The 144,179-nt window shown below is 35.6% G+C and overlaps 4 protein-coding genes and 1 pseudogene across 4 annotated transcripts; 3 read left to right on the top strand and 2 right to left on the bottom strand.

Annotated features, from left to right (window-relative positions):
- Nucleotides 1–10,943: 10,943 nt before the first annotated feature.
- On the top strand, nt 10,944–27,893 carry Ctbs (chitobiase). The gene is made up of 7 exons (XM_047542226.1): nt 10,944–11,181; nt 14,444–14,582; nt 15,280–15,488; nt 17,531–17,702; nt 19,335–19,432; nt 19,719–19,880; nt 23,411–27,893. The coding sequence occupies exons 1-7, from the start codon at nt 11,014–11,016 to the stop codon at nt 23,600–23,602; spliced, it is 1,140 nt and encodes a 379-aa protein (XP_047398182.1). The 5' UTR covers nt 10,944–11,013; the 3' UTR covers nt 23,603–27,893.
- Nucleotides 25,147–68,335, bottom strand: Spata1 (spermatogenesis associated 1). The gene is given in 14 exon segments (XM_047542253.1): nt 25,147–25,304; nt 25,306–25,367; nt 27,647–27,745; nt 29,281–29,459; nt 32,709–32,834; nt 33,529–33,640; nt 47,511–47,568; nt 48,464–48,575; nt 52,643–52,874; nt 52,958–53,011; nt 55,585–55,702; nt 57,296–57,402; nt 61,635–61,809; nt 66,983–68,335. Coding segments are annotated over 13 exon segments (1,386 nt in total). The 5' UTR covers nt 61,737–61,809; nt 66,983–68,335; the 3' UTR covers nt 25,147–25,279.
- On the top strand, nt 43,172–43,829 carry LOC124989463 (protein FAM3C-like; annotated as a pseudogene).
- Gng5 (G protein subunit gamma 5) lies at nt 67,910–76,024 on the top strand. The gene is made up of 3 exons (XM_047542239.1): nt 67,910–68,108; nt 71,710–71,854; nt 75,803–76,024. The coding sequence occupies exons 1-2, from the start codon at nt 68,028–68,030 to the stop codon at nt 71,833–71,835; spliced, it is 207 nt and encodes a 68-aa protein (XP_047398195.1). The 5' UTR covers nt 67,910–68,027; the 3' UTR covers nt 71,836–71,854; nt 75,803–76,024.
- A 784-nt stretch (nt 76,025–76,808) lies between these two features.
- Rpf1 (ribosome production factor 1 homolog) lies at nt 76,809–91,546 on the bottom strand. The gene is made up of 9 exons (XM_047529924.1): nt 91,303–91,546; nt 89,857–89,913; nt 87,893–87,973; nt 83,532–83,627; nt 82,757–82,910; nt 78,533–78,615; nt 77,940–78,121; nt 77,542–77,668; nt 76,809–77,116 (listed from the first exon to the last, which is right to left on the bottom strand). Exons 1-9 carry the CDS (start codon nt 91,528–91,530, stop codon nt 77,075–77,077), a joined length of 1,050 nt encoding a protein of 349 aa, XP_047385880.1. The 5' UTR covers nt 91,531–91,546; the 3' UTR covers nt 76,809–77,074.
- Between the last annotated feature and the right edge of the window lie 52,633 nt (nt 91,547–144,179).

The raw sequence follows: 144,179 nt of genomic DNA on the forward strand, positions 1-144,179 counted from the left end.
TGTACAGAGCTTGTGGGGGATACTAAGCAAGTAGTTATAAAGCACCTCCAGGGTCTTTTGAGGCTCCTAGTATGTGCAGATAACTGGTAAGTGAAAAGGCCTCCTCTTTTTCTCCCCACCCCTTGGCCTCTAACTTAGCAGCTAGGGTTCCTAACTCTCATTTTTTTTCAGTTCAGCTCTGTCCCACACAGTCCTTCTCTAGGTAGGGAGCCTCAGACGGTCTTGATGTAGTGGGCACTTAGGCACAGAGTTCAGTCTTGCTACTACATTAACATATCAGCACTGTGACTTTTTTCACTCTAACCTGCTTTGTTAGCATTTCTAGTGCTGTTTCCTACCCTCTAAGCCATCATTCCTGAAATTAATTTTCTGACTTTTTTATCAGGAGTTGGGTGTCCTGATTCCTGTAACTAACTCACTCAGGAGCCAGATCTCACCTGTTGTCTAAAGTCGCAGCCCTTTCCATCCTTAAAAGTTTCCTTGGTAAAATCCCACTAACTTTCTGCCTCACTCCTATTAAGACAGTCATCTGAGATGTTGATACTATTTAGACTACATTTAAAGGACTTGATGTTTATTTGTCTTATGGTGTTCATCCTAGACCACCCTGAGGTCTCTGTATTCTGGACTCATGTCTCTAGGTATGTTAGTCAGCTTTCCATTACTGTAACAAAATACCTGAGATAGTCACCTTATAAAGAAATAAATGTATGGTTTGGATCTAAAATGTCCCCCAAGGGGACATTGGTCCCCAACGCTGCACTGTTCAGAGCTGGGGCTTTTGAGAGGTGACTGGATCATGAGGGCTCTGACTTCATCAGTGAATCAATTCATGGATGGATTAGTAATTTGATGACATTAGTGTGGGTGGTGGAAACTTTAGGAGGTGGGGCCTAGTTGGAGGAAATAGGTCACTGGGGACATGCCCTAGAATGGCATCTCTTGTCCCTGGCCCTATTATCTGGCTCATTCTCTGCTTCCTAGAAGTGAGCAGCTTTTGATTTGTCACACTTTTCTGCCATGATATTCTGCCTTACCTCAGACTCCCTGCCATGGAGCTAGCTGATTAAGGACTGACACCTCTGAAACCATAAGCCAAAATAAATCTTTCCTCCTTTTAAGTTGCTCAGGTCAGGTGTTTTGCTAAGAGTGATTAAAAAGTTGACTAACACAACTTATTTTGGCTCACGCTTTTGAAGATTTCAGCCTATGGTGGGTACGGCCCATTACTTTTGGGCCTGGGATGAGGCAGCACATCATGGTGGGAAACGTGAGGATGCAGATGGTTCATCTCAGGCTGAGAAGTAAAAGAGAACGAGAAGGGGCTGGAGCCCACTGTCCTCTCAAGGACACAGTCCCAATGACAAAAAGACCTTCCAACAGGTCTTACCTCCTTAAGTTTCTATCACCTCCCCATAATGCCAAACCAAGCCTTTAACACATGGGTCTTTGGAGGACATTCCAGATCCAAACCACAACATCACAGTTCAATTCCATTCAGCATATGTGATCCTCTTAATGCTGGATGTTGTAATGGGTACTGAGGATCAAACAGTGCACTGGAGATCACCTCTGCCTTCAGGGAGCAAGAGGTCCATAGAGAAGACAGACAACCTAATGGTCAGCCTTACCGCTTCTTTTTCCTCCAGCCCCATTTCTTACATCAGTGAGTCTTCCCAAATCTACCCAGCTTGTATGCTCACATTCTCACCCTAATTTGAGCCACCTTGAATATCCATGGGATTCCTGGGAAATAATCAAAATATTTAACAACTGATAAAGGCACCAACCAATTAGAACTGCATCCAGTGAACAAATGCTGGCCATAAGAACCCAGACAACTTCTCAGTGCTTGCCCACTGAACATCAGCCTTGCGCCTGGACTCCAAAAGTTTATTCATTTTGCAAGTGCCTGTATAACCCATCTTCCAGACACCAGTCAGAATAATCTTTTAAATACAATCAGATCAAGCTACTTCTCTGCTTAAAACCTTCAAAGGTTTTTTTCTCATCGCCCGTAGAATAAAATCTCAACCCATGGCAATGAGACTGTGTGACTGGGCCCTTGTCTCTTCTTCAATTCTCTATCCCTTGCTCATTATGCTTCATATACTAATGAGTTTCTTTCTGCCTCTGGTTATTCTCAACAGATTAAACAGGTCCTTAAAAATTTTTGTTTAACTAATATAAACAGACACTTACAATATGGTATAATAAGTACACAAAAAAGTATAAAGGGGTGATGAGAAAAAGGAGAAGTCACCTAACTCAGTCTGGGAGAACTCTATGCACTTCAGAGAAAGGTATTTGAGTTAAGTGATGAACAATTATTGTCTTGATTACTAATTTTGAGTATTACTGATGCACCATAAGTGATATTAAGCTCTCTTTATTCATTTTTCTTATATAGTCATCACAACACTTCTACAAGGAATTACTATTTTAGATTGCAGAGGAGAAAACTGAGACTTAAAAGAATGAATGTTGTCAGAACCTCCAAAGCCCAAGCACCACAGCAAAGCAGAGGTGGGGAGGAGTACTTTTAGGGAGAGGAAATAGCAGGTACAGAAGTATGAGGCCTGAAAGAGCAAAGTGCATTTGAGGAATTGTAAACAATTCCAGAATAGCCTGTTCCCGATTGCACCACTACGATTAGAATTATCCTTTTGCTTGATTCTTTGAAACTTTTAAGATTCTTAATATTTTTGTTCACAAATGTGGACCATAGCTACCCAAACCAACTTATGACAGAATTTTTAGTCTTATATATTTATGTCATCAACATAACATGTTTAATAGCACCCCCACCCTTGGATTCCTATGGACACTGGATAATTGGGAAAATTCTAGCAGGAAAGGATCCAGAGGAAAGCTGTGATCATGGAAAAGGGCCTTTCCACCCCTTCAACCCTACTCATCTTTACAGATAATTACTATATTAGTTTGTTTTCTGTTTCTATAAAAAAATACCTAAGGCTGGGTAACTTATAAAGTAAAGAGGTTTAATGATTCACAGTTCTGGGTGTCTGGAGGGTCCAAACAGCATGGTGCTGGCATTCTGAAAAGGATCCCCCTGGATGCATCACCACTAGTGGAGAAATGGAAAGGGAATACACTGCATACAGAAAGGGCCAATCATATGGGGTGGCCTTGTTTTATAACAACCTGCTCTTCCAAGAACCAATTTACTCCAGGAGAACAGCATTAATTCCTTCCATGGGTGGCGCCTCATGACCTAATTACCTTGAAGAGTCCTCACCACTTAAAGATCCACCACCTTAACATTACCAAGCTGGGGCCAAGCTTCTAGCATATGAACCTCTGGGGGGCAAACCATATTTCAACCATGACAATTACTTCTGTTCAAGAAAATTTCAAGGAATGCTAGGAATTCCTCCTGCTTCTCTAGCTAAGGAAACAAAACTACATCTCTTTTTCACACTTAAAACTTATAAAATGTTTAATACATGTAAAACAATATAAATGTAAGTTATGAAGGATAGCAATAGAGAAATCACCATAAACTGAATGCTCGACTTAATTAAAAGAAGTACCAATAGCTTTAAGTGCTTTTACTGCATCTGCCTTCCATACACCCCCATCACCCTAACTCCCAACCCTCACTAAAAAATCACTGCCATGATTTTGTGTCTGTCATTCCCTTGCTTTTCTTTATGGTTTTCTCCATATGTAAGCATTGCTTTGGAACTTTAATTTTATATAAATGGTATTGTATTGTTTGTATTCTTCCACACCATGATTTTTCTAATCATACTTCTAAGATTCATCCATATTGATGCCTACAGCTTCAGTTTATTCCTTTTCATTGCTGTACAGCATTCCATTGTATGATTACCTCACAGCTTATCTATGCCCTATTGGTGGACATTTGTGTTTTTCAAATTTTTCGCTACAACAAACAGAAGTGCCATGACCCCCAATCTTGGAGTTTAGCAGTGCAAGTATGAACTAGAATTCATTAGGGGGAAATTTTTTCAATTAGAGATGTAGTAGACCATTCATATTTCTCTAAACTTTCATTGTACCATAGTTTAAATTGAGCACAGACATCTGTACTGACCATGATCAAAGTTCAAATAGAAAGGTGATTCCATGGTATGTGTGCTCAGGAAAACTATACCACGATGAAACAATGGAAGCTTTGTGATCCCATCCCAAAAGAGCTTTGTTAAAAAGAGGAAGCTTCCAGAATTCATCAACTGGAATCAGCTGACCTAATTCAGACCTGCTGAGCCAGTTTTCTTCCCAGTTAACAAAAGGAGAGGAAAAGCCTGTTGGGCCCATTCAGTTGTCTTCTCAGGACTATGAAGATACTTAACAGGACTGCTAAGGTAACTGTGCGAGAGGCTGAAATTGCTGGGTCTAGAGTATGTGAATCTTCAAGTTTACAAGATAGTGCCAACTGTTTTAACAAAGTATGTGAAGATCTTATTATATTATATATAATATATATCTGGGGATCTTGTTTTTAAATTCACATTCCTGGGCCCCAAACAGAACTAGTGAATGAGAATCTCTAGGTATAGGACCCACACTGAGTTTTAAGAAGCTTTGCAGGGTTTTCTTACCATTTAGCTGAAATATAGAAAAATATATTTTGTGTAATAAGCAAAAGAAAAAACATTAAACCTACATAATAATTAAATATAATTATCTTAATACTTGCTGATTTTTCAGTCATAAAAATTGTAGTTTTACATATATATACGTATATGTCATTATGAAGTACATTTTTTGAGATTGAGGATAATTTATTGGAATGACTATAACTTTAAAATATTTAGACTTTAGATATGTGAACTTCCATTTGTGCCCTTGCCTAAGGTCTACAAATGCTAGGGGACGCTCTGGAGATGCTTGGAAGCCTGTGCTGTTGACAACCATGTTGTCACTATAAGAGAGAAGCCTGACCAAGAATGAAAACTAATTCAGAGAATAACAGAGCCAAGAAATGAAAAAATGAGACCAAGAGCTAGTGATATTTATTAGAGTCTCTGGGTCCTGAAGAGCTACTCAGGAACTTTTAGTTTCTTAAATAAACAAATTTCCTGTTTTTTGCTCCAATCAGTCTGAGTTTTTGCATTTGTATCAGTGTCTTTTTACTTTCTGGAATCCTAGTTTTGGGGTCCAGAACATGTGATTCTTTTTCATGGAGAGTTAGCAATGGGAGGGGACAAGATGTCAATCAGAAGAATGGGAAGAAGCAGCAACTGGTAAGTTTGGCAAGTAAGGCATGAGTAAATTGTCAGTAAAGGAAATATTATGAATGCTAGTTTGAGGAGTGTGTGGGGTGGCATAATTAATTCTTGGTCTTATTCCTAAGATTAAGTGCCCTACTGGTCTGTAGATAAACTTCAGAATTATTCAAGAAATAGGCATAAACATGTATTGGCACTTTTGGAGAGAGAGCTTGAGCTCATACATTTTCATAGATCCTCAAAAGGGTCAGAAATCTCCCCAAATGGTTACAAAACACTTGTCATATTAAATGGGGAAATACTTTTGATAAGGTGGTGAAATGACAACAGAAATGTACTTTAGAAACATTATGAAACCTAATTAGGATAGTGCCTCTCAAATGATGTGCCACAACCCACTTGCATCACAATCACCCGTGGCTCTTGTTTTAAATTCACATTCCTGACCCCCCCAAAAAAAAACTAGTGAATGAAAATCTCTAGGTATAGGACCCACACTGCGTTTTAAGAAACTTTGCAGGGGTTTCTTATCAAAACTGCAGTTTAAAAATCTTAGATTTTGTTGGATCAGAGGACAGAAAGACTAAAGTCTAGAAAACAACAACAACAAAAAAATGATTACAAGAGGTTATTTGAAATAATCTGAGCAAATTAGTTGCACACTCATAATCTGAATGTGATTTCTATATAACTATTGATAATTAGGCTACTTACAGGATTGAGGTTATTTCATTGGAGGTATTCAAGTCCCCCCTGGCCCCCCATATATACAATTGAAGATGCTATAGAAAACACAATTTGGGTCCATGTCTGACTTTAACTGTAAGCTACAGGTAATACTTTTTGGGGTGGGGGGTAGTGGGGATTGAACCCAGAGGCACTTTACCACTGAGCCATGAGCCACATCCCCAGACCTTTTTAAAAAGGTTTTACATTTGATACAGGGTCTTCCTAAGTTGCTGAGGGTCTTCCTAAGGTGCTGAGGCTGGCCTGAAACTTGCAATGCTCCTGCCTCAGCCTCCCAAATCGCTGGGATTTTAGGGATGAACCACCAGGTCTGGCCAGATAATACTATTTGTAACTTTGGAGGAGTTTTCATTCTAGGAAAAAAGCTCAGGGAAAATGAAAATATTTTGTTCTACTCACGTATAGAGGAGAAGAAGAACAAAAGGTAAATTAAGTAAAGGCGTTTAGCATATCATTGTTTAAATCTTGCTCTGATGATATGAGATTCAAAAAGAGCGAAAGGGTAAATAATAAAAAGTCTCCTTCATCCCACTTTTCCCCAGGCACCTATTTTTTTTCCCCTCTCCAGAGGCAAACAATGTTCCAACTTTCTCATTCATCCTTCTAGAAAATCTCTACACATATGAGCATATATAGATATTTATGCATACACGGATTTACAGGAATTCCTCATTTGGGTAGCTTGCAGAGGAGTTATTAGATGCTCGAGACTGCCGTCCTTAGATAGGCCTGCTTCTAAGGCTGCTATCTGGGAACTTGGATTTGGGAGGGTTCCCAGAATTTTCTAAGTCTCTGATGAGCTTCATGTTAGATAATAGTTCACAGGTTTTGTCAATTTGATGCTGGAGTAGTTACAAGTGTTTGTGTGACTCCATAGGGGCTGACTTATCCAAAGCTTGTGTTTGTGTGACTTTATGGGGGCTGACCTATCCAAAGCTTGTGTTTGTGTGACTCCATGGGGACTCTTGCAGACTTCAGTTTTTAAAAAATTTTTAAAAATTTTATTTGTTCTAATTAGTTGTACATGACAGTAGAATGCATTTTTGCATTTTTGATAGATTATACATAAATGGAGTATAATCTCTCATTTTTCTGATTATACATATTGCAGGATCATATCAGTCATGCAGTCATATATGTACATGAGGTAATAATGTCTGTTTCACTCTACTATCATTCCTTCCCCCATACCCCTTCCCCTCTCTTCACTCCCCTCTACCTAATATAAACTAACTTTATTCTCCCCTAATCACCCCCATTGTAAATTAGCATCCGCATATCAGGGAAAACATTCAGCCTTTGGTTTTTAGGGTTTGGCTTATTTCACTTGGCATGATATTCTCTAACTCAATCCATTTACCAGCAAATGCCAAAATATCATTCTTTAAAGCTGAGTAATATTTCATCATATATATATATATATATATATATATATATATATATATATCCCACATTTTCTTTATCCATTCATCTATTGAAGGGCATCTAGGTTGGTTCCATAGTTTAGCTATTGTGAATTGAACTGCTGAAAACATTGATGTGACTGTGTCACTTTAATATGTTGATTTTAAATCCTTTGGGTATAAACCGAGGAGTGGATTAACTGGATCAAATGGTGGTTTCATTCCAGGTTTCTGAGGAATCTCCATAATGCTTTCCATCATGGTTGCACCCATTTGCATTCATGTATGAGTGTACCTTTCCCCCCACATTCTCCCCAACATTTATTGCTGCTTGTATTCTTGATAATTGCCATTCTGATTGGAGTGAGATGAAATGTGCCTTTTCCCTTTGGTGGTTTTTCTTTGTATCCTTCTGGTGTAATAAATCTTAGCTGTAAATATGACTGAGTCCTGTGAGTTTGTCTAGTGCATCACTAAACCTGAGGATGATCTTGGGGATGTTCAACACAGGTAGATCATGTTTTGTCTTCTGTATTACAGACTATAATCTAATGCCATGGGGATGGCATGTTGGTTAAATGTCCTTGTGGGTTAAAAGACAATCAGATTCAGAGAAATCATTCATATTATGAACATACTTTATTGGTTTTATCTTTCAGTCTTAGCCCTACACCAATGTTATTCTGTACCTCATCAGTAAAAAGATGTTTTTGTGCCAAGTGTGGTGGCACACATCTTTAATCCCAGCTACTCAGGAGGCTGAGGCAGAAGCAAGTTTGAGGCTAGCCTCAGCAACTTAGAGAGACCCTCTCAAAACAAAAAATTTTAAAAGAGATGGGGATATAATTGAGGTGTAGAGTGCCCCTGGGTTCAATCCCTGATATCAGAAAAGAAAGGAAAAAAAAAAGATTTTGTGTATTTTCATCATGACAGTTCTCTTTGAAAAGAAGGTGGCAACTGATACCTTGCCTTCTGGACTGGAGCCATGTGATGCTGAAAATGTCATGGGATGCATCATCTTTCCTATTTTAGATTCTGTTTTCCTATATCCCTTCTAATTCCCTTTCACTGTTTATTTTCTTATTTTAGTGAAACAAAATCTCTAGTAGCTTCTTAAGAAAAGGTGTATGATAAGTAAATATTTGGAAGTTGTATATATCTGAAAGTATCTTTATTCTACTTTCCTACTTGATAACTGCAGAATTTTAAGTAGAAATAGCATTCCTTTGGAATTTCAAATTCTTGATTTTTCATGCCTTTTCCCTCTATCAGCTTTTAGAATCTATTCTATGCTTTTTCATTCTGAAAACTCATATCCTTCAGTTCTGGAGTCTTGAGAATTACCTTTTTTCTTTCCATTTATACAATTGTGTTTCTCAAGCATCCTTAAGAATTACTCATTTCTTCCTGTTTGGTCTAGTTTTCCAATTTTCTTTTTTTCCCCTGTATAATTCTTAACGTTACCATCTGTTGATTTTTTTTTTTTCACTTCTGCTATTTTCTTTCTTATTTCCTAGTACTCTTATTTCTTCCATCCTCTCTTTTTCATTGTATCCTGTTGTGGCTTCATCTTCTCTTCCCCTTTTTTTGGATATTATGAATTTTTAAAGTGTTCTCTCTGTAGTTTCTGTTTCCTCCATAGTCCTTTTTCTGATACTGAGGACTTTTCTTTCCATATTATTGGATTTTCTTGGACTATGATTAAAAGTAAAACATGAGTAAAAAAGAGAGTAATTTCTGAGTGACTGACCCTTGCTTTTGACTTTGAATTTCACTAGAGGGTGATATGGTGGAGGATACCAATGGTGATGTTGGTCTATTTGGTCAGTCTGTTGGGTTAGTCAGGTTTTGGTCAGCATAGGGAGAGATACAGTTGGAGGTCTCTCTTTTCAGTTGGCACAATGTTGCTTATTACCCATGTTTTAGTTATAGAACTCAGTAGGGAAGTTACACTCTCCAGAGAATTAAACCTCCCAACTTTGGTGCAGGTGGGAGCAGGATAAATGCCCTGGGACCTGAAACTGGAGAAAGGATCTGATGATCTTACTGAACAACTTAAACCCTCTAGCTTCACTTGCTCTCAATTGACTTATTAATCGCTAGTTTTGGAGGTCACATAGCTGGACAATACATTAATAGTCTCCTGCTAGTCTTGCTGTAGGTAACACCTCTGACTGGTGAGTTATGATGATAAGAGTTGCCTTCGTTACTCTTCAGGTACCTTAAGGCTGCTTTCGCTGAAAACAATGACTCCTTGCTTGGGTCTATGGATGTAATGTGGGTGTCTGGAATGGGTTTGGATGTGAAGTGTTCCCCAAAAGCTCATGTGTGAGACAATGCAAAACGGTTTGGAGGGAAAATGGGTTATAGCCTTAACCTAATCAGTGCATTAATCCCCGAGGGGATTAACTGAGTGGTAATGGGAGGCAGGTGGGGTGTGGCTGGAGGAAGTGGCTCACTGGGGGCGTGGCTATGGGGCATCTATTTTGTATTTGGAGAGTGGAGTCTCTCTTGGCTTCCTGATCATCATGTGAGTCATGCTCTTCAGCCATGATGTTCTGCCTCACCTTGAGCCCTGAGGATTGAAGGCGACCTTCTATGGACTAAGATCTCTAAAATTGTGAGCCCTCAAATAAACTTTTCCTCCTCTACAATTGTTCTGGTTGGGTCATTTAGTCCCCGGCAGGGAAATAGCTGACTAAAACAGCATCTCTCTTTTCATATTCTGTCTGTCTTCTTTGTTGCCTTAACTTTTAGGTCAGATTCTACTCAGCTCTGCACATAGATTTGTACAACATTTGAGAAATGTTTTGTCCAAAACCATGAAATAGGGTTAACTTGACCTAGACTTGCCTTGTCTCCCTGTTTCCAAAGTTGAAGACACCTACCAGCCACCAAGACCAGAAGCACCAGGCCATGAAAGGAGTGAAAAGAGGTGGCACCGAGTTCCTGAAAGATCTCCATTTATTCCCAGAAAAGATAAAAATATTCCTGTACTTTATTAGCCTATCCTCATTATTCCCATCCTATATTCATAAACTCCTCAAGCCCTTGGAGCTGAGAAGCCCATCTGTAAGCAACTGTCCCTTTTCTCCATTTGTAGCCACTGAATCTGGGTTCAGTAACGTAACTGCTTCGAGAGCGCCCTCATCTATTCCTTTGCTTTCTCATACTAATGGTTTCCAGCTTCCCGCATTTGGTCGCTGTCGTCTCCACTTCCTGGTGGGTCTGGGTTTTTCCTGGAGTTTGAAGAAGAGAGGAAGTTTTGTATTTCAGCCTCCACCTTAACTCAGCACGGTTACCCAACGACGGAAATCTTTATGGTCACTGCATCTATATCGCCCCGTCGTCCCTTCAAAGACACACTACTTCTTCATTTTGGGGTCTTCCTCTGTCCTTAGGATCCACAAGGAGCACCAACCACCCGCGACGTAGATCGAAGAGTGTGAGGCGTGTTGGAATGAGCCGCACAGCCGGTATTTATTCGGGTCAGTCACCCTGGCGCTGGGCGTGCAGGGCCCGGACTCGGGCAGACTGCGGGGCTGTCCCGGGTGCAGCGCCATCGCCCCCGCACTGTGCTGCGCCGGGCGCCGCCCCAGCTCCGGCCCCGCCCCGCGCCCCGCAGACCGCGCTCCCCAGCGGGCATGTCCCGGCCGCAGCTCCCGCGCCTCCTCGCCGGAGCGCCCCGCGGCGACCCGGGGCTCGCTCTGGTGCTCTTGGTGGTGCTGGCGCCGCTGCTCGCAGCCGGGGCCCACTGCCCGTGCCAGGAGCCCGCGCTCTGCCGCCCGATCCGACACCGCCCGGACTTCGAGGTCAGAGTCGCTCCGCTGCGCTTCCGGGTCTGGCCCTCCAGGCCGCGAGGGAAGTTAGGGTAGAACCGAGCCCTACCGAGCGGTGGTGGTGGTGCTGACACCTCCTTTGACCACTCGCCTAAGGCTGTCCTGTTTACGGATTGCCTTCGATTTATGGAAGAGGAAACTCGGGTGCAGACAGGTTGAGGAACTGCTTCCAAGTCTCACAGGCTAGGAGGCTGCCTGGATGGACAAGGGTTGAGACCCATAGCCAGCCGACGCCTCTCATCACCCTGCTCTGCTTCCTCCGGGAACACCCCGGGTGTATAAAGCAAGGAGGGTAGGGTAATAGGGTGATCCATTTCTTGGTTTCCAAGAGAATGAGGATTTAGTATGAAGAATTTTAGCACTCCAGTAGTACACTAGAAGACAGAATGTTTTGCTTACTTTTACTCTTTATACCTACTAGCCCTTTATATCACCCTCATAACACACCTCCGAGTTTATTTTATACCTCCTCCATCCCAACCTAAGTTTATTTTTTTGGTGCTGGGGATTGAACCCAGGGGCCTTTAACCACTGTGTCACGTCCCCAACCCTTTTTAATATTTTATTTAAAGACAAAGTCTCACTGAGTTGTTTAGGGCCTCGCTGAGGTGCTGAAGCTGGCTTTGAACTGGAGATCCTCCTGCCTCAGCCTCCAGAGCTGTTAGGATTGCAGGCGTGCGCCCCGCTCAACCTAAGTTTATAAGGCTTCTGGCAAACACTCTTTGGGGAAGCAATATGAAAATCATCCGGAGTTTCATGACTGACAAGTATTGGACAATCTAGGAGGTCAGAAGGTTTAGTCCAAATAATCTTTCTTTTGTAGAAATAGGAACAAATCCTAGTTCTTAATTTAGTTGATTAATTTTGAGGCAGGGGCATTTAAATGCCAATTTTAAAAAGTACATATACATATTTTAGGAGAAGAAACAGAATTGGTAAAAATGTTTTGGAGAATCTGCCTAGTGTGGAAACTTAACATCTTTCTGAAATAAATAAATTTAGACGAATTAAATAGCAAAAACAATTCATGATTCTTGGCAGCACTCAAACCATAAGAAGCTCAAAGAGGTCCAAAAAAGGCTGGCTATTGTAGCAGAACATGGAAGCAAAGTAATTACTTGATTGGCTTTGGGTAGGTATTTGCCCTGTGTGGGTATGATCCAGGTAGAAAGTCCCTGCTGAGAGGTTAGTTGGTTACTGTTTAAGTTTTCCTTTTACTGTTTACATTTGGGTTGCACTTTACTTAAGTAGGAATCCGAGGCACTGGAACTGTTTCCGCTGAATGACTAACCAATTAAGTGGTTTTTGTTTAAGTCTGGCTTATTGTAGCTCACAATACTTTATAAAAATTAATTTTATAAAGAAGCAAAATTATGCATTATTTGTTCATAGTAAATGGATCTGTTATTGGACTTTTTTTGTATTCCTCAGATGGGAAGTCTAGATTATATGTCTTCCCCCCACATGCCCAGATATACAATTATGTATAATTGGGGGGTGTTATGTGCTGGGAATTGAATCTAAGGCCTGTGCATGCTAAGTGTTCACTCTTAGCCTAAATCAGTCAATTGGTTAATTCAGTTATTATTTTTTCAAGGATTTCTATCATATCACAGGTTCTCAATAGTTTTTTTTTAAAAAACAAATTCAGCCTTAATTATCAGAATTAAAATTGGGATAAGGTTTGATAGAATTATGAGTCCAAAGATAATGGGCCATTCAGTTTCACATTCTGTAATTTTTATTATTTCATTCTGTGGTTGCTTAGCAGAAAAATGAGATGTACAAAGATAATTCAGTTAAAAAAGAAGAGGTGGGGATTGAGAAAATTAAGAAATGTCTAACCTTATAGTTGATGCTCCCCTGGGCCTCTCCCACATCCATTCTCACAGTAGCTTCCATTTTTCTCTCTTTAAAGCAAATCTTATGCCCCATGCCCACTTAAAACTAATGGATCCCATTTATTCCAGGTTACAATTCAAAATCTTGTGGTCTAAAAACATGATCTTGCCAAGACCTATACCGCAATTTTATGTGATTCCACATAAATTGAAGATTTCTGTGTTCTAGATGATTATCTCATTCCAGAATCTCAAATCCTCCTGATGTTTTTGTTCCTCATCTGAGAATGCTTTTTTTGTCCATTGAAAACCTCCTCCTTTGTCATTCCACAGATTTCAGTTCTCCCCATCTGGGAATTTTCCTGCCTTACCCAGGCTAGTGGAACCCCTTTATAAGGTCTTATGACCACTTGCATTTCTTTACAGCGTGCAATACTATTGTAGTTAAATCTCAACGGACCTGATCTGTCTTGTTAACCACTATGCCCCTAGTGCCTAGCAAAATACCACCCTCTCATTGTATTGGAATTCAATAAATACTTGCTGAATCAATTAGTACCTTGGGATAAAAGAAACATGATCAGTGAGACTTCAGAGTTTCTAGAATTACCTGAGGGGAAAATACTGGAGAAACACAGCATCAGCTGTCTTAGAATTGAACTATAATAGTATTCTAAGAAGTCAGCCTCATCAAAAAATATAGTAACTAATGCAGTAACTATGGCTTCAGCAGCAGCAGCCAGAAACCTGAGTATTATCAAACTCCTTTCCCTTGCCTTGCTCATTCCCTTAGTTGCGAAGTCCTGTTAATTTGCCTCCTTTAAATCTCCCAGAATTACCTCATTTATCTCCAGTGCTCCACATCATCTCTTGCATAGATTCATGCGAGAGCTTTTCTATTATACCTCTGGTTTTGGCCTCTCTTTAATCCATTTCCCACTTTAGCTCAAGAGATTTTTCTAAAGTGAATAATTCCTCATTTTAAAGACTTTTATTCTTTTCCTTTCACTCAGGATAAAGTAGTAACTTTTCCACACGGCTTACAAGGCTCTTTGTGACTGAACCCCTACCTACCACACTCTGGTTCTTTTCTGTGCTCTCTTTCTAAAATCTAGGCACCACCACTCATACTAAATACTTACCCAACCATTGTGCTCTTTCTACCTCCAGACCTTGTCACATGCACTGTTTCTTCCTGGCCTGTCCTTCTCCACTTTCCAGACCTGGCTAATTACTCTGCCACCAGTTACATCAGGACCCTTATATCTCATTCACTCTTGGACTCTCAGTGCCCATCACAGTGCTTGATATATTGTGGTATTTAATATTATTTGGGGTGGTCATCATGATATTCTTGATTTAAATGATGGTACTCATCCCTGTTTTTCTGGCAGGTATTTGTATTTGATGTTGGAAAGAAAACTTGGAAATCTTATGATTGGTCACAGATTACAACTGTGGCAGTTTTTGGAAAATATGACTCAGAACTTATGTGCTATGCTCATTCAAAAGGAGCAAGAGTAGTTCTAAAAGGTATGTTTTTACCAGATATCTATGTTTAGCCAGTTGGTAAATTATCTATCATTTGCTATAGTCCTAGCAAAAAAAAAAAAAAAATCCTTTTTTCAGTCTGGTACATACCTGTAATCCCAGCTGCTTGGGAGGGTGAAACAGGAGGCTCACAAGTTCAAGGCCAGCTTCAGCAATTTAGTAAGACCCTACCGTAAAAATTAAAAAGGGGTAGGCATGTAGCTCCATGATAAAGTATCCCTGGGTTTAATCCCTAGTATTTAAAAAAATTCCTTTTTTCTGTTCATCTATTTATTCAAACCTTAAAATTAATCTTATATACTACTAAATCCATTTTACAAATACAGATGTTTTTAAAGAATTAAATATACCACTTTATGATTTTGAGCAAAGTGTGACTGCCAAATTAGTGTGTTGACTTTAAGTTAGTCATAGTCCACGATTTCTGCTTCTAATTTGGGAATGATTTTACTCATTTTATTCATAATAGTTATTTTGGAGATTAGCAATAAAACAATAGCTTTATGTTATTTTGGTATATGATTTCTCCATTTAGAAAACTTAGATTTGGGCCTTAGTATTCCAAAATAATGAGATGTTTTAAAGAAATTTTGATCTCTTTGGAAATGGGTTTGTGAAATAAATAGCACTTAACTGAGAAAGCTTATATATGTACAAAAGATGTCTATTTCTTCCATAGGAGATGTATCCCTAAAGGATATCATTGATCCTACTTTCAGAACATCCTGGATAGCTCAAAAACTGGATTTGGCCAAATCACAATATATGGATGGAATTAATATAGATATAGAGCAAGAAGTTACTTGTTTCTCACCTGAATATGATGCATTAACAGCATTAGTCAAAGAAACCACAGACTCTTTCCATCGTGAGATTGAGGGATCACAGGTAAACATTCATTTATTTTTTGGACGCTCCATATCTTCCTTATCAAAATGAAAGTATGACTAATGTACTATTTATAGTAATGGAATGGGGAAGAATTTTGGCACCTATTTCCTAAAAAAAATTCTGGAAGTTTTCATGTTATTATTTAAGTAATTTTACAGTACTAAGTGATCTCTTCAAACCAAACACTGGGATTACTTCACCTGCTTGGCTTGCATTGGGGTTATGGATATTGGATAGGCAATGGGGGCAGCAAGAATCAGGGAAGGTCTACCTGGCTTTAACCAGTGCAGAATAGAAACAGGTGGTGCTTAGTCCTGGGAAAATGTCTCCTTTGTTCCATAGTCTGAATTATTTGCAAAGTAGTCAAGGCACAAAAAGGCTCAAAGGAATTCCTCCATCAGAGCTGTGACAATAGGCAGTATACTCCCCCATTGCCATAATGAGCATGATTAGAGCGAAAGCATAAGCATCTTGCCAGGCAGTGTGTAGGTAACAAAAGATAATGTGGCTCCAGATCACCGCTTCTTAATCCTGGTCACATATCAACATAACCAGGGGTCTTAAAAAAGAATAAACACTTGGATGTGCATACACATATATACTGGAGGCTCACTCCCAGAACTTATTATTCAGAAGATTTGGGTGAGCCCAGAATCCAAATTTTAAATAAGTTTCATATGTGATTATAATTAAGAACTATTAGGTTAGACAATGAGTTTTTCCTTGGTATCCATGGAAGATTGTTTCTAGGACACCCTATTGATACCAAAATCTGCAGATGTTCAAGTCCCATACATAAAATGATATAGTATTTGCATATAACTTATGCACAAACTTCTGTGTACTTTAAATCATCTCTACATTATTTATAATACCTAATACAATGTAAATGCTAAATAGTTTCATTTTTATTTTTACAGACTGCATTTTGATTCATTGTACACAAATGGGGTACAACTTTTTGTTTCTATGGTTGTACACGATATAGATTCACACCATTTGTGTAATCATACATGTACATAGGGTAATGATGTCTGTCTTATTCCACCACCTTTCATACATAGTTTTTATACCATATTGTTTAGGGAATGAAGACAAGAAAATCTGTACATGTATGTGTTCAGTATGTAATTTAAAAAGTATTTTGGTCTTTGCATATATGATTGGTCTGCCTCCTTTAATGTGAATAGTTGAAGACTTATAGAGAGAGCTTTGAGAAAGTCCTGAAATGAGTTACTTAGATAAATTGGCCAAAATATTAAAAATTTACCTAAAGTATTTCAATTTTTTGAAGTTAATCAGTAAGTGTTTACTAAATGTCCAATTAGGAAAAAAAATAATTTTTAATGATAATTTTGAACATCTGTAAACATTAACATAAGACTAACTAATATTTGATTAAGGTAATAAACATATTTTAAAGAGACATCCTGTTGAATGCTGGCTTACCATTCAAAATGAAAGATATCATTGGTTTTATCTGAATATTTCCATACAATAAGACCATTTAAATTATTTGTTCAACATTTTGAGTTTATTAATCTATACCTGTGTGACAAATCATCCACTAAGCTCTAAATGTAAAAATGGGTCAGATCTGCCATATAAGGTAATTGACTTACGGGCTCAAACTCACAACCCAGTTAGGCTGTGCTAACAACTTTAACAGTACTTTAAAAACTCTCGTATAAAAATTATTTTTAGTGTTACTTTACTCTCTAGTTGTTCAGTAGTCCCCCCATACCGTACTGCCATTAAACCTGCTTCTGAAGATATTTGGATTTAAATCCCTTCATCTATATAGTGCCCAGTTCTGGTGATTGTATGTCCAAATACATGTCTAGACCAATCCAATGTAGTTAAAAAGAATATATTTTGTAGAACTCTTCTTTTATGAGTGTTGAATCCTATATTCATATATGATAAAAGCAGTTATTTTTTCTTGGTTAGCATGAGACAGGAAAATAATTTTAAAAAACCATCTGATGTAATATGAATGTTTGATCATGTTACATAAAATGACATGTGTTTTTCCACAGGTAACCTTTGATGTAGCTTGGTCTCCAAAAAACATAGACAGAAGGTGCTATAATTATACTGGAATTGCAGATGCTTGTGACTTTCTGTTCGTGATGTCTTATGATGAACAAAGTCAAATCTGGTCAGAATGTATTGCAGCAGCCAATGCTCCCTATAATCAGACAGTAACCGGTAAGAATCTACAAGATGATCATTTATTAGTAACATTAATTCCAGAACCTTGAGCATTAAGGTATCTTTTAGAATTTCCAAGTTATTTATGTACCCTTTCCCATCTTTAAAGCTTGCTTGAAACATATAAAGATCACTTAATTCAGAGATTTAGTGTTTACAAAAAGTTTCAAAGTTTTGGAGTTTTCACTTAAGTCTTCTAAGAATTTTCCTAACATTGTGGGATAGATATATTATCATTAACCCTCCATTTTAGATGAGATGAACGGATTTAAGTTCTCATGGTCTCACAACTATTAAGAATTCTACAGTTGTGATTCAGAAGTCCAACATGCTTATCATGAAATCACATGAAGTAAATTATCTAGAATCTGACAGGATATTTTTGTTAGAATAATTAATGTTAAGTAATTTAATATCAGAGATAGTTATAATATGGTACCTACCAATCATAATTAATAGGATAGATTTGTCTTATTTAAAATTAGTACTCATAATATATAAAAAAAATTCCTATAAGAATTAAGAGTACTTCTGACCTATTGTTCACATGATATTGTCTTTGCATTATCCTCTACAAAGTTTGGTTTATATTCCATCAATCAGTAGAATAAAAGATAGCTTGCTATTTTTTGTACTCAATTGAAATTTCTGGGATAGTTGGTATTGAGATTTAGTTGCTAATTTATAAACAATTTTTTTTCTTTTCATACAGAGGTCAAAGTCTTAGAACCTAGCCTGGTTTTAACATATCCTAATTGACTAGAATAGTCTGATCATAGCATATACTATTTAAATTTGAAAAATAACCATTTCTTTCTAATAAAATTACAAAGTAATTAATTTAGGATTCTCAAACTGTTTCATGGAAGAGATATTACTTTATATTACTATAATGCTTTTTTTTTCAAAAGTTTGGGAAATGAAGCATATCCCACCCTTCTTTGGGATATTAATAGGGCAGAATAAATATTAAAGACTCTGAAAAGCAACAAATTTATGTAACTCAACATTCTAGGGAGTCTGGAAGTATCTTTTTGTAGCACTTGGCAAGAAAATGATTGACAGTACTAGAATTTGTTCATTTTTCTTTTTGATTCTTAAAAGTACAGATTATCTACTGTAGAATAAGAGAAAAGATATTTTTTTACCCCAGCTATCACTAGGATACTTACAGGATATTTGTAAAACATGGAATGCTTGTGCTTTTTATAAGAAATTCTGAGTGCATCACTGCCAGAAAGCTTATGATTTATAGAACTTCTAAGAAACTTTGGAATCTAGAATATCAAATTTATCATATCTTTGCAGTGAACAGATAAAATTAGCATACTTTCCTGTAGTTATCATTCTTTCTGCAATTAGATTTTGTGAAGTTTGTTTCAGTAAGATTGTTTGTTTCAAAACAATCTTAATTGTTTTGGATGCTTTCTTTGATTCAAAAAGAAGTGGGTTTATAGCAAAATATGGATTTATAATTCTTAAGGGATTACCTTTGTAATATTAGGGAAACACTTAGTATTTTGCCTAAATGTTTTTTTGAAGTTAGATTCTGGGTGGTTACATAGTTTCTATGAACATATTAACAGATATATGAGAAAAAAAATGTTTTTTCTCTCCCTACTTGACAAGGGTATAGAGACTATATCGAGATGGGCATTAACCCTAAGAAACTTGTGATGGGTATTCCTTGGTATGGTTATGATTATACCTGCCTGAATCTTTCTGAGGTAAGAACAGGTCATTTGTTATGTAGTTTTTTCCAATTATATATTTAAAGCCTCTTTTGTTTCATTAAGAATTTATAAACTTTATTTAGATTTCTTACATATATTAAAACTAAAAATTTATTTTAAATTATTTAATCTCATGGAAGCTTCTGAATGTCATACATTTCCATCTCATAATGAAATTTAAATTTTATTCTGTATAGTCAGGTTACCTATTTGTTGCATATATTTTATTTCTAATAGCTTTGTTTGATAATCTATAACATTAATATTTTTTCATTTCTAGGATCATGTTTGTACAATTGCAAAAGTCCCTTTCCGGGGTGCTCCTTGTAGTGATGCTGCAGGACATCAGGTGCCCTACAGAACAATCATGAAGCAAATAAATAGTTCTATTTCTGGAAGCCAGTGGAATAAAGATCAGCTGGCTCCATATTATAACTACAAAGTAAGACTTTTCACAAGTTATAAACATTTATTCTTTTAATTTTCATAACTATACATTTTTATAATTAGATATTTGGTATAAGAATTTCCATCAGTTTTAGGGTACAACATACAGACTTCTGTTTATAAGAGTAAACTTGTTCTGTAATTAGAAACTTTAGTTTTCTGGCAAAGCAGTACTCTGGCCACTTCAATTTAGATGATGCTATAAAAACATGCATATCATAAATAGGACTTCCTTAACAGTTGACAATTATGTTACAAAATTTGCTTTCAAAAAGGGCTTTGGGCCAAAGTAGGTTACTAACTCTGAAAGCCTACATTTCAAAGTAACCTAAAGATTCTGATGAGAATCTTAGGGGAAAATGAGGCTGAGAAAAGGAGCTGCATCATCAGCTACTTGACAATGGAAAAAAATGTATCATTTCAAATTTATTTCATAACTAAAACAAATTGTAAGTAAAAATTAGAAAATATCACAAAAGAAAACCTGAAGAAATATTGTAATTGATTATTAGGTAGTATTTAATAAGCAGGAATTGATATACTAAAGAAGCAAAGTTGTAATTTTCATAATTTACCTTTAGCAAAACTTTCCACACCTTGAAAACCTAAGTACAAATAATCTTTGAATTTTATTTGGATTGTATTGCTTTAAAAGGAATCCTGAAATAATACAAGTTAATTCTAGGAAGCTTTATATTCTTAATTATCTGATGCTCATATACAAACACACTACTATATATAATAAATATACATGCATATGCCTGTAATACCAATTACAAAAAAAAGCTTTCTAAACTTTATAATCAAGAATGTAGATTATTAGTTAAACTGATGGCACTCTTAGAAACATTCTAGAAAAGTGTTTCATGGATAGTTTTTTTAAGGCTATGGTAAAAATTACATATAATTTAATATTATATAATATGAAATGATAGTGTACACTATGATGTACTGTTTTAATAATCCTTAATTTTTCCTTAATGAAAAGATCAGGAACAAATTATTTTTTTAAAAAATTAAATTTTTAATTAGCAAGAAAAATTTCATAAATACATATATTTGCTGTACATGTTTTGTTATATACATATACTACAGAACAGCTAAATCAAGTTACTTAACATAGGCATTACTTAACATACTTACCTTTATTTATGGTGAGATCATGTAAACTCTCACAATTTTTAGGTACACAATACATTGCTATTAACTTGTCACAATAGCGTATAGTAGATCTCTTAAATTTACTCCTCCTTTGACCAATATCTCACATTCTCCCCACCCACTGCCTCTAGTAACTACCATTTTAGTTTATATGAAGGAACATATTTTTGTTTATAGCTTACTATGTGTATTTTACTTAACTGTCTACAAATCAGTTCATTTTTAAGTATTTTTATTTATGTATTAATTGTACATATTAATGGGATTCAGGGTGATATTTTAACACTTGCATACTGCATGCACTGAATTTCCCCTTTCCTTATTATTTCTTTATGTTTGGATCCTTTGAACTCTTCCCTTTTAGATCTCCACACATTATATAATAGGTTACTGTGATCTATAGTCATCTCTTTGTGCTGCAGAACACCATAATTTATTCCTTTTCTCTGTGTTTTGGTATCCAGTATCCAACCAGAACATATTTTTGATGTTATAGAATTCAGAAAACTTTTTGATGACCCTCGAAGGTCATTTAATGGTATTTAAGAAAACAATATAGTTATAATTGTTTTGTTCTTTTTTTATTATAGAATTCTGTAGTAAGCAAAGTCAAGTTTCTGTTGTTTGAAAAGAATTCATTCTGCTTTCTTCTGCTGTTTCATCCCTAGCAGCTTCATTTTGGACTCAATATGCTATATTCCTAAAGCATACAGGAAGATCTATATGCTTTAATCAGTCCTAAATCAATTGATTCACCCTTCAGTCCTTCACTATTGTGAGACATTTGAAATTTCTCAGCAATATCAAAACTCAACGTACTAAGTAGGATGGAGGCAAATTTAAAAGTACATGTGTTTGGGTTTACCCCTGAATCTTCAAAGATTTTTCATATTTAGATGCAGGTTCTGCAAGCTGCCCTTTGATGGTGAATCACAACTGTTACTACCCCATGCATGGCTTTGTTTAGAACTTAAAATTGTTAAAGGATGGGATACAAGATATAGGATGCAATATACTTGTATGTAATGAATCTACTATACTTATTAATTTACCAAGTTACTAGTGACCTTCAAATTAATCATCTAAGGAGAATATTCTAACTCCAGAAGTACTACCATAAATAAAAATTGGCTGGCATTTATTCACAATTGCAGTTTCCCAGAGGTATATAAAAATTAGTAAGTTACTTTTAGTCACATGTTTATTTTTACCTTGTATCTTTTTTCTCCTTCCTTTACTCTTTTGCCTAGATATGCTCCTTTCCTTTTTCCTCTATCTCTTACCTAGTAGCTCAAGTACTTCCTGAAAGAACAGTACAGAGCAGAAAGTGAGAGTGTAAAATCAGGCTGGGTCTGGTGGCTCATGCCTGTAATCCCAGTGGCTTGGGAGGCTGCAGCAGGAGGATCACAGAGCCAGCCTCAACAACTTAGCGAGACCCTGTCTCTAAATAAAATATAAAAAGGGCTCAATGGTCAAGTGCCCCTGGGTTCAATCCCCAGTAAAAAAAAAAAAAAAAAAAAAAAAAAAAAAGAGAGAGAGAGAAAGTGTAAGATTGGAACCTAATTGATGATTCTTAATTGGGCCTGTGTTAAGTCAGCCAAGTCACCCCTAATAGCCTCTTAGAATTCATTCTGTAAGACCAGGAAAAGGAGGTACTTTCCTCCTCCATTGCCATTACCTTTTGATTTGGCTGATTCATCATAAACAAAACCATATGGTGAACTCCTAGCCAGGCACACTTCCAGAAACTGTGGGAAACACAAAAAAGTATGTAAGCTGATTTTAAAGGACCAAAGTAGAAGTTCTAACTTCAGCTGCATATCATAATTACCTAATGGAACATTAAAACACAAAACAAACAAATATACATCCTAGCACCATTGCTGGAGGATTTTGATTCAATAGATTTCATGTGGTATGGGGCCCAGGAATATGTTGGGGGGTGGTTGTTGGTTTTTGGCCTGCTGGGGATTGAACCCAGGGCCTTGCACATGCTAGGCAAGTGCTTCACCACTGGCCCATACCCACAGCCCAGGGTCTCTTTTTAAAACCCCTACAATGATTCAGATATATATCATGGTTGATAATCATTTAATCAGATCAAGGAAAGAATCTTAGAATATGAGAAGGACCTTAAATAGTTTACATGAGGAGGCTCATTTTTATAATCTTTGTTGTTGTTAAAAATGCCATAAGCACTGATCTCTAGGAAGTATCACATATAGAACCATGGAATAATAGAGCAGGAAAGTATTGTGCTGTGAAGTTTTCATTGTTTGCTTTTTGAATAATTTTACTTAAGAAAACTCTTTCCCTTTTACTGCATTGAATACCTTAAATTTCCACTTTAATTTATTTGTGTAGGATCCTGCTGGCTATTTTCATCAAGTGTGGTATGATAACCCTCAGAGCATTTCTCTCAAGGCGGCATATGTACAAAACTATGGCTTACTGGGCATTGGCATGTGGAATGCAAACTGTCTTGACTACTCAAAAGATGCTGTAGCCAAACAGCAAACTGAAGAAATGTGGAAAGTCTTAAAGCCAAAGACATAACAGAGGTGAACATCTTGTTAAACTCTGAAGACTTAGAAAAATTATCAGTATAAATAGATCTAGTTTCCTGAAGAGATAAAAAATACATACATTTTTGTCATGTTGCTATATATTTAGACACTAGAATACTGAAAAAGCAGATAAATGGTTTGATGGAATTTGAAAAAAAAGATAAAAATCTTAAATATTCAGGAACTAAAGGCATGAAAGAAGTCAACTTACATGTTAAATCTTCCTCTTTAGTATGTTTCAGCACTATAATTAGGAAAAATTGCTTTCAAAATTTTATTATGCCTAATTTTACCCCAATATTAAAAAACACAAATAATTGCTAGTTTAAAAATATGTATAACTTGAAGTGGAAATTGTTTGCTTAGAATAGAGTTTTTAAAACATAGTCTTTGAGAAGCAGTTTGTTTTATACTTTTTTCCAATAAATTTTAAATCTGGAATTTAGTGTCTTCTCTTTAGTTTTATCAAAATGATGAAAATAAATTTTCTGCTTCCTGACTTGATATAGTACATACTCATGTTCTCTGAGGTATTTGAAATAATGTCACTTAAACTTCCTGATAGTAAGGGGAAAAAAGGAATACAAAGAATTAAATGTACTCACAAAATACAAGAATAGAAGATAACAAGAATAGAAGAATTAGTAAATTAGAGCTACATAATATTTTCCAATCCAATTATTTTTATAAGACTTATGTGTGGAATGTTTTTACAATAAGAATAATGGTGTTAAATTTGATTCTGTTTACTGTCACTTATACTTCCAATTATTCATGGTTAAAATTTTCTTTTTCTGCATCTTATTTTACTTTTAATTAACTAATGATGTTGAGTATTTTCTCAACTAGTTCCTTTTTCTAGAAGATTAATTTTATGCAGAGGACTTTTCCAAATATAAAGTTTGTTCTCTTTCATAAGGTAATTAAGAACATTGTGCTGCATTTGTTCCTGTAAATAGAGAGATTAAAATTTTGTATCCTTGAACTCTAGCTTTATATTAATCCTGTCTTTCCTGCACCTCATCCCCTCCAAAGTAGAATAAATGATGATTCAACCATCTGTTACAATAATACATTTCTTATCTACACAGTTGTTTGACAGAATAAAACTAACCATTTCCCTATTTTACTGAATTACTTCATGTTTCTAAAAGAATCTCTACATTTCAAAATTATTTTTAATTTATATTTAAAATAAGTTAATAAAAATTCTTAGATATTAATTTCTATCACAGCTTTGATATACTTGCTATTAATCAAAATTTAATAAGCAAATTTAATCTTTTCATGCAAACACAATATTTATTAAAATATATTTTTCTTTGATATTAGATTTTAGTTATATTAGCTTTTAAATTTTATCACTAACAACAAAAAGTCATTTTAAATTTATAAAATATAGCACTGTAAAATAATAGGTATTAGACTGGAAATCTTCAAAAGTAAACATCAACTATTTAGTTTTATGCTACATCAAGTATTTCCTGAAACACTTTGTAATATCCACATGAAAAGTAAAGAGAGATAAAGCTTATGATTTTTTAAAAATTTATTTTTAAACTGCTACATGGATCTTATGATTTATATAATGCACTGCTAGGAGAACAAGGCTTAATCTGTTCAAATAAATATTGAAAGTTTTCACAAATAAGTTAAATTTACATACCTAATTGAGATTGAAAAGATGTATTGGTTTTCTTCTGTGCCATTTCAGCTTTCAGTGTGCGTAAGTCTGAAACTGCTTGTTTTCTCATCTATAAAAATAATTACCTTTCAAAATGAACTTCATTGTACTCTTCTAGGAATAGGTCAGAATTGTCATTTTTGTAACTGTTTTAACTGCCTTCTCTCATTTGCCTTCCATGCCTTCATTCCCTCTGGATTACTACAGTAAATTCATAGGTCATAAATCCTGTTTAATAACTATGCTTATATAACTAGATCTGCTATGAGATAATTTCCTTTCTTAGTATGTAGAGATGATACAACTGAATTGTCCTAAATAAGGTGAGAAGGAATTTTATTTTTTCTTAAGCCTTAAAAATCTGTTGCTATCAATGGGTAAAGAAAATAGTAGAAAAACAAACAACTCTGAAATGCAAAAAAAAAAAAAAACCCTTAATACCTAGTCCTTAGGAACTAAATAGATGTTGAAGAAATATAACAGTTTTTACTCTGTACTAAGCACTCTTCTAAGTGTATTAACCCTTTGATTTTTTTCAAACTTTTCTTGAGGCAGACTCTATTATTTATCCCATTTTATAACAAAAGAAACCTGAGACCCCAAGAGGCTAAGTACCTTGCTCAAAGTGTAAAACTAAGAAGTGTCACAGCCACCTGGAACCAGAGCCCTTGCTATTCCAGGTACTGTCTGTGGACAAACAGCATTAGCATCACTTACAAGCTTATTAGGGATGAAGAATCTCAGGATTCCCCCAGTCCTACAGAAGCTGCATTTAAAACAAGCTTTCCAGGTGATAGCACATTAAACTTCAAGAAACACTACTTATGCTGTACTATCTTGAAAAATATGGCTGCAACAGACTTAGGCTAGATTTCTCTCCCTCAGTTCTGAATGTTATAGGTAGGAGTGCTTTGGGTAGTTCATTCAGAAATCAATTTAACTACATACTGCAGTTATTTGTTATGTGCCAATCTGGCACTATGGTTAAATACAGGAAATGTTTTCCTAGTCTGTAAGCTGGAAACTTTGTTCTCTTTTTTCTTCTTGATCATCTTTATTAATTTTATTCTATTTAGGTTCAAACCATAAGTGATATTTATAAGGTTAAAATGTACAAAGAAGGTAGGATCTACTAAGCATGCTTTCCAAAAGAAAAGAGCATTGGGGAGTCACAACTGAAGGCTCTGGGGGCATTTTAATTACTCCTTTCTACTCACCCAACTAGCCTTCAGTGTACAAGTTTCCATCTTGGCTTTCTTTATTACATGTTGAGTACACACAGTTTTCCATCACTGAACTAACTGTTTTTGAGTCTATGTTGCATATGAATGTTTACCTCATAGTTTGTTAAAAATTATCCTTTGCTCTTTTCTTCTTAACTTTTAAACTTCTTAGTGCTGAACCAGGGTTTACCCTCGAGAATGTTGCTAAGTGAAAAGAACCTAGAACTACACTGTCCAATATAGTAGATAGGTGCCATATGTAGCTATACAAATCAACTAAAGTTTAATGAAGTTTAAAATTCAGTTCCTCATACAAGCTACATTTAAAGGCTCAATATCCATAGGTAGCTAGTGGGATGGTGAGATATGGAACATCTTTATCACCACAGCTAAATCTAGAAGGGGATCATTATTCTGTTTCATAAAGCTAAAAGGGTGAATGGAGGACATTCCTCTAATTATCATTCTTATTTTCCTGTTCTGTGTATTATAACTTGTGTGAAGATGTAAAATTATCTTCTGTTTTATGTTCAACTAAAAAACTTTTAAAGACATCTATATTCTGAGATTATTCCTATCTATCATGTGATAATTACACAGGTTTTATCAAGTAAGTAAAATATGCCCAGAACCCTCTATTAAGCATCTACTATACACAATGTCCTATGGAGGAAACAAAGTTTACTAATTGGCAGTCTCTGCCCTGAAATAACTTAGTTTTACTAAGATTCATAGTAAAAACAAAAACAAAAAATATATATGCAAATAACCAGAGAGAATGAGATAATTCCCCAAGTAGAGGGGAAGAAATTAAATGGGATTTCAGAGAAGTCAGAGGTTTGTCAGACATTTATGAATGACTCTAATATAGGAAAACTACCTTAATATATATTTTTGAGAATATACTGACTAGAGTGAAGTTCTACTAAATTTTCCTTTGGCCTCGCTATAACCTGCATCTTTTCACAGAATATACTTTTTCATTCATGCTGTTTATTGTTAAAGTAACAATTTTAAGAAAGTCAATCCTGACTATCCTTTTACTATTGAGAAGAAAGTTAAAACACCAAAATATTTTAATTTTATTTCAAGATGAATGTTATAATCTGATTAAGATATAAATTACCTTAACTTCTATAATGAGTTTCATTTTATCAGTATCCAGTTTTCTCTTAAGTTGGTCAATTGCATGCTGTACCTCAGTGATCTGGATTATAAGGTTATTCTGTGTGAGATATAGAAAGATGAATTTATTTAGCATAACATCTGTATATTTTAGTGCAATGCATGTTATACTGCCTTGAAAACAAACTGAACTGATAAATAACAAAAAAATCATAAAAGTATTCCATAAAATAAACTTAATGTTTTAATATAAATTATTGTTACTTTCTGTTTATTTCTTGCACTTTAGGGACTACTTTCTCTTCTATCATTGTTCATTTATTATTTAAAAAATAATTTATATGTTACCATTAAATTAGCACCATAGAAACCAATAACTATTACCAAGAAAAGAATCTGCTAGGTTTAAGATACCAGGGTGAATTTAGAAATTGACATGCTTTTATTAGCTGAATCAGATTGGAATTTTTTTTGTGTGTGTGGTGCTGGGGATTGAACCCAGGGCCTTATGCTTGGGAGGCAAGCACTCTACCAACAAAGCTATATCCCCAGCCCCTGGAATATTTTAAAATAATAATGGAATACTATATTTTATATAAGAAACATTTTAATACAAAAATATTAGTTATAATAAGACTTTTTGGTCACTTTGTTCAAAAAAGTTTATGAGGTATAGTGGTCTTCACTAATGAAGTTATTTAAGAATTTAAACATATTGAACTTGATAAAATTGTAAGATAAATTATCAGCTATGCTTAAAAAATAGTCTACTAATATGGACAAATAATTATTTGAGCCTATTTGGATTTTATATTATACTTATCAAAAATAGTAAACTTTTGATATTTCATCATCTCTGAAGTTAAATTCTTACTCTTAATCATAATTAACATTTTAAAATCATTTGGATAAATGTGATCAATCTAACAAAAATCAAATTATTAAATGACCTGGAATTTTTGTCATTTAATTATATGGTGGAATTATTCCATAATAAATTTCATGTGTCTGATCTAAGTAAGATTCAAGACTATCTCAAAAAATTGAATTGATCAAAATTTCATTAGAATATCAGTATCTTTAAACTCCCTTGGTATTGTAACTCACCACTTCCCACAAAAAGCACTGTAGTAAATGCTATTTGCTCCCTACCCTACCTACTTCATTAGGTATTTATCTCTTTGACATGAAATTAAGAAATAATAGTCTAAGTCAGTGCATAGTACTCATTGGCAATTATTATGGATCCACAGTTAGGCCTATTTGTTCCCCACCAGACTAAAGAGACAGATTTATACATTCTGTGATTCAGAGATAGGTTTCTCTCCTGTTTTAAAGATAGATAACTCTACTTGCCATTGACAACTCTTTTGCTACTATTAGAAAAAGCGGTCTAATGATGAAGCCAACATTAAAAGTAATAGGGAGGAAATATCTGAGGCGTGCAGATGCTTTGAAAACACTTTTAATCTGCTGACTATATCTCCTCAGCAGCCCTCCTCCCATTACATGAGGTCATGAATTTTGTTACTAAGAAAGTCAACTCAAAGTTGTGTTACCTGTAACCCAAAGCATCCTAAATACAATAATACAATTATAAATGTAATTATAGAAGTGGGACACATTTAGTAGTACCTTAGAGTCTGTGATATTTGCCAGATTCTTTGGTCTCATCTTGATCTCCCTGGCTTCAAGTTGCATGAGCAGTTTTTTATAATATAGTTCCAAATCATCTCGAAGTTTTGTTAAAACCTCCTCCAATGATGCTGTGACTTTCTTTGTTTCCAAATATTTTTTCTTCCAACCATCAAAAGCTGCAACAAAGAAATAAACACAAAGTTTGAGTATGGTTCAAGGATTAAACTTTTCATTGTGGAAAGGACCCTAGCCTTAATGTCAATTTAAATCATTTTCCTCCTTTTCTTCTCCATTTCTTATATGCTTAGTACGTTAGAGTTAAGAGAAAAATATTTGTTGGATAATAGAAGAAAGCACCTATTATTACAATAAAATAATGATACATTGGGAAACTACAACCAAGTTCTCCTTTGAACATATAATTGTTTCTTAAAAAGGGCGGGGGTTGTAGCTCAGTGGTAGTGCATTTGCCTAGCATGTGTGAAATACTGGGTTTCATCCTCAGCACCACATAAAAATAAATTTAAAAAATAAAGGCATTGTGTCCATATACTAGTAAAAAAATTTTTAAATACAATCTATACCAAAATATAAATTTATTTCAATTACTTGCTTCCATAATCTTATTTGAAATCATTATTTATATAATTAAAACTTTGAAGTGAAAGATATTTTAAAAGATTTCTTTCCTTATTTTTCTCAGTCCCCACAATGACTTATGTTTTGTGTAAGCAGCTGATTTGGATTTTTTATTTATTTAAATTATTACAAATATTTGTTCAAAATTCTATAGGGGCAGGGACAAAATCAGAAACTAAACACTACCAGCCTAGAAAATCACCTTGATAGCAATACAAACTTAAATACAAACTTAAGAAGATAACAACTAGTATATCAAAATATTCATGTCTTTCTTTTATATTAGCATAGAAATGAAAAAGCCAAATTAAAAGTTCTACATTATAAGGCAATTTAATGACAGTTACATAGCTGTATGAAACTTTGGCTCAATATTTTATCTATTTTTCCCATGCCCTGTTATCCAATCCATCAGCAAGTTCTACTGGTATTAATGCCAAAATGTTTCCAACATCTGGGATATTCCACATTCTTCAATGCTACATCTCTACTCAATACTCTGTCCTCTTTTGTCAAGAAAGTTGCATTGTCTTCCTAACTGGTGTCTCTCTGCTTCTATTTTTGCCCCTCTAAAGGCTATGTCGTTTGGCAGTCATTCTGATCTTTTTTTGTTTTCTTTTTTGCAGTGCTGGGTCTTGAACCCATGGCCTTGCTTTCTACCATTGAGATATATACTTCAAGCTCTCAAAAAAATTTTTTTAAATCATGTAAATCCCTAGCTTAAAATCCTCCAATAATTTCCCACCTTACTTGGTATTCCAATTTATTAATTCTAAACTCTGAATCGGCTTGTCTGCAGGTTGCTGAACTTTGTGATTTTTTTCTATAGTCTTCCTTATTTATCATGCTACAACCACACTGGCCTTATTTCAGGACCTTGAGATCATGAGATTATTCTTATCTCTGGACCTTGATATTTAGTGTTCATTCTATTCATCTTGCTTTCCTCCTATTTCTTTATATGCCTGACTTGTTAATTCTCAAATCCTAATGATATCTCCTCAGAGATGCCTTCCCTGAAAACCCTAGCTAAAACATCTTTCCCATGCCACATCACTCTTTATTATGCTCTTTAAAATTGACTTTTCAGTTCTGACCAGTAACTGATATTATATTAATTATTTGCTTATTGCCTTTTTCCTACCATTTGGAAGCATGTTCCTTAAGAGCAGGGTCATTTCTGTTTTGTTCACTCTTGTATTCTTCAGTGTTTAAACCAAAGTCTGGTACACAATAGGTTCACTAAATATTTGATGGTTGATACATACCTTTTATCTTGAAACGTTACTCTTGAAGAAGAAACCAACTGATTTTCCCATTTTATAGAAAGAATGAGAAGCACAAAGAGGAGAAATAATTTGCCTAAGTAAAAGGTTGATCTGGTATTAGAATTCAGGTCCTGTGATTTCTAGTCCATTGTTCAACTTTGTCTGATAAAATCACTCTTTTAACACTGCTATAAGGTTGAGTTACTACCACCACTTCCAGGATAACAATTTAACATTTTGAGGCAGTTCAGAAATATCTCCTCTGACATTGTCTACAATCTTTAGCTGGTTCTAGTATTGAAACAACAATTTTGCTGAAAATTGAGAATCCTAAAACTAGTTGTTCCATATATGCCTTTTATTCTCTTTTTTTATTTTTATTTTTTGCAGTGCTGGGGATCGAACCCAGGGCCTTATGCTTGCAAGGCAAGCACTCTACCGACTGAGCTGTAGCCCCAGCCCACCTTTTATTCTTAAAACCTTCAAAAACAATCCAGAATGTAGGCCTCTCAAATGATTTAACATCTCTCAAACCATTATTCTGTACTTTCTTCACTTAGGCTCATTTTTCCTTTTCTACAAATCCTAAGGACACTATTTCTAATTCTTCTGCAAGAAATCTACCTTCATTCCCTGAATTCTCTCATTCACTTACTTTAGCAAGGCAGAGTGATGCACATATCCTCAAATTAAGCAACTAGAGAAGTTCAAAGGACTCAAGTTGGCTCAGAGAGTAAGTGATATTCAAGTTGATCTTGAACAATTAATAGGAAATACCCAGATGAACTGGGAAAAAGAGAGTAGGAGGAAAAGGTAGAAAAAAAGAAGTGACTGGCAGAGGGAAAAGTATGCCTGGAGACCTGAAGCTAAGAAACACTTCAGATACTAGCAACTCTATAAGTTCCTGGAAGCCCCCCTTGATTTCTTCCATCTGATTTAGGTGTTCTTTCTTTGTACTCCTATCCATAGAATTTTGTAATTCATTTATCAGGAAAGTATCATTAATGCTTAACTTATTCCCCACTGGACCATGAGACCTAAAATGGTAGGGAAAAGATAGTATCTGTCTATTAGTGTCTCCTCAGTCCCTAGAACAGTGGCTAGATTCAGTAAGGCACTTAATAAGTACTTATTTAATAAATGAATAGAAGAATGAATAAATAAATGAACTTCAGTTATAAAAAATTTATAAAACCCAAATTCATTTATTGTATGAGCTGAATGATTTTTGTTTTCCATATTGAAATCATCTCAATTGTGTACCACTTTAAATATATTAGCAAAATGGTAAATATTTTTTTCTTTTTTTAATTTTTAAATTTTTATTAGTTCATTTTAGTTATATATAGTATTATAGTTCATTTTGACATAATTATACAAGTATGTAATATAAGTTGCTCTAATTCAGTCCCCAGGACTTCCCTTCCCTAAAACAGTAAATACTCTTTTATCCTAAAAGTATCAATTCTTTAAGACTTGCTTTCTTTATAGTTATAAAATTTAAATAATAAACTTTACCATGATATCGTTTCACTTTGCTTTGATCAAATAGCTTTTCAACTTTTTTTATTAGTTCATCTCTAATTCTTTCCAGATATCTTCTTTCTTCCTTTACTTGTTTCATCTGTTCAATAATCTTCTCTCCTAAAGAAATTGTAACCCATATTCATCAATGCCAAAAAGCTAAAAGATTGCTCATGTCATAAAATATGGAGTCTAAAAGAGCAAGAATAAATTTTACCCCAAACTCTTGCTTTTCATGTTGCCATTTACCATTCTGGAGAGTGTGGAAGAATCTTTTTGATTTCTAAGAGTAGATTTATAAAACAGTGTATCTCTTTTGCATTTATATGTAGGTATTTGTAGAAACTAGGCAAAACTCAAATAGTATGTTTATATTTTTTGGTTTAATTCTTTTGGTAAAATTTATCTTAGACCCAAAGTTATTTTATCTTATGTGGAAAAAATATATTTTAGAGTTCATCAGTGACTGAAATACAAAATTCATATAATTTCACTTTTTCTGTAGTAAATACATAATAAAATTTACTATTCGAACCATTTTTAAGTGTACAGATCAGTGACTTTAAGTACATGTATCCACACTGTTGTGCAACTATCACCATTGTCCATCTGCAGAACTCTCGTACCTTTACAGTCTGAAACTCTGTACCCATTAAACAACTCTCCCTTAACATATTTAACTTTACTTCACAGAATAATGCAGAACTCTCGTACCTTTACAGTCTGAAACTCTGTACCCATTAAACAACTCTCCCTTAACATATTTAACTTTACTTCACAGAATTATCTATTCTTGTGATGTCACAGTACTTACTCTCAATCTTTAATAGAGATATATCAGTTACTCCTGAAGAAAGAACAGGTGGACAAGGAAATGAAGGAAAATCAGTGAGGTCTGGCAGGGTGATTCGGTCCTTTTCACCTGTCTGTAAGCAAACATGAAAGTCAATAAAATCTTGTAGGATAACACTCTTTTTCCATTTGTTTCTAAGTACAAGGTAACGCTCACCAGCAATACCTTTTTTATACAGTGACGAACACCCACATTCTCACTCAGGCTCCAGTCTCTCCATTCCATTATTTTACAAACATTATATCCAGGCATTCAAACAAATTTTTTAAAAAAGAATCCATTATTTTTCTTTCCAAACATTTCCAAGATTTCTGACCTCAGTTACTTGACATAAGTTTTATAAGATAGCTATTGATTTTTTTATCTTGAGTCAATTTTGATATTTGCTTAGAAAATTAGTGATTCTGTCACGTTTTCAAACTTTAGCATAGAATTTTACATTTTATTATCATATACCACATCTCCTTTGTGTTTGTGCTTATATTGCTTTCATCTTTCCTAATTTTCATGTTTCTACCCTTTTTGATAAACTGCCCCAAGCTATTCCAAGTTGACATTTCTCCCACTACTACTTTATATAGATTTTGAATTGTTTTCAGTTCTGCTAGATTTTTAATTCTCATTAGTTTCTACTTTTAAAAAAAACATTTTTCAATTATAGATGGACACGATATCTTTATTTTATTTACTTATTTTTATGTGGTGCTGAGGATCATTGAACCCAGTGCCTCCCACGTGCTAGGCAGGTACTCTACCACTGAGCCACAACCCCAACCCTATTTTCTATTTTTAACTTCAAGCTCTAACTCCTTTTTGTTTTATTCTTTTTCTAGCTTATTTTATTTCATTGTTATAGAACTTAAGTTATCCCACAGGATAAAGGAAACTACCTAAATTAGAATTTCTCTGTACATATTTCCAACTATCCTAAGAAAAGCAAAAAAAAAAAAAAAAAAAAAAAAAAAAAAATCACCCATAACTTATGCCTATAGCATGGAACACAGCATTCTTCAATTTACATGTAAGTGGGTAAATAAGAATCCTAAAGTAGAGTGTGGGCAGGAGCTCACAGATGAGCAGAGTCAGATGTAGATTTTCTACAGGGAGAACTACACATAGATAACATGGGAAATGTCAACCATGGTTAGGTCAGGAAGGAAAGTCCCACTGGAATGGAGAAGTACTGAGAACAAGGAGATAACCTGGTAGATCACAGTACTTTCTATGAAGGTACAAAAAAAAGGGCCTAAAAAATGTAGGAGGCTCGAAGTGGTAATCATGGGAAGACAATTTCTGAAAGAGAGGAAAATGCTTTGGATGGGAGAGGTGTCTCTTGGGGGATTGGTTGGTAAGAGAAAAAAGACAATATCAAAGATAAACACTCCATTGAATTAAGTTAGTATAAAAGAATAAAAAATAAACAAGAAAAAATCAAAACCAGACCCCGTCCCCCAAAAGCCTCATTTACCAAAAAGGAAAGAACTGCATTTCACTATAACAGCAGAAGAGGGTGCTCCTGATCTAAGAAACAAAATAGGTCACCACTCACTTCCTAAGAATACCTGTTACTATTGTAACAGAAAAATCAAGCACAAATAAACATGAGCATCCACAAAGTAATTCAGGATCCAGAGAGTTGCTTATGAAGGAAACTTCATAAAAATTGAGGGCTAAAATCAAAACGAAAACAACCTGGAAGTAGAGAAAAAGTTGATGTTACCAACATATATTAAATAAAATTAATCAAGCATTTGCAGATATCAATAAACACTATAATTTTTTTTTTTTTAATGAGAGGCTGCAGTTGTAGCTCAGTGGTAGAGCATTTGCCTGGCATGTGTGAGGCACTGGGTTTGATCCTCAGCACCACATAAAAATAAATAAATAAAATTAAGGTATTGTGACTATCTACAAATAATTTTTTTTTTTTATCTTTTAAAATGAATGAAAGCTGAAAACAACAGGAAAGGTGAGGAGATTAGACTATAAGAATAGTACAACAATGTAACATTCTTAAAGTGGAAACAACACAACTAAAAATAAATGTGAAGGAAGGAAAAAAGGTAAAAGTAGAGCAAGTCTTTTGATTACCCCAAATATATTAAGTAGGAGTCAGAGCATAATTTTAGAGGTAATAAGTCAAAAGCAGAAGCATAAATTTTTAAAAAGAAAAAATGAAATACCAAGAATACCAGTATAAAGGTAAACACTAGAGTAAAAATTCAAAACTTCTTAAATGCCAGAAGGAAAAATAAAAAAGCAAACGTGACAAAATAACTATGACATAAAACAAAATGACATCTAAGACCGAACACATCAGTCCTATCAATAACTTGGATATAATTCATCTAAATAAAGATTTTTAGATGGCTCACAAAGTAAAATCTAACTTAGGAATATACATAAAAGAGACAAAACAAAGTGATTCAGAAAAGATGAAAAAAGGAGGGTGAGGAATGAGAATATAGCAAATAAATACAAAAAGAAAGCAGAGAATCTCAATATTCAATAAAGAAGAATTCACACCAAAAAACACATTAGTGATATATTATTTCATAATGAAAAGTAATAGTACATGCGAAAAACTTTTTAGAAACCACAAGAAATACAAGGATATTTAGCCACAGTATTTAAAGGCAATTCTAACATTGTTCTCAGTCTAAAACAGAATGTGGAAATAATAAGTAAGAACATCAAATATTAGCAAAGGAGACCACAGACAAGCCACAAAGTACGAAAGGAGATATTTACAACACAGGTAAGTAGCAAAGGGCTATCTTCTAGAGTATATTTAAAACTCCTACAGTATATTTAAAACTGCCCATCTCCTAAACGGCAGAGAACCCAATAGAAATACTTGAATAGCTCATCTGAAGTTATCAAAATGGGGTCAATAAAATATAAAAAGATGATCAAATTCATGGATAATCAGACAAATGTAAACCACAGTGAAACAGAATTAAGTGCCCACCAAATTGCCCATAATTTTAGTGAAGACAGCATGTGTTAGATTGAGGATGTAGAGAAACAGAAAATCTCTTGGATTCCTAGTGAGAGTATAAATTTGTACAATAATTTTGGAACAAAATTTGGCATGATTTAATTGCTAGATATAGGCATTTCCCAAAATTCTAGACATACATATATTCCTCCCATGTGTGTACTGTTGACAATAGGTACAAGCTAGAAACAATACAAATATTCATCAGAAATAAAATGATTTACTGATGACATGCCTTTGCTCCAAAACCCAGGGGATCTGAGCTGTGATTGTCACAGGTTTGTGCTGACTCCATTCCACACTCCAATCTACTATGTATCTAGTATCATTGGACTGGACATTAAAACACAAGTGACAATATTGCTTGCAAGGTATCTTGGATCACCTTGCAAGTCTTATCTTATTTGGGTCCTAGTCAGTCTGCCATCTTTGAAATTATAGTTAAAAAAAAGAAAAAGAAAAAAAGATTAAAGCAGCACATTCAAATACAGCAAATTTCTCTTCAAATTCCAAAAGTGATTACTAAGTGTTTTGTCTCATTGTCAATGGTACCTGGGCAAAGTACAAAAACCTGCTTTCACGTTAAAGGAGGTGGCTCAACAAGTCTCCACTCATGGACATTCAGAAACTTCAAAAAATTGGTAAAATCCTGAAATTTTTTCCCTAATTTTTATTGGTGCATTATAGTTGTACCTAATGGTGGAATTTGTTGTTACATCTTCACACATGTATGCAATATAACAATATAATTTGGCCAATGTCATTCCCCAGTACTTGTCCTTTCCCTGCTCTCCTCACTCTCCCTGATCCCTTTTCTCTCCTTTACTGATCTCCCTTCAATTTTTATGAGATTCTCCCCCACCAACTTTTTTTCCCTTTTTCTCTCTAATTTCCACATATGAAAGAAAACATAGGACCCTTGACCTTCTGACTTTGGTTTATTTAACTTAACATAATGGTCTTAAGTTCTATCCACTTTCCTGCAAATGATACAATTTTATTCTTCTTTGTGGCTGAAAAAAACTCCACTGTGTATATATACCACATTTTCTTTATCTATTCATCCACTGATGGACACCTAGGCTGGTTCCATAGTTTGGCTATTGTGAGTTGTGCTGCTATAAACATGAATATGCATGTATCCATAAAGTATGATGACTTTTAATTCTTTAGGATAAATACCATATGGTGATTCCATGCCTAGTTTTTTGAGGAAACTTCATACAATTAGTGGTTGTACTAATTTACAGTTCCACCAATAGTGTAAAGTGCTCCTCTTTCTCCATACCCTCTCCAGCATTTATATTGTTTGTATTTTTGATGGCTACCATTCCAACAGGAGGGAGATAAAAATCACAAGGTAGTATTGATTTGCATTTTCTTAATTGCTAATGATGTTGAACATTTTTTCATATATTTGTTAGCCATTTGTATTTTTTTTTTTTTAGAAATGTCTGTTTAATTCACTTGCCCATTTATTAATTGGGTTGTTTTGTTGGTGTTAAGTTTTCTGAGTTCTTTATATATTCTGAATATTAATCCTTGGACAGATGAGTAACTAGCAAAGATTTAGGGGTTCTTATTGAAAAAGTCATTGCCTATGCCTATATGTTAAGAATGTTGACCCTATATTTTCTTCTAGGAGTTGTAGTTTCTGTTCTGATTCCTAGGGTTTTGATCCATTTTGAGTTGATTTTTGTGCAGAGTGAGAGATAAGGATCTAGTCTTATTCTTCTATATATGGATAACCAGTTCTCCCAGTACCATTTGTTAAAAAGGCTGTCTTTAACAATGTGTTTTTGGCACCTTTGTTAAGGACTGTAGATGTGTGGTATGTTTGTGTCTTCTATGCTGTACCATTGGTCTCTGTACTGTTTTTATGCCAGCACCATATAGTTTTTGTTATTATAGCTCTGTAGTATAATTTGAGTCAAGTATTGCAATGCCTCCAGCATTACTTTTTTGGCTTACAATTGCTTTGACTATTTTGGGTCTTTTTTTTTTTTCCCCCTGGTTCTGTGAATAATATTACTGATATTTTGATGGGGATTGCACTGAATCTGTATACTGCTTTTGGTAGTAAGGTCATGAAAATATTCTGCCTATCCATGAACATGGGAGGTTTTTCCATCTTCTTGTGTCTTCTTCAGTTTCTTTTTCTGTGGGAAGTCATGACAACTGTGGACCTGTCTGAGTGAACTCTAAAGTGGAGGTAGGCCCTTTGGAGAACTCTTGGTGCAATTTCACCAATCTGAGATTGCTCTGTTGCTTTGGCAAACATCCTGTTCAGAGAGAATTCTGTGATATCTCCGAATTTATTGGCTTGAGCAGCCCTAGGTTCAAACACAACTTCCTAGAGATGGAGAGAGATACCAGTGCTCCAACTAGTCTTGTGGCACCAGCTGCCTGAAGGAGGAAGAATTACTGTGTGTGAAGTCCCCAATTAAGCCAATTTCCCCACAGCTTCTTGCTTTGTGTTTACCTTGAAGAGCCCCTCCTCACCATAAATTCCTTTGGTATGTTTCCTATAAATGAAATATTCGTGGGGCTTTTCTCTTTGTTAGAATCAGACGCATCCATCAGGTCTCTTACACCGGTTGGGCTTCTGCTTCAAAAAATATTTTTCTGTGTCTTTTATTTCTTAATACTGCTTTTCTAGCTTTTATTTCCAGTCAGCCAGTGCCTCTGAGGGTTACCTACTCCCTCCCCACGAAGGTGTGGCCAATATTTTTCAATGTTGTACAGTTTTCATTGTAGAGACTTTTTTTTACTGCTTTGGTTAGGTTTATTTCTTGTATGTGTGTGTATGTGTGTGTGTGTGTGTGTGTGTGTGTGTGTGTTTGAGGCTATTGTGAATGGGATTGTTTTCCTAATTTCCTTGTTAGCAGATTTACTATTGGTATATAGGAAAGCTGCTTTTGTATGTCAATTTTGTAACCTGCTACTTTGCTGAATTTATTAATTCTAGCAGTCTTTTGGTGGTACCTTTGGGATCTTCTAAATATAGGATCATATATCTCCAAACAGTAACAATTTGAGTGCTTCCTTTCCTATTGTTAACCCTTTTATTTCCTTCTTTTTCATAATTGTTCTGGTTAGAATTTCTAGGACTATATTAAATAGAAGTGGACATCCTATTAATAGAGAATACTTACAGTTTTTCCCCACTATGATGTTGGCTTTGGGTTTTTCATATATGGCCTTTATGATGTTGGAGATAGGTTCCTTCTATCCCTAGTTTCTTCAGTGTTTTTATCATGAATTGGTGCTGAATTTTGTCAAAAGCTCTCTCTGCATCTATTGAGATAACCAAGTGATTTTTGTCCTTAATTCTATTTATGTGATGAATTACTGATTTGTGTATGTTAAACCATCCTTGTATTCTTGGAATAAAATTAACTTAGTTATGATGTACAATCTTCTTAATAGGTTGCTTAATATAATTTGCTAATATTTATTAAGGATTTTTGCATTTAAGGTCATCAGGGATATTGGTCAATAGTTTTCTTTCCATGATATGTCCTTATCTGATTTTGGTATGAGTATGATACTTGTGTCATAGAATGAATTTGGAAGTGTTTTATTCCATTTCATGGAATAATTTGAGGAGCATTGGCATTAATTCTTTAAAATTCTGGTAGACTTCAGGTGAGAATCCATCTGGTCCTGGGTTTTTCTTTGTTGGAAGATACTGCTTCTATCTCATTGCTAGTTACTGGTCTGTTTAGATTTTCCATGTCCTCTTGATTCAATTTTGACAGGTCATATGTGTTTAGAAATGTATCATTTCTTCTAGGTTTTCCAATTTATTGGAGTCTAAGTTTTCAAAATAGCCCATAATGATCCTCTGAATTTCTGTGATGTCTGTGGTGATTTCTCAATCAATGCTGGCTATGCTCTTCCAGGCTCCACAGCAACAAGCTACAGCATGGCCTCCCCAAAATGGTTCCTGCCTCAGCTCTCCAATGGCCAGTTGAGAAATATAGAGCACTTTTCAAACACCAGTTTGCTGTACAGTCTCTGGCTCAGCTAAATTTAGCCTGTTTTTCTAATCTATAGGTTTTCTGTGCCAAATTCTTTGTGGTGTTTTTCTCTGTGTGTTATCTCTTCATTCTGTGGTAAATGAGCACCACTGCCACTGCTGATGCCATTGCCACTGCAGCAACTGGCTTGGCTCCAATGTAGTCTTTCTTGTTCTTTGTTCAATGCACCTGAATTTATGAGTCTCTAAGAAACTCTGTTCGGTATTAAATTTAGTAAAATTCCTCTTTCACCCACCTCTCTGAGAAGCAGTTCTCCTATTGCTTGAATCCTGAGCCACAAAGCAACTAGAAATGTAGTCTTCCTCTAATCTGCCATTTCTTGTTCTTTGAGCTCCTGAATTTTCTTGAGGCCTATATCCACGCTCTAATAAACATTGTCTCACCTAAGATATCTACAGTACTTGTTATTTCTTGCTCACCAGGTCCAGAGGGGATCAAATTCCTTATGAACTAGACAGACAGCCTTGCAAAATTATGAAGGTATCCTTCTGTTTCTACTTGTTGAAAGAAGACTACTTATGGTTTTCTCTATTAATTGGGATGGAGAACAAAGCATTTTCCAGATCCAAAGTGACATAACAGGAGAATGAGGCTGTGATAATTTGTTCTAGTAAAGAGGAGTAGCTACAACTGTCACTTCCTGGTGTCTAAGAGCCATCAATCTTTTACACATAGTAACCAGGTGAGTTGAATGTGGCTATGATAGGAATTACCCTCCCTACTATTTTCAAGCTTTGATTATGGTGCAAGACTCTGCAATTCCTCTGGGAGTCTGATAGTACTTTGATTTGTTATTTTGGTAAGGAATAGGCAGTTCCATAACACTTTACTTGGCCCTATCTTAAGTTCCTTATTGCCCATACTTCAAAGGTCAGAGAGGCATTATAGGGATTCTGTCAGTTGCTAAGTCCTTTTAAAGCATGCATTCAGGAATCTAGGAAACAACTGTAAGGGAGAATGTGCAAACCATTTTTGCATACCATAAGATGGATTTAGTCAAACTTTATTATCTGACTCCTTTATACCTCCATTCAATTGGTGGAAAAAAAGGTATTTAGGTCCCAGATAGTTTAATCAAATCAAAACCATTGTTCACTAATCCCCAAAAGTCTGGGTACTTGCTTTTCCCCAATTCAGTTACTCTCGTAATAGCCTCTGATCTCTTTAAGGCAGGTAAAGGAGAAAATTTACAGTCCATTTTTACTTGTGGCTGGGTTACAGAGTCTTTCCAGAAGGATACTTGGCCTCTCTTTCACTCAAGGTGTTCTAAGTATGTAAACTGGTTAAAATACGGTAAATCAAATAATTAAAAATGATAAAACCAAATAATTCATGGTTACACCCATAATTCTTGGTTACTGATGCACTTGCCCATTTGAGTCTGAGGGACACCATGGTCACTTAACCTTAGGGACACCTTGCAACTTTATTCTTAAGGATTTCTTAATCAAACATCCTTATAGTCACTCTGGTACAGCTTTCTATTATATAGTAAAATGCTATAAATTAACTTCTGCCACTTAAATCCTCTCATCTCTAAGGAAACCAAGGCATGCATTCCTATCTTCATTTCAGGCCACATAAAACAGCCACTGTAGGGTTTTGTCAAGAATGCTGGGCTTGCCAATCCAATATATTCCTTAACATTTAATTAAAAGGATGAGGCAGCTATACGAAAACCAGTTGCTATCTCGACATCTTTGGATTTCTTGCTTTCCTTTTTACCAATAAATTTCTAGCATTCTAAATTTATTTAGCATAGTCCTCATATAGTCCAGGTTCTTGTCAACCTGTTTGTCAATTTAGCAAAATATTTTTTACCACTCACAACTGCTGAAGCTAGCATATTAAATTTAGAATTTCTGATGAATGTATCCATACTATTAAAATTGAATCAATCTACAGTTCTAGTCCTTAATTCCTGGTCTTAATCTATTCCCAATAATATTCTAAATTTCCACTAGCATAAATTAGCGACATTTTATAATTATTTTGTTTGAGATTCTAACTTTTAAGAGTTTGTTCCTCATACTTCACTTTCTGTATCAAACACTAAATCAGTTCAGTACAAGTTTAAGTAGGAAGGAATTTTATAAAGGAAATTAAGTGCAACAGAAAGATTGAAGGAGCAGGTTCTAGGCTTGCTCCCCTGGAATGACTTTTTCATTACTGAAGTTACTATCTTTGAGGCCATGACCAGAACTAGGCTAAAAGCAAGAAGCCAATTCATATGGAAGTCTTATGCTATGTCACAACAAAAAACTACTATGAAGCCTCCATAATAAAAATGGTGTAGTACTAGTGTAAGATCGAAAAAAGATCACTGAGCAGAAAAGGAGACCAGAAATTGTCTAAGACCTAATGGTCAATTGATTTTTGAGTGAAAAAATAAAGTCTTAACAAATGATGGGAGAAGAACTGGATATCTGAGGAAAAACTGAACCTCAACTCCAACTTCACTCTGTACATTGAGATATCATGATTCTCTTCAAATTGCTCCTATTTTTGTTAAATAAAGGTGTATGTTTAATGAAAAATTTCATAGATAGAAAAAGTAAACATGAGGGTAGCAGGTGCTGCAAAGTTGAAAGTAGCCATGGCAATGTTTTAACTGACATTTTATGTTATTTCTCAAGTATGTGAAATAAAAATAGATACACACTTAGGAAATCTCTTTGTTTGATGAGTGGTGTGAAGAATAATGTTAGAAGAGGGATCAACATTGCCTTGGCAAATGGGAAAACAGGAGAAGCATTAGACAGTCTAAGTATTTTGACAAGTGGGGAGAAGATGAGGCACCATTTGAGTTTCTGAAGGTCATACAAGATGGAACAATAGTCTTAATGGGAACAAAGATGATGGAGCAACCAAACTCAATAATGAGGCATGGTGGCTCATTGCTGAATTGAGAAGCATATCTATTACTAATCTTGGTTTTAGAGACAACTGGGTCTTCTGTGGTAGGAAGGGCATTTAAGACAAAAAGTTCTTTTGAACAACACATAAAGAACCATAAGGATACAAATAAATATGAAGGATGGCCTGAAGTTTTTGAAATGGAAGTCATGTTTCCCCCCAGAAACAAGACTGAAGGAAATATGGAGAAAACTGAAGGAAGCACACTTTCAATATTAATGGAAAACTTTTTCCTTAACTTCAGATGTTTACTAAATTACTTAGTTTTGTTTTATTTTGCCTTAATTTTTCTAGAGCATTAAATACCTATTATGTATGAAGTATCTTAAACTGGAACATAAACAAGTGTCGGGGTTTCCGGGACCCCCAGCCTTGGGCACGGTCAAGATGGCGCCTGGCGCTGAGCCAAAAGCGGCCAGCTATACAGTAAACAACCAGCGAATTCCAATGATTGGCTAGTTAACGATGTGATTAGAGCATGCCCCCCTCGTGTACCTATTCTATGCCTGCAGCTGTCTGCGCGTTTACCTCGTGTGCTCTCCCCTGATTGGTTGAAGTGTATATAAGCTTGGTGGGTGGGGGAGTAAGGAAGAAGCTGAGAGAAGAAGGAAGCTGAGAGAAGAGAGAAGCTGAGAGTAGGGGAAGCTGAGAGTAGGAGTAGAAGCGAGGAAGAAGAGTGCGAGCGAAGAAGGCGTGAGCCGAGCGGGAGAAGCGGAGCGACCGGAGCAGGCGAGAGTTAAGCAGAGGGAAAGAGAGCGAGAGAAAGAAAAGAGAGAAGGGGATAGAAAAGAGGGAAAGAAAGAAAGACTGTGCACAATAAACTTCCAAAGCTTCAGACGTTTGTCGTGTCTCTCTCTGCGGGCAGAGGGAACGCGATAACTGGTGCCGAAACCCGGGAACATGAAGGGTTTATAAAGAAGACAAGGTAAGATATCTTAAAAAATTTTCAGTAAGTTAAACCGGTTATAAAAAAGTTAAAGGGTATCAGGATACGCCATCAGCGATCCTGGGGATACGCGGAATGCGGTCCAGTTAAAGGGTATCAGGATACGCCATCAGCGGTCCTGGGGACACGCGGGATGCGGTCCGATTAAAATAAAAATAAGGACACACGGAAGGTGGTCCGGTATCGGGATACGCCAGCAGCGGTCCTGACGCGTGGAACGCGGTCTAATTAAAAGTGAAAGTAGAAACACACTTGAAGCGGTCCAATTAGGGTATAGGTAGCACGTGAAAAGCCGCTATAAAAATTTTAATGCACACTTGATAGATAGTTTTCCTTTCAGTAATCTCATTGCTCCTGGCAGCTAGGCCACTGTTTGTTATTGTAACTGCCATAACTGAAGCTATTCAAATTAGTAACAATGGGGTTTGAAACGTCTAAATTCAGAATGCAGCAACCCCTCAGGGAGTTATTAAAAAACCATGGGACGCCATTAAAGGAAAAAATAGCTAAAGTATTTCTCGATACTGTGGAAAGGGTTTCCCCTTGGTTTTTGGATGAGGGCCTTTTGAATACCCTACAGTGGGAACAGCTGGGGGAGGACCTTCGTATAGCGGAAAGGCAAACCCGGAACCTATGGGCCATTGTTAGCCTGGCCATATTTTTTACTTCTAACTAACACATTTTTTATCCTTCCTTTTCTTGTTTTTCACCAATTCCTCTACAAGCCTGTCAATTCTACTGATGATTTTTCAGGTCGTGCTGTTTTTGGTGACAAGGATATCTCTAGTCTTTCTTTGCTTTAACAGGAGGAATTTTTGCACTTTGCCATTGGAATCATACTACAAATCAGACCCAGAGTAGAGCAACTCGTTCTGCTGACCCTAGCTGTAATATTGCTTTTCCTCCCATGTCAGCTTGTGTATTTCCTCCCTTTTATGTTTCTACCAACTAACATTTCTAATAACACCTCTTAACTGTTCACTAACCGTGTGCTATCTCTCACAATGCTGGAATGGTTCTTTTGCTACCCGTGCAATTTTGATGCACATTCCTATCTTCCTACCAGTCCTAGTTTCCGTTGCAGATATAGAATTGCCAGTGCTATTATCAAGAAACAGAAGAGGCTTTGACATTGCAACAGCCGTGATCATTGCCATCACAGTCCTTGCAGTAGCAGCATTGACACAACCATAACAATGATCATTTGGCCGAAAATACAGCTGCAGCCTTACAGACCATAGAGACTCTATCAGAGAGTGGACTTACTACAAGAACAAGTGGATACCTTGCAAGAACTTTTGGGACTGGGATGCGTTTATTCCCTGAGAGCTGTTTGTGTTGCCTGTATTGTAACTCTACTAGGATGTATATTGTTTCTGTATTTAATATGGCTACATGGTTTTTCTTCTGTTTATAGATTTATCAAACAGCGGGCAGGCATAGGAGCTATGGTGGTACTCCTCTGCCTTGGCCTCCTTCTCTTCATTCGTTTTGGCATGCATCTACGAGCTAGCCAATAGAGAGATCAGATTATCTTTCATCAGGCCATGACCGCCCTAAAGGCCGACAGCCCCCCATTAGTATGGCTCTTGATGCTGGACCGGTAGTCAAAGACGGGTAATGAAGGAGGTGGCTGTGTACCAACCTAAGACAGGAGCTGCAGCATGCTCTGCAGGCTCTGATGACGGGTAAGGACATATGCTGACCACTCAGCCTAAGACAGACACGGTCCCGAGCCTTAGTTTAATAATAAAGAAGGGGGATATGTCGGGGTTTCCGGGACCCCCAGCCTTGGGCACAGTCAAGATGGCGCCTGGCGCTGAGCCAAAAGCGGCCAGCTATACAGTAAACAACCAGCGAATTCCAATGATTGGCTAGTTAACGATGTGATTAGAGCATGCCCCCCTCGTGTACCTATTCTATGCCTGCAGCTGTCCGCGCGTTTACCTCGTGTGCTCTCCCCTGATTGGTTGAAGTGTATATAAGCTTGGTGGGTGGGGGAGTAAGGAAGAAGCTGAGAGAAGAAGGAAGCTGAGAGTAGGGGAAGCTGAGAGTAGGAGTAGAAGCGAGGAAGAAGAGTGCGAGCGAGGGCGAGAGCCGAGTGGGAGAAGCGGAGCGGCCGAAGCAGGCGTGAGCCGAGCGGGAGAAGCGGAGTGGCCGAAGCAGGCGTGAGCCGAGCGGGAGAAGCGGAGCGGCCGAAGCAGGTGTGAGCCGAGCGGGAGAAGCGGAGCGACCGGAGCAGGCGAGAGTTAAGCAGAGGGAAAGAGAGCGAGAGAAAGAAAAGAGAGAAGGGGATAGAAAAGAGGGAAAGAAAGGAAGACTGTGCACAATAAACTTCCAAAGCTTCAGACGTTTGTCGTGTCTCTCTCTGCGGGCAGAGGGAACGCGATAAACAAATTTAATGATCAAACTGCCTTTCACAGTATAAGGCATCATTTGAATTTTGAACCTAAATTTTAGATGGTTTGTATAAAAATAACCTATAAGCAGTATTTGTTATTTTGCTGTAAGTTGGATACTTTTCAGATATTTCATAAATATTAATAACATTCCCTCAAACTGAATTCATAAGTAAATGTACCTTATGTGATTAAACAATTTTTCATAAACTTTTCAGATTTTTGGCACTTATATACTCAGTCACATTCAGCATGTATATTTTGACATTTAAAATACTTCCCTTCATTCTGTAAATTAAAAGAATAGATATTTTACAGTTCCAGGGATTGTACAAGAAATGTTGCAGTTTTTAAAAAGAAATAATGAAAATAAATACATCTTGATTTACACATGAAAAAAAAAACTAGTAATAACATTTGAGATGATAACCCAAAGAGGCTTTGGTGGATAACCTAATTTATCCCCTCTCTCATTTGGGCATATTGTTTCTTCACTTGCAAAAGCAGAAGAAAAAAGTTGGATTACCATCCATAACACTGATATTAGAAAAATATACTTTTTGTCTTAATCTGCAGTATAATTTCAATTTCTGTATATATTAATATTATGATATAATGCTACAGTTTTAAAATCATACCTGACTGTCCTGTCTTCTACTGGTGGTTGTATCTTCTTCATTTTTCCAAAGAAACTGACTTAAAAGGATAGATTTGAAAGTGATATTAAAATACGATTCCATGAATATTAACTTTAATATTCACATATGAATATTTTATATATTTTATTTGGTGTTCTGTAAACCTAACCATAACATTAAAAATTTTAAATTAGCCTGAAAACTGGGTGGGTGGTGTGTTCCTGTAGTCCCAGCTACTCGGGAGGTTGAAGCAAGAGGATCACTTAAGCCCAGGAATTTAGTATCAGCTGGGGTAATGTATTAAGATCACATCACTTTAAAAAAACAAAAAGTCAGCCTGAAGTTATTACCATATATTTTTTTTCCAAATCTCAATTTATCAACATAAACTACATTTAGTATGAGTTAAGAAAATCACATTGCATTATACTATAGCTAAATTTAAATCATAATCCAATGTCTATGACAAAGTAAAATAACTGGAAATTTTAGAAATATATTTTGTTTATAGTTCTTTTCTGAATAAAAACCCTTGTCAAAATTTCAAGCCTATAAGCAAAACTGTTGTCTAAGTATTATAGTTTTTAATGAAATGATACCAGTATACTCAAATACACTGATTAGTTTATCTGTAACTAAGAATTTAAGAGAGGTAGAAGTAGTAGTTCTAACAAAAACAAACAAAGAGAAAATTTTCTGACATCAGTTGTCCCTGATGACAAAAAGATCACAACATCAATAAATGTAAGTAATAAATTATCCTTCATTATACTGGAGAGGAATGTTAGTATATAACAATAAATATCAGAATCAAGGTAATTATAATTAAAGATGACTAATTTCAATCATATCTTTGTTCTAATTAAAAGTTTTTATGATAGTAGTCTGGACATCACATTTTTTTTCTTATAGTTTAAATTATAACATGTGATATCAGCATCTGTACTAATCACCTTTTTTTGTTGGTAAAATAATCATTTGAATCTTCCAATGATCCTGGTAACTCAGAATTTCCAATGTGATATTTTACAGTCTGGCTTTCTTTAGGAATGGCTATTTCCTCAGCTGATATTGATGTGCATGCATGATAAAAAAAGTTCAGAATATTAAGAAAAATACTAAAATAAGTTTTTCTATGTATATATTATAATTGTGTCCTATATTTCAGATTCGTCATGAACTTTATAGATATAAGACAACAATTTCCAAAGTGATTTTCATGAAACATTAATTTATGTGAAAAGAAAATTCTTTGGTTAATTTAGTTTGGGAAACAATGAATTAAGCAACACTAAACAGGAACACAACCCGCTCTCACACACACACACACACACAAGCAATTGTATTGCAGAATTTCTGTATGTGCGATATGTCTTCAAGAGGAAGTAAAGTGGGTTATACTCAAACTTTGTCTTCAAGACACCTTTTGACCATTCATATTTCTAGAGAAATGTAAATTAAAACTATCTGAGATTCCATCTCACTCCAGTTAGAATGGCAATTATCAAGAACACACTAATAATAAATGTTGGCAAGGATGTGGGGAAAATTGTTCACTCATAAATTGCTGGTGGGACTGCAAATTGATGCAACCACTCTGGAAAGCAGTATGAAGATTCCTCAGGGGCTGGGGAGATAGCTCAGTTGGTAAAGTGCTTGCCTTGCAAGCACAGATCCCTGGATTCAATCCCCAGCACCGCAAAAAAAAAAAAAAAAGATTCCTCAGAAAACTTCAAATAGAACCACCATTTATCCCACTCCTTGGCCTATACCCAAAGGACTTAAAATCAGCATACTACAGTGACATAACCACATCAGTGCTTTATAGCAGCTCAATTCACAATAGCAAAGCTGTGGAACCAACCTAGGTGCCCTTCAATAGGTGAATGGATAAAGAAAATATGGTATATATACACAATGGAATATTACTCAGCCATAGAGAATGAAATTATGGCATTTACCAGTAAATGGATGGAACTAGAGAATATCATGCTAAGTGAAATAAGCCAGTCCCAAAAAAACCAAAGGCCAGATGTTCTCTCTTTTATGTGGATGCTAACCCACAACAAGGGAAGGTAGGAAGAGGAAGAATAGAAGTTCACTGGATTAGACAAGGGGGAATGAAGGGAAGGGAAAGGGAACAGGAATGGGAAAGACAGTAGCATGAATCGGATATAACTTTCCTTTGTTCATATATAAATACATGACCAGTGTAATTCCAAATTATGTACACCCACAGGAATGGGATCCTAACTGGAATGGGTTGTACTCCACGTATGTATAATATGTCAAAATACATTCTACTGTCATGTATGGGGGGGGTGGGAAAGACACCTTTTACCAAAAGCATCTTTTAAAATAGTGCTCTGAGGAACTCTTTTCCTGGAAAACGTTTGTATAAATACAGAAAATAAAATGTCATTTGTTATTTTACATACATGTTCATTTATAAAATCTCCCTTCATTTTAAAAGTATTTCTCCATCTGGGTTGTTTTTAAAACATTAACAGTAATGTACCAAATGAGCCATACATTAATATAAGATCCACAAATTTAGCAGTATTTGTGTAGATTTTTTCCCCCAGAAAAATCAGTTCTTTAATTTAGAAAAAAAACTTTAAATTAATACTTAAAAAGTCATTTTGCAAAGGTTGCCAAACTATTTTGCAACCTGATGCCCACATTGGTTTAATTGCACTTTGGCTGCTACCCAGCTAGCATTGCCAAAATAAGTATAATGAACAGAATTTTAAAAAAGGTTTATTCAATGGTAAATAAATTAATAAATGGATATACCTATTATACCCCACCAAAATAAAACATTATGCAAAACTCAGTAGATACCCATGTACATTTTTGTAGGAATATAGGACATATATCTGTTAATCCCAGTAACAATAAGAGCATAATGCAGAGAACCTCAATCAGGATTTGAATAAAATTAAAGTACTGCACATACCATAATCATACTGGTGTAAAATCTTAAAGATAGCAGAGGAAAAAAATTGATAAATCTTTTATTTTTATTATCTGAAATTATGTAGGCCAGAACACTATACAGAGATGTGTTTAAATACCAAAAAAAACAACAAACAAAATCTGTCAACCAGTAGTTTATACCTGGTAAAAGTATCTTCCAAAAACAAAGACAAAATAAAAACTTTCTCAGATGAGAAAAACTGAGAAAATTCACTACAAGAAATTTTAAAGGAAGTTTTCAGTCAGAAAGAACTGGTAAATTTCTTCAAAAGACAACTGTGTAAAATAAAAAGTAACAATGCAAAAGAGATAATAGAAGTATACTTCTGTTGACATAATTATTCAATTCTGTTGTAATATAAAAGCAGTCATGATGAGCATGGGTATGTTCCAATAAAACTTTGTTTATAAAAGGCTGGGCACAGAGCATAGCTTAAAACAAAATAAAAATACTAGGTGTTTATGGACCTCAACTCTAGAGCACCACTAAAAATCTTTAATATGTGTTATAACTAATAAACCAATACTGAATATAAAATTACATCATCAATAATTACTCGCCCACCCCAAAAGGCAAGAAAATTGAAGAGATGTGACAAACAGAAAACAAATGGAATGATGATAGATTTAAAACCATTCATATCAATAATCAAATGTAAACATCTCAACATCCCAATTAAAAAGCATACGTTGTCAAATTGAATTAAGAGTCTCATGCTCTACCGACTGAGCTAGCTGGGCGCTTGTCAAATTGAATTAAGAAACAATATATAACTATGTGCTGTCTATACAAAATTTACTTTGAGTGTAAAGTCATGGATAAGATAAAAGTAAAGATTGGAAAAAGATATACCATTCAAATGTTAATCAAAAGAAAACTAGAGTGGCTGTATTAATACCAGATTAAGAAAATATCAATATAAGGACTATTATCAGAGATAAAGAGAAACATTACATAATATAGGGGATAAATTCATCCAGAAGACATACTAATTCTAAATGTACATAAGCCTAATAGTAGAGCTTCAAAATTCATAAACCCCAGACTGATGGATGTTTGAAATACTAACATTCTTCTTTCAGTAATGTTGATAAAATTTTAGAATTTCTGTCATCAAAAGAATTATAAAGTAGCAAAGACAAGTCACAAATTAAAATCTAAAATAAATTTTACACACACACACACACACACACACACACACATACTGAAGTTTTCTTTGTAAGTTTTGATTTTTCTGGGTGTAGTTGTGTACATCTGTAATTCCAGCAGCTCAGGAGGCTGAGGCAGGAGGATCACAAGTTCAAAGCCAATCTCAGCAATAGTGAGGCCCTAAGAACTTAGAGAGTCTCTGTCTCTAAATAAAATAGAAAAAAAGGGGGCTGGGATATGGCTCAGTGGTTAAGTGCCCTGGGGTTAAATCCCCTGGTACCAAAAAAAAAAAAAAAGTTTTGATTTATTATATATATATATTTTTTTAAAAATATTCATTCATTATCTATGACAACTGAGAGCTAATGAATCAACCTTTTTACAAAAAGAGCAGAAAATATGCAAATTCAAATTGTCAATAAACATGAAAAATTGCTCAACCGAAGAGAAACTTTAGAAAAGAAACAAAATGTTTAGAACTAATAATTCAATGTAATATTTAACAGCAGATTAGACACTACTAAAGACAAAATCGGTAAGACAGATTTGAAAGACAAACCTGAAGAAACTATTAAGAATGTGGAGCAGAGAAACAAGGACTAGAAAAATGTCTGACATAATGGCAAGATTATGGTTCAACAGGAACTTTAAGACTTGATGATGTTTCAAACTTAGCACTTTCTTTAATCTTAGGCACACTAATATTTACTGTTTATTGACACCAGTGAGATGCTCAGTGAGAATCTTTACCTTCTTCTTTCTTAAAGGCTAATGGAAAAAGACACCTGGGAAACAAACATCCAGAGTGGAATCCCAGTAGTCCTGAAGAGTATAAGGTCAAGTGACTATTGAAGTGGGCAATTTACCCTCCATAAAGCTTTGAGTAGTATCTTAATTTACACTGTGGGCCTGAATTATGTACTAACATACTCGTTATAATCACTTTGGAAAACTCATGGACTTATAATAATATCTTTGTTATTCCCATTTTAGTTGAAATCACCTTCTTCCTGATTCTTGTTAATAAGGTCTTTCAATGTGTTTTCTAAGGAACTGGGATCCTTTCCAAGTTCTTCCTTTGACAGAGTTACACTAACTGGTCTATGGATTGTTCCATCAATCTCAGCAATATCACTATTATTCTGCCGCCCATCTAAAGTAACTGATGATGATGCTGAATAAACATTTCCTAAATGGTCCATTACAGGAAGCAAATATAATTCTGGTTGAAGAGCCTAAAACATAGGAAATTTTAAAATTAGTTTATAATTAAAAAGCAGTTAAAATTAGCATCAGTTTAAAATGTCATATTACATACATATGGAGGAGCAAATGACTTGAGTTTCAGTTCTGGTTCTTGCTTTTCTTTCACCTAGAAATAAATAGATGAGGAAAAAAAGCTTTTGTAAAATTTTCCAATTATTTTTACTTCTACTTTTTTAGTAAAAGGTATATATCTGTATCATATAAATCAAATTTTAAAACTAATAACTACGGCTATATTCTAGAAAAATGTAGAGTTTAATCCTATTTCTATTTACTGCACACCCAACATAATAGAAATTCTACATCACTTAATATTAATAGTTATGGCTATCTTGCATGGACTCATTTTGTGCAGATACTATTTTATGTCATTACATATATTAGATCAGTTAATCCTCAACAATTTCATGTGATAGGCAGTGACATTACCTATAGTTTATAGAGAAGGAGAATCAAGCAAAGAGAAGTTAAGTAACTTGGTCAAGATTTTATAAATAGAAGTTTCCAAGTTAAGATTCAAAACCAGGTTATCACTCCGGAGTCTAATCTTATGGACTTTATTGTCCATATGTTCAACCCATAGAGTTTGCTTTCTATTTATTTATTGTAAGAGACATTGAAGATATACTTATATGTAAGGTAGTGTTCTACTTGGTGAGGATACAATGATAAAAAACTCTACTTGCAAATGCCGGTATTAAGTTAAAAAAATGATTTGGGACTGTGATATGTGATTCATGAGAATAAAACAGAGTTGTGTAATAAAGAGTAACTTTGAGAAAAAAATATCTAAAAACTGGATGGTCAGGAAAAGTCCTTTTGAAAAGATAAACTTAAGCTCAGAACTAAATTACAAAAAGCAGCCAGCTATCCAAAACTCAGAGGAAGTGATTGCAAGGCAAGTGCAAGGACCATAAATCAGAGATATCTGTTATATGTGAGGACCAGGAAGATGTTTGGAGCTGAAGTATGTAGAACCAAGGAGAAAATGGTAGTAGATAAAATCTGAGAGGTAGTCTCTTCTTAGGTCTTCCTCAACTCTTGCTTAAAAGCTTCCTTACTGGAATCCCTGCCTCTAGTCTCTTCTTACTTCTCAGTGAGACCCAATTATTGTACTGAAAGCTCTCATCATGTCACTCTTTTGCTGAAAAACTCAAGATTTCAGAAAAAAAAAATTCAAACTATTAATCTGGCATTCAAGATCTTCAACAAAGTACTTCATAACTTGTTCTCCACTGTTCCCTTTCCCAGTTAATGTTTAATGAAATGAATCACTTATTCTTTCTTAGTTGCCTGCTTTCCTACTTCCACGCTCATCTTATTTGCTCTGCTCAGAAAGTTATTCACACACTTCAATTTTGCAAGACCAAATGTTTACCTTTCAAAATCCAAATTTAGATATCACTTCTTCCTCAAATTTCTCTACCCCCTTCCTCTGCCAAAAGCAATCTCTTTGTTTCCTTTTTGTGAATATAGATACTATTTTATCTTTGCCACTTATTTTTTTGTATTTTCACCACAACACTGAATATACTTTAAGGGAAGGATTCGTATCCATTTCTTCTGACTTTATATAAAGGAAAAAATCAATAAATATTTGTTTAAAATAAAATATCAGAAGGATTTTAGAAGTTGATTTAAATTACCTTTAAGTTCCAAACCTGGGATTCTGTGATTGATATTTTATAAATTTACATATAATGAAAAGAAAAAAAAATATGTCCCCTTTACTCTATGAGGAAAACTAACTTAATGATCAGTAAATTAATATTCTGGCATACTAAGTAGAACCCCAGTGACAAAACATCTTCAAATTTAGCTACTGATTTAAGAATTCTACATTGCAAATTATAGTAGTACTTTGGGCAGGGGAGACTTATTATCCATTATCATTCATTACCTAATTTGTTTGATAAATGTTTAAATATCTGTAAATGCAAAGCACCTTATTAGGCACTGGTTATAAATACAATGGTAAATAAAGCCCCTGCTCACAAAAGACTAAAATCTAATTACAGAGTTAAATATTAAATAATCACATCAATGAAACCTGGTAATGACATAATATATTAACTTGAGTGGAATATTAATGTACTATATTTTTTAGTTTAAATGTTGACAATCTTGATTAAAGAAATAAACCTTACATATAGACAGATAAATCAGAAACTTTGATGTCTAATGGCTTGATAGATGGGAAATTTTAGCTAAAAATGTCCTCCATTTAAAATATCCTGCCACTAGATTATAGAAACTACCAATAGGAGTGTTCGGTAGATAATAGCTGACACCAAAAAATATATTGGGGCCATTATCATTTTAAAACCAAATAAGGCTAATTGTGGCCCAAATAATAACTCTGTTGTCACTAGAACACAAGTACTTGTTTAAAACATTTTTAAAACTACCATTTTGATTAAAAATATATACATTATTGATATTATTACAACTAAATTTGTCTTCCTTTTCTTTTCAAGGAAATTGACACATTCCATCATTTTAGTGCCTCATAACATGCCAGTGAAATCCATCTTTCATGGTCTGTGTGCTTAGTGATACTTTATGATTAAGATTACATATTTCATAGTACATTACGAAGCTGAGCTGATAAGCATTTAGGAAACATAATTTGATAAGGGTGCTTTTCTTTAATCAGAAGGAAAAAATAAGAACTCTTACCACAGCTAAATTATTTCCAATGCATTTAAGGAATAAAAATTTTTCTGCAACAGCATCTTCACCAAGGAACTCACCAAGGCGCAACCTCAGGGCTTGTAAAGTAAGTTGAGGAGATACTCTGAAATATAATGACACTGACTTTTATGAGATAAAAATAAATAAGAGTTTGGATGTACTAATGATTCAATAATTTTAGTTATCTCAAACATAAATGTTGATTTAATTATTAGATGGAACTTACTATATTACATTTCTACATTACTTAGCACTTTATAATCTTTAGAAAATATTTTTCAAAATAAATTATTAAAAGTCTATCTTCTAAAGTTATACAAATGAATACTATTTATAAAAGTCCTTTTTACACTGGAAAGGAAAACGATTGTCTATTTTGCTAGTGCACTTCCAAATTTTGTGACTAAACCAAAATTTTGCTGTGGAATTTATATGCTTTTGCATATATATTTCAGAATGACTTAAGCACAGATAATTATTTTGGAAGTTTAACAGAAGTAGTTAGTGCTTAAGAATGTCTTTAACAATCAAATGCTGTCAGATTTTACTATCTTTGCTCATTAGGGATCCTTTTCTCAATGTCTAAACTTTAAAGACAATACTTATGTTATTCTTCTAAATAATTATTTTTTGGATAATATGTGAAATATTAGAGAATTCTTTCATTGAACCATTGTTTGATCAACAAATATTTATTGTGCACCTATTATGTGTCACATTGTTCCAAAGGATAGAGAATGACAATCAACAAAATAGATAAAAATGTATGTCCTCATAGCTTTTATAATCTATCCTGGGAGAGAAAAATCAGCAAAGTACATAGTAAAAAACAATTCATGAGACACTGCTAAGTACTATAGACAAAAGTAAAGCAGGGAAACAGAAAGGAACTGTGGCTGTTATGTAAAATACAGTGATGAAAGTATACATACACAAACAAGTCATGTTTAAGTACAGACCTGAATGAGGTAAGAGGGTAAGAGCAGAAAATGTATTCTAGACAAAAGGAACAGAAAGTACAAGAGTCTTAGGTAAGGCCTGATTGATGTGTTCTAGAACAGAAAGGAGAACTGATAGGATTGAAAAAGTGATGAGGAAATAAAGAAGAAAGTCACTCACTAAGAGAGGTAACAACAGGAGGTCAGATCATGTGGTGTCATGTGTTTCTGTGAATCTGAAAATACACATATATGCACATATAAATATAGATTATGCACATATACATATGTTCTTTGTTTATATATATTTTTCCCCCTGCCATGCTAGGGATTGAACTCAAGAGTCTTGGACATGCAGGCAAGCACTTCACCACTGAGCTAAATCCTTTGCATATACTTTTAAAGAATTCTCAAAAAATAACATAGTAGGTATATTGCTATAACCATTATTCACAGATCTTCAGCAGGTTTTAAATTTCAGATAATTTCTTCCTTAATTCTTTTTGTGTATAATCACAGCAATACACATTATATGCTATTCTCTGGGTGGTATATTATGGTCAAATGACATCTTTTCCTATAGCTATGTTTGATTTAACTGCTACATAGTACTATTTGTTAATATTCATTAAATTAGGAATGGATTATGACATGGACACAATATTTTTCACTTACAATTTTTAAATTTCTAGAACGTGTTTTTCTCTGCACAAAAAAAGATTTTTAAAGGTACCTTGCAACATGCACAAAATACTTGCCTTATAAATCCAGCAGAAATAAATTTGTTAATAACTTCTATTGAAATAGTATTTAACTTATAGTTCCACGATCCTTCAGGGACATAAAAAACATGAAGTTCCACCAACTGAATGAGAAGAATATCAGTTAAAATGTTTCTAAAGTGGAAAAAAAAAACCAATTGATCTGCTATAGAATTTTAAGTTTAATAAACACAACTGAAATAAACATGGAGTAATGCATCAAACATGGAGTAATGAACAAACAGACCAAAAAAATCCCACAAACAAAAAGAAGAACCCCCAAATTTTCACTTGGAGTACATTTCTTTTCTTTCTTTCTTTCTTTCTTTTTTTTTTTTTTAAAGAGATTTATTTTGAGTCCCAAGGTAGATATCAGTCACAGTGATAGGACCTGAAAGTAGACAGATAACATTGTATAATTGGGTCATTATGGGTTTTTTAATATTTTTTTTAATTTGTAGAATGACACAATATCTTTATTTATTTACTTTTATGTGATGCTGAGGATGGAACCCAGCACCTCACATACGCTCTACCACTGAGCCACAACCCCAACTGGAGTACATTTCCTTTGGAAACAATGTCATAGATGTGACTTGGCTCCTAGATTACCTCAATATCCTTGATAAATGGAGTTTTTTTTTTTTCCCCCTCTGTGGCCTGTAGTAAGAATACTAGATGGTAAAGATCAATTTTCTGATCACCAACCTTTTATATCTCCCTTACTTCTTTCCTACTCAATTCCACTAGAGTGACCTTGTACAATCCTTGGCTTTCAGCACTGTGGTTTGTCAGGGAACATACTTGTTTCCCAGAGTTCCAGGAAGAATCTATTCCTGATGTAGGGGATGTCTGTAAGCTTGTGTGTGCTTGTGTAAAACTACTTCTCTATTAAAGTTTTGTTATGGCTCTAATTAGAAATCTATTTAGAATATTTAGATGGCTACAACAGAAACAACAATTACTGCCAACAGTGTCTTCTCTTTTTTTAGTCTAAGGAAGGTTGATACTGCATATTAAAAGCATTGAAATTATTGTACTCTGACTGCAATATTAAATATCTGAGAAAATTTTAAGAGCTTGAATATGACCTATTGTTATTAATATGAGTAATTTTTAATAGACATAAAAATGGTTCTCGAACTGGAGATTTTGCTCAAGTTTTTTATAAACCAAGTAAATTACTTATATATTTTTGATATGAAAAATTAACCAATAATTTAAATGCTTGCATAGATCAGACAGTAAAATTTGCCATATGCTGCATTTTGAACTGCAAAGCACATGAAAGATTATTCCCTAGCTATACTATTAAATATTTGCAAAACCTTAAGAAGTTTGAAGTAAATATGATCTTATTTTTATATGAATGTTTTAATATGTCACAGGAGAGAAACAGTTCTTGAACTAAACATTTATATATGCTTATAAACAATATTTTAATGGGTTTTCTATGATGATAACATTGTTATTGTTATAGAAATTATAATATTGTTATAATTATAATATTGCTTTAATATTTCTATAGCAATATTTCTATAACAGTAATGTAGTTGAAATATACTGAATTTTTTAAAGTTTATGTATTTTAAGGTTAAATATTTGATTTAGACCAAAACCATAATTTATTATAATTTTATGTTCTTGGCTTTCTGGAAGCAACTCATCAATAATATTTTTATTAAAATCATTAACCATTTAAATATATTAGAAGACATATATATATAGGATACATATTTTTCCTTTTTTTTAGGCTTCAAAATTGCTATACATAGTACTGTTGGATTCTGTTTCTATTTAAAATATAAATACCTTGTTCACATGGATTTTTAAAATAAATTTAATTTAAAAAATATTGTACTAAAATATTTATCTTGATTTACTAAAATTTTTGGTGCCCCCTTAAATTTTGCACCCACAGCAAGTACTTCATTTGCCTCACACTAGTCCTGGTCCTGTGAGGGATATAGATAATAACCAATAAATACCGAACACTAATAGATTTTTGTATTAGAAAGGGATAATTACTAGGAAAAGGATAAGAGCAGGGTAAGGAAAACTGGGAGCATTAGGGATAGAGAAGCCTTCAGTTCTATATAGAATATTTACAGTAGGCTTTAGGGAAGAGGTGGGAACTAAGTAAGGACTTAAGGGAAAGAATGAATTTAGTCAATGAAAGACACAGAGTTCCAGGAAGGGCTAAAGCAAAGGCCTTAAGGTGGCCAGTATGATTGCCAGTACAAATGAAGCAGAGAGAGTGGGAAAAGAATAGTAGATGAAAGTCAGAGAAAAAAGGAGGGGAACAAATTAAGTAGGGCCTCTGGGTCATTTAAAGGTCTTTACCTTACATGACAGGAAGCCAATCCTGGTTTTAATAGAAGCATGGCAAGACCTGACATATTTTATATTTTTGTCTTTTATGAAAAATTTTATGCATATGTATTATACACATGAGTAAAAATACTATGAATGTTCAAATATCTACAATTTAGATTTGAAAGTTAACATTTTCTCGTTTACTTTTTTCCCTCAATACGATATTTAAAGTAAATCGGATGTCATACTCATAAATACTTTGGCATTCATCTTCTAAAAATAAGGACTTCTTTAATATAGTCACAATATTATTTTCACATCAAGAAAATTATTCCTTACTGTAGACTAATATCAAGTCCATAGTTTCCCCAATTGTCCACAAAATGTTTTTTCAATCTAGAATTCAATTGATAATCACTAATTGCATTTAGTTGTCAGATGCTTAAAAAAATCTCAATTGAATCTTCATAATATTGAGATTTTTTTCCCCTTCTTTTCTTTTTTTGGTGGTGCTGTTGGTAGAATTTAGGGTCTTGCACAAGCTAGGCAAATATAATATCACTGAACCACATCCCAGCCCTGTAACATTGAGTATTTTTAAAGTGATAGAGCCAATTTATAGAATGTTCTATACTCTGAATTTACCTCATTGGCTCTAAGGTGGCATTTATTTTTCCAACCTCTTAAATCCTGTAAATAGTCAATGGTACAGCATTCCAATGACAGAGGTTATCCATCCGAAGCAATAATATTTTATAAATGGTGCCTTGCATTTCATATTGCATCATACCATGACACACATTATTGCTGTAAAGTATTTCTAAATTTGGTAACAGGTTAAAGCAATAATTGCCAAAACAGACTGTAAGAGGTAAGAAAAAGGAAGCTGTTATGAAACTATTGGAGTAACTGAAGTGCAAGAGGATATTGACATAGCCTACTATGCGAGCAGTAGAGGTGAGCAGCCAAATTTTGTGTATATGTGGAGTATGGGAGAAAAGAATCAAGTAGAAGAGTCATGTATGCAAGAAAAATCAAGTGTGACTTCAAGGCATTTGGCCTCAGATAAAAAAAGAATAGATTTGTAATCACTTGAGAAGGGAAAAGTCATAGGCAGTGCAAGCTTCCAGGAGAGAGGAAAGATTCAATTTCAGATCTGTTAAATTTGAAGTGTCTATTGATTATCCAAGTGGAGATGTCAAGTAGTCAGTTGAATACATGTAGATATGAATCTGGGGTTTGGGAAAAAGGACTGGGATGATGATAAAAATGTGTAAATCCTTACCACAAAGTTAGTAATTTAAATCTACTAGACTGGATGAGACCACCGTGGAATGAATGCAGATAGAACAAAGAGCTGAATACTGAGATAATCCAATTTCAAGAGGTTAGATTTAGTAATGAAGAGGTGACTTTAGCAAGAGCAGTTTTGTGAAAGGTGAAAAATTGACTGGAGTTAGTTTAAGAGAGAATGGGGAAAAGGTATTGGGGGGGCGGGTTTGGGAAGGTATGAAATACCTGTGTTGAAGAGAAGAGTGAATGAATAAATGACAAGTGGTATGAGTGCCTAAAAGCAAAGATTCTACTTGGTCATGAAGTTAAAGTGGGAATAGTCCTTATGCTGGTATATTTTTATTCATTCATGTTTAGCTGCTAAGGAATGGGTGCAGAATAGGTGGAGAAATGAATTAGCCAGGTTGTTATTTTGCAAAGGAGTAGAACGGAGCAAGAGAGGGGGGCAAGGAGTCAAAAATATGAACAAAGAATGATCAAGACTGTGTATGGAATTCAAGCCTATGAAGGGCATCATAGTTGGATAATAGTGGAGGAAAAAAAGGTGATAGAATCACTTCATTGGAGGATCAACTTAGAATACTAAAGTGAGTTAAAGATGAAATAATAGAATCAGCTAATGGGACACATGAAGCTGGGACTGTGATGGAATCAATATCTAATACTTTATATAACTAATTTTGCTTTATCAACTTTTCAAAAACAATGATAGGCATTATTTTCTTACCTCTGATGAGGAAGGCTGACTTGGATTTCGAGACATACTCACCAATGTCTGAGTGGGATAATTAACAGTTGGAATTTTTGTTGTCTTTTTATCTTTCTTCATTTAAGCAGTATTAGATTAATTTTATAACAGACTTTTGGCTTGTTTAAAATAGCATTCCATGTATTTCTGGTCTCTGATTTGTTCAAAAAGTGAAAAGAAAAACATAAAACCTTTAAAATAGACTCCCAATGAAAACTTGGAATGTATACAATCTTATTAGTCCAATTAAAAAACATTGTTAGTAAACAGGCTGGTAATTGCAATGAAATGAGCATATATTCTATAAACAGTCCTCCAGCTTACAATGATGCAAAAGCAATACTGTACTTCAAATTTAGAATCTTGATCTTTTCCTGGGCTACCAATATGTGGCTTGATAGTCTCTTGCAATGCTAGGCAGTAGCAGTAAGCCATAGTTCCTAGTAAGTCACAAGATTATAAGGGTAAATAGCTGATACCTGACAATGTACTGTGTTGCTAAGCCACAATACTCAGTAGGTTAAGTGTATCAAGTGCATTCTGTTTTCAACTTTTATCAGGATGTAAAACCATCCTAAATTGAAGATGATTAAGCAAACTGGTAAATTACATTGTAATGAACTTTTGGCAAGAACATATTTTACTATTCTAAACAATGCATTTTCTCTGGGGTCAAAAATTAAGGTTGAGTGTCAGGTATAACTAGAACAAATAAAAAAAATTAAGGTTGAATATGTTTAACTTTGTTTGTAAACACATTTTACATAGAAATACACTTTTGGAAGTAGAAAGATTGAATACAAATAGCTGTATGTAACAATCACTGCAGAAGAAAATACTTGTCTTTAAATATAACAAGCATCACTTGTGTATTATTTCCTGTGTTTTTCCTCAGAGTACTTATGGCCATTTACAAGATTGCATGATAAAATTTAAAATACATAAAAGTATAATAAAAATTGAAAAATAAAGTTTTTGGATTTCCATGGAATATCTGTCTCCACTACTGCTGTATGTTGACCTTTATAATACCTTGAGTAAGTCTTTGCTATTAAAACCAAAAGAGGATAATCAAAACTTTAAGCATGCTTATAATTTGTAGTTGATCCTAACCAAATCATATTTCACATACTGTATCCTCACACATAACATTTGGGATTTTCAAATTCCTCATTACTAATTAGCTAATAAATAAAATAATGCCAATAATTCAAACAAAAGGAAACTCAATAACCAAAGGACTGTACAGTTCTAGTCTAACCTCTTATTTAGTGCAAAATTTTGCTTTACAACATTTCTGCCATGTATGGAAAATCAACTTTATTAGGGATACTAATTCTAATCAACTGGTATTGGCTGTCTAAAAGGCAGTTACTAGAATGAGGATGCAGCATATGGATTTGATCCTCAGCAATGCAAAAAATAAGTAAAAGTAAACTAATAAAAGTGAGTTACTGAGAAGGGTCCCCAGGTCACCTCTGGCCTCCATAGGAAAAAAAAAAAAAAAAGAGTCCTGAAATTATTATATTCAATATGGGTTGGAAAAGAATGATTTTTTAAAAAATATTCTTAGTTGTAGATGGATGCTGTACCTTTATTTTATTTATTTTTATGTGGTGCTGAGGATCAAACCAGTGCCTCACAAATGTGAGGCAAGTGCTGCACCACAGAGCCACACCCCCAGCTCTGAAAAGAATGATTTTTGAGAGTCAATAGCAGAGCTGAAAATCAAGCTTAACAATTTTTTATACTCTGGCTGGGGGTGTAAGTCAGTGGGAGAGTACTTAGCTACCATGTGCGAGGCCCTGTGCTTAATACTAGGGAAAAAAAAGATAAATAAAAGAATTTCTGATATTCTGTTTAGTGCCTAGAAATAAAGATTCCAGTAATTTTTAGTTCCTCTCTGATTTGATAACACAGCATACAAAGAGATGTTCAATGAACTTAAATCCTTAGTAAATTCTAAAATTGGAAACTTGATAGGCTGTATTTAAACATATCAACATAATATAATCTCATACAAAGTAATTTGATACGATTGGGAGCTAGAAAAGCAGGTTTCTAGTTTTATGTTGTCTGTAAGATCTTTCATTGATCTCTCTAGTTTGTCAAGAAAGTGTTGGGCTTGTTAAGATCCACTGCTGCTCTAAAATTCTTTTGACTACTTGATTGCTCAAAGAATGGCAAGAGTGAGAGGGATAGTTCTATTCTGGAAAAAGAGAAATTATAATGAAGTCAACCTCATGTCAGATAATGGGAGTTCTTTTTGACATAATTTTTGATTCTTTTATCATCAAGGCTCAGGTCTATCTGATTAGGAAAAATTCATGTTACATCTGTGTTCTGAGAGTCTTATGCTGTCTAGGTTATGATTAACTTCTAACCATCTAATGGTAATTTAACTTTATTGAAGCTCTAATTCATTTATAGAATTGTTTTAGGTAAATAGATTAAAATGCCTGAGGGTTCTCTAAAGCCTATATACATTTAGGGTTCTTAGAATTGGACCCTAATTGAGAAATGAAGTCTATTTTCAATACAGGTCCTAGTGTAGACAAAATTACGTACTTGTCTTGATTTGGAAATTTCCCCAAGATATATAGATGAGGGAGGATCTGACAGAAATTAACAGAATGATATTAGAATGTTTGAAAAAGAATTATAGAAGTTTTCCTCTACATATCTCTTCAAGGCCTTTTGAGCAAGCTTAATTTTCATAATCATAAAAGAGCAACAGGACATTTTCGGCAAATTTGTTCACCCAACTTCAAAAACAATTTAAGTTTTTAAAAGACCAGAGGTATCTTCTTGCCCAGCACAAAACCTGATTGCTTCTCTTTTGAATACCTAGTTACAGAGTATCTCTAAGTTTATACTCTAAAAGCAGAAAATGTTTAAGACTGAAAATGATTCAGCTTCAAATATAAAGCAGAATACAGAAAACAAAATCTTGTCTCATTCTTTCTGAAGGTACTAGTTAACACAGGGTTAGTACACAATGAAAGCATAAGCATGGGTTTATGAGAAGTAGAAAGAACACATTTCCCTGTTTATGAAGGAATACAGTTTTTGAACATTATATAAGTACAATGATGAAAGACTGCTCTTTCACTTCTCCAAGTACCTTTTGGGAAATCTTTCAAAAGAGTCAACAGAGATAAAATAGTCTATCATTTTTTAAATCAGAATTAAAACTACTGAATTGTCAGCTAATATTCTCAAAAAACACTTGAGATAACAACTAATTAAAAAGAAATTTTATTTTCGTTCACAGTTTCAGTCCATGATCACTTATACCTGTCATTCTGTGCCTGTGGCAGCACAGAACCTCAAGGCAGGATCACGTAATAGAAGTGTTTATCTCATGGTGGCTGGGAAGTTAGAAAGGGTCCCCATATCCCTTTCAAGAGCATAACCCCAGTGATCTAACTTCCTTCCACTAGGTCCACCTCCTAAATGTTCCACCCTAGGAACAATACCAGAGATGGCTACCAAGCCATTAGCACATAGACCTTTACAGGATGCTTAAGAGCATAAGGTGAAAGTAACATAGTACAATAAAAGAAAATAAAATTTTAAAAATAAAAGGTATTAAATTATACTTCTTTCACTGAAAATAGGCCATAATATCAATTACAAGCTGAGCTAAAAATACAGTGGAATCTTATGATCACACTATTACTGGGTATCTTAGGTCTTTCTTGTAACCAAATTTCCTTATAATTCAATATGAAAAATAATTATTACTCCAATATATGAGCAATTCCATAAAAAGAAATATATTACTTATATATAATAGCATAACCATCAGGATTCCCAAGTTCTATACAGCCTTTTCTCTGCCATAAATTAGCTGTATGGCCAAAAGTAAGTCTGTCAATTCTCTCCAAAATTCAATTTCCTTAGCCACTATGAAAACAGACTAACATAAGCTCATTCTTTGAGAAAGGAGTCAGAATTGTGAAATCTACCTTATAGAGATCTGGCTTAAGGTGTATGAACCTTAAAGTATCTTATTCAAATACTGAACGTGGAGCTAGTGAACTGAAGAACTTAAGAGTACTAATTAAATAAAGTGAAGATCACAGGTAAATTTAATTTACAATGCTCTGCTGACAAAACAACAGATTTCTTGCATTTTCTTGCTATTCATTATTGTAAGGAGTCTCTTGGTGTCAAATTGTTTCTCAACTGTTTCAAACAATCTAAATGTAAAGTCCTATGTCTGTATGGACGGTAAGACCCTTGAAATATTTTAGATCATTGTGGAAGGTCAAAGAAAAAGTCTAGAAGATATTTGCAGTTCATTAACTATATTTATTGCTGATCAATAAATGAACTTCAAATGCAAATGAACCTTAAAGTGTCATTGCTGAGGCTGGCCACGGGGAGGTGCTAAGCAACTCAGTGAGACCCCGTCTCAATAAAACACAAAGTAGGCCTCAGGGATGGGGTTCAGTGGTTGAGTGCCCCTGAGTTCAATCACTGGTATCCGACACCAAATTTAAAAAAAAAAAAAAAAGGTGGACTTTTTTTTTTTCCCTTCTTCTTTCCTATCCCAAATCAAATCCTTCATCAGATGCATACTACAAAAACTAATAGAATACCTGGTGTTCTGAGAGAGCAATCCACTGTTTTCCTAATGTGGTAGTTTTAAAAAAAAAAAAAAAAAAAAAAAAGGGAACCATTTTTTGAGACTAAGCCTAAGACACAATATAGGTTTTTCTTATTCTTCAGCACTTTCTCACAGAAAGGAGTGGGCCACATATTACTTGAAAACCCTTCCAGCACATTTTTTAAATTAAGTTTAGAAATATACTACTGTAAAATAGAACTTTCTTTGAGGAAAGCTATTTGCGTTTTATCTCACACATCTATAAAGTATGAGTATGAGTAAACAAGGCACCAACAAATACTTTAAAATACTACTAGGGAAAAAGAATACTTTTCATATTTTTTTACCTATGTAATTTCATTTCATTCTCGAAAGCAACTCCAGAAAGTAAGCTTTATTATTTCATTTCAAAATGAGGAAACAGAGGCTCAGTGAGGCTTAAATGGTTGCTCAAGGATCCCACAGTAAGTAGCAGAATCAGAATTCAAAACCTGGTTTCTAGTCCCAGATATTACATCTAAGAATTAAGTAAAATGGTAAACTTACACTCTACATTTTTGTGGACAGATATTCTATTTAGTAAATAAATTAAGTTTTGTTGACCCAGAAAAACTTATGCATAATTTTCCCGCTATACAAAAAATTTTAAATGCATTCATGTTTAAATTATTCATGTTTATAGAAAACATCAATGTATTCAAAGATGGTTTACCTTTATAAAAATACAATATTTTTATATTTAGCGTCATGACATAATACGTTTCCACGGGTAACAGAAGTACTAGCTGTGCTACTTTGTTTTGTTAAATCCTATCCCTCCTAAAAACTCCTTTGGGGTTCGATTTCAAGTAGGAAGTAATTACAACTTAAATATAAAAGAGCAAACTTTCCCGAACACAAAAACGTTTTATTTTGAAAAGTACAGTAAGACTTCTTCAAATGGGATGGTTTAACAGGAGATGGCTGTAATCTTCGGCCAGCACCCTGGCTTCTTCATAGACTCTTCCAGAAAAACGATTCAAGAGTTTAAGAGGCGAAAGAAATCAAAAACCCCGAGATCTTTTCTCCAGCGCCGTTCTCCTCGCCCGCCGGGTACCCTGGGCGGCCACAGCGGGCTCCGCGCCCCTTTCCGTCTCCGGGTCCGCGGGTGGGAAGCGGGCCGAGGACGCCGTTGGACAAAGGGTGACTTCGGGACACGACTTACGAGGGTGTGCGGAAGACTCGCGCGGGGCAGTCTGGCTCCTCCGCCTCGGCTGGGCTCTCCCCTTCTTTCCCTCAACCCCTGCCGCAAACTCCCTGAGCACAACGGGGCCCTCCCGGCTCCTCGGTCACCAGAGCTTCTAGAGACTTTCAAACGTCTGACTTCCCTCACCGGTCCTCTTCAATGTCCTCTCGGGTCTAGGCGGCTAACCACAAGCTCCTTCCTTACCTCTCCCAAATCAGCCTCCCCGAGTGGGAACGAGAATACTGGCATCCGGTCGTGCTGGCCTGCCGCCGCCACGCCACGCCCATAGACCGCCCCGCCCCTTCTTCTCTCGCTCCTCCTCGCTCGCGCTCCAGCAGACAGAGAGCTGGAACCACAGACGAAGCGCGGCGCGCATGCGCGCCGAGGGTGGCGTCGCCCAGTACAGAACCGGAAACTTAGAGACAAAGTTCGGAGCCCCGCCTCCGCCGCTTGCTGCCCAGTCGTCTGGCCCAGCCGACCAGCGACCTGCCGACCCTTTGACGGACGAGTCGGCCCGGCCCTCGAATTCGCCATGTCTGGCTCTTCCAGCGTCGCCGCTATGAAGAAGGTGGTTCAGCAGCTCCGGCTGGAAGCCGGGCTCAACCGCGTGAAAGTGAGCGGGGGCGGCGGCGGAGCGGGGCGGGGGCAGGCGGAGGCGGCCGAGCCAGCTGGGGCGGGCGGGCACGCGGCGACTCTTGCTTCGGGGAGGACGCGCACTTGGACGATCGCGGAGCGGCCAGCTTTAGAAAAGTTGCCGCACGGGTCCCCGCGGTGGTTTGGGGGTGGGGGAGTGGGCCCTTAGTCCGCCCTTCCGCCCCAGGACTTTCCAAGGCGGGCTGGCCTTCGGGCTAAAGTGCAGCCCGCATTCCGGTCCTCCTCCCTTTCTCCCTCCCTCCGCTGTGACTCCTTGGCTGGCCCCGCCAGCTGCTGCTGGTCCGCGCCCTTCCCTTCCCGCCCCTCTTTACCATCCTTCACCAATTTTCTTCTCTGGACTGGGTATTTTAACCTTTGATTCAGGGCTGACTTATTACTTTTTTTCATTTCGGATCTTTACCAAAACTACTCCCGTTGGTACTAGATTCTTTATCTCCAAATTCTCTAATCCACTGAACACATAGTTGAAAACGAATTCTTGTATAACTTAAAATTACCTGTTAAGCCTGTTTGTTTTCGAAATGCTCCCGGAGTCTTACTAACTTTGCCCGGTACAACCTCGAACAAAGGGTGCATTTCATATCTGGGCAGTTTGCTGGGATCTGACCTCAAGGGTATCTACTGGTCTACATGCCGAGCAAGTGATAGGGTGAGCCAGTATTGGTCTTAATTATTTTGAGGTCTTGGTAGCATTGGCTTTGTCTCGGAATATTTACTTTGGGGAAAAAACGTTTTGTTGGTGTTGGTATGACAAGCTGACACTGAAGTGCTTTTGCAAGTGTTTATCTTTAAAATCCTAGACCAGATTGGCTTCTTTCTGGTGCAGTAAATAGGTTACATGTGAAACATTTGTGATTAAAAAAAAAAAAAAAAAAACAAATTATAAATCACTACCCTGCTAGAAGCAGCAAGGTTCCAAGATGATTTGATTTTACACTCATAAGGCAAGTCTGTATTTCTCTCTGAAATATTTTGTGGAGTGAGGGGTCCTATTTAGAAATGTCAGGGACCTAGCTTGCTTGGTCGTGGTAACCTCAGGAGGGAAGGGAAACTCCAATGTCTTGCTGTGGAATCTCCCTCACTTCCTGTTCTTTAAGTGTAAACTGCATTGTTGTTCATTTCTAATCCCCATATTCTCACCTCATCCCAGTGGTTAATGGTCAGTTTTGTGTGGATTGAGCTCTGAAATTGGAAGTCATCTGTTTCTTAACCATTATCATTCACATGTGCCTCTATCATAGATTGAAGTGAACCAGTAGAGACCAAAAACAGAAAAAGACCCATGAAAGCAGTAAATATAAGTGGTGCTGCTTAGCCTCTGCTGCCAAAGGAAATGAGTCCTCAGAAAATACTCCAAAGAGCTTTACCTTGAAAATCCTAGTAGTTGCTACCTCTCCAGCTCCCCAGCTTGATCCTCCCTCATGTACCCAATTCTTCTGTAGATTTTTGATTTGGATCAATAAAACCACCACAAATGATTTGGTTTTGCAATTTTCAGTTTCTGCCTGATGTTAGGGCTGTAGCAACGAGAGAGGGGCATCCCACTTTGGGATTTTAAATGAGTCTTCTCAGACACATTGCAAAGTGTGATTAGGTTCCATTTCATATTGTGCACCTATTTTATCTGTGCCTCTGTGGTAGGTGATTTTTTTCTGGTATTTTAAAACTAGTACAAACTTACTGCACTTAAAATAAACCTTTATATATGAGTACAGTTGATAAAAATTATTACAAGTGCTTAACAGACTTTTCCCACAGGTAGGTCAAGAGAGTGAAAAGGGCAACTAATAATTATGTCAGAATCAGTGTTTCAACTTTCTAGGTGGTGATTATTATTGTGCCTTGAAGGGTAGCAGCTTGTCCAGTGTCCAGCTTTAGTCTGTTTCAGGTTTCACCACTGCTTTGGATGCTGTTTTTCACTGATCCCTTGTTTTGTATTAGATCTGTTATTAAAGTCTAAGCTTAAATGTCACATCATCTCAGTGTGGCATTTGGTACCCAGTCACTTTTGAACAAATCACTCTTTACTGCAGAGAACCTTGTCTTTTTCCCAGAACTGTCAGCTGCAACAGCAGGGATCTTGCTGTTCTTTATTCTCAGTGCCTAGAAGTAGAGCTGGCACATAATGGTGCCTGAGAAGTTTGTGAAAAGGAGTTAAGTTGGACCCTACCTACATTTGAAACAGAAAATAAACAGGCACTACACTGTCTGCTTACTGGGTCAATTTGAATGAAACCAAATTCTGTAGACTTGTGAAAGTTGATTAATGTCCATTCCCTTACTTTTAACAACACGTTTTTTGGGAAGAGGAGTAAGGCAGACTTGTGGCCATTTGTAAAAGTACTTGGTACAAGGATTTTAAAAGTGCAGGTACTTCTTACTTATGGGAGTTAATAAACATAGAACTCATTATTGTGGACTGTTGTATAAGCCAAATATAAATAGATTGGAAAAGAGTTTAGATTCTCAGGACGAGTATTCTTTTATCAGGTCTGGGATACAGCTTGGAATCTATAGGTGTTTTCGGTAGAGAGGGCATCAGTTATGGTATTGACTCTTTCAAAGGCCAGATAGCCAGGGCAATGGACATTTCCAATCCCTCCTTAAGGATAACTAAGACAGAATGTATTAAATGATTACTTTTTTTCTGTCTTCTTAAACCTCAATTCAAGATTGAGAATATTGGGCATAATAGTCATCCATGTTCTATATTCGGACCATTCAGCTTTTTGTTTTGGTATTAGTGTACCATCAGATGTTAATGTTACAAAATTGTAGGTAGTGACAACTTTCTGCCGTTATGTGACTTGAAAGGCCAATAACAAACCTCAATTTAACAACCTTTCTGAGCAGCCTGCCTTTAAGAAACTGTGTTTGTCTCAATTGTGACTTAAAAATGTTCATATATGTACACGGTGCCCCCACCCAAGATTTAAGGCACATCTATGGTTTTATGCTTATTTTGTTGATATATCATCACCAAAGTATACAAGTAGTGGATAATTATGTGAATGAAGCCAGGCCTCTTGTAGTTTTAAATGTAAAGGAATATAACTGTATAAATTTGAAGAGTGATATACTGAATGCATTCTCAGTGTTTGTTTTCCTAAACTCTGTGTTAGTTATTCTACATTATGTTCATTCACAGTAGCATTTTTTCCCAATTATACTGCTTTCAGGACAAAGTAATAGTTTGCTAGAATGTTAAGGCTGTTTTTGTTTATTCCTATACTTATTTAAAAAAAAAATTAAGATGTTAAGTACTTAACAGCCTATTATTAATAAACAAGAAGTGCTATGCTTTGTAGATAGACTTAATGGTAGTTTGTAATGAATCATTTGATACTTTTAATAAGCAGGCCAAAGAAAACATACTATAAACTAGTTTTGTTTACAAGGAATGTTTAAGAGTCAGTGTATGACTGTTACTTTTCATTTAGTATATTCTGTCTTTTGAGGTAAGAGAAGTGCTATTCAGTACAAGTATTTCCAAAGATTTGAGAAAATCATTTAAACTTTACCAACTGGCATTTCCCCTCCCCCTCTTTTGTTGTGTATAGGTTTCCCAGGCAGCTGCAGACTTGAAACAATTCTGCCTGCAGAATGCTCAACATGATCCCCTGCTGACTGGAGTATCTTCAAGTACAAATCCTTTCAGACCCCAGAAAGTCTGTTCCTTTTTGTAGTCAAATGAATCTTACTGAGGTAAGTTTCCTTAAGTAAAACAAAATCCCTTTTTATTTGCAGCACTTATAGGATCATTCCATGCATTTTTGTTTAGCACTCCCAAGTTTCCAGTCTTTTTCTGTTTTGTGAGAAAGTGAGGATCTATGAAACTAGATTTAGTAGTCATGAACTAAATCATTTCTATTTCGTCGCAAAGAGGGTTAAATACAGAACTTAATAACCAGAGGGTTTAGTTTTACTATAAAACTCCATTGTTATGATAGCCATGTGTTTCTTTTATAGCATTGGCCTAATGGCATGCATATTTTGGGATCCTCAACTACTAATTTTATTTTTCTGTACCTAGCAAATATTTAGGCAGTTTAAAAAAATCTGCAGCATCTATGGGAAATGATTTATAAAATACCACCAATTGATTTGGATAAATCCTGATTTTGCTGTAATAGAACCCAGCTATAGGGCAGTGGAGCAAAGAACTGGGAATTAGAAGAAAGGGGGTACTTACATAAGCAGATGTGGAGCTGGTGTATTTGGACTGAGGTTTTACTTTTTATTCTTATTTGTTATGAAAAAATAAAACCTTAGAGAAATGAGGTATTTGAGTTTGTGGTGGTAGACACTGGATTAGATTTCTGAGGATTAAGAAACAGCAAGAAACCAGTTGCTATTTTGTTACAAAACGCACATTTCTATGTGGTAGTTGGTCTCTTCCAGATCAGATATCATTGTGTAAAAATATATATTTGTCCAAGAGAGATGTGACCCCCACCCCAAGAAAAGTTCTCTGGTAATTTACATGGATTCAAAGATGCTATCTTTTGCCATGCTGGGGATTGAACCCAGGGCCTCGAATATCCTGGCAAACACTATGGCTGAACTCCACAGCTACATTCCCACCCCTTTTTGAGATGGTCTTGCTAAGGTTGTCCAGGCTGGTCTTGAATTTGTGATCAGTGCTCCAGCCCCCCAAGTTGTATGTATAACCATGCCTGGCTAAGGATGCAGTCTTTAAAAATCCTTAATATTTAAATTAGGGCATGTATTCACTAGTATTGAACTATGAGCATTAGACTTTAACAGTGCTTTAAAAAAGATTTTGTATACAGCACACATCCTTTACTTTCTGATTTGAAAAGTTCAGGAAACTGCTTCCTAAAATACCTTGTTAAATAGATGTGCCCTCCCTAATTAAGCTTTGTAGTCTTGGGAGTATCCAGGAAGTCTGTGTATAAGTACAGTATGTCTCCAGTAAATATAGTCTTTGGTTAGGATGGCTAAGTTTTTTGAAACCCCAGGGTTTTGGTGGTGGGGTGGGGAACTACCCAAAAACCCTTCAAGTAACAGATTTTTTTTCATAAAGTCAACAGTTTAGCACTTTTAATATTTAATAGTCTACTTCCCTGCTTCTGGCAATATTAATTTCATTCTTCTTGAGAATTTTAGGTGGTTCATGTTTTCTTGATTGAAGTCCTTTTTTAAACTTCAGTCTTACTGTATTCACTTTACAAAGTGGTTTGTTTTCATTTAACATAAAATACTGTTAAGAGGTCTGGGTAGACTGTTAATAGTTTCATTTCATAGGAATATATAGGTAAGTGTTGAACTGACTTGCTCAAGTTGATAAATGTGATTAGAATAAGAACCCAGATTTCAAAGTAAAATAATGTCTGTTAACTCCAGCAGAATAAGAAAAGAACATTATGGATACTATGATTCAAAGCAATTTTGGCTAAGGAAATCTGGGCATAAAACCATTGCTTCTCAAAAACATGAATATATCTACAGATTACTTTATTCAGATACATATTATAATTCAGGAGGTCTTGAGGTGAGGTTCTTACATTTCTTATAAGCTCTCATTTTATATACTGATGTTGATGGTACTAGGTCTATACTGAATGGCATGGATATAAAACTGCATAGTAGTATTTACCCTTAAAAATGTAGCTCTTAAAAAATTTGTGTGGCTATCATTTTTTTTTAAATATGGTAAGTTAGCACAGGCAGTACAAGAAAGAAAGCATGATCAGCACACCTAGAAATAACCAGTTAACAGATGTATTTCAAGAGCAAAATATTTTTTTAAAAATCTTATACTGTAGTTTTATATTCTACATTTTAAAAACATTTAATGAATTTTCCTATTTCATGAATCTTCATAAAGTTCCAGTGATAGCTTAAATGTATTTCATTTAATATTGAAGTTTCTGAATTTGAAGCTACAGTGAAGCAGGCATCTTGGTTTCTATATGTATACTTCACCTCCAATATAAGGATTAATTTTTAGAAGTAAAATTAGGCAAGGAGGAAGAAAAATTTAAAGTTTTAATAGTACTTGATGGTTCCCACTGCTAATGTAGTACTTTAGTATTTCAACAAGAGAATTATTATTTTTTTTTTTTTTTGCTGAACCGTTGCCCAACAAACCTTAGTCTATTTGCAATTAAGTGAAACTAAAATTCTTTTTACATAATTTTTTTCACCATACCATTTTGTTTGCCTCTTGAATGGGTTTTGAAAGACCTTAAATTTTCAAATAAATGCAAAGATGAACTATGTATCTACTTATACCTTAATTTAAAAAGTAAACAGATCACATCCTTTTCTACCTTTTGTGTGGATAACTTCCCAGAAGTTGGTATGCCCAAGTTTTTACTTTTTACTATATATTTTATAGTTTTAAAACTCTTTTTTTTTTTTCCTTTTTGATATTGGGAATTTAACTCAGGGGCACTCAACCACTGAGTCACACCCCTAGCCCTTTTTATTTTTTATTTTGAGACAGGATCTCGCTGAGTTGTTAAAGGCTGGTTTTGAACTTGGATCCTCCTGCCTCACCCTCCCAGCTGCGGGGATTATAGGCATGTGCCCCTGCACCTGGCATGAAGCATTGTTTTCTAAGGCATAATTACTACTGTTATATTTTTGAGATTTGTGTTTATCTGTATAACTTTAATTAAGTCATTTTAACCACTGTATAGGATTCTATTTATACATGAACCTTAGTTTATCCATTTCTCTACTGACATACATTAAGGCTGTTTCTAATCTGTTGAAACTACTATAATAAATACCCTTGTACATGTTTTCTATGTTTATCTAGGCAAATAGAACTATGATTGCATTTTTTACTTAACTAAATATTGCCAAACTGCTTTTCCAAATACGTATTGAGTTTCTACGGCTGTTTAGAGTTTTCTTGATCTGAGACATGTATGCACTTTATTATGATAGTGTTTTCTGCAGTAATCTTAGCAAGTTAATCTGTCAGTCTTTTTATTTGTAAACAGTTAATACTGAGAATGGTTATGAAAATTAAGAGAAAGTTGGATTTTTACTGCCTACTACATCACAAGGTTTTCACATCCTGTTTTTACATTCTTTCTTAAAAATCCTGTGATGTATCTGTTTTTTTTTTTAAATAAGTTTTCCAATAGGTTTCATTCAGTTAAAAGCCCTTTATAAAATATTTGAATGGATCCCTTAAAGATAATGCAGATACTCCTTGATATGTGATAAGTGTTATATCCCAACAAACTCATGCCAAGTCAGAAATGCATTTAGTACACCTAACTTAACCAAACAGGATAGCTTAGCAACATAGTTACACTGTAGATTCAGTTATTTATACTTGTGTTCTTGTAGCATGTGAGCTATGCTTATTGCTTCTGCCTAGCACCCAGAGAGGATCATACAGAATATCCCGACCCCAGAAAAGATCAAAATTCAAAGCCTAAAAATATTATCTCCTAAATGCTTATTATTTTTATACCATCATAAAGTTAAAAGGGGACCGACCATCTATATAAGAAGTATTGTTAAAGAAAAAAAAATAGGCAAAGGATGCGAGCAATTTAAATATATACATACGCAATGGTAAAACAATGGTAACTGTAAGTATTCTTGGAAAAAATGTAAAAAACTATACTTGATACTTTAATTTGCCTTTTCCCCTCTTCCTTTCAGGTTTCCCAAACCACTGCTCAAGAACCAGTGAATATTCAAGAGAGCTAAATTTGAAGCCTGTACAAAAAGCTTCCCTATAACACATGTGCCATAATATAATCTTCTACTTTTGTCAGTCCTTAACATCTACCTCTCTGAATTTTCATGAATTTCTATTTCACAAGGGTAATTATTTTATATACACTGGCAGCAAAATACAATAAAATACTTAATATAAACTTTTTTTTTTTTTTTGCTTTATTATTGATATGAAATACACTATTGTGGGCTGGGGTTGTGGCTCAGGGGTAGAGCGCTTGCCTAGCATGTATGAAGCACTGAGTTCGATTCTCAGCACCACATAGAAATAAATGAATAAAATGAAGGTCTGTCAACATCTAAAAACATATTTAAAAAAAAATACACTATTGTAAAGCTGTTTGACACCTGAAGGGGTTTTTAGTTTTAACTTTTCATCGTTTCACCAATTCTTCTCATATTACTTTGTGCCTTACACTTATAAGACTGCTAGGAAATTAAAGGTAAATTGCAAATCTTTATTCTTTTAAAGTTGGGGTAAGGTGCAGTTTCCTTGAGTTATTTACATAACTTTTGTTTCAATAATATTTCCAATATTCTTTCTGGGGATATTACCAGTTGTACTTAGCTAGTTATTTCCTAACAGATGGCTCTGATTTAGTAAGAATGGTAGAGAAAAAAATACTGGAAATGAAAATTTCATTAGAAGCAGTAAAAACTTTAGGCTTTGACACAGTACCTGATGTATGACAGTACCGTGTAATGGGTTTAAAAAAGAGCAAGATAATAGGAACCAAAGATTAACTTCAGTAATTTGTAAACTTGCTTAAAGTTCTGATAAATCATGTTGAAATGTCCAAATTAAAAGTAACACTATGTACATCAGACATCGGGGATCCAACATTAATCTGGTAATAAATCAGGAATTACATGGTATCCATTAACCATTCTATTTATCTCCAGCCCACATATTTGGAAATACAGATGCGAAAGTTAACCTGAATCTTTATTTCAGTTTGAATTATTCACATTTGCCCCAAAGTAAGAAAGTTAAGTGTTAGGACGCCTAAATGATTACTTCTAAATCTTCACCCAAATTACTTTTATTTGCTATGTAGAGTGGCAATTCACAGCATTTGGTCAACTTTTCACACGTGAAGATATATGAAGTCAATAAATGCCATTTTGAAAAGGGTGTTCTATCACAAATAATTTGCCAAGTTCATCAAAATCCAATACTATTTCCTTAGGACTTTATAAATGGAATTTTCTTCGACTTGTATCCATTTCCCGGGGCTGAAAATTAGAGGGGAAAAAAATATAAAAACTAGTTTAAGGTAGTAAAAACTATCTTTCAGTCTTTATAGGAAATACTAACAGTTCTCAAGAAACGTGCAGCAGAATCACATATCACAGGCCTACAAACAACGCTATCCTCTACCGCCCAGCTGCTGCTGATCCAGTAGACCAGGGTCCCAAGAATTTTCATTGCTAAGGTGCTGTTACCAGTTCCACTTTGAGAATCATTATCTTTTATGCTACTTCAAATAAATCAGTTAATCCTCAGACCCAGATACCATATCGGATTGATTCCTTCTAACCCAGGGGAAAAAATTCAGAAGCACATTTTAAGGTATAAGTCTCAAAGTTGAAAGCAAAAGATTTCCTTTTCATCACATTTAAAATGATTTAAATGGGTTTTTCAAACAGCAAGCACATACCTTATGTACCCATTCATATTCTCCATATTTAGAATCAAAGGTTCCTTTCTGAAGTGACCTTAATTTTAAGGTAAAACGTGGTCCAAGTTCCTGAATTCCCACTTTCTTTTCACTCTTGAATATATATCTTCAAAGACAAAATAAGTTAATGCTAAAGAAACAGTAGTTGAGCTCATTCAGACTGTAATTTCCTTATGACAGAACTTAAAAGATTTGTCATAATATATTAGAAAATAGGTTCACGTTAAAGGATTGGGGATGTGGTTTAGTGGTAGAGCACCTGCCTGGCAATGTGTAAAAACCCTGTTCGATTCTCAGTACCACACACACACAAAAAAATAGTTCATGTTGAAAATGTATTTCATGATTGATGTTAAAGTCTGGAGTACAATCCTCACCTGTGAAACCTGAAGAAGATATAATCACGCTGATTGTGGAATGTGGCAACCTGCCTTCCGATAAATTGAGGATCATGGGGAAAGAGAGAAGCAAACATACGTCCAATTGAATGACCCAGTCTTGTAGTAAAATTATTCAGAATTATTTCAGGTACATGTTCTGTGGGGTCTTTGCCTCTTCTCTAAAAAAATTGTGGAAAAATCACAATAACAAATTAAGCTATTTATCAAAGCAATACCTTTCAGTGCAATTTCAAGTCTTAGAATTTAGAGGAGAATTTAGAGGTAAAACAAGAAATTTTAGAGTTACTGTTTTTTTGTTTTTTAAGTGACAGACAACCACAGATGGCACAAGCCAATCAAGTAAGATGCAGAGTACAACACCAAAAAAGTCAGAAAATCAATTTCTTATTAATGAGGGCTATTTCCTGTCTGCCACAACTCATCACAGTAATAGAAGAAAACTGTCAGTAGGTAAGCTATTGCTTTAATCAGGAGAACAAATATAATTTTAAAATCAACATGATCTATAAGACAAAATAATCTATTCAAATAATATAAAATCAATACCAATCAAGAGTGCATAAACTTACCTTAATTTCTTTACGAAGACGAACACTGCTCATTTTAAAGTGAGCGGTGGGACCATTTGGCAAGTGACTCAAAATAAGTCCATCTGTTCATAAACGTTAAGAAACACATTTTAAATTGTTTTAAAATAATTAGTGTTATGGTTTGGATGTGAGGTGTCCTCCAAAAGCTCATATGTGAGACAATCCAAGAAGGTTTAGAAGAGAAATTATTGGGTTAAAATGAGTGGTAATTAAAGTTGAGTAGGGTGTGGCTGGAGGTGGCCTTTGGGAGCGTGCCTCTGGGGTATATATTTTATATTTGGTGAGTGGAGTCACTGCTTCCTGATCTTCAGGTGAGCTGCTTCCCTATGTCCCACTCTTCCTCCCTGTTCAGTCTCACCTCAGGCCCTGAGGAATGGAGTCTGCTGCCTGTGAACTGAGACCTCTGAAACCAAGGGACCCTAAATAAACTTTTCCTCCTCTATACTTGTTCTGGTCAGGTATTTTAGTCACAGGAGCCAAAATGCTGACTAAAACAACTAGTCTCCTATATGTCCAAAGGGCCTTAAAAATCTGAAGCGAATAGGTGAATGCATATATTCCTCTGGGGTTAATAGGTTTTCCTATTGTATCAAAAACTCAAAACACATCAGTGAACCTAAATCTTTTCAAGAAAAGAGAGTAGTTCTGCTTTTTGCTTTTAAAAGTAAGAAATAGTCATTGCTCTCAAAAAGTACCTTGGGCTTTCAGCTGAAGTAGGGAGAAAAAAAGCTACTTAAGGACCACTACTCAAGCAGGAATAATGCAGCATAAACCATATGTTTCCTCTCTCTTCAAAAGACTCAACCCTAAAAATGCCATTTTTTAACATTTGTATAATTAGGATATGCTATCAGCTTAAAATATGCCACGAGATCAGAAATGCTTAAGTGTTCTTGTTGAAATCAAGGTTATTAATATTTCTTGAGTTTATTTACTGCACTACAAATTTAAGCAAGTAATAACTACTTACTGTCTACCATAAAAAGAATTAAGCCAGACATACTAAACCACAAATAAAATATGTGACATCTACCGATGATCAGCTAGGATGGCAGCCCAAGGACTAAGAATCCCAGGTGCAACAAACTAAGATTATTACCCATTCAACATTCCTTAAGTCTAGTACAGCGAGGCTTTAACCTCTCCTTTTCTTTTCCATGAATTAGTTTTGGCTATTGTCCATTTGTACTTTAATGGCTATGGCCTGGGCTTTCAATTTATAGTGTGCTTTTTGAGTTTAATAAAAATTTTCAAACATTATTTCATCTGATTCTTTCAAAAATTGAACCTTAAATGTAGGTCAGAATCAAGACTGGGACTGGGGATGTAGCTCAGTTCATAGAATGCTTGCCTGTTAAGCCCAAGGTCCTGGATTCAGTCCCTAGCACCCCTGCCCCCCACCAAAAAAAAAGTCTACCTGTACACAACATGAAATGTTTTCAAAACAAATGTTGCTATTCCCCCATCCCACCAAATCTTAATGCTCTCACCTTCACAACTTCTCATTTCTACAGCTTCCTCTTTACCCTGTTATTATCTCAGTTGAGATTCTTGAAATTTTCCACCTTTATCACTGAAAACAATATTGTGGTTGGTTCTAATCCTTTCTCTTTCAAGTACATTCTATTACAAGTACCTTCTAATACAGACTAAATCAAGTCTGGATTTAGGCCTTGGTTCTCCAAGTAATAAGCTAAGTGACAGAAATGTCATTTCATCTGCATCATAGTTTCTCATATGTAAAGTGACAAACTAGATACCTTCACGGTCTCAATAGCTGTAGCTAAGTTAATGTTCTGTTGTTACTAACTCAAAGACATCAATATGACACTCATAATGTGGCTACAAACTGCCTTTCTTATTTCCCCTCTTTGCCTCCCCAACTATTTCCTGATTGGTAGGCACCCACAGGATCTTATTTTTTTGGTACCAGGGATTGAATTCAGGGATACTGGACCACTGAGTCACATCTCCAGCCCTATTTTGTATTTTATTTAGAGACAGGGTCTCATTGAGTTGCTTAGTACCTCACTTTTGCTGAGGCTGGCTTTGAACTCCTGATCTTCCTGCTTCAGCCTCTCGAGCCACTGGGATTACTGTGCCACTGTGCCTGGTCATCCACACAATCTTATATTGCATGCTAATCCTATCAATGTTTTTTGTGTGTATGTGCTCATTTTATTTTAAATATTTGCAGCATTTTATTCATCCTAAGATTCACTGCAAATCCCACCTTTTTATAGTCAGAATTCTCCAAATCTTAGCTATCATTGTTATTTACCATAGCACTTACCACTTAAAATTTAGTCAGAAAATGCCTTTCTTCCAACTATCTTCCAACTCTTGGAAATAAGTCTGTTTCTTTCAAATGTTAGTGCCTACCACATCACATACCAGCAAACATTTAAATTCTTTCTTTCTTTTTAAAGATTCACCATAGGTTCAACTTCATGAAGTATAGAAGTGTTTCTCTATCATTTGCACACTGAGAAAATAATCAAATATTAAGGGGACTAGGAGATGTAAAGGTAATTTCTTCTAACCCCAATCAAGGCTTAAAATCCTTTCTAGAATATTCCCACTAAGATGTGGCTTATGTCAAACGCAAAGTACAAAATTTAAACTCATCAGTTCCTTAAAAACTTTTCTGGTACCTACACTGTACAAAAGGTTTTATGTTGTTGCTAATCCCTTACACAAATCATGCAAACGAAACAAGAAGTCACGCCTATTTCAGTCAGTAAAGAGGAAAAGAGGCTGACAGCTTACCCTAGAAGGTATCCGATATGGTAATCAGAAAATTATATATTATAGGAAAAAAGACAATACAATTTTATAAGGAAAAGGCAATATAAGTTTTCTAAAGGACACAGAGGGTATAAATGAAATCTGTGTGTCTACATGAAATATCTCAATAGAAAATTTATTGAATTGGTGAATGCCTGCTTCTTAGCAAAGAGTTTCTGCAATCTTGAAATGATTGTGGTTTAACTGACAAAAATAAAGAGGAAAACAAACCTTCGCATTTTATCTTGGGGGGCAGTTAAAATAAGCAGCATCTATTTTAAAAATGGGTCTTTTCTGGAATAGTTAAGTGTTCAAAAGCTTTTAGTATGGTACATTAATCTGGTTAAGCCAAATTATAACATGGCCAACAAAATACCACATAATACCAATTTCTGCAATTTTTGTTTCTGGAAAACTACTAGTATAAGTGAATAAAGAAATAATTTTCAGTTACACTGAAAATAGTAACAACAATAAAAATTACTTATATTTAAAAAATAGTCTTTTAAAACAGTTATTTAAAATATTCAGTGTTCACTGATATAAAAAGAATGTTGTTCCATGGTGAGAAAGTCCTGTTGCTATTTTTTATAAATCCTTAATTTTTGTAATTTAAACTCAAATTGGTCATCTTTAAAAGATACTGAATTCATAGATACTCTTCAATAAATAAGTAAAACAAAAGCAACAACAAAAATAAACCTAGATACCTTTATACAGTCTCTTATTTCAGAAATAAGTTGGTTCAAGTGACACATTTACCTCAAATCTGAGAATCATAGGAAAAGACTGTTACTGGCATCCAAAACACCACCAACCACACAACATGGGTTCAAATTCCTACTTAAAAACTTGAAAACTGTGATATCAGTTTTGGCAACATAAAGTCTAGCCATACCAAACTATATGTAGATCCCCCACTGACTGGGTCAGCCCTTTCATGACTCCTTTCCAAACGACTGTCCTTCTGTACTAAGCACTCCTCCTCTGCCTTATTTATCTCATTAACACTTACCATTTTAGATCCAACTTAGGCATTTCTATGAAGTCTATCCTCCCTGATATCCCCAAGCAGATTGTACCAGCAACAGGATTTCCATTACATCCTATATTTCTCTCCTTAATTATTCCATCCACATCTATTTTGTTAGTTTACATGTCTATTACTATGACTGAATTCCCTGAAGGCTGATTGTCTCTTTTAGTTAAGGATTAAAACAATGTCTTGGGTATATATGTTCCTGATAAATGTTTGCTGAATAAAAAGAAAAAGTATCAGTTTGTAGAACCTTAGAGATAATTTTTTGGAAAAAAATTATGTTCTACAAGGTATAGGGAATAGTTTCTTATTATCTTAAACATATTTTAAAACAGAGTGAGAGAACAGACAGGAAAACTAAAGAATAAAAAGGATACTGGGTGTTTTACGATCTTCATTAATCACAATCAAATCTGTGAAATCTCTTGAGATGCACTGTGGAATAATTTTTTTCAGAGCCAGTCCTCTTCTATAATAAACATGTGAGTCTGGTATAACTGTAGAGAGCTGTTCACAAAGTCGTACTGTTCTCTGTAAAACAAAATAGCAAATATTCTCTAAAGTGCAAAAGAAAGTTATGTGGTATATATTCAAAAGGAAAGGAATGATGATGACTATTATAGTGTAATTAATAGAGAACAAGATTAGGAAAAGAATGAAATCAGAATATTTCATCTTTTATCAAAGATTAATCATCCTAAAGCATTAGTTCTCAAAAAGGAGTGATTTTGCTCTACCAAGAGACATCTGGCAATGTCTACACATTTTTATGGTTGGTTACTGGCATGGAATGGATAAAGGCTGGGGATACTGCTAAGCATCCTACGATGAACAGCTCATCCTCACGAAGAATTACCCAGCCCAAAATGTTAATAGTATTCAGGTTGAGCAAACCTATCCTGAAGAATCATGCTTAGTGAACTCATATCCTATCATCAGTTATTTTTACTTAGCTTATTCACAGGTATTATCTAAGACAATTAACTAACTCTTTAAATAGTAGTAATTTAAGTAAATTAAGAATCCAAGGGCTGGGGAGATAGCCCAGTTGGTAGAGTGCTTGCCTTGCATGCACAAGGCCCTGGGTTCGATCCCCAGCACCGAAAAAAAAAAAAAAAAAAACCCAAGAATTATACTAATGGATGTGTTTACCCCGTGAGGTCTATCTGATGTTGTGATGAGAATCTTGGGAGACGTTTGCCTGTTGAAGTAAGAAGCAAATTCATCTGTAGCTTCGTCATAAGCAACCTGCAAACAGGGAAGAAAATTTTATATCAAACAAGAATGCTCTACTGGTCCTAAATTTTAAAACACTATTTGACCACCTAGTTGATATGATCTAAAGAAGACACAGGAGGAACTGATGTTAATGCCAACATGAACAGGGTGGATGGTTCTGTGTCTGTAGAATACAAGTATAAGGGCTGGGGTTGTGACTCAGTGGTAGAGTGCTTGCCTAGCATGTGTGAGGAACTGGGTTCAATTCTCAGCACCACATTTAAATAAAATGAATAAAATATAAGTCTAAAAACAACTAAAAATTTTTTTAAAAACAGAATACAAGTGTAAAACTAAATAAAATTGTCAAAAATTATTTCAAGACACAAACGGAGTGTTGTGGTTTAGATAAGAGGTGTCCCCCAAAAGCTCACATGAGATGCAAGAAAATTTAGGGGTGAAATGATTGGGTTATGATAGTCTTAACCTTATCAGTGCATAAAACCACTTGAATGGATTAACTGGGTGAGAACCGTAGCAGGTAAGATATGGCCCGAGGATGTGCGCCACTGGGGACATGCCTTTGAGCTATGTATTTTGCCCCTGGTGAGCAGAGTTTAGTCTCTCTGCTTCCTTGGGGTCATGTCCTGAGCTGCATTCTTCCACCACTCTTCTGCCTGTGATGTTCTGCCTCACCTTGGTTCCAAAACAATGGAGTTGTCCATTTAGGGACTGAGACCTCTGAAACTGTGAATGCCAAATAAACCTTTTCTCCTATGAAATTGTTCTTGTCAAGTCTTTTGGCAGCAGAAGATCTGACCAAAACAATGAGACACATTTATTCTTGAAAAATGTCTAGAGAAATGTGCAAGAATATTAAGAATCTTGCCTAGAGCTATTCCATCTCTCTCATTAGTTTGCCTGGTGAAAACAGTAACAACTTCAAGGGTGATGGCAGGTAAGAACTACAGTCTTGGGCTCAGAGGTGGTAGACTGGGCCAAGAGAGGGACAGAAATTTGTGGGGTGGAGGTAAAAATCCACATAGCCAATTCAGAGTTATAGACCCAGGTCAAGGTAGTTGTGAACTGGCCAGAAATTTAAAGGGGTGCTCTGGAAGTAAAAGAGCCATAGAGTAGTCAAGATAGTGGCTCCATAATCCATGGTTCTTACACATGTATTGGGGATGATTTGAGAATCCACTTAATGTGAAAGGCAAGGGAGACTTGAGAACTGATTGCGACCTTGAAGGCATTCCTCAACCATACACAGCTCAGATAGCAAAAAGTATGTATGTCTTAGGGGCCTGAGGTATCTCAACACACTCACAGACCATTAAGCCACATAAACACAGGAACAATTCCTAGGGAGAAAGGTTAAAAATAATTTTTAAAAACTGAGCAGAGACATTGCGCTACTATTGAGGAGACAGATTCCATGGGTTAAGATCAGGAAAAGTAATAAAACAACTATCCCCGAAACTGGAATTCAGAGATGCTGCACTATTTGGTCTAAAATGTCCAATTTTCTACCAGAAGAATTATTAAGTATAAAAGAAACAAGAAAGTATGACCCATAATCAGGAACAAAGCAGTCAATAGTTATTGAGTGGGATCAGGGTTCAGATGTTGAATTTAGCAGATTTCAAAGCAGCACTATTTAATACATTATAGCATTTAAAGGAAAACACAGTCTAATAGCAAATCTGACAATGAAGAAGAATCAATGAACCTGTAAACTGACAAATACATAGTTTGAAGAACAGAGAAAACAACTATAAAAATTGGAACAAAGCTGTGAAAACCTGTAGGATAATGTCAAATATTTCAGTAGTATGTGTAAAGGGAGTTCCCTGTAGGAGGAAAGAGAAAGGGGCAGAAAAAAATATTTGAATAATGGCAAAAACACTACAAATTTAATGAAAAACTATATGAGAAGCTCAAAAAATCCCAATGGGGAAAAAAAAAAGAATGATACCTAAACACATGAAAATCAAACTGCTAAAAGCCAACACCAGAAAATTTTGAGTGAAATAAAAGAAAGCACAGAGACGTGAGGATTAGTGGAAATAATAAAGGTTAAAGTGCAATGGAGGGATATGTTCAAAGTATTAAAAGAAAAAAGCAAGAATTTTATATTCTGCAAAATTGCTTTTAAAAATGAAAGCAAGGGCTGGAGATGTAGCTCAATTGGTAGAGTGCTTGCCTCACATGCACAAGATCCTGGGTTCAATCTCCAGCACCATACACACACACACACAAAAAAAAAAAAAAAAAAAAAAAAAAAAAGAAAAGAAAAATATTCAAATTTCCAGATAAAAATTGAAAAATTATAGTTTTATTAAACCTGCCATAAAAACAAAGATTAATGGAAGTCCTACAAGCCAAAAAGAAAATGACACTAGAATAGTAACTCTGAATCAGAATGAAAAAAAGAGTAAATAGTCCATGAAAGACTGTGTATATGTGTATACTCTTGATTTCCTTGCAAACCATGAAATTTTTTAAAGAAGGAATTATGACACTAGGTTTATAACATAGATATTGTATATTCAAAAACAATAACAAGAATGAGGTGGAAACAAAGCTGTACTAGTACAAACTTGCTAAATTTTACCAGAATTGTGTCATCTTTATTAAAGATGCATGCTCTAATTTTTTTCTATGTTTTGTGTTGGGGTCTGCACACACTAAACAAGCAGCACTCTACCACCAAGCTATACCTCCAACCCCAATGCATAGTTTAAAAGTCCCAAACATATAGAAATCATAATATGAGATGGAAGTGTTAGTTATCATGATTTTTCATTAAGTACTGTATACATGTAACAAATTATCATAGTGTACCCTATAAAATGTCAATTAAAAAAAAGAAAAATAATGATTACAAGAAATCACCAAAGTTGTCATTATAAGAGATACTAAGAGTTAATAAAGAAAGTTTTAACATTTTAAGATTTGTGGGGAGTTTTGTGGCCTTAACTGCTCATATTAGAAATGATAAAGAATGTGCACATCAATAAAACAAAACAGAATAAATGCAAGAAAAATAGAAGGAAATAAAACAATATAAGTGAATTAGAAAACAACATTTAGTAGAGAAGATCAAAGAAAAGAGTACTTTAGTTATGTCTATGATAAAAAACGGACAAAAAGAAAATGCCCAAATAAATAGAATTAGGAATGAAAAGGGTCATTACTATAGTCTTGCTTATGAACACTGATACATATTAATTCTAAGCAAAGTATTCACAACCCCAAATAAGATTTTAGAAGAAAATAAAATATCATAACCAAAATGGGCTTATCCCCCAAACACAAGACATTTAATATAAGAAAATCAATAGATGTCATTTGCTAGGAGAAAAACCATATGATCATCTCAATATCTGCAAAAAAGAATTCAATAACATTCTACATTCATTCATGATAAGGCAAAACAAGCATAAATGGAATTTCTTTAACCTATAAGGAGAAGCTATCATTGATGACATAAACATTAATGATGATACATTAATGATACACCAGCAGTACTCTCTTTCAAATCAGAAAAATGGCAAAGACACCATCATTGCTTTGCTATTTATCTAAAATTATCCTAGAAGTTCTAGTGAGCACAGAGTGGGAAAAAAATAAAGCATTAATGGACAGAAACTGTCATTTGGAGAAATGATTATCTACACATAAAAATGAAAACAGTATTGAGACAAATTATTCAAAATGAGTTTAGGTAAACTACTGGCTAGAAGACCACTATTCAAAATTCAACTGTATTCTAATAAATCAGTGAACAAAACAATTTTCAAAGAGATGCAATTTACACTAAGAAAAAAAAAATCATAAAATACTCAGGAATAGCTCTAACAATATTTAAGGTAGTCTTCCACTTTGCATGTCATTTCTTTAGATAGATTGCAAGAGTTTTATGAGGATGCAGAAAAGTACCATCAAATGTTATCCTTAGGTACTAAAATGTCCAACAAACACTATAAACACCTGCAGTACAGGGATTCTTTTAAAATATTAAGTACGCTATTCAGATATTAAATGACAAATTTAAAATTTTACCTAGTCATAAAATTCAATGTGTTTGTAAAAAATAAATATTTATTGAAATTTTCTATAACGGTACTGGGAAAAATCAATTATGAAATAACTTGTACCAAAAAAGATAACATGCCGACATTATAGCTGGATCGATATATTATACAACTTAGCCAGCCAGCAAAATGTTAACATATCAACATATAATTTATCAAGGAGGATCATTCAAATTCATTTAAGGCATCTAACATTACCTCTTCATCATTAGGGTCTACTATAGTTTCATCATAGACACGTTGGTTGTCAATGGTCTTAGGTACAGGCTTTGGTGGAGCCTAAATAAAATGAAAGGATAAGGTTTTACAAACAAGCATTTTACATTAGGTATTTTATATTACAGTTTGGGAAGAAAGAAATTCATAAATAAATTAAAAACATAATCTATTCTCATTTTAACCCATTGCTACCCATGCCATGCAGCTATATTAATCCTACTAACAAAACTGAATAATAATACTGCTTTTTAACAATCTGAGCAGACATTTACATAACAGAAAAATAACTACTGTTGAATTATATGGTTTAAAAACTAGGCAGAAGTAGCAGAGAAGTAGGGTTCACAATAATTAACCACTAATGAGAAAAATATCAAAAACAAAGCAAACAAAAAGATGGAAATATTATAGAAGTATATATATGTATATAATTTTGTTTCAAAACTTTCAGACAGCTTGTCAGAAATATACAGCAAAATCTATCCATAGACCAAGCAATTCTACTTTGGGGAATTTATGGTAAGTAATAAAAAAGGGCGGGGGTGGAGACACCTATAAAGAAGCATCACTACGTATAGTATCACTATTTCTAATGAAAATAAACAACAAATAAAAGAAATATCCAATATGAGGGTAATTACTTTAGATATTACAGCACATTAACATGATGGGATACTGCTAGAATAAAGTAATCATGCACACTCAGCTTAGATGAACAAATTATATAAATGACTTTCAAGGATCAGCAACAGAACTAAACAAATATACTTTCTCTAAAAATAAAAGTAATGAACACTAGCAGAGATATGAAGAAAGAATGAATTAATAAACTAGCTAGGATTTTATTTTTTGTTACTCTGAAATAAATGCTATAAGTTTTACGTTATCTTTAAAGAAGCCAATTCTAGAAGTCATCTTTCAGTACAAAAAAGTGAAAATAATATTTTCAAGAGATATAAGACATTAATTTGCTATAAATGATTATTGAAGAGTTTCAAAGATGCTAACATTGATATATAAAATTTTGCAGGTCAAAATAGTCTAACAGTGATAATTTCATATGATTTAACCTAATACTACTAAGAGAATGCATGAAAAAGTATTTAGTTTATATATAGTCAATATTTTTCCTCTTCCTTAGAAAACCTTATTTGTACTTGATACCTTATTTTACAAGAGATTAGAGTGGGTAGATTTTAAAATGTTTTTAAAAATTTTGCAAGTGTAAATTATAACCTAGAAGTAGGTATAAACAAAATGAAACTAAGTGAAAATATAACTTAGCTGTGCAACAAATGTGAGAGTATTTAAATAGTGCTTTTAAAAAATTTCAATAAAATATTTCATTTCTTATTACTATAAAAGTCACCAAATTCTTTTGTAACACATTCTTTGCTCTTTTCTTTGCAATAATCCATCCAGGTATCACCCTGCTCCCACTCTATACAGGTTCATATTCTCTTTATCAGCTCTCATTCTTACCTAACTCCATTCTACTACAGACAGAAAAGACTCTGTCCTGCCTTTTCACACCCTTGCCTGACAAAAAACCTCTGCTTCAAGTCATAAAAGCTAAAGCCCAAAATGTTATGAGGAGTTTTTCCATTCCCAAAGTCAGGGAGTGGTGTGCCTCTCAAACATACAGAGTCATCCAAAATACCACAATTATGCTTACTGTTTAGGTACATATACATAGTAATGGTATAAAGAATTGTATGGAAAAAATAAACAATTTCATATAAATGATTGTCTTTGGAGGGAAAAGCCATCAAGAAGCAAGAAAGGAGCTTCCAACATTATTTGCTAAACTATAAAGGACAGAAAAGTGTTTGCTATGTTATTTTTGTACCTTTCTATAGATCTGAAATAGTTCATAAAAATTTAGAAGAATGTTATCAATGTAATATCCAAGATAGAAAACAGATGACTAAAAATTTACTTACCTTATCACCAAGAGCCTCTCTCTCTTTTTTCAGTTTTTTCTTGGCTGCTAACTTTTCCTGAGGGGATAAAAACAAAAGAACAATATTAAGAAAATACAGGTTATATCACAATGCATATAAGGCTAAGAATACAATTACAAATCGATAATACTACGAATACAACATTTATGATCCATTCAAATAATCACCTATAGATTTTTATAGCTAAATTACTATAAGCCAATTAATAAATTTATTTAACAAAGACCTTGCTTCTTCAAAAAAAAGTATAAATTGGCAACTTTGAGCATTAAAAATTTCACCATTTTTACTATACAGATTCAAAAAATTAAATTTATGAAAGTGCAAAATGTGTATCCAAACAAGGTAACAAGTTTTGTTTTATAGGAACAGTTACATCCTAGAGACCATGGTTATGATTGCTGATTTTGTTGGAAAGTACTAAAAACAGAAGTGGGAAATGAGTTTTAGGTTGCTTCCAATAAAGTTACCACTAATTATCCTTATATTTTATAATCAAAATATTCTTTTGAAATTAAAAATGTGCAAGGTCGGTTAGGACTATTTGTTATTTATCAGTATCTTCTGATTTCTTGACAGAATGCATAACACACAACATAAAGTACTCTTTCTCCCCCACCCCTGCCAACTGACCCTTAATCCATTGTTTCTGAAGTCGTAGTCCCAAGAAGACTCCTAGGATTTCCCACCCCCATACTTGCATACTAGAATAGTTAGATGTCCTTTGAGTGTATTCCAGTAGCATAATGGCACTTATGATATATGAGAATCAATCCCTGGACTCAAAAAGTCTAGTAAGAGGAGACAGGCAAATAAAAAAAGAATATTATATGTGCATTTCTATGATATGTAAAAACAAGCAAATGCTTTCCTCCAACAGCAATTTAGCCACAAATCAGCGCTAGGACCTTGGGGAAGTCGTTTAAACTTCTGCATTTGTTTGTTTACCCAGTGCTACAAAGAACAAATACAATTACTAGTAACTTTACAGTACTAACTTCAATAAGAGGTGCTGCAGGAATCAGAAAAATATTTTAAACTTGATACGCATCGCCTGTATCACGAATTCTGAAAACTGACCAACGTTGACTAGGCTGGGTAAAACAGAGCGACTGACACTTTTGCCTTTTGGGCAAAGAGAGAATAATTTTCACTAGGAAACAGGACTGCGGATTTTCCTTCTAAGTGGAGAACCCTAGAAAGGAGCACTCCACCTAGGTGATCAGGCAAAAGGTTGTACAAAAGTCTCCAAAGCAGAGCGAGGGCGCCAGAACACGTGAGCCTCGAGCATCATCCTTCCGGACCAACCATTGTGCGCTCTTCGAACCAACCGGCTCCCCAAGAACACATTAGAGTCTGTGAGCCCCCAATCCTCCACCCGACGCACATCACGCATGCGCCCAGCCGCCACCGCCCCTCGCGTACTTTCCGCTGCTGTTGCTTCCACCGCGTGAACATCAAGTGTCGCCGCTGTTTGTTCTTAATCTCCGAAATGCTGAAGCCTGGGGGAAAAGCAGCGGCTTTCGGGGGTTGGACCTCGTTTTCTGTCGCCCCATCCCCAGTGACTGCAGCCTCTTGAGGTTCTTCGGTAGCAGCTTTTCTTTTTAGGCTTTTCTTCCCGCTGCCGCCACTCTTTTCCCCGGGCCTTGCCATGTTGGGAGCTTCTTTTCTTCCGTACGGAAACGGAAGTGCCTCTTCTCTCTGACCCGCTCCCGTACGGATTTACTTCCGGGGTCCTGAGAATCTTTTTAAAAAAGTATACCTCTTTGCGGGGCCTTCGGATTTTTAAGAAGTGCCCAGATTGAGTGCAGGTAGCTACCCCAGATGTATGAACAGAAAAAAGATGAGTTCGTCGACTCTTTCATTGAACGTCTGTTATATGCCGAACCCTCAAAATAATGGGACAAAACAACCTTTGCCCTATTTAGTTACATTTTACTAGAAAAAACAAAATGATCTTGTAAGTTGTGTGGTGAGCCAGCAATACATGACACAGGAAAAAGAACAGAATAAAAGATGAGCAGGTAAGGCTGGGGATATAGCTCTGGGTAGAGTGCTTGCCTTGCAAGCACAAGGCCCCGGGTTCAATCCCAAGCACCACAAAAAAAAAAAAAAAAAAAAGGTAAAGAGACACGTTGCAACTATAAATAGCATTATCAGAATAAACAATTGAAAAGGTTACATTGAGCCAAGAGTTAAAGGGAAGTGATGGAATAAAGTAAGCAGTTATCCTGGTGGAAAAGCTGATAATGTGGGAGAAAAACTGACCAGGAAAAGGAAACAGCCAACTCCGTGGCTGTTTCAAGCCACGTCAGTATCAAGCCTGGCCTGTTCAAGAACCTCAGAGGCCAGGAGTCATATAAAAATATGACTAGGAAGGGGGAGAGGAATTGAGATTACACAGGTCATATAGAGTTTTATAAAGATTTTGACTTATTTTTCATAAGATGCAGGTTTCTTGAAGTGTTTAAAGAAAGAAGAATGTTAAATCTTTTTTTTTTCCCCCACTCTACTTTTTGCAGTGCTGGGGATCAAAAACCCAGGGTCTTTTACATGCTAGTTAAGTGACTGGATTATTGGCCTGTATTGCCACCTCCCTTGAATTCCATTTTAGAAGCATCACTTATATTCTTCTTTTAACAGGAGACTCTTAGCTCTATGTTATAGATCTTAAATGGATCCCAAAAGCCCTTGAATAGAAACTTTGGTCTCCAGTGCAACATGTTGAGAGGTGGGACCTTTCAGATGTGATTGGATCATGAAATCTCTGACCTTAGGAGTGGATTAATCCCTTTATGGTTTCATAGCTTAATGGGTTTGGCAGGGAGGGACTTCACTGTAAAAGCAAACTTTGTTGCTACTTTCTTACCCTCATGAAGTGAGCAGCTTTGTTCAGCTGTGCTCTCCCCCACTATAGTCCAAAAGCATGGCCTTCACTAACACCATAGACTGAAACCTCTGAAACTGAGCCAAAATATCTTTCCTCCATATAAATTATTTATCTCAGGTATTTTGTCACAGTGATAGAAAGGTAATATAGGTAGATGGGGGTGGAGAATAGTGACTTGAATCAGGATGGGTCTAATGGGGATGTGTGGAAGTGATCAGATTCGTCTGAAAGGTAAAGTTTCTGATTACTGAATGGAGAACATTTAAAAAAGAGACGAGTTAAGTATGACCCCTAAGACTTTTGACCTAAGCATCTAGAAGAATGGAGATATCATCAGTTGACATAGGAAAGATTTCAGATGAAATATGAATTTGAGGTTTGAGAAGATCAAGATTTTAATTTTTGGAAGTATTAAAATTCAAGACCTCTCTTAGCAATTGAGTTGGTATTGCCAAATAACTAGATGGGATTCCTGATTTTGCAACAGGAGAGAGATGTGGGCTAAAGATAAAAACTGGGGAGTCATTAGCATATAGATATTATTTTAAAATATTAGAGAATGTAGAGAATTGGAAAAGAGATGAAGACCAAGAACAACACTGGAGCAGCCTCATTTGAAGAGCTGGAGAGAAACAGAGAATCCTGCAAAAGAGAATGAGAAAATCAAGGGAGTCAAATGCCATGGAAATCAAGTGAAGAAAATATGTCTCCTAAGGTTAAATTTGCTATGTTCCTCATTTTAATTTTATGAAAATGCCCCTTCTCAGAAACAAAAGAATCCTGTCAGTTTCCTGTTCGAAGTCAATTTTCCAGAAACTGCTTTCATTTCAAATGTTAACATTCCAATATATATGTTGAATGGTTTGGTGATCTAATACTTTTGTGTCCATACTTCATTTTTCAATCATTCAAGTTATTTTTAACAAAAGCAGGATATTGAAAGCCTCAAACTTGTGTCTTCTGGAATACAAGTCGTATCTTTGTCTGCCTTTAGGCCACAAGTTCAAAACTGTGATTGAAAAGCTAAAACCACCATGTTTACATTCAAAATTGAATTTGTATTATACACAATGATAAAAAGGAAAATACAGTGTTGGCATTAAAAATCACCGATGTGAGTTATCTGCAATAAGTCATACAATTTCTTGTACAGTTTATTTAAAGAGGGATAATCAAAAAATAAAGAAGAGGAAGGACAGAAGAAGAAAGAGTAAGAGGAAGAGACAAACCATCATATGAAATATGTAGACTGAAAAAATATAGTTTGAAAGTCCCTGGTAGCCTGTTGAACCCAATATTTCTTAACAGCTAAGTAACTTAGTTAAGTTCTGATATAGTTCTGACTCACTGTTTCCATCATACCCACTCACTTTATGCCCTTAATGAGTAGTGTGGTTTAGTCAGCTTTCTGACACTATAGCCAATATTGATATAATCAACTTATAAAGAAAAAAGTTTTATTTTGGCTCACGGTTTGAGAGATTGTGGCCTAAACTAGTATCCCTACTTGAAAGACAAGTTTGGCCTAAAGTGGCATCTGTATATAGTGAACCTCAAAGTAGTTTGATGTGTAAACAAATTGTAGCCTTAGAGTACACACTTGAAAACAAGCAACTGAACCTCAGTCAATCATAGCAGCTGAACTTCCAGTCAACTAGTGGTTAAAAGCTGTCAAAACTTGACCATATAAATGAGTAAATACCAACCACAGCCAATCAGATATGTGACTGCCTTTCTACTGGCTATAAATATGATCTGCACATGTGATGGGGTGGTACATTTTGAAACATCTTCCCTTTAGAATGCTGTTTTTCTTGCCCAATTAAACTTTGTTAAATTGTACTGGTCTAAGTTTTTCTTTTAACTAGCTTGAATATTTTATCTCCCTTTATAATATATCCTTTCTCATAAGACAAAATCCTGAAATAGATTTTAGGTAAGTGTTATATTTATTCGGAGTGCCCTACAAATGAAAACTTAAGATCTTAATATAAAGACTTCTTTTTTTCTTCACATATTATTTATAGCAATAACATCTTTGTGAATTGAGAAAGTGTGTCTGTGATCAGAATAAAATCTTTGTTTTGTGCCAGGCACGGTGGCATATACCTGTAATTCCAGCAGCTCCAGAGCCTGAGGCAGGAGGATCACTAGTTCAAAGCCAGTCTCAGCAAATTAGCAGGACCTTAAGCAACTCAGTGAGACCCTGTCTCTAAATAAAATGCAAAAAAGGGCTGGGGATGTGGCTCAGCTCTCCTGGGTTCAATCTCTGGTACCAAAAAAAAAAAAAATCCTTATTTTGAAGAAGTTACAAAAACATTGATCAATTCAGAAAGTGTGTGTTTAATATTACTTGTTATAGTTTGAGTCTGTAATGGTCCCCAAAGGCTTGTGGTCAGCTTGGTGCTTATGGAAGACAGTGGAGCCATTGAGAGGTAGGGGCTAGTGGAAGGTCTTTAGGTTGTGGTCTTGAAGGGGATAATGGTACCCTAGTCTCTTCCTCATTATTATTTCCTGGGCAAAAGGTCAGAGAAGATTTACTCTTTTATGCACTCCCTCTCATTGATATCTGGTATCCCCACCAGAAGCCTAAATGCAATGGATCCACCTTATCATGAATTGGAGCCTCTAAAACTGTAAAGTGAAGTAAACCTTTTCATTTTATAGGTTTATTATCTCGTGTCAGTTATAGTGTTAGAAAGCTGACTAACATATTTCTCTATAAGTGCATAGGTTGAGTGGATATGATGGAAATAGTGAATCACAACTCTGGTCAGATCTTGACTCAGTTACTTAGCTGCTATGAAATCTCAGTTACATCACATAATCTCTAGAAGCCTCCATTTCTTCATCTATAAAATGGGCCAATTGTACCACCACAGAGGTTGTATAGAGCAGAATAGGGATAATATTTATTAAAGAATGAGACACATCCAATAAATACTAACTAGCTGTTTTGTTATTTCTCAGTCACAGACTATGCTTACCAGTGAAGAGGAAAAAGACATCATGTTTACCCTTAAACAGGGTTTAATTTAGGTGGTGATGAAACACATCTAATGTGCTAAATGTTGAGTACAGACTGGAGTAGATACTTAATCAGGCCTATTTCAGCATTTGACTTTTCTCACTAATTGCTTCATTGTTCATCATTTTCAAGATCTATTCCCAATAGAGTGTTAATTTTAAAACGAAATGCTTATTTTTAATGTTTAATCAATAATTTTCAGTTGTTTTTTTTGACATTTTAGGAATACTGGGATGCAACTCTTAGATATCAGATGAGTTCCATGATCCAAACCAAGACTGTGTCAGAAATTTTGATGTATGTACTCTTTTATTTGTTTATTTTGTAGATGAACTGTTTGCTAGTAGAAGATAATTCCAATGTTATATGAACAACCTCAGCTGATAGGTGAGGAATGGACAGATGATTTGCCATGATGACAACCCAAAGAAAATTCAAGAAAAGTCAATTATAGGGTAATATCCCATGCAAAAATAAATTCAAAACTACAAAATAAAGTATCGAATCAAATATACTAATGTAATGAATTTGTACCTTAGCTAAAACAGTTTTCCTCAAATATGTAAGAGTAGTTAACATTTCAAAATTTTTACACAGGATATGATATTTAAAGTTAAATATACTATGTCAATGATATAAATATCATAAAATTATAGTCAATTTAGTTATCTATCCATCCTAAAATATACTACCATATTCTAGGAACTGAAAAGTGAATTCAAAAACAAATATGTTATTTTAAAATATGACTTAAACAGCAGATAGGGAGAATGGAAATATGTTGGTCAAGGGTTATGTAATACGTTTTTGTTATAGTAACCTGATACCTGAGATAATCAACTTAAAAAGAGGAAGGGTTTATTTCACTCACAGTTTCCGAGGTTCCAGTCCATGGCCGGTTGGCCTTGTTGCTTTGGTCTTGTGGTGAGGCAGCAGGGATTGCATAGTGGAGCAATTTCTTTACCTCATAGATACTGGAAAGCAAAGAAAGAGAAGGAATGGTTGAGGTTCTAATATTCCCTTCAATGGCACATCTCCAGTGACTTAACTTCCTCTAATTAGGCTCCACATCTTAAAGATTCTACCACCTGCCAATAGCACCATTGGGTGGGGACCAAGCCTTTAACAAATGGGGCTTTTGGGAACTTACTGATACCACAGCAGAGTACAAAGTCTTGTTCATACAGGTGAATAAGTTCTGGAGATCTATTGTGTAGTATGGTGTCTACAACTAACAGTGCTGCACTGTATACTTGCAATTTGTTAAAAAGATAAATCCTAAGATTTCTCACCTCTGCAACAGTTACCTGTTGTGAAGTGATTAATGTGTTAATTAGTCTGATTATGGTGATCATTTCACAATATGCATGTATATGAAATCATGAACTTATACGTCTTAAAAAATAAATTGAAATCAACAGGAGTGGAATTAATGTAATCTCATGAAGAGACATTAGAGTCACACCCTGTCACACCCCAAACCAAATTAAAGTGACTCAAATATGAAGACTTTCAGACATTGAAAATTTTAGTAGTAATTACATGCTGAAAGCTATCATTTCTGTGTACTTTACACTGTGAAATAGACATAATACATGTGATGAACTGTTCAAAAACCAAAATTATATTAGGAAACGTTATCAGTAGGTCTTCAGATTGTGTCTTTGAAATAATTTCTCATAATTTTCTTCAGGCATTTTTTTTCCAGCAGACTCTAAATTCCACAGTGATTTAGGACACAATGACAGTCCTCAATGTGTTCTCCAAATAACTTGATCTCTACCAATAAGGTGAGCTGGTTAGATAAACAGAAATTTGTATGCCCATCAATATTTCTCAGGTGGTCCAAATTTCTGACCAGGGAAAGCAGCACCACAAGAAAATTGCAGTTGCACTGGAATCTCATTTTTGTAAGATTGTCAAAAGAACTTTTATTTACATCTTTGGAATGTATATTGCTCTTCTGGCTGATGTTTCTGAAGATGGAGCAACCATCAATGTAGTTGTACTACAGTTGGACCTTCATATCCATGGGTTCCACATATGCAGATTCAACCAATCACAGATGAAAAATACTTGAAAAAAATCTGCATCTTTACTGGATATGCACAGACCTTTTTCTTGTCATTATTCCATAAAAATTCAGTATAACAACTATTTACGTAGAATTTGTACTGTATTAGGTATATGTAATATATCTATATTTATATATATGTAATGAAATCTAGAGATGATTTAAAGTATACAGAAGGATGTGCATAGGCTATATACAAATATCATACCATTTTATATAAGAAACAAACATTTGCAGATTTTTATATATTTGATATATTTGGGGAGTTCTCCCTCTGTGGATACAAAGGGAGAGACAGCTGTATCAGTCTGAATGGTTTTTCTGTATCCAAATATTTATTCTCTTGATTCAGTCATTCAACAAATATTTAAGTCATACTTCTTGTCAAGTCTGTAGATACAATCATCAAAAACAAGTCACTTCCTGCCCCCAAGGAAATTCAGTGGAGAGAGACCAATAGGTATAGTACACCAGCAAATGCAAAAATCATGAGAGGTTCTGGGACTGCTACCTTGTTTTATATTTTTAAAGACTAAAAAATAGAATTACACCTTTTAATGTGTTCAAAGAACCAAAACTGATACACAGTCACATGCCACGTCACAATTTTAGGTCAATGATAGTCTGTATATATGATGGTGGTCTTATAAGACTATAATGGAGCTGAAAAATTCCTATGGCCTAAGGATGTCGTATCTGCTGTAATGTCTCAGCATAACACAACACTCATGTGTTTGTGATGATGCTGTTATAGAAAAACCTACTGCAATACTAGTTATAGAACATATACATAAAAGTGTAGCACCTTCAATCACAGACAATACATAATCCTTGAAAAGGATAACAAATCACTATGTTACTGGTTTGTTTACCATACTTTTTTTTACTATTAGAGTACACTCCATCTATTTTTTTTTTAAATGCTTGCTGTAAAACAGCATGCCAGATTGCATTAGCAGCAGTCTGGTGCATGCTGTGTTTACTGTATGTCTTGATTGCATCAATAGGCCCTGCTAAGTGATTATCTGTGTCATCTAGGTTTGTGTAAGTGCACTCTAAGAAGTTCCAGCAGTGATGAATTTCCTAACAACATATTTCTCAGAATGTATCTTCTTGTTAAATGGCTAATGACTGTACATGGAAGTCCCTGGTTACAGCTCAGAATGTATTTTCTGTAGAAATCAACCCATGTGTTGTGATCAGATCACTCAGATCAGAGACACAAATATGTAAAAAAAGATCATAAAACATAAGACTATCCATTCTTTTTTTAAATTTTTAATTTATTTTTATTGTAAACAAATGGGATACATGTTGTTGCTGTTTGTACGTGGAGTAACAGCATACCATTTGCATAATCATACATTTACATAGGGTAATGATGTCTGATTCATTCTGTTATTGTTTCCTTCCCCCTCACCCCCCACCCCTTTTTTCCCTCTATACAGTCCCTCCTACCTCCATTCTTGCCCCCTTCCCACCCCCCCATTATGTGTCATCATCCCCTTATAATTGAGATCATTCGTCCTTTGGTTTTTTGAGATTGGCTTATCTCACTTAGCATGATATTCTCCAATTTCATACATTTGCCTGCAAATGCCATAATTTTATCATTCTTTATAGCTGAGTAATATTCCGTTGTGTGTGTGTGTATGTGTATATATATATATATATATATATATATATATATATATATATCACAGTTTCTTTATCCATTCATCAATTGAAGGACATCTAGGTTGGTTCCACAGTCTGGCTATTGTGAATTGAGCAGCTATGAACATCGATGTGGCTGTATCTCTGTAGTATGCTGATTTTAAGTCCTTTGGGTATAGGCCGAGAAGTGGGATAGCTAGGTCAAATGGTGGTTCCATTCCAAGTTTTCTAAGGAATCTCCACACTGCTTTCCAGAGTGGCTGCACTAATTTGCAGCCCCACCAGCAATGTATGAGTGTACCTTTTTCCCCACATCCTCTCCAACACCTATTGTTGCTTGTATTCTTGATAATCTCCATTTTACTTGGGGTGAGATGGAATCTTAGTGTAGTTTTGATTTGCATTTCTCTTATTACTAGAGATGGTGAACATTTTTTCATGTTTGTTGATTGCTTGTAGATCTTCTGTGAAGCGTCTATTCATATCCTTAGCCCATTTGTTGATTGGGTTATTTGTATTCTTGGTGTAGAGTTTTTTGAGTTCTTTATATATTCTGGAAATTAGTGCTCTATCTGAAGTATGAGTGGCAAAGATATTCTCCCACTCTGTAGGCTCTCTGTTCGCATTGCTGATAGTTTCCTTTGCTGAGAGAAAGTTATTTAGTTTGAATCTATCCCAGTTATTGATTCTTGCTTTTATTTCTTGTGCTATGGGAGTCCTGTTAAGGAAGTCTGATCCTAAGCCAACAAGTTGAAGATTTGGACCTACTTTTTCTTCTATAAGATGCAGGGTCTCTGATCTGATTTCAAGGTCCTTGATCCATTGTGAGTTGATTTTTGTGCAGGGTGAGAGATAGTGATTTAGTTTCATTCTGTTGCATATGGATTTCCAGTTTTCCCAGCACCATTTGTTAAAGAGGCTATCTTTTCTCCATTGCATATTTTTGGCACCTTTGTCTAGTATGAGAAAATTGTATTTATTTGGGTTTGTGTCCATGTCCTCTATTCTGTACCATTGATCTACCTGTCTATTTTGGTGCCAATACCATGCCGTTTTTGTTACTGTTGCTTTGTAGTATAGTTGAAGTACTGGTATTGTGATACCCCCTGTTTCATTCTTCCTGCTAAGGATTGCTTTAGCTATTCTGGGTTTCTTATTCTTCCAGATGAATTTCATGATTGCTTGCTCTATTTCTGTAAGGTACATCATTGGGATTTTAATTGGAATTGCATTGAATCTGTATAGCACTTTTGGTAGTATGGCCATTTTGACAATATTAATCCTGCCTATCCAAGAACATGGGAGATCTTTCCATCTTCTAAGGTCTTCCTCAATTTCTTTCTTCAGTGTTTTGTAGTTTTCATTGTAGAGATCTTTTACCTCTTTGGTTAGATTGATTCCCAAGTATTTTATTTTTTTTGAGGCTATTGCAAGTGGAGTTGTTTTCCTCATTTCCCTTTCAGCTGTTTCGTCGCTTGCGTATAAAAATGGTTTAGATTTATGCGTGTTGATTTTATAGCCTGCTATTTTGCTGAATTCATTGATGAGGTCTAGAAGTTTTCTGGAGGAGGTTTTTGGATCCTCTAAATATAGAATCATGTCATCAGCAAATGGTGACAGCTTAAGTTCCTCTTTTCCTATTCGTATCCCTTTAATTTCTTTAGTCTGTCTAATTGCTCTGGCTAGACTTTCGAGGACAATAAGACTATCCATTCTTAAAACTTATCAAAATCTCTTTAAAATTATTGAGAACCCCAAAGAGCTTTTGCTTATTTGGTTTCTATCAATATTTACCATGTAGAAATTAAATTTGAGAAAAAATTATATATGCAATATTTATATCAATAGTTTAAACCAATTGATATAAACCTACTATGTGAGAGTTTGCATACATCATGAAAATAACTCTATTTTCCAAGCAAGTAAGAAGAATGCATTATTTCAATCTTTTTAGACATCTTTTATGGAAGACAGCTGGGTATATCTGCCTCTACATTTAATCTGTTGTGATTTATCATTTTGGTTGAAGTATATGAAGAAAAACTGGCCTCAACCAAGTGTATGATTAAATAAGAGAGAGGTTGGGACATAGCCTGACCTGAGAAATAGAAACACTACCTTGAAATTTGAGAAAAAAAAATTTTAAAGGTTAGTTGCCTTGTGGAAACTGAATCATATCAATGAGCTTCTCATATTGTATTACATTAAAATCTATTGATCTATATTGTATTTTGGATGGATCTTTTATACATGCATGATTTTCTAACAGTATGCATTTATTGGTCACTTGGAAAACACTGGTTCACTGAGTTATGTGTGTCTCTAAAAGTTGACACATTTTATTATATAATATTGAAAAATCATATTTTAAAATATCACTGCTAATCTCATCAGCCACATTTTGGAATACTGGTAAACTGTTAAGTTCACAGTGGTGGTTAAAAGTTTTCCCGAATTCCACGTTTTACTTGAGCAGTGATTTCCTTGAATCCGAGTCATTTGGGTTATACTTTCCATGAAACACAGCGTGTGGAGGCAGGGATTTAGGGGAAGGAGTAGTCCTGTGCAGGGAGGGCCTCTTGGGGACTGTAAACTTCCCAGGGATATTGCTCAGGCTGTCTTCCTGTTGCCTTCTCTCCTTGGTGGACACCTAAAGATTGACTTGCTTTGTATTGCCTCCACTAATCATGAGCAACGTAATCGTAAAGCCTTAGTATATTCTTGAAATCTGCTTGTGAAGGTAATCTGGGGAGTGCTTTGTGTGGTCCCTTCCACTTTATTCAGTCCTGTGTAAGCAAGCCACTCCTCCCATATGACAGATCCTAAGGGAGAGTCAAAGTCTATACCATATGTTGCTTCTGAGTAAGGATTTCCTCCTTTCTCATCCACTGTACAAAAGAATGTTTACTTACAATCTGTTTTTGTTCTTGAGACAATCAATAGACATTTAAAAATTTTTCTGAAGCTTTTCTCCCCCTGTAGCAAACACACAAAATAGAGATTTTAAAAAACTCCTTATCTTTACTCCTTTACATTCTAATAGAGATGACAAGTCTCATATGATGTTGGTTTGGCTTCACAAAAAAATTTTAAATTAAGCTTAGTTTGGGGAGAAAAATGAAATTCAGTAGCTTTCCTGGAATTTCTACTACGAAAACCAGCAGGCCTTTCTGGGAGAGAGAAAGGTGAAGAGCATTCTAAGGAACTGAAGATATGTTTATGAGATAAGCATAACAGTAGTTATATGGGGAGGATGCAGAATTGGATTACACTCTAATCTTCCCCATTGTTTTCCTGTGTCACTACTACTTACTAGACTGAAGAGGTAGGGATTAGGGACAAAGAATCTTTCAGTAAATGATCAGGTTCCAGAAGTTTCCACCATGTTCCAACATACTCCAGGAAGATTTTGTTGATTTAGTTTCTCTAAAAGTATCCTTCTTTATTCTAAAGATCACTATATTCCAAAATATGCCTTAGTCAGTGTTGTGAAATATGCTAGAAAGTTCCATTGTCTTCCAGGGATCACTGGATACTAAATATCTGTACTAGCCAAAACCTTACAGAGGGCCTATAAAGCTACTTGGAGTATGACTCAGGGAGCAACTTCTGGAAGCTTAGTAGAAATGCAGAATTTTGAGGCTCACTCTAAGACCATCTAAAAGACCCCAGATGGTTCATAGACACATTTAAGTTTGAGAAGCACTGTGGAAGAAGGTGTGTGTTATAAACCCTCACACTGAATTAATTTTTATTCATCAGACAACTTGTTTCAGCCAAAAAAATGGAGTGGTTTTAAATAATAGTTATTTTGTTGATGAAAAAACAACATTTTATCATTTAAAAAGTGATAGCATACTCAACTGTCATGTATAACTAAAAAGAACAAATAAAATTTTTTTAAAAAGTGATAGCATTACTGAAGGTAAGAGAGACTGATAAAACTATTGTGGGAATTCACAAGAGTCAAGCTATGGAATCATCCTAGATGCCCAGCAACTGATGAATGGGTAAAGAAAATGTGGTATATACACACAATGGAGTATTACTCAGTCAATAAGAAGAATGAAGTTATGGCATCTGCCAGTAAATGGATGGAACTGGAGGTCGTCATGCCTAAAGGAAACAAGCCAGACCCAGAAAATCAAAGTTCAAATATTTTCTCTGATATGAAGAAGTTAGTCCAAAATAAGGTTGTGGGGGGATTCTATCCGAATAGAAGAAAGATCAATGAGAAGAGATTGAGGAGGAGGAGGATGGATAGTATAAGGGATGAACTGTGGAATCTGACCTAATTTTCCTGTGCACATATATGAATTTACCACAGTGAATCTTATGTATATCCTCAAGGCAAAAATATTTTTAAAAACCCTACAGTAAATACCAGAAAGATTAGTAGAGTAGAGGGAAGGGAACAGGGAGGGAGGAAGAGAGGGAAAGGGGAAGTATTGGAAACTGAATTAGAGCAAAGTATATTCCATGCTTTTATAATTTATGTCAAAATGAATCCTAATGTTATATATACTTTATCTGACTAATAACATATTAATCTATATGATATAGGTATATCAATCTACACCTTGTCAGAAAAAAATGACTTTACTCATTTTCCAATAAAGCATTCATGGAGGTAACTTAGGGAAGATAAAGAACAGTGATTCTCAGTGTAGTTCCCAGACAAACAAAGTCCACATCACCTGGAGAATTTGTTATAAGTACAGATGCCTGGATCCATTTCAACCAAGGCTCTGATTGAACTCAGAAATCTATTGTAGGTGATCCTGATGCACAACCAAATTATAGACCTACTGGTCTTAATCTACTATTATTATCTTCTGACACTTAGAAGCAGACCATTAGGACTGTTTTTCTTTAGTGTCCATGATTATCTTCCTTGACTGGCAGATTTAGTAATCAAATCAACTTCTCCTCATGTATTCACGTAGAAAAATCTAAGCATTCATACTAGGTGATACCAAAAGATTATTATAGCAAGATGTTATTATCTATATATAATTTTAAAAGTTTAGTTAATTATGGTAAAACATGATATAATCAGCACCTTTAGGTAAATAAAATATTAATGAATGGCTACAAAATCTTGTGTATTTTTCCTTAAAGTTAGTTAGAAACTTGACATTATGATGTGCCCAGGTGACCCAGGTGACTCTTGGACACTCAATTCATTTTTATTACTGTTCACATTAATATATAGCATTGATTAGTTCACATTGCCCAGGAATTGCTGATTTTTTAATCTTAATAAGATAGTAAAGTCTCTTTTAGCTAAGTGCAATGCAGTATCCTGGATTAAATGCTAGAGCAGAAAAATAAACATCAATGAAACATGGATGAAATCTGAATAAAGTCCAAAGTTTATTTACTACTAATGTGCCAAGGTTTTTAGTTGGTTTTTAGTTTTGAAAAATTTATTGTGGCAGTGTAAGATATTAACACTAATAATCTTGGGGAGAGTATACAGGAACTGTCTGCATTATTTTTGTAATTTTTAAATAAATTTATTCCAAACTTATTCTCCAAAATTTTAAAAGAATTTAAAGATTCTTTTTTTAAAAAAATCTCTCCCTGACCTTTAGCAAATTCCTTGAAATATTGCCAGGTAAAAGACATTAAAGAACTGCTGTGCATCAACTCAGGCTGCCTGTTGGTGGGTAGACCAACAGTTTAATTTGTTTTGTTAAGATATCCACAAAGCTACTGTCAGCCACAAAACACATTTGCTAAATATATAGGATAGACAATTACTCTCCATTCCTTGAACTTTTATATATAGAGTTTCTACACAAGTACTTTGCACTTGGTGATATATTGTTTTAATAATAATCCTTAAATCATTCCATGGGTGACTGTTCCCATCCACCCCCGCCCTCCTCCAGAGCACTTAATGCCTTGTGCTGCAGGAAGCAGGCATTCACAGAGCTCAGATCTCTGACTAAGTGACTGACTCAATGTGCTACCTGTAATTATATTTTAAATTTTAATCAGGGCAGTTCTAGGAACTCAAGGGGATAAAGTCAAAATCAACTATTCAAGTTAGGTTTGCATAAATTGTCTAGAGTGAATAGACTTCATCAAAACTTGTCAAAATGCAGAATCTTGTCAGTGGAAACCAGAATATCAAAAATTCAAATCATCCTATGAAATATACTCAAGACCGAAGGTGAATAGTTCATGGTGAAGTTAACAGAATAAATTTGGGGCTGAACACAAAGTTACTGGTTTTACTTTTTTCATACTGTTTGTTTTACTTTATTTTGTGTTTTTTCCACATTTTTTTATTAGTGCATTATAGTTGTACATAATGATGGTTATTTCGGTTTTTTTAATGTAATCGTGAAGCAAAAAAATATTATCCTGCTGTGGCTTTTGTTGTGTCTTGAGAAATTCTGAAAAAGAACTGAAATAGAACCATTTATCTTTCTGATTCTCTTTAGTATTATCAATGTGAACTGAAGCCAAAACTGTTTGAAGATACCAAGAACTATGATACATCTAATATTAGAGATTTTCGGTGTTTCTAATATATCTCAATCCTTCTAAAATTCCTATAAAATATATTTAAGGCAGGAATCTTATTTATTTTTCCAGTGGGAAAATGGAAATGCAAAGAGCTAAATACCAGCACCCAGTTTAAACAACAAATTGTAATTCTTATGCCATTGCTTATTGCTCTTTCAACTAATCATGAGGCTTGTCCTGAGGCCCATATTTCTTAGAGTAAATTATCAGATGAACACAGCCCCATACATCTGCATGAAACTCATTTTCTTTTCTTGACTCTGCAGTGTATTTTCAGAAACAAAGCACTTGATGAAGTGTAATTTGGATCCTTCAAATGAGGCAGATGTATAAAGTTTGGAACAGTGAATGCAACAGCAATATTTGTTTTTCATTTAACTATTTCAACCCATGAATTATATTGTAGATATGGTAGAGTTTGTTGCAGTTTTGTTAAAATTAATTTAAGGAAAAAATTGTATATTTTATGTATCATTTCCCATTTCTGTAATTGAATGAGGGAGACTTATTTAGGGCATTCCTAATTACAGAAAAGTGGGAAAGAATTATCTTTAAGATTTTAGGAGGTGAGGAAATAAACTGAAAATTATTTGGTTAATGTAATCACAAAATTATTGGTTAGAGCAGAAGAATTACTGATTTTCCCTCCAGCTTTCATTTTCAGAAAGAAGATAATTTTTAAACTAAACTATGTTTTACATTCAAATCATTCATGGGGAGGTTTAAGATATGAGCTGATAAAAGTAGATTTACCTTTTGAACTGCTAGAAAATTGTACCTTCTCACCTTCTATAAAAGATGTGCCCTAACATACATATATATCTGATAAAAGATACCATCTATTCCATATTTTTATCTAAAATCTAACTTGAACAGTTCTTCATTTGTTATGAAACTAACATTTAATGTAGAAAGTTCATGAGGTTTTCTGCTATAGATAAGGAGATATCGTGTGTAATGTTTTTCTAAGACATACTGTATTATCATAACCCACATTTAAATGGAGGCCATGGTATGGATTCATAGACATCCCCATTAAAAAAATGGAAATCTCAGTAAACCTGAAATGGTGTTTAATGAATACAGTACATTTCATCCATATAAACTATCAAGTAAGATTATACCAGTACTCATTTATTCATTCATTCTAAAAATATTTCTGAGCACTTACAACCAGACATGGACCTTGTGAGGAAGCCAAGGAATCAGAAAAAAAAATAAAGCTTCTCTCTGCCAGGAACTTAAAATCTAATTCAGAACTAAAGCATGTCAACATGAAATCTTAGTTAGATCTCAATCCAGGTATTAAATAGCACTGGAAAAGAACAGCACTGTGAGAGTCAGGGAATTGTATTTACCAATAAGTGTAATGCATTATAATGGTTAAGAACATAGGTTTTCAAGTTAGCCAGATCAGGGTTCTAGTTGCAACTCATCTCATTTAGCTGTGTGATCTTGAACAGTCTCTTAACTTCATTAGGACCCTATTTCCTTCTTCTGTAAGAAAGTAGCATCTAACCCATGGGGATGTTCTGGTGATTAGGTGAGATCACCAAGGCATGGAACAACTCTCAGCATTATCTGTCTAGCATTCAGTATGCTATAAACAACTGTGGGAAGCCATCCTTATTTAGCAGAATCAGACTAGGTTGAGCCATGGGACGCATAGGCCTGGCTTCTAGGAACTGCCAGGAAGTATGTGATGCTGCCTGGGAGTGGTTCCCTGTCTCCTGGAATTTTCCCCCTAAGAGGATGGCTCCCCTAACTCCACCCTGTCCTGTCCATCACAGAAGAAGCTCCTCCCGGTCCTTGCCACCTTTACCTGTATAGTATGAATGAAGAAGTGTTGGGTGACTCCATGTTGTCATAAGAGGTCAGAGCTGGTATGGCCAGACCTGTCACACCCCCTCTCATAAAAAGAGTGTTGGCTCTTGTGTGTTTATTGAGTAGATAAGTTTTTTGAGTAATAGATAGAAAAACTGCCAACATCCTCCTCCAGCAGTTAACCCTTTCCTCTACCAGGCGGGACATGGCAGAGAGGACCCCCACAAATAACTGCTATTATTAGTTTATTATTATAACCAGAAGGTTTCCAGAGACAACAAGAACCAAGGTGGACCTGCCCAATGTTCAAGCTGAGTGTAAGCCCCACTTCATTTGTGGCCTACTGGGGAAAAGAGATCAGCACTGCCTCACTTGGAGATCTGCTCGATGACTTCAGGTAAATGCATGTAAATTCATTCAACTATTCATTCACATATTCATTAAATATTTCTTGGATGTCTTCTCATTTCTGGCAGTACCAGGCGTTCAAAGTAACAGGAATTCCTAAATACCAGGTGTACAAAGGTAGATTAAAAACACCCAGGCCTTTCTTTGAGACCAATGGAAAAGACAGACATTTAAGAAATGATTACATAAATATGTATAATTTTTATAATGAGTTTTTATGAAGGAATATGTTGTGCCCTGGCAGTGTATAACAAGGGGATACCTGCCTAGTTCAGGGAAGACTTTCCTGAGGAAGTGAATTATGAGCTAGAATCTATGAGACTTGGAAGTAGAAAAGGATGGAGTAGGGAAGGGTATGTAGACAGGCAGAAAAGAATACATGAAAACTGAACTTGGTGTGCCTGAGGCCCAAGAAACCAGTGTAGATGGAGGGAAAGAAGGGAACCGGGTCTATGAGGGCTTTGGGGGAAGTGATAAGGCTCGAGATCTTTATCCTAAGTATACTAATGCTAAAGTCACTAAGGTGTGAGTAGGGGCATTATGCAATCAGATATGTGTTTAAAAAGGACACTGTGGGAGTGGTTGAGTGCTTGCCTGGCATGTGTAAAACATTGGGTTTGATTCTCAATACCACATATAAATAAATAAGTAAAGGTCTATCGACAACTAAAAGTAAAAATTAAGAAAAAAAGGAAACTGTTCCAAAAAAAAAAAAAAAAAGCCACTCTGACTGCTGTGTGGCAAGAGCTTAAAGTTTTAGAATTAGCGCAATATCTCTGTAATTGATTGTTATTATAGAGATATTTAGAAGGATTAAACTCAGTGGGGTTATAAACATGAAAAGATTCTACTTTTTTTTTTTTTTTCTATTCTGACCAGTGCCTTTAGGTGTGCTGATAAAATTTCCTTTCAAATTCCTTAATGTTTCCAGCAGATTTTCATAGTGTTCAAATGACTTTCTGTTGTTAAAAAGTCCAGTCTGGTCTTCTCCAATTTTATACCCAATTTGAACCTCTCTCTCCCGATTCCCCCAAAGCCCTCCTAGTTCCATATTATTTCAAGGACAGAGAGACATCCTTGGAAGCAGGTTTGGAAGATGGTCTACTTTCTTACTCTTCTTTTTTATAGAGTTTCCTTTGTTCCATGGCTTGTGGGGCCTGAGAGCTGGGCAGAAGTTACAAATGTGGCCTACTCAATTGTAATTGCTGTGGTTGTGCTCTGATTGGCATCCCCATGCTGCCTCTATCTGATGAGGCACTCTTCAGAACTGTGAGTCCTCCTCACAGTTCTGCCATGAGGGAGAGGTCATGTCCTCTCAGGTCTTCTTTGCTCCTAGTGTAGGGGTCTTCTTACGTGATGAGCAGCCCTCTTGGCCAGGTACCAGCGATTCACCCTGAACTTGGCTATCTTGTCTGATGACTTCTGAAATCTAAGCATCTTTCCACTGCTGTAATTTCTCCTTGTTCTATTATTTTTTTCTCCTGCTTGGGTTAGTGTAGAGAGCAGATCAGCAGTCTATCACCTACATAGAAATTCAGCCTAGCAATGAGACATTTGTATCTTCTTACGTAAGAAGGCATTTCTTGTCTTTACAAGTAATTTGATTGGATTTCCTAACTTGACTTGGGCTAAGAGTCATATTATTTGCCTCCAGGGACTCCTTCATGACCCTCTAGTCTATAAATAATGTAAATATAGATACAGACAATGCAGAGGGGAGGAAGAGAGGATGGGAGACTGATTCAGCTTTTCTCAACTAGACGATGGATGATGCTACAGGGAAAAGTCAAGAGTACCAGGTTGTTTTGGGCATTTCAGGTTTGAGGTGTTTCTGAACTTCTAATTGCACTTACAATCTTCTGATATGTCATTGACTAGTAAACTTTGTAGTTCTGATCCATAGAATAAGATTGACTGAAAATATAAAATATTGATTCATGAATTAACTGGATTCCTCAATGAATTCTAATTCCCCAAGTTGGTGGGTAAATTTTTTTTCACAAAGTTTGAGATTTTTTTTTCACTGCCACCTTTCTCCCAAACTAAAAGGCAGTTCCTTTCCCAGTTTTGACCACCTTAAATTAGGTAACCTTTTCCTTAAGCATCATTCTCTGTTGCAGTGGTGCTGAATTGTTTCTTATGCCCTGAAAATTACTTTACCAAAGACCATGGATGCTGCTACAATGGAAACAAACTCCTGTTTACATGCATTCTGTTATTACACTTCTCATTTACTGTATTATTATAATGACCAAAAATATTGTAGCAATATAGTAAGGAATACATTTTATTGCAATAATAATAGCAGCTAACATTTAGCTCTTTTTATATGCCAAACAATGTCCTATATGCTTTACATCTATGACTCATTTAATTCTCTCTACAATCCAATGCTTGGGTACCATTATGGGCTTCATTTTTATAGAGTAGGTATCAGAGACAGAGAGAGGTTAAATACCTTGCCCAGAGTCACCTCACCAGAACCAGGATCCACACCCAGGCAATCTGGCTCCTAAGATTACTTCTTAGGGGCTATGCTATAAAATGATTCATCATGCAAAACTAAGTATCTCAGTAATTAAACATATACTAGTATTTTGGAGCATAAATTTCATCATTCCAGAACTGGAATGAAGATAAATAAAAATTTGAAAAGGAAATATTAGCAAATAAAGTAGACAATAAAAGGCATATTATGCTTGCAAAGGAACATGGAGATTAAGAAGAGTGAATATTTGGTGATTCTAACATACACCTGTGTTTTACCTAGACCATTTGTCCCTCCCCACTGATGGTCTGATGGTCTTCATGTCCCTGCTACTGCTTCAGTAAACATTTTACATACCAACTGCATATGCCAAGCACAGCAGACCCTTGGAGGGTGTTGGTCTCTGTTTGAACCTTCATTTTATTTTTTTTAAATTTATATGTGATGCTGAGAATTGAACCCAGTACATCATGCATGCTAGGCAAGTGCTCTACCACTGAGCTACAACCCCAACCCTGGTCTCTAATTAGAAAGTTCATTTACTCATTTAATAACCAATTTTTCAGAATTTTACTTTAAAACTCACAGCTCTGTAAGGGAGAAAAGCACATACATAAAAAATTATAACTCTGTAAAATAAATTTAAAAATAGAGGCATGTGCCTCTATGTACAGTGGGGATATTGAGATGAAGGAAAGTGGTAGGAAATGGTTATTAGGGGAAAGAAGACACCTAAGAGGCATCTTTAAAGAGGACATGCTTGAGTTGGGCAAATTGTCCTGGCAGACAAGGAATAGGGGAGGTCATTCCAAGTTGAGGTAGTGGCATTTGTAAAGACTCATGGATATGAAATAGGATAATGTGTTCAAGTTACTGCAAGTCCTATAATATGAGGACATAGGTGTAAGGAAGGAATGAAGGAACAAAGGAAGGAAGGGAAGGAGGGAGAGAATAAATATGACAATAAAACTGAATGTATAGGCAGAAACTAGGAGAATATGAAGGAATTTGTAGCTTTATTGGAGAGAATGGTGAACCAGTGGATAGTTGTAAGCAGGAAAGTGACACATTGAATTTAGTGTTTGAGCAATTTGAACTTTAACTCCTTTAGATTGATTATCAGATATGAACAATGTATTAACAAGTAATGAAGCATCATGGATATCTAAAAAGAGCAACGACAACAAAAGAGTAATGAGGCATATGAGATTTTTATATCTCTGAAGTGGCTATCTGTAGTGGCCATATATATTTTTTTATGCCTGCCTAGTACCTACTTTTCCTCCTCCACCATTTGTAATGGCATCTGATTTTTTCCTTTGGAGGATTACCCTATCCCCAGGGCTGGCAATCTTATTGTCCTTGCCTGAAGGAAGGTTAGGCAAGAGATCTGAGCAAGACTCCTCCAACTCCTCCAGAAGTTTACCTTTGTGAGGAGTGACTCAAGAATGGGAAAAGACTGGACTTGATCCAACTGGAGTTAGCACCCTGAAGGGACAATCTTGTGCTTCCTGTTATCCAGGTTATCAAAGTTACCTCAGTCCTCCCACTTCTGAAGCTAGGTGTTCCCAGATTGCCTTTGATTCCCAGAACTTCTCCATAACCTACCAGTAAATTCCTCTGTTGCTTGAGGTAACGAATTCTGCTCAAACCAGGTGCAGTTCACTTTCAAGCTAAGAACCTGAAATTATATGTCACCTGGAGGGGAAGTTTTGCTTACTTTTACCTGCTGAAATTAACTGGAAATTTTGTGCAAAGGTCATTGTATCTCTGCCTACCTAGATACAGCAGGCTGCCCTTTCCTTTCTGCGTCTTGTGCTGGCAAGAAATGGGTTTAGGTTTGATTTGCTTTCAGAACTTGCATCCCTTCCTCATTCTCTTCTCCCCTCAGCCACCAGCCTGGAATGGAAGGAACCTCTGCTTGTGAAAGTCTTTTTCACTTTATATCTGATCAAGACAATTTTTCTGTTTGGCATAGAAACTCACACCCTTCACAAAAGCACCTATGTTCTCCTAAGACCTTGAAGGAATAATGAAAACTTGTAGGTCTCTTCTGCTTTCCATCTTGCCCTAAAACAACTCAGAAGTCATACACACATAATTATGTGCTTAAATTGGGAGGCAGGATGCAGATAGAAAAATGTAAAAGCACAAAGAAGGAAAAGCAAACAATACTTCAAAAAGTCCCAATATTTTAATAATAAAAATAATAATGCCTGAGTTATCATTTTTTATTGTTATAACTTTTCTGTTTGTATATATTTTTATTTATGTTTTACTAAGAGATGGAGAGTCTAAATTTTTACTAGATGTGTTGGGTTCTTTTCCTAGGTACATAGCACTCTTTAGTCTCTGTAATGCCAGAAATGATTACGCTTGTGTCTGAAGATAAGAGTTTTCATGCATTTCCCAAATCATCTGAAAGAGCTGTCAGGATGTTTGGGATGCAGCCTGTCCATATGCAACACTGGTATTTGGATTGCTGGCAAGAGGTTACCATTTACTCTTCTTTTTCACCCACCCCTTGACTTCTGGCACACAAAACTACCTGCATACTTTTATGTAATAGCAAATCCAGATGGTAGAACGTATGGGGGGTGCAATAAACGACTGTGAATCCTTTAACATGTACCTTGGCTGGAATTTATGGTGGAGTTTCCTTCCTAAGTCTCCAGCCTTGCCACATTCTACACCGATTTTCACCAGATTAAGAAGATTCTGATAGAACCAAGACTTAAAGGAGATAAAATGGTGATTCTTATAATCAAGAAGTTGGTTCCTTCTCATTTTCCCTTCTCAAAAATTTTCTTTTCCACAGAAACAATACACAAAAAACTGAGATGAAAACAGAAAAAAAAGGCACTGAAAGGGGGAAAAAACCTATAAAAGAAACTGTAGTCTGAAAACTCAAGTATGAAGGAGGAATCAATACCCTTAAATATTTTTAAAGTAGTCAAAATTGAAGGATTAGATTTAGTCCACAAAAAGTACTAAAAAATGTCACATATGCCTGCTGTCCTCATACTGCCCTCCCCGCTCCACTCCTTCCCCAAGCCTTTCTGGTCCAGGATGTTTTAGCTGCCTATGTTGTTTTAGAGGCATGTCACAAAAGCCACAATGTTTTTGAGTACATCCTTTTGACATATGTCTTAGAGCAATTGATCCTTGTTACTGGGGTTCCTCTAATTAAATAGAGAGCTGCTTCTCACTGTTCTATCTTGGCTATGTGATGAAGTTATCCCTCCTCCGAGGGACTACTGATAGGGTGACGGGAGATGGGAACCAAGGTTTGAATTCACCTCTTCCTACAATCCTCATAATGGAGGTCATTTTCATTCTGAACACCCTAGAACTGCTTTTTAATCTTGTTCATGTTTATATTTTATATTAATTCTTTTTACCTGTATATACTTGCTAATAAATGAACAACTTTTATTTGGCTATGAATATAGCTGATAGTATAGAAATGGTAGTTTGTCAAGAGTGATGGCAAAGAAAGCCTAGTTATAATTCCTTTTATTACAGGTTTTTCTTCTAAGAGGAGCTTACACTGAGATGAGGGTAGTATCCTTTATGCTAGCAAATGCTGTGCTCTCCTGGTCTTTCTTTCCTTCCTTCTTTCTTTCTTTCCTTCCTTCCTGATACAATAATAAATCCCTTTCTTAGGGATAATAAATCTGGCTTAGAAGGGAGGCATGAAAGGTGGCTTCATTCAATGATGGCCTTTCCTTCTTTGGAGACTTGCTTTCATAATTACCCAGGCTTTGATGTTTATGTTTCCATATTTGCTGCCATTCCTTGATGCTGTCGTTGATTTTCCTCATAAGCTTTTACCCTCGTAACTTTACTTCCCAGAGGCAAAGGACATGCTCTGTACCTGACTGCATTACGAAACACCTGGGTTTGCCTGACCCATCCCTCCACAGGCTGCAACACCCAGGACACTATGAAGATCAAGTTGCCATGACTGGAGGATGGGAGTATTCTGCTGGGCCCAGTGAACTTAAACCAACATGGAACCCCCAAAGCCAAGCTCTAGAGGGTCATCCCTTAACCTCCTTAAAGTAAGTTTTCAGCCAGGTTGTTAATTATTTTGGTGTTGTTTTTTGAGATGTCACTTCATTGGACCTTTAAATATTTTGATGCTTGGCATAGAAACACAAGTTCAGTATAAGCAGGACTTCGTGGAATGAGGGTGATTGTTAGCACACTCTTCTTTCTTTTCTCTTTGGAAGGGTTTCTTTCTCTTTTGTTAAATTTTATACTTTGTGTCTTGGGCAAAATACTTGAAAAGAGAACTTGAAAGACAAGGGAGGCGAAATTCAAGATTTAATGAATAACATATATATTTTGTTTTATATGGCTTGCATTCATTTTTATAATATAATTTCTCTGAGTCCCATAGGTTATATTGAATATTATTTACTAATTGTTCATACATTTATTAAAGTCAGCACTTTGAAAATAAAGAGGGAGAGAATTCGACTAGAATTTAAACTGAATTAATAGATTATTTTTGTCTATTTCTTTCACTTCTATGTCCCCAGCACTCAAAACAGTACATGCCAGAGAGCTGACACTCAATAAATATTTGTTGATGAATGACCAACTGACTGAACAAATGAATAAATGTTAGTGTGATTTAATAAAAATATATTCATTTTAGAATAAGAGGTGTGTATATTGGATATGGCATTGTAAATATCATAAAGCCCATTGTTTAGAAAAGTCCCTAGGAAGTTTTGCAGCACCCAAGGGTTGGAGAAAATATGTTCATTTGTATGCAAAGGTGGGAAGCTCTTTATGTTCCAGATTGTTTTTGTGTCAAAGGAGGCATGTGGTTCGTTTCATCTTTTCCATTTTTACTCTATTTTAGAAGGCAAAAAGACTGACCTATATAAACAATGAATTAGTTCTATTTATTATTTTCTTCTGTGCTTGTTAGTGCCCATCTCTAATGAACTTCTGAGTACTGGCTGATGGTTGTATTCGACCCCATGGTTTGGTCTGGAGGTTGTACTTCTGCCCAGACTGTGGGCAGTGCCAAGCAGACTCTTATTGGAGTTTCCATTTTTAATTTTGTATTTGCCATTCCTCTATTTTTGCATCCTTCTCAGAACAGCAGTACGAAGATGGGGATTTAAAGATGGGGATCTGAGATGATGGCGTAGGTCTTGACTGGTACCCTTTATCACCCACCTTCTTTTCTGTCTACCTGGCTCAGAACATTTTTTTTCCACTTTTCTCCTCCAGTGGCAAAACCAGAGTGGGCCCCAAATCAGACTTGACTGAGTGCTCTCCCCAGGTGGGGAGGGCTCCATCACCATCGTGGTGTAGTCTCAGGAGCCTCAACTTCAGAATGACTTTTTGAAGGCTACAAGATGTCCGTGACAGTGAGACCAGAAGCTGTGTCTGAGGCTTTAGCCATTAAGTAATATGCTATAAAAAGCACATAACTCAGTCGAATACTTTTATGTTGCAGTTGAAGTGTTACGTGATTTCATATTATAAGAACTTAAATTCAACACATAAATCTCTCTCAGGTCAGGCTAGGCTTTGTGTTTTTTCTCTCATAACTCACTCTGAGTTCATCCAAGGCAAACATTTCCAAACTAGCCAATTAGAAAAGACACTGTGGTATAAGGGGGAAATCATAAGATTGAGATTCAGGACTCAGGTCTATATTGAACTTTGTTGGTAAACAGTTTTTTTTTTTAATCCAGAATGAGTCAAGACTCTGTGTCTCATTTTCTTGGTTTATAAACAAAGGAAATTTCATAAAATAAACTATAACATTGCTTTCAGCTCTAGTGTTCTATTTAGGTTCAAGATTTTTGTACTTCCTTCTTCCTTTATGAATAATGGAAAATAAAGTGTTGGAAATAACCCTAACATCAGTTCAATAAATGGCAGTTAAGTCTGAAATAAATAGAATCTGGAAAACCCACTTAGATTACAGAGGAGGGAACTAAGTGAAAATTCAAGTACCTTACGTAGATCATGTGGCTAATTAATGGGAGAAACCTGACATTTTACCACCAATCGTGTGTTCTTTTCTATTTTACTAGAAAAAAATCCCTTTATTACCTTTTGATGGTGGTGATGGGTGCAGAGGAAGCAGAAGTTTCCACAAAAAGGTGGAACTCTTTTTTTCTGCTAAGATGGCCCAGCTTATTATGATAGTCCCAATATACATCTTGTGGCAAAATGTCAGTGGCTGTCAGGTAGAGATGTGTTGGTGTCTTTAACCTTAGACACAGACCCGAAACTCCTGGAGAAAAAGGTCACTCATTTCTTTAGGAAAGTAATACCTCTCTTTAAGTTTTTCTCTCTGACTTCACTTCTAAAATCATGCTGCGCATGATTTTACTATTTCAAATAGTAAAGGAGGTCAAAAAATGCTGTTTAAGCAAGCCAGAACCAGGTATTCCACGTGAATTTTGGGGAACCTGATGGACAAGTGACATATGCTAATGTAACTCTGGGCTCCATGCACAGCTTCCCTGCTTAGGACTGAGTGTTGTCTAGATATGAACTCATCTTCCTCCTAAGGCTTCCTGACTTCCCTGTTTCTTTGAACAGTGTCACTACTTCACAAGTTACTCAAACTCAAACTTCAGTCATCTTTGAGTCCTCCCCCATCTTTGATACATTGAAACATGGATCCTTCCTTTGCAGTATTTCTGACATAGGTTTTACTTCTTCATTTCTATTGTTTTTCATATATGTCACATAAAGTCATATTTTGTGAGTAGTTTTGGGGTTAGGCAGAGCTGGGTTTGAGTCAAAGCTCTGCCACTTACTACTGGTGCATCATTGCTTAATCTCTCTGACCCTTACACACCTTTTCTGTAACATGGGAATAATAATTGTATTGGCCCCAAAGAATTGTGATAATTAAATGAAGCAACAAATGCAAAATACTCAGTAGAGTGTCTAGCATATATGAGTTCAACACAAAATCATAATTATTACTGTACCTTCTCCTAGTCCATCCTACTTCCTGATAGCAAGTGAATCCCCAGAAAGCCTGGTTCTGACACTTTTTTACCTCCAAAGAGAAGACTCAGTCAGGGTGATCAAGAGTCTGTCTCTACAGCTGGACTTCTGGTGTTAGCTTTCACTAGCTGTGTGATCTTAGCAGTTGCTTAACTTCTCTCTGCCTCAGTTTTCCTATCTGTAGGATAGGGATGATAGAATCTACCTCAGAGGGTTATAATGAGGTTCATATAATTAAATATTAATAGCTAGTATTTTGAAGAGTTTAGAGTAGTCCTTGGCATATACAATAAATCAATATTAATGTTTGATAAATGAATAAAAACTACACTGGTTTTTTAAATTTTTTGCTGTTTTATAAATACGCTTAGTCAAAATATGCTTGGTAGTTTTTCTGCATTTGTTTCTTTGGTCTTGCTGTTTCTTCTACCTGGAATGCAGGATGGTTTAGTGGCAAGAGTACCTTTTGGCTGGGAAGAGTCATGGGTTTTACTTGTATGCCAGCTTTGATTTATTAGTGGCAGCTACCTGGAGATTTGTATTGCCAAAAATTCTGAGGTTTTAAATGGTTTCTGCAAGAAGGATTGGCTTGTACTTCCCCTGGGCCCTGGAAGGAGAAGTGGAGACACATTCTTATATTTTACCACAATTAAGAAGTAGTCATGCCAAATTGTATCGTTATATTTTGTGCATGTACGAATATATAACAACAAATCACACCATTATGTACAACTATAATGCACCGATAAAATAATGTGGAAAAAAGTAGTAGTCACAATGTTTTCATAATAACACTAATACAGGTTTCAAGAACAAGATAAATTTTCTTAATACTGAGGGCTAAAAAAAAGAATTTTTCATGGTTCTTTGTAAATCATAAATAACATTCTTCCAATTATTTTATATAGTTGAATTCATTTATTCCTCGTGGCAGTCTCTGATGTAGGTATTTGTCCTCATTTACAAAGGAAGCAAAGCACAAAGAGGTGAAGTCACTTGCATCATAAATGGCAAAGTTTAATAAATGGCAAAGCTTGGATTTGAAGCCTGGGTGAGCTACTTCCAAAATCCACACTTTTGGCAAATACACTAATATGATTCTAGGTAGTACATGTCCTTGGGTTTTCTTCAGCACATTTAATTTCATTTTAAAATAAGGGAACTTAATTCAATTTGAGCAAATTTGATTTAGTACTGTCAGAAAATTAATTCTACAAGGGCACAAATCACTCTTCAAATGTTTATCTCAGATTGTTTGGCTTAATCCAGCAATAAAATTAAGAATGTCTCAAGCAGTGGATTTAAACCACTTCCTGCAGAGCTCAGGGTTGGACAAAGATGTCTCTGGGTTGCAAGTGCTAACTAATGTGGTGAATGCAAAAGAGGCTCTGAACCTCCAGACCCACTTGAACCAGGACAGTTTCGCTTTATCTAATTAAATAGTAGAATCCAAAATAGGATTTTTCTTGAAGTGATATCTGTCTTTGGAAAGTGTTTTAAGAAAATCACTGACCTAGAGAAATAAATGGACAGGATATGTTGGGGGTACTCTTATTAAATATTATTTCTGGTCAGTGATCTGTTAACATGAGTTTGGCAGCACACTATGCAAAATTACATTTCTGGCAATTATCTGGCGTGCAAGAGGACCATAATGCTGCTGTTATAGTTAGGTATAAATTCACTTACAGTGGCACAGAGGGCAGTCATATTCTCTAACAAAAGTTGGGCCACCCAACCTGGACTCATATAATAGTCACTAGGTTGTTCAATGGCTCATTCCTTGAATTTTAGAAACTTATGTGTTGAAACAAAAATAGCAAGTCTCCTTGTAAGCCTTGGTTTGCTGGTCTGTTATTAGTCAAGAGCACATGGTTAAACCATCCTATTCATGGATAATAGAAAAAACATTATATTTGGCTTCCATGATTTTGTAGTATCTTGAATTTTCAATTTTTAAAGAGATTCTGTTTATTAATAGGAAAGCATGTTCCAGTAATCCCGGTATCTATAAAGCTTCATGGAATCTATTTCTCATTAAATTCAAATACATGTCAACATTAATTTGGCATAGAAGGTGACAGAGTTTCTTTCTTGGCTAAACTTTAGTCAGACTTCTGAATATTCTGCTAGGCCCATCTGTACTTTCTTGTAAAATCCAGTATATTAGCAAAGATCCCTACTAAGTCAGGTTAGCAAGGACTTCCCATCTTCAATATCTGACCATCACTGGTATTTTGTCAAGCTCCTCATCTTTTGCCATCCTCCTCATATCTGATCTATTCAACAGTAAGAATTCTGTTAGAGCTGGGTGGGGTGACCCATGCCTATAATCCCAGCTACCTTTGATGCTGAGGCAGGAGAAATGCCAAGTTTGAGTCCAGCCTCTGCAACTTAGTAAGACTTTGTATCAAAATCAAAATCAAATTAAAAAGAATAAGAGCTAGGAGTATATTTCAGTGATACAACACCACCGGGTTCAATCATCAGTTCTAAAAAAAAAAAAAAAAAAAAAACACAAACATCCTATTAGGTTGGTTTAGCCAGCATTCACCTAAACACCTGATGTCTTCACCTGGTAATTTTCCAACAACTGATCTCCACCCTAATCCATGGTTCTAAATTCCCATGTGCCCATGCTATATTTGGAGTCAGAATCTCTCTCCCCGACTATGAGATTCTGCTACATGGTCCATATACTTGTTCTGAGGATCCTGAAAGTTTTCCAAATTGTACTCTAACAAGCATCGTTCAATGTTTTTTTTCTTCAACAAGGCAGAACTGAAAAGAAAAGTGACATAGAACACCAAGAAGAATGTTCCTTACCTTTACTTCTAGGGATCCAGGAAGGTCTCTAGCCATCCCCAGTTCTTCTGAATAAACTCGTGAAAATGCAAGGCATTGGTTCACTCAGTCTCCTGGATAAGGCTTTAGGAATATGCCTAAAGAATCATCTGTCTTCACAAAGAGTACGATTCTATTAATAATCAGGTTTTGGTATCACAGGAAGTAGGACTGTGGTATTACTTATTTAAAACTCTGAGCTTTGAACCAGTAGCTTGTTTGGCCTTGGATGCCTTGCATGATTGTCTTATAGCAGATTTGCCCTTCTAATTATGATTTGTTTTAGGCAGGTGGTGTTTTAAATGTCTTTATGTTCAGGAGTACCCACCCCATAGGAGTAGAATGAATGGGTTTGGGAGAATGTTGATAGCGGGACAAAGCCAGCCTGGTATTATCATTTCACATGGGAAATCTACCCAGTGGAATTCACAAGAGCAATAATTGTAAGTTGGTTTTGTAAGCAAAACTCTTTACTTCAGTTCATTTGTGACTTTGTGGAGCTGACACTCTAATCCCCTCTGCATACCTCTTCAATGCCCTTATCTCCCAGAGTTAATAAGATACTGATAGAGTAGGAGAAAGGAAATCCTCCTCTTCATCATGGGCACTGTTTTAAAGTTCTGGGCATCTGCAGACTCCATTTAAATGAAATAAAGACTTGAATCCCTGCTGAAATAAGTTTAACATTTCAAAAGTAGAATTTAAATGATGATAGGAAACCAGTTGCTTTTTAATGCTTACACTTACCTTTACCAAAGCTTTCTTGAAAGAACATCTTAAGGAAATACCCGAGGAAGGAAAAATCCTGACCTGAAATATTCTTAGTGAATATTCAAACAGAACACCTTCCAGTGGGTTTATAAATGCATGGGGATTGGAGATTGGATTTTGCCAATTGTTAACTTTAGCCCAGAGAATAACCAGTGTTGGGGGAGATGAACCAGTCGTCATATGGGAAATTATGCTGGTTCTTTTTTTTTTTTTTTTTTTAAACTTTTTTTTAGATGTTGACTGACCTTTCTTTTATTCATTTATTTATATGTGGTGTTGAGAATCGAACACAGTGCCTCACACATGATAGGCAAACACTCTACCCCTGAGCCACAACCCCAGCCCCTGTGCTGGTTCTTTATGCAGTGATTTTGGGTGTATAATGTGACTCATATCTGACTTAGCTAAAGAAGTAGAATCTTTAGTTTTTCTGCTCCACACTGCCTCCTTGTGTAATGAGAACTATCTTCTAGTCAATGAACCTGCAGATGCATATTCATTGGAATATAGTGGTTTCAACAACCCAAACCAGTCAGGTTGCCTTGTTGAAGAAAATCCGTTTTTTGATAATTTGATAATTTACATTCATTTATTTATTATTTCTAACTTTCTGTTTTTTTTTTTTTTTCAGGGACTACTCCCCCAACTAGACATTACCTTTTTTTTTTTTTTGCTTGTACTCCTAATTTCTCTCATGTGCCTTTAAATTGATGGAAAGGAATAAGAAAATGGATGAAAATCAAAGAACTGGTTTTGTTACTTAATATATCATCTTTGAAAGTTCCCGTGGGATGGAAGGTAGAGAGCTTTGGAAAGGTGAAAAAAAATCCACTAATCAAAAGATTCTATTTATACAGGTGTTCTAATTTTATCAAAAGCAGTTGGTTCAAAGTAGTAAAGCTCATTGAATTTTTTTTTTTTTTTTTTTGCCTTCTTCCTGTTTATTCTTGATTCAGCAAACTGGTGCTATTTGGCTTCATTTAATTCATTCAACAAATAGCTATGTGCATGCGTTAGGTGCCTCAAACTGTTTTAAGGGCTGAAGATAAGTACTACAGGAAACAAAACAGAGACACTTCTGCCTTCATGAAACTTATTTTCTTTTTTCTTTCTTTTTAAATTTTTAAAAAATTTGTTCTAATTATACATGACAGTAGAATGCACTTATACATTTTGATAAATCATACATAAATGGAGTATAATTTCTTATTATTCTGATTGTACATATTGTAGGATCACATCGGTCATGCAGTCATATATGTGCGTGAGGTAATAATGTCTGTTTCACTCTACTATCCTTCCTACCCCCATACCCCTTCCCTTCCCTTCACTCTTCTCTACCTGATATAAAGTAATTCTTCTTCCCTAGCCACTCCCCCCTCCTTTACTGTGAATTAGCATATCAGAGAAAACATTTGGTCTTTGTTTTTTTGGGTTTGGCTTATTTTGCTTAGCATGATGTTCTCCAACTCCATCCATTTACCAGTAAGGTACACTTATACATTGCTGGTGGGAATGCAAAATGGAAAGCAGTATGAAGATTCCTCAGAAAACTTGGAATGGAACCATCATTTGACCCGGTTATCCCAGTTATCCCACTCCTCGGTTTATACCCAAAAAAACTTGTTTTCTTTGTGGTGAGACAGAAAATAAAGAAAGTAAAATAAATGCTAAGGAGAAAAATTGAAACAGGGAAAAGGGATATGGAATGTTCAGGTTGGGAAGTAACAGTATGATGCTAGGCAGTCCAGAAGGGCCTTATTGAAGAGGTTAAATTATTATTTTTTTAAATTAATTTTTTATTTTTTTCTAATTGGTTATTTATTTATTTATTTATTTATTTTGGTGGAGTTGGGGATTGAATGCAGGGCTTTGTGCATGCTAGGCAAGCACTGTACCAACTGATCTATATCCCCAGCCCAAGGAGATAAAATATTTTACTGAAGTGGTGAAGGGGCATAGAAAGCAAACACCCCAGGGTAAACAAAGAAGAATGTTCCAGGCACGGGTAATAGCAAGTGCAAAGGTCCTGACCAAAAGCAGTTGGCCAGGAAATGTGTGCTTGGCTTATTAGAGCAACAGAAAGGTCAGCATGGTTGGAGTAGATCACAGAGGAAGAGGTCAGACAGAACCTTAGAGATTCTGTAAGGATTTAGTATTTTAAGTATTGTGTAGATTTGAGCAGAGGAATAAAACATTATTTTTTTTTAAAAAATAGGTTGTAGTGATAAGAATAAAATGGAAGAAGGTAAGAGAGAAAACATTGTTGATAGTTAGAAGGCTAGATTTCAATTTTTTAGTCACTCCATCATCTATTCTATAATATGCATGCACTCCTGAGCTGAGAATTTGTTACTAATATGCAGGGGTATTTGCCACGATCAAGACTTGTTATTGATTGTGAATTCCCATATAGTAAAAAAGTTGAACATAAGCAGGGAATAATTTTTAGAACATTAAACAGTAGTCAGCAAGATTTTTCTATGTAAAAAACAAATGATCAGATTTGGAAATAGAAATGCAAATAAGATTTTAATTAATATTTTGCATTGGCAGAGATGTTCCATCTTACAAAATGAAGACTTACATAGAAATTTGGGTATTTGGGAATGGTTTGTGCTGTAAGAGAACAACCCTCCCTGACTGTGTTAATATAGGTTCACAAGATTTCATCTAGGAAGAGCTCCTGTATAGTATAAAAACTTGCCTTCTTTTATGTAGAGAAACATAGCTTTCATGCTCAGCCCTACTTTCCAGCAAAGTCTTTTATATTGCTCTGTTGGTATTTTACTAGAATGACATTAAATGCACTGCATTACTGTCAGACTAAATTCATTTTATTTTTGTAATTGATGCTTGGAAAATGTTAACATTATTATTCTAGAAGTTCCTGATAGCAGACTGTGGTTGCTATGTACACTGCTAGTAAGGGGCTTAGCATGGTTTTAGATGTGCAGAGATCCCTTAGAAGTACCTTTCCTCAAAGAAGTCAGTGATTAGAGAATTAAAGCCTATAGTAGTGTTGAAAATATACCACTAACACTGATAGGAGCTCTCAAGAATCCATTACACTTCCCTGAAGAAAAACCTGCAGTGAGTCCATGGCATAATACTCACAAAAGTGCTTCATATTTGTTCATTTAACACAAATTTGTTGAACACCTAATATGAGCAAGTTGCTATGGGAGGACACAGATATTCAAGCATCAAAAGAAAAAGCCTAGTGAATGAATGCATTATCTTCAGTATGTCTTTCTACTAATAACAACTTTATCCCAGCCCTTATGCATTATTATTCATAAACATAAAATGAATCTAGCTACACAAAATATTATAAATATAGAATGCCACCTTTTCTATTTGGACTGTGGATTTGAATATCACTGTCTTCTCTTCCTCTTAAGTATAGAAGAAACAAGGATCTATTTCACCTACCCATTTGTTTTTTAATAGTTCTTTAACATTTATTTTATATTGTCTGATTATAGATGCTGATTACCTGCGATTAGCCAGGCTTGTTTGTTTGACACAAACCCAGTTTTCAAGACTTTGAAGAATATTTCTGTCAGTTCTAGGAAGAATTATCACCAGTATCCCCTTAATTATGTTTCCCCAGATACCAGAAATTAATTCAAGCTTTTTCCTTAAGCTGGTTTTTGGACCAGTTTTAGCTACTGTGGAATTTTCCTAAGGGCTCTATCCCCTGTTCAAGGTGCTTTCCTTTTATAGGCCCCCAGGGACCCCACACTGCCTTTGAACTCCTTGTGGTTCTCTCACGATTACTTTAAGGGCCCCTTTCTCCCCAGAGCACTGGGGCTTCTCCTAGCCACTTTTCTTTCTTTCATGCTCCATCTAGACTCATATAGGATAGAATTTCTGAACAGGTCTTTATGGATCTCCTTGAACCACAGCAGAAGGTGGCAACCATCTTTAGGGCCACTACTTCATAGAATTATAGTCATAGCCTATTTTTAGAATCAAAAAGGAAGTTAGAGCTTACCCATTTTTATTCTATTAATCAGTATGAGTTTTGCTTAAAAGAAATCTTATTTGGAAACACTGTTCATAAAACAAGTAAGAGTAGAACTGTGTAAACTGGAGGGCCAGTGGGTCCCCATGGTTCTCCAACTGGTCACCCCTGTGTTCCCAGATATTCCAGAGACACCATAGAAGTCTTACTCCACAGAAGCCCTCTAAAAACTGCCTGACTTGCTAGATGAAGATTGTCAAAGTGTTTCATTTTGTACTTCCTCCTTTCCCTTGGAGATCTGATCTCTGTTCTCATGAACTTGAGACTATTAACTACCGGATCTACTTGCCAGGGAGCCAGTCCCCTTGCACTCACAGGTTTAGCAACACTTTGCAGCAGTGAGTGTCATGAGGCTAGGTTTGATTGACAATGGTCCTGGAAAATATTCTGAGGGCCTAGACACAAGTGCTAAGTTTTTTTTTTCTTATTGCAACATGACACTCTTAAAAAATATTTAGCAAAAATAGACACTTGTGAAAATGTTCTTCTTTCCAGTGACTGTGGTGAGAAAGCACTTCCCTGTGAGTTTGCAAAGACACAACACAGTTCTCATTCTCACTTCAACTTTCAACCAACAAAATCCAGCTGAATTTCCCTTCATATGAATTATCTTAGCCCTCAGAGGAACTTAAACTCATTTCACTTATTTTAATGCCAGTGGAAGGAAGCTAGGCATGAAGATGGTAGTTACGATAGTTTTTGGAAAGAAACATGTTAGGAAAGAACAGATTCTTTTATTTACCTGTCCCACATGACAATTTAGGGCAGATAGAAGATAACTAGGAAAGCTTGATTTAGGACACAATTTAACTTAGGCTCTGATTTAAAAATAAAGCACTGTGTCCAATAGAGGGGGTGAAGAAGGGAAAAAGGGAAAAGTTGGAGGGCTCCTTCATGTTTTATAGCTGGAGGTTAGATTTTATCATCTAATTAGACCACACCCACTGGGGAGGCAGTAAGGTACAGAGGAAGATATGTGGGCTTTCCAGGTCTTTCCTCCTCCTCCTTCCTTCTTTCATGTTTGTTTGTTTGTTTTTGATCATTAGCTTATACTTTCTTTTCCTTCTTTTTCTCCTTTCATCCTTGGCAATTTTTCTAAGCTCCTGAAATGTGCTTGACACTGTTAACTGCAGAGGTCACAACACTGAAGTACACACTATGGAGCTTCAGCTAGGGGAGCACTGGCATGCCATTTTTGTCATTTAGTAGTAGAGGGACCTTGGGTAAATTACTTAATCTCTCCGAGCTTTTATTTCATAAAAGTGGGAGTAATACTAACTTCTCACAGGGTGGCACCAAGTAAAGAAGAATCAAATGAGATACTACGTATAAATCGCTCCCACAGAGTGCTAAATTCCTAGTAGAGATTTAAAAATGGGAACTGACTTCCTTTGATATGCATCCTGAATCCATCCTCTTCTCATTACCTCCTCTGTTCCCACTCTAGTCCATGCTGCTGTTCTCTGGTTCCCTTCAACTAGTTTTTCAACAGCTTACACTTTCCATTCTTGCCTCCCTAACAGGTGATTGTCGACACTGCAGCTGAGTGACCCTTCAAAAGTGTGTTAAGATTATGTCCTTATTGGGAGGTGGGGAGGAAGGGGGAAGTGCTGAGGAGTGATATTGGCCATATTATCTTGTTATATTGTATGCAAACTGTACAAATATGTAACAACAATTTCCATCATTAGGTACAACTATAATGCACCAATAAAAAATGTGGAAAAAATAAAAATGGGAGCCTAGTACAAATTCCCATCCTTAAAGGTATTATAATCAGATCATTAGGTTCATTCTCACAAATTCTGCAAGGGTTTTGGATCAGGCTCTTAGTTTTACCCTGCCTCAGAGAGAGCCTCCTGAACATTCAGTAAACTGTAGACCAAGAATTGCTCCTTCCCAGAGCAATACTGAATTCCCCAAATCCTGTCTAGACTCCATCTTCCTACCTTTAACCCTCCACTCTATCCTTTCTCTCCATGTCATGAGCCTCCTGCACATCACAACCATTCACTGCTACAATTGCACTAGAGACGGTCACTTGTACGTGCTTTTCCAGCTGTCCCAGAAGAAAATGTATTCTTTCTTTTTTTCCAAGACCCCACCTGTGCTCTTGGTCCTTTCCCCCCTTTCAACTTCTTCTGAACCTGGCCAAACCAATTTTGTCTTCTCTCATAGCTCCTATTTATTGGCTCTTCCTCATTAACCTTCAAAGATGTTCAAGTCAGTTGATCTGTAGGAAAATTTCTTCTGCCCTAATCTCTCCTCTGGGTGCCACTTAATATATCTCTCTTCCAAATTTCTTGACAGCATTATATATCCTTATCACGTTTACTTTCTCATTTACCATTAAAAATACCACTAAAATTGGACTTTTATCCCAATACTATTGCAAAATTCTCTTGGGGTCACCAGGAATCCCCTACACAACAAAGCAAATGATTTATTTTCTTATCCTTGACTTCTTGACTTCTCTTTGGTTTTTGACACTGCTGACTTTTTCCTTTGTGAAATTCTCTTCTCCTTTTTCTTCCGATAATAATTTCTCTTCATTTTCTCCCCAAATCTCTGAGCATTCTGTCTCAGTTTCTAATAGTGGTTCCTTTTAAGCCTATTTAAAAATATTTTCATTGTTCCCCAAGTTTCCATGTTCAGTCTTTTTGTTTTCTACATTCTTTTTATATGATCTTCCCATAGCCATGATTTCAGCTCTGACATTTAAGTTGATGATTTTTACATTGGTAACTCTGTTCTGAGCCCTTTCTCCTGAACTCTCCTTCTGGCAATAGCTACCTGGATAGGTTGCAGCACCTCACAGTCAGTGCTGTTCTCTTGCCCCTCCTCAATCTGACCAGGCCACCTATATCACCTCTTAGCTTTCATATTAGACACATACAGTAATTTCCCTAGTGAAAGAAGCCAAGATCTCCATGGCTTGCTTTCTCTCTTTTATCATGAGTTACTAGTGATTAGCAAACGTCATTATTTAATATTATAAGTACTTTCCAACCCTGGGTTTGTTAAAAATTTCAAATGGTACCCAAAGCAATAAAATTAGCAAGGTTAAAAAAAGGTTTCAATTGCTAAGTTCACCTGAGCTGAATGGAGTATATAAATAAACAGTCCCAAGCACTGAAAGAATCTGCCTTATGTCTCATCGCATAGAGCAGGAAATTTCCGGTGTCAACTATATAAATTTCTAATGTTCTTTGAATATATTTTTGCAGGTAAAGTTCAAAGCTGTTTACTAAAGACATCTAATTGCCTTTTTTTATTTTTTTTTTGATACAAAGCAAAGCAAAACAAAACAAAAGAAAAAAAAAAAGCAGGAGCTTTTCCGTCAGCAGGGGGAGCACTATTACTTTTCTCTGGGAAGATTTTCACCAAGGCAACGCTGTCTTTTAATATAGACCACATCCTAGCAACCTGGAGGAAAAAATAATGATACAATCGATACACTTGCTCCCTCGTGGTTGCGATTTTTAAAAATAGCTTTTTTCGCCTTTGTAATTGAAAAGTGTTTGCTTAGGAAGGGGTCTTTGGCTGTCATTCATCTTTTCTGTCCTTCCTTTCAGTCACTCTCTAATTAGAGAGAGGTGTTTAATCCAGGATATAGGGTTTGAAATGGCTCACAGAGTAGTGTTCCAGCACCTGGTCAGTATTTAGTATCTACCGGACATTGAAACAGAGACACTGATTAGCTCATTTGACTTAGACTGGTTAATACAGTGAAAGAAATCAGTCATCAGTCAACCTGAATTTCTGTCTGAAATGACCTTTTGTTTGGGTGAATTGATTCAAGGAGATCTAAATGGGGACATGGAGTTCTCAGACTCAGCTGGAATGAAGCCTATCAAATCCGGGTGGCAGCACAGTGTAAAGGAAGAATAAAGGAGACCAAGGTCTCATCTGGATTCTACTCTGATCTTGAACAAACATTTAACTTGACTCTTTACACCATGATTTCTTTTCTTATAGTCATCACATGTTTTTATGAACAGGAAATGATAAAATGAATTTTAAAACACCTTGAGATTAGGAAATATCTATATAGTAATCCATACATTCATGTATATATACCCTGTGTGTGTATATATACATACATTTGTGTATGTATAGCCAAGTAGATATATTTGTATCTATTTAAGAAATGCATATCTGTAAATAAAATGAATCAATACACATACGGGAGGCATACAAATGATGACAATTCTCTCTGAAAGTAGCATACTGTTTATAATGATTATTCTACTCACTCACTGAGAATAATAATAGTTTATAGACAGAAATAATAAAGAATCCAAATAACCAAATTATGGAGACAAATCTAGGTGTCCATCCTAGGTGAATGGATAAATAAAATGCAATGTGTATACACAATGGAGTTTTATTCAGCCATAAAGGAAAATGAAATTATGTCATTTTCAGGAAAATGAATGGAACTGGAGAACATTATGTTAAGCTCAGAAGATCGAGGGTTATGTTTTCTCTCATATATGGAAGCTAGAGAGAAAAAGGAAAAGAAAGTTGGGTGTATCTCATGAAAATTAAAGTGAGATCAGTAGAGGAAAGTGACTATGGGAGGAAGGATGGGAAGGAAAGAGGAAATACTGGGAATGGTGATAGCCAAATTATATTGCTATATCATGTGCATGAATGAATATGTAAGAGTGAATTCCACAATTATGTATAATTATAATTCACCAATAAAAATATGGCAAAATAATAAAGAATTCAGTACTTCTTGGAAATTTTTAAATTTCCTTCATACTTATTTGGTGATGAGAACCTTATATCACTTATTTCCCAAACATTTTTGTAAGGAAATAATTAGAGATGATGCTATAACTGAACCTTATAATACACACCCATCCTTATCTAACAGTATACTTGTTTAAATGTTCTGCCAGTTTACTTTTCCCTTATTTCATTTGTACTCTGAATGGAAGCATGGCATAAAAATATTTTGTAAGCATTTTAGGAGAAATAAATGAATAAAGGGAAATCTAGTTTGGAACCAAAAAAATTTTATTCCCTCAATTTCTAAAATGGTTTTTTTTTTCAGTTAATCTTTCTCTCTTTCCAATTAATTAACATGTGATATTAGGGTTTTTATTTTCTTAAAGTAATAAATTTTAAAGAAAACAAATGGAATAGCTTTTGTTTTCACCAATAGTCTTTCATTACGAAGTCTAATTTGATCTATTTGATCTGTGACTAGTTAACTTAGAGGTACAGAGTGAGGTGCTAATGAAGTCAGAGTAATAAATTTAATTCCAGTGAGCTTCAGGTTTACTTTTTCTATGACCATAGATACATTCCTAATCCTCAGTAATCATTTATCATTATTATGATGATTCAGATCTGAGACCAGCAATGAAATGCCATCTAAATAAGGTAAGGCAGTCTCCATTAAAAAGAGGCAACCAAGTCCCTTACCCTACTTCTAAGTGTTTTTTGTATTATCTTAGGATAGTTTACTCATAATTATAATTTATATTTCTGTAGTGCTTAGGAAAGAATATAAGTTGGAGAATTCCAGGTATTTTAATTAAATCCAACAAGAAAACCAAAACCATACCAGACAAAACTGAAATCTATTGAAAAATCTCCTGGATTGGGAACTATACACACTTCCATATGACTCCCAACACTTCCATTTACCAGACTTGAGCATTTAAAACCTTTCCTGGCCTTGATTTTTTTCATGGAAATATGGAGAGAAATACCTATTTCCCTGCTTATTATAGCTATTAAAAGAGTTAATATATATGAAGTACTTAGCTCTTAGTAAGTACTCTGTACTCAGTAACTGAATAAAGACAGTTTATCATCCTCATTATTATAATTCCTGTGTAAGGGTATTGTAAGAATTAAATGAAAGCTGAATATGGCCCATGATCTTTCTTGAAGGTATCTTATATACCATGAAGCATTAAATTTATGTAAAGTATTACTATCTCATTCAGAGAAGATGACTTCTTTATTCATTAATTAAAATTAATTCATTCATTGCAAATTATTGTGCATTATGTCCAAAATACTGAGATAGCTAATCACAAAGGATCTTTAAAAGTGGAAATATGAGACTCACTTCCATGTAAGATGTAGTTGTCTGTGGAAGTACAAACTCACAGTGCAACAACTGAGGTAACCTGTATAAATGGAAAAAATCATATTCTAAGGCATCAATTTTCATGGAAGTAGTGAGGATTAGATGAACCAAAATACTGGAGAGGGTAGAATCCTTTTCAAAGTGAGCTGACATTATCTGATAATTTTTTTTCACCAGGTAGTTTGCTGATTCTAAATGTGGATTAAAGGGTTTTCCCAGACAGAGTTTCTGATGGGGTGAAGAAAAGCAGCTAACTTCTTGGCAGTTATAGATTCAAACTCATGGTTGATTTTCCCCATAGCACATTTGATGAATTTGGTTTCTCACAGAAGGCCATGGGGCTGGGGCAAAAGCTTCTAAATGTTGAGTGATATATATATATATATATCCCACAGTTCTGCAATGCTTTGGAAACAAAAATAAATGTCTTTCCTCAAGACATTTACTAGATGTTGAAGCTTTGGGAGACAGAGAATAAAGAACTGGGTGGGGACTCCTTAAAGGTAGAGTTGGATTTCATACAGCCTTTCAGGGGTGAGAAGATGATGATGTGTTACCCTCATAATCATAAGCGCAGGAGAAGAATGTCCTAGGTAAAGAGGTAGTTCTGAGCCAGAGCGAGTCTTGGTAGTAAAAGTGCATTCTAGACCCATGAAATTGAAATGACCCAACCCTTCACCACTCTGCCTACCAGAGGAAATGGGGACCTGCTCTGCTAGCAGATAGTGTTCAGAATCTTTAGGACATTTTTATATGCAATGTCTGGCATACAATACAAATTAGTAAACATATGACAATGCAATAATTAAAACAGAAGGCAGGATTGGGGATATAGCTCAGTGGTAGAGCACTTGCCAAGAGAAAAGTCAGATAACATGAGCAGCCCTATAGGTGACCTAGATATTAAAGTCAGCAGACAAGAACTTCATTCAGAGCACAGAGTGGAGACCAACAAGGGAATTGATAATTCCAGGAGAATAATCATTACTTATGATTGAGCTATGTTTCTAAGTTAGTGTCCTCAATTAAGAGAAATTGTACCTTTTCTCTCTTCCTTATTGGTGCAGGGAAGAATGACATGAGTAGGAGAAAAATGGTCTTTGGATAGTACACCAGGACCAGGGCGAATGGCCTAGGTTGTGAGTGATGGTAAATCCTCTAGAGTTCCAGGACAGTGGTGGTGGGTAAAATTGGAAGAGCTGGATTACCAAATTCAAAATATGAAAAAGGAACCAAGAGACAGAGGCTGAGAGTTCAGGAATCCAGGAGAACTAATGTGTAAAGGGAGAGACTAAAGACACTCCCTGACCAAAAGTGCAAAGCATAGGAGGTAGCCTGGAGGAGCAATATTTGAGATCTATTAAGGAGGCAGAATGAAGAGTGTTTGTTTGGATGAGTGAATGAAGAAAAGGGAAGGGTCTAGGTATCTACGGAGGTAGGCTATTGGATGAGTGACTTCCAGTGGTTTCTCCTAAGGAGGGGCAGGCCTAAAGGGCAGAAGTAGGCATGGATATGGCACAATTTCAGTACCACCCTGGTGGAGTTGTTCACAGTACCATTTGATATACTCACATATGTACATGTATGCATACTCATCTAAGTGAGAACTTTTCAGAAATATAGACATGGGTACCATCAAAGCAATAATGGATAAGATCTTCCAGGGAGAATATTTCAAGGACAGAAACCTGAGAATGATTAACATTTAGGGTTCAGATAGAAGGAAGGAAAACAAGGGAACTTGGTCAAATGTGTAAAACATACAATTAAAGGTTTAAAAAACTTTGGAAATTAGCAAGAGATTTGTTGCAAAGTGGCCAAAAGTTGAGAGCTTTTCCTAAAAATTTGATTGTAAAGAGAAGAAGATGCATAGGGGAGATGTAGGAACCAGGCAGGATTTTTGTTTATTTTAACATGTTTACATGCTGAAAAGAAAGATCTAGTAGAAAATAAGTGAGTGAAGTTGTGAGATGAGAAAAATAATGGCATCAGGTCCTAGAAGGGGTAAGAAGTTGTAATGGTTAATTTGAATTGTCAACTTGATTGGATTAAGAGATGCCAATGATTCAGAGACTTCTGGGTGTGTAATTAAGACATGTCTTGGAATAATTGCAATGTGGAATAGTGAACTGGAGACCCTCCCTAAGTGTGGGCAGCACCACCCAACAGGATGGTGGCCTGTTTCTGAATAAAATTCGGAAGAACAAGGAAGCAGACACAGATGCAAGCTTGACTCTTCTTGAACAGGTTCTTGATTGCTGCTTCTATCATCTGTCATCTGAGAATATTGGACTCTCACTTCTTCACTCTTCCAAAGTGGACTCTGTTAGTGATTCTCCAGGTAGTTTCCAGAAACCTTGGTCTCCGACTAGGTTAGCACTGTTGATCCTTCTTATTCCGGGGCTTCCGTGTCTCAGACTGCACAGTCGTTCCTGGTTCTTTCAGCTCTCCAGTTGCAGACAGCCATTGTGGACCATTCAGCTTCTGGTCGTGTAAACCAATCTAATAAATCCCCTTTTTATAATCATATTTCCTGTTGATTCTGTTCCTCTAGAGAACCCTAATACAGAAGTTATAGCATCTAGGATAACCAGTGGTGGCATTTGATTACAAAATATATATGTGTGTGTGCGTAAAAATGTGTGTATGAACATATAATATAATATAAATATATATATCAGAAAGATTATGTAGATAAAATCAACTCTCACTGGAGGAGATTTTTAATATTGCAATGTGAACTATGTCTAATATTTTAAGTGAGGGTACCATGAATAGCCAACATAATGTAACCTAACTTTAATACCAATTTAAAATTTTTCCTTTGGAAAATGATTTTTCCAAAATGTTGTACATGGTACTTTGCCTTCTTAAACAAAATGTTCTGAACACAGTCTGACCTTTTCTTGATGACTCATTTTGGACATCAATCATTTTCAATGGTATAATCTAGCCATGCCCTTAGGAGCGTCTGAGGTCCACAGGGCTGTAGGCTAATGCTAAATGGCTCCAGACAGCTACGCTTTTAGAATTCTTCTGTTTTTTCACCCTGTCATTTGTTATTGCTCTTCTGTTGTCAGTGTGCCTTGACTTCCTGCTTTTCATATGTCACCTTCACTTTGTACCCATATGCTGGGTGAGGGGCCCAGAGTGTTTCCAGATGTCCCCAAGGTGCAGATACAGACACAGGGACTGCTTGCTCAGTCACTCAGGTCCTTTTTTGCAGAACCCTGACTCAGAGGAGTTCAGGCCTTCCTACCTTCAGGACCCCAACTGGTCCCACAAGCTGCAAGTCTGATGTTTTGGATATAGGGACAAAACTGGCAAGCTCTGCAGCTTGGACCAACCGGTCCTTGGTCACCAGGCACACCTCCTCCTAATGGAGGCGTGTAGTCCTGAGTCATCGAGGGCTCTGATTAAAACCTTATCTTTTAGATGGTCCTGAGCTACTGGGCACTGCTGTAAATGAGTCACAAAATACAGTGTTTTGCTTTTGTTTTTCTGTCAGTGGGACCAATTTATTCTGTCCCTAGCAAAAGTGGCTGGCTTTTTATAGCTTCTTTTCCTGCTCTCTAAGAACCAGCTATCCTAGAGACAAATTACCCCCTAGTTAGAATATTTGTCTAACTCCCTCAGGAGGAAGTATTAGCTTTCTGGGTTGAACAGTCACCTGCATGCACATGCATACCTGTATCCACAGGAGTAGAGGCAAGAGTAAGTTGTGACAATGCTGTTCCCTTGTATCCGGCCTTTAGGCTGCCATCCATTTTAACAGCAGGGCTGATCTTGACTTTACATCTTCTGGTTCCTTCCTTATTACTGAGTTCTTGAATAGGTAAGAGGGAGCTGGATCTCAGGAATTCAAAATTTTAAATCCCCCAAAGTGAGGGCTTTGCCTCTGGAAGAAGTGGTCAGAGTGTTTTGTTGCCCCCCTGTTTCAAAGTGTTGGGCAAAAGTACAGATGCAGAGGATCGTGTATCAGGTACAAAAATACAGATGGAATCACTGTTTCAGAGGCATATGTGACGTAGCCAAGGGTATCAGTAAGAGCTGCCAATGAGTCTCTCAGCAATCAATTGCCATTAAATTACCCATGGCAAACATTGCAATACGGTGTTTATATAGCAAGATACTGCCTATTAAGTATGTAATGGTTGTTAAATTGTCAAAAATGAGATCTCAGAGGTTGTAAAAGTCAAAGCAGCTTCCTGTTTCTCCCCAAAAGCAATTTTCCCACTTGGGTTTTATGAAATAAGCTTTCTGGAGGAAGTTGGTTTTGGTAGTAAAATCGACTTTTAGATAAGTAAATAAAAAACTGAAATAGACAAAAATAAGTAGCATTTAATAAAAAATGATACCATTCTTTGTGCAAATGCACAAATACATGTGTATAAAGAAGTATATGGAAATATTTGAAAAAATACATGCAAGAGTATTAACATTAATTTTGTTACTTTCATGATGGTGAAAATATTTTAAAAAGTAATTACTTGAATTTATAGAGGTGTAATTTCCATACAATTAAATAAACCCATTTAAAAAATACAGTTCAATTAATTTTGACAATGTATACATACTTGTAGCCACCATCAAAATCAAGACATTAAACATTTGCGTGTCTCCCAAAACTCTTTATACCTTTTAAAATCAATTTCACCTGCCCTAATGCTCAGCCCCAACCACAGATCTACTTTTTTGACCCACTTTGAATTTTCTTTTTTTGGTTTAGTTGCATATTGTAACATTTTCCAATGAACATATATTTATTTTTTAATAAAGAAAAATATTTTGGGGCTGGGGAGATAGCTCAGTTGGTAGAGTGCTTGCCTCATAAGCACAAGGCCCTGAGTTCGATCCCCAATACCACAAAAAAAAAAAAAGAAAGAAAGAAAGAAAGAAAAAAAGAAAAATATTTTAAAAATTCAAAATACTCATAAGGGTATTAAAATAGAAAAAAATGTACAATTAATTCAAGAGAGTTTTACAAAATTCATTTATGTATTTCCCCCATATTCTACTAATGGGTAGAATTTCCATTTGCCTACATTGCTTTCTGATTGTAATGACCAACACATCCAAGTCATTTGGCAGACCATAACCACCTTCAAAGTCAGAAGCTCCCCACTTCCCTTGGGAATCAATTCCCTCCAAAAATGATTACAATCTTCTCACCCAAAAAGGAAAGAAAAGGAGATAGATGCTCTTTCAGAAGGTGTACGATATTGATACCAATTTATTAAGACAGTCATTTACATTACTCCTCTTCCTTCAATTCTGTTTTAAATACCTCATACAGTGACAATTGAATATAATGGAAGCTTAACATAGTCCAAATTATCCAGAAGATTGCCTTCTGAGGAGAGCATTCCTGCCAAACGATGAGATGTATCCTGGTTCTACAGGAAATGAAGAAAAACAGTTGTGAATGAAAGAGATAGGATCTTGGGATTAGATTAGGATGCTGCAGACCTAGCAAACCGGCAGCTTCCCTATCTACAAAAATTATGTAGAAGATCTTAGACTAGGTTTTGGGTACACAAAGAACTTTTATTAAATCCAAAACAAATGATCAAATATTTGTTGAACACCTGCCTGCCCGATATCTAGATACAAAGTTCTTCTTTGTACCAAAACACCATGTACACTTCTGACAGTATGTCCTAGAAACCCTGATCAAAACACACAGTTTCATTCAGTTAACACTGCCTATGAAGGTAGGGATTCAATATACATTGCCTGCTTACCTTGCATAAGAAATTTACATGTATTATTTTTCTTAATTTTCTCCATTTTACAGATAAGGAGATCCAGAGTATGAAGGTTTAAGTAAATCATCTGAGCTGTGTAGCTGGAAAGTGGTAGAACTGGAATTTAAACCTTCAGAAACCTGCTAATGGCCCCATGCCTGTTTGCTCTGCAAATAATTGCAGCAGTGCCCTTTAGTCTGCCTGTTATTGCTGTATCAGGAACGTTTATACTGAAGGCATTTGAACCACGGATACTTGTTAGGCTTATATGTGTGGCTTAATCTTCTCTGGGAAATATTCATTTCCTCTTGATTCCTCAAGTGTGAGATAAAGTAAAAGGTGATTTGTTTTTATTTATTTGTCTGTTATTGAGAAAACACTATCACTATGGAGGAAAGGAACAATTCAAACAGCTTTTGCAACTCCTTTATTTACTGTTCGACTGATTTCTTTAAGGAACTGAGTAGTTAGAATGTGGAACAGACAAGAGCATTTGCTTTCCCTTAACCTCTGAATTAATATGATTAATTAATAGAGTTAATATTGATTGTCGTTCTGGCAGTTTTGAATGGAAAATAAAGGAAAGTCGTTAATTGCTAGGCATGGAACTATTTTACATAATTATCTTATTCCTATTATTAACATTCTTGTTTTTCAGTTTAGAAGCTAACATAGAGAGAGGTTAAGTAATTTGTTCAAGGTCACACAGCTGGTAATTGCTCAAGGTTGACAGAGCCAGGTTTTGTACCAAGGCTGTGTGATTCCAGAACTGTTATTAAACCAGGCTGTCTCCCAAATCAGACTGGCTCTTATGGGGTGGCAAAATTAATTGGTTCAAATAACACTAATATTTTCCTTCCAAAACTTTGCAAAAAGTATGGAGAAACAACAAAAATATCAAGCAGTATTAGAAGTAAACAGGGCTTGTGCAGAGAGAAGCCAACAGAGGTCAGTTAATAAGGAAGAATGGAAGTGGGCTCAGGGATAACCAGGACCTTGGTTTCTCACCATCACTGCCTACGGCAAGGAGTTGTGTTGATGTTTGAAACAGAATTTGGCAGAGTTACATGTCATGGGCTACGCCTACGGGGTGATGAGACATTTTTATTGTTTGGCTGGTGTGTGACTGCTGAAAGCCTTTTCTAAAGAGAAGTGTCAGAAAAGATGGCAAGAATAGGACTAAGATATGGGCTTTTAAAGTGATTAATTGGAAAGAACTCCACTTAACTACATTTATTTTTAAAGTGATTAGTTGGAAAGACTATATTCATATAAGCACTGGCAAGATGGATAAGAAATCATTCAAATTTCTTTGTGGTGCTACCTTACACAGGCCTGATCTGCTTATATCAGGTTATAACAACTAGTTTGTGTGGGTCTTGATTCTAATAAGGTCCAGTCATAGAGGTCACAAAGGTTGTCTGTTTACAACAGAGAACATCTTTTCCACCTGATTGTGATCAGCCAGCCATCTGCAGGGCTCAGAAGACAAAGGATCTGTGTGAGAGAGCATGTGCAAGTCCACTGCCAATTTTTATACAAAGGCTTGCAGATATTTTGCCAGTGACCAATAATATGAGCAAATATTTATTGAGAACCTACTACATCTTGGGTTCCTATTATGGAAATAATTATGGAATTATTAATTTAGATATAAAATCTGGGCAGGTTTTGTGCTATTAGAAGATGTCTCAGATCTATCTTTTCTTGTTTCACTCGTTCCTATTTTAGGCCAGGACCTCATCATCTCACACCAGAATTATTGTAATAACTTCCTAAAGTGGAATAAAACAGGGAAGAATGAACTATTTTAGAACTGAAGGGATATGATTTAATTCAAATCAATTACAGGGCTCAGACAGATTAATTTTCTTAAATCATTGCCGTTATCACATGTTCATTTATCACCTTGAGAATACTCTGGGTTTGCCCACTTAGTTGAATTCTTGTTTGACTTTAAGGTGTCATTTTGCATTATGGCCCACTCTACCTGTCCAGTGTCATTCTTCTCAATTTTCCAAAGCACATTCACACCTTTAGTTCAGCTGGCTCCCAACTCTTGTCTTCTCCTTTACACTGTACAGGTCTGTCTCTGAGATTCTGCTCATGCTATTATTTTCTCCTAGAACATACTCCCACCTGTTCCTGCTATTTAACTTCCACCCACCATTGAGGAGCCCTAAATCTCTACATCCACATTGGAAGTTTCTTAACTGTTCCAGTCTTCATTAATTAGCCCTTTCTGAATTACTCATGTCACAATTTAGTATTTAGTTATAGAATTTCAGGAACAAAAAGGACTTTTTGATCATCATCAATCTGTGCATGAATTTCATATACCACACCTGCCCAATGAGCTTTGGCTCTGCACTCAAACATCTAGGCAGTTTCTACCATCTTTTACATTAGTTCATTCAAATGACAGCTAAAACCCTAGTTATTTGAGGCAGCACACTAGGGACTGGGTTCAACAATGAATAAGATTTAGCAATCCATATTCTTCTCATGAAGATAATATTGAACTTCTGGCATGATGACCAACTAGAGTCACTGGATAGGCTTCTCCCCCACAAAGAAGGACCAAGAACACAATAAACACAGTAAACATCTACTACTTGACTAGAACATTAAGGGAGAGTGTTAGGGTGCCGTGCAGATAAAATAGAGAAACTGTGGAACATGCAGATCCTGAATGATTGGGAACAAAAGGGAATGAAATGCCTTACTCTGTTCTGGATGAAGTCATTGCATGATGGAAAAAAGGTAAACGGGAAGCCCTCAACAGGCCCAGCTGACACATGGACACCTGAAAAAACTTTAAAAAAAATTTTTTTTTAGTTGTAGATGAACACAATGCCTTTATTTTATTTATTTTTATGTGGTGCTGAGGATTGAACCCAGTGCCTCATGCTAAGCAGGCACTCTATCACTGAGCCACGACCCCAACCTCGGACACCAGAAATTCTTGCTGGTTGGGGAACCCTGCAACCTTTGTGGGTCCTGATCCCTGTTGTGGGAGACCTTGTGAAGTGCACCAGTGTACTGCTCCAGAGGAGGAATCCAGTTCACATCACACCCTCTCTTACCTAGAGTGCTGTTGACTGATGCCATTTTGATGTTAAAACTAAGCATGTCCCACTCCCACTACTGTGTGCAGCACACCTTCCTAGGGTAGCTCATCTCTTGCACAGTCTGGCAGGTATACTCTTGCTGCCATGTGTGCACACAGTATGGCATCTACCAGTGACCAAAGGAGTGGCCACACAGTGGGAACCCCACCCACACTGCTACGTATACTACACTCACCTGGGCTGTAGGAGTGTCCCCACTCTCACACAGTCTATGGTGATTGGGGGCTGTCTGTATCCAGTTGCATATGCACCATGTCCAAAGCCATTGATTACAGTTATAAAAGCTATATGGAGAATATACTATATACCCAAAGTCAACGTAGCATACTCTAAGACATATTCAGGAGAAAGTCTTTAAATAAAAAAGTTACCTTATAAAATTGGTAGAGATGACAAATCTGCCAGATATACAAATATCAATTTTGGGACATAAGAAGTATGAAAAAACAAAGTAACATGATGCTGCCAAAGTAATGCAGCAACTGCCCAGCAACAGACCTGAAGAAATGCCTGAAAATGAATTCAAAAGGGATCCTAAAGAAATTCATTGAGATACAAGAGGATGTAGATTGGACAATTCAGTGAAATTAGGAAAACAATCCACGGTATGAGTTAGAAATTCCGAAAAGTGGCAGAGATCATAAAAAAAGAAATTGAACTCTTGGAGTTGAAGTTCATAAGACAAATAATATGTAGATTTGAGAGCCTCAACAATGAGCTAGATTAAACAGAAAAAAGAACTTCTCAACTTTAAGACAGATTTGTTGAAATAACCCAAAGAAAAAAAGGAAAAAAAATTAAAAATGAAGAAAATCTCTGAGACTTATTATTGGACACCATTGAATGAACAAATATCTGAATTATACCTTTTCTCAGAAGGAGAAAACAAAGGAAAAGAATATAAAATATCTTCAGGGAAATAATAGCTAAAAACTCCCAAATCTTAAGAAATATAGACATCCAGGTGTGGGAGTTTCAAAGGACCCCAAGTAGATTTGATCAAAAAGGGCTCTCTCTGCAGTATAGTACAGTCAAACTGTCAAAAGTCCAAGACAAAGAAAAAATTCCACAAATAAAAAAACGCAGCCAAATAACATTTAAGGGAACTCCCATTAGACTAACATCACTTTTTTTTTTAGCAGAAAATTAATAGACCAGGAGGAAATGAGGTGACATATTTGAAAGTCTAAAAGAAAATAACAGCCAACCTTCCTAGGATGCACAAGACCCTAGGTTTGATTCCCAGCACCATAAAAATAAGTAAGTAAATAAATAAGTAAATAAATTGTACATAAAAAAAGAAAATAACATCCAACCACGAATACTATAACCAGAAAAGTTATCAGTTATCTTCAGAAATGAAGGACAAAGACTTGAAGAAAAGCAAATATGACAGAATTCATCACCACCCGACTAGCCTTAAAAAAGATGCATTGGGAAGTCTTATACCCAGAAGCAAAAGAATTACTATCACCATGAAAACACATAAAAATTGACCAAATTATGTTATGTGCATGTACAAATTTGTAACAATGAAGTCCACTATTGTGTACAATTATGATGTATCAACATAAAGCACATAAAAGAATAAACCCCTTGAAAAAAATAGAAAAAAGAGAAAGATAAAATACTAAAATCTTATTGTTTTAGTAAGCTTTTTTGAAAAAAGTCCTGACAAGAACATTTGGAGAAGGAAACATTTATTTGAAATGTTTCAGAGGTCATAGGCCATAGACAGTAGACTCCATTGCTCTGGGTCAGAGGTAAGGCAGAATATCATGGCAGAAGGGGGTGGCAGAGGAAAGTGCCTCAGGATGTTGTTCCAGGAAGCAGAAATAGAGAGCTTTCCTCACCATGACAAAATGTAAACCCCAAAGGCACACCCCGAATTACCTACCTCCTCTAGCCACACCCCACCTACCTACAGTCACCATCCAGTTAATCCCTATCAGGGGGTTAATGTGCTGATTAGGTTAAGGTTCTCATAACCAAATTTTTTCACCTTTAACTTTCTTGCATTGCCTCACACATGAGCTTTTAGGGGAACATCACAAGTCTAAGCCATAGCACTTATCAATACAGAAAACCACAGAGGTAACAAGAGTGGAAAAAAGGAACAAATGATATTCAAAACAACAAGAAGAAAATCAGCAAAATGACAGAAGTAAGTCCTTACCTATAAATAACAAACTTGAACGTAAATGGATTAAATTCCTCGATTAAAATATTTAGATGGGCCGAGTGGAGTTTTTAGAAAGGACCCAATGATATACTGCCTGTAGAAATCTCACTTCACCAGTAAATACACACAGACTGAATGTGAAGGAATGGAAAAATGAAAACCAAAAGTGAGCATAGCTGTATTTACATCTCACAAAGTGGACTTTAAGTCACGAACTATAAAAAGAGACAAATGGCATTTCTGGTGTGCATTCACCTAATGTGGGAGCATCCAATCTTATAAAGCAACAATATTAGATATACAGGAAGATAGACTCCAATACCATAATAGTAAGAAATCTCAGCACCCTATTTTCATCAATGCATAGATCATCCAGACAGGAAATTTCTTTAATACTGAGGGTTTGTTATGGTTTAGATATGAGATGATCCCCCATGAGCTCATGTGTGAGACCATGCAAGAAAGTTTAGAGATAAAATAATTGGGCTATGAAAGTTTTAACCTAATCATCACATTAATCCACTTGAGTGGATTAACTGGGTGGTAACTGTAGGCAGGTAGGGTGTGGCTTGAGGAGACAGGTGATTGGGGGTGTGTTTTTGGGGTGTGTATTTTGTCTCTGGTGAGTGGAACAATCTCTCTCTGCTTTCTGGTGCCATGTTCTGAGTTACTTTCCCCTGTCACCCCCTTCTGCCATGATGTTTTGCCTCACCTCTGGCCCAGGCTTGGCTGTCTATGGCCTGTGATCTCAGAAACTGTGAGCCCCCAAATAAACATTTCCTCTTCTGACTGTTCTTGTAGGTCTTTTGTTCACAGTAGTGAAAAAACTGACTAAAACAGGGCCTTAGTGATGAGAAGGGCCAGTCATGTGCATATCTAGGAGAAAAGTTTTTCAGACAACAGGAAGAACAAGTGCACGATTTGAGGGGACATTAAATTTGGTGAGTTTGAGGAATAGGAAGAACAGTGGATAAGTGTAGTGAATAGGTGGGAAAGAGGGGGAAAAAGTGGAAGGAGCCAAGGTAGATCTTGCTCATAGCTATGGCACGAGGTTTGGACAACACAATTTGTACTTAGTCTGAGCTGAATCTGGCTCACTTTTCCTTTTTTTATTCTAGCTATGCTGCTAGGCACATATAGAACAAGTGGAGATTATTTTGCAAAACAGCCTTTTAATACACTTGAAGACACCCTAATGAGGCTGCTCAGGGATAAACATTTTCATTTCTGTCCACTGTTCCTTGTATTATCCCAGGAGCTGTCACCATTCTGGCTAGTTTCTTTCACACATTCCTTAGTCTTTCATTCCTCACAAAGGTGGCACCGAGACCACTAACACAGATATGGAGTAGGCCTGTTTTCTCACTCTTTCTAATATTTGTTCTCTTGATTTAACTCAAGGTTGTATTAGTTCTTCTTCTTTCTTTCTGTTTTCAGTCAATCACAGTGTTTAGTGATGCTGTGTCTTCTGCCAAAACTTACAGATCATTTTCTACCTTGTCTGTTGCTAAACTCATGTCCTTTCAACCTGTACCTATGTGATGACCACTGTGTGTGTGTGTGTGTGTGTGTGTG

The sequence above is a fragment of the Sciurus carolinensis genome, chromosome 1, assembly GCF_902686445.1.
Source record: "Sciurus carolinensis chromosome 1, mSciCar1.2, whole genome shotgun sequence".
NCBI lineage: Eukaryota > Metazoa > Chordata > Mammalia > Rodentia > Sciuridae > Sciurus > Sciurus carolinensis.

Excerpts from the sequence above, each read along its gene's own strand:
- Ctbs (XM_047542226.1), top strand. The coding sequence starts at position 11,014 with ATGTCCCGGCCGCAGCTCCCGCGCCTCCTCGCCGGAGCGCCCCGCGGC. Across the intron at positions 17,703-19,334 it reads CTATAATCAGACAGTAACCG|GGTATAGAGACTATATCGAG; the intron begins GTAAGAATCTAC and ends CTACTTGACAAG. Across the intron at positions 19,433-19,718 it reads CCTGCCTGAATCTTTCTGAG|GATCATGTTTGTACAATTGC; the intron begins GTAAGAACAGGT and ends TTTCATTTCTAG.
- Gng5 (XM_047542239.1), top strand. The coding sequence starts at position 68,028 with ATGTCTGGCTCTTCCAGCGTCGCCGCTATGAAGAAGGTGGTTCAGCAG. Across the intron at positions 68,109-71,709 it reads CCGGGCTCAACCGCGTGAAA|GTTTCCCAGGCAGCTGCAGA; the intron begins GTGAGCGGGGGC and ends TGTTGTGTATAG.
- Rpf1 (XM_047529924.1), bottom strand. The coding sequence starts at position 91,530 with ATGGCAAGGCCCGGGGAAAAGAGTGGCGGCAGCGGGAAGAAAAGCCTA. Across the intron at positions 89,914-91,302 it reads GGAAGCAACAGCAGCGGAAA|GAAAAGTTAGCAGCCAAGAA; the intron begins GTACGCGAGGGG and ends TTATCCCCTCAG. Across the intron at positions 87,974-89,856 it reads GAGAGGCTCTTGGTGATAAG|GCTCCACCAAAGCCTGTACC; the intron begins GTAAGTAAATTT and ends CATTTTATTTAG.